The sequence below is a fragment of the Mixophyes fleayi genome, chromosome 1 (assembly GCF_038048845.1).
Source record: "Mixophyes fleayi isolate aMixFle1 chromosome 1, aMixFle1.hap1, whole genome shotgun sequence".
Taxonomy (NCBI): Eukaryota; Metazoa; Chordata; class Amphibia; order Anura; family Limnodynastidae; genus Mixophyes; species Mixophyes fleayi.
Window position 1 is genome coordinate 98,239,067 of NC_134402.1, and position 121,236 is coordinate 98,360,302.

Below are 121,236 nucleotides of genomic sequence, written 5' to 3' on the forward strand. Positions count from 1 at the left end.
TAGCATTTTTTACAGAGCCTGTTATTCCTCTCTCAGAGGCTCTTAGGGTTGTTTGCCTCTGTATTGTTTATAAGGAAATCATATTACACATGTTGGTATGAGTTCTGTGATGGCTTCTTTTTTATTTCTTTATAATAACCCTGTATTATTATTATTATTATTATTATTATTATTATTATTATTATTATTATCTCTTCCAACCTCAGTATATATTGAATGTGGTAATTCGTAATGTAATCTGCATTATAAACATGTACATTTTTGCCTATTAGTGATGTCAGTCATGTATTCCTTAGAGGACTGAGAGTTATATCCCATAATCTGAACGGTTTAGTCAAAACAGTTCTGGCACAAGTATAATTTTTATGTTGACACTAAAATTTTTAGGTGTAATGTTGCTGATACACAAGCGCCTAATGTTTACAGAACCTGAGATATGCAGAGATAATGAAGGCAGGATTCTCACGGTAACATAGTAGGTTGCTGTTTTTTTAAAAATCCATCTTAATTCAGTTAATGCACCAGGGCAAAATTGGTTTTGCTCCAGGATAACAGATGACAAGCAGCATTTGGAGGGTTCTAGTTTGTATCTATACAGTCTCCTCCAATAAAATTCTGTTGGCTGCCCTGTCATTGGATTTTGAGAAGGTCTTTGACAGGGTAGACTATTGGCAGTACATGAGGGTGGCACTCAGAAAAATCTGGATTTGGTGCTGCCCAAATGAATGCTGTTTATTAGCCTTTGTGCTTGCTCTAGCACATGTATTAACAATATGAGTTTCCTTTTTCAAGAATTCCCAATCAATAAACTGGACTGGAGAGCCCATTATCCTCACCAATGCTTGGTCGGTGCATAAAACCCTTAGCGGTGTATTTACCTATCGTGCTTTGTCTTTAATAAAATTGCTATTTTAAAAAAATGATGGCAAAGCACCAAGAATCAGCTGTTGGTCTTAACCGCCGCTTAGTAAATATACCCCCATGTCTCTGTATTGCAAGCTTCTCTGGATGTATGCAGATTACAGTAGCCTAAAGTTAATTTTAAATATTTTATTTCTTGAGATGATGCACTGTTTACCCAGATAAACCCAAGGATATTTCTACCAAACTTTTTTTCTGTCTTGACAGTTTAAATGATCAAAACCAAATCTAAGGCTTTGTCAATAACACTCCCAGAGGATACGTGAGCCTCCTTGGATGACTCATATGGTGTAAAGTGGAGATCAGACTATTTTAAATATCTAGGCATCAGGAATCCCAGCCAACTAGAAGTTTTTTGATAAAATAACAAATAAATTGCAATCAATATTATGAGTTAGCCAGGTTGGCCGAAATTATCCACTGGCATACTGCAGTGGGTGAGGTTGGATGATTATATATGAAAAATAATATGATATCACCTGTCTATAATTATGATTTATTATGGATATTATTTTTCTTTTATATTAAATATCTTTTGTCTTTCTGGGATCATATTAAGGGATGATTCACACCACTATTCAAAGTGGAAATTTAGAAGTAGCGGTATAGACATTTGTAAGTGAATGGCATTTAATAGTTTTACAATGTAGGCAGTAGGAGAAGTGGCGGACTGGCATACCACTGTATACCAGCCTATTTGAACCACTGATTCATAGTGATTTTCTAATTTTGCTATTATGTGCACATTTCTCTAGTTTTTTGATTTTCACTTTTATTAAAATTTACATCAGTAGATCAGAGTAGACTTTGCTGGCACTACAAATATATTTTCATTTTTAAAGCAACTGTAAACTATCTTACTACTAGAGTTAAACTTTGATTTCTTAGATCCAGTAGCTCCTCTTATGCAATGGAGTCCTGGCGACTATGGCATCCTATTCAATGCTGTGTAGAAATGACTGGGTAGTCAAAAACCAATCATAATGGTCATTCTTTTATGGAGTCCCAAGCTGTCATTGGCACACTGAGCGTCATACATATGTGTTTTTGGTTTAATAGTAACATGGGCAGGATTTAACAATTCAATGAAGACCTATAATTTATTAAGTAAAGGACGTTTTAGTGTATTGTATGATCTAAAACGAACTACATACAGCAATGCTCCATCTGTTATGGAGAGTGCATAAAATATCTATGCTTATTATATCATCATATGCACATCTAATGATCCGTGCCAGACAGCTTTCTCACACAGCTCCTTTATGGGAGGGGAACTGTGATGTAGGAAGAGGCGCCTTGGGAGGAGCATGAGCAACCTTTGCTTCGACATCCGCCATTTGTATATAGCGCATGGAGATGTTTACATAGTGCACAAGACACCATGTAAAATGGCCTGTATTTAAAAAATGTCAGGTCCACTTTGTCTTTTGGGGGCCCTGAAAATATAATGGGCCTCACTTAGAGTTTGACACGTGTATGTTGAGTTGCACCCATCTCAATATATGTCAAACTCACAACACAGCAGTATTTCATATGCTGCATGGAAATGCCTATAATTACGTCAAACTTTAAACGAGGCCCAATGTGTTTAGATCCTAAGATTAATATCACATAGTTTGCAGATCGAAATACAATGATAACATGATTTGTATAAGACATGGGCCAACACTAATAGAAAAATATTTCCTTTGTCGATACATTAATTATGTATCCTTTGTGGTCTTTGCCTATTTGTAATAATGTAATGTTTGTCAAAAGCAATATTTCCCATACAACTCTGTGTGCTCATCAATATTCAGTTGCCCCCAGGTCTTGTGTGCAATAATTATATAAATATATATATATTATATATATACAAGTTAACCCGTGCATGATACTCATGCATTCTAGTCAAATCAAACTACTTAAGGTGTTAAAAAGGTTCTTGTCATGCATTTGGGGCTAGGCCAGGCCTCCTCAGGGGAAGAGTGTTACTTCCCGACGTAAGCGCCCTTTTTTAACGTGGTTTTGTCCACATGTCACCACCTCATCATTTTTCTCCATCACCTCATCCTTCATCTTTATCGCCACATCTATCCAGATGTCTATCCAGACACAGTGATCTCTCTCGGCGGTCCTGAGTATCACACTCCTCTCGCTCTGTCACCCCCGGCAACCACCATCCACTCCCCACTGTCACCCCCGGCAACCACCAACCACTCCCAACTGTCACTTCTCCTTCAAGAAATATATATATATTTTTTTTAAATCTTTATAAACACTTTTAACAATTAACAAATTAAAAACATCTTAGTATACCAAATTTCAGCCCTTTCTGAGTTTCTTTTTCCACACACACTAAGAATTTAGTAGGTCAGTGTATAACTTCGCCCAGCAGGTGGCGCTGCAGCTTGGTTTTTTTTTTCACACACAGACACACGCCACTAGGCTTTTATATAGTAGATACATATGTATTTATATATCAGGGTCAGTGTGAATGGCAAACGAGAAAAAATGGTAACAAGCACCTGAGTATGAGAATGTCAGAGCAAGCAATATGGAAAAAGTTTAGAGGCAGTGGAGCACTTGAATCAGCCACTGTTCATGTCCTAAGCTCTGTCCACCATCCTGATGTTATTACTGGAGTATGCAAAGTAGATGTTTGCTAGTGCTGGTGGGCTGTCATAAAAGCTGCTAAGTATCTTGGTGTTCCTCTCCAGTACTCCCCTTCATTTGTGTGTGCACGCATAGTTTGATGTCACCTCTCTCTACCTGAAAATAAATTAACCTGACTTTAAGCAGTAAGTAAGTAGCCAGAAGGAAATGTACATAGTTCTGTCTGCTCGCATGAAATAGCCAGCAGGTGGTGCTTTTGTCAAGTTTTGTTTATGACAATCACTGAACCTATACGTTCCTCTCATTCTAATAGATATTTACAGACATGCTAGTTCTCCCATTTTCAGTGGCCACCAGGCACTGAGCTTTGTATTGCAGTTTCCACCAGGAAATGGGCTCCACAGGACACATTTGACCATAAGGAACTAGGCAACGTATTGTACATTGGCCACAAAGAACTGGGCCCTATATTTTACATTGCCCACCGTGGACTGGGTTCTGTTGTACATACTTGGTCACAAGGTACTGGTCTCTGTATTGTACACTGAACCTGACAAATCTGTATAAGCCAAATCCCCAAACCAATTAAGCCCCACCATTTTTCCCCTCCATTTCTTCACCTGCTACAAAATTCTCCCTCATGATGAACTTGGAATATTGTCATGTGTATTACACATCAAATGAACCCAAAAAGAGATGAAAAATAGCTTACTGCGGTTTAATAAACAGACATCTACGGCTTATTTACATAGCTCATAATATGCTTACTATAATTTTATTACCAAGTTATTAAAGCAGAAATGACATGCAATTGCTCAAATCTCCACCCTTTGAAGCTTGAATCTTGTTTTTTGCATGTGCGCACTATACAAGGCATATGAGTGTACCTAAATAACATGGATTCACCAAGCTGCCTTCAGAAGGAGCAATATAATTGTACACATCTTGACGCACTAAGCCATGCGAAGAGCAGTAGAAACAGTCATATTTGCACAAAAATAGACTCACTACAATACAAAGTTGCATTTATGATGGACTGCTACAATTTTGCAGCTGTATATGGTCAAATAAATATCCTTATCGATATTTGAAGCCTAACATATTTTTACTCTTACCAGCAGGTGTCCTCGTGAACCTTCTATTAAACTGCTCTGAAGGAAATCTATAGTCAAATGAAGGTATCATTTATGTTGAAAAGTTGCAATTTTACCATTGTAGCATTTTATTCTAGTCTCAATGGTTTATCCGTTTTCTAAAATTGACAGAGGGGTATATAGAAATCTAAATAACAAATTAAATGATTATTTATAATGTTGCTCATTTGCATTGCATATCTTAAATGCTGCTTGCACAGAAACTATTCACTTCTTGCGGCAACCTCGACATTTCATATAAACAAGTGAGTTCATGCTTTGAAAAACATGCATATTCTCATAGTTCTCCTACCACAAGTCATACTTGTAGTGGAACAAGTGCAATGAGAATGTTTGAGGTGCATTTAGAAATATTGTCATCACAATTTATATGCATGTGTTTTCCTTGCATTTATTTTTTCAAAGAATATGTCTACCTACTTTCCATGTCACGCTCCATGTCACGCTCCATGTCACTATCCATGTCACTATCCATGTCACTCTCCATGTCACTATCCATGTCACTATCCATGTCACTATCCATGTCACGCTCCATGCCACTCTCCATGTCACTCTCCATGTCACTATCCATGTCACTATCCATGTCACTATCCATGTCACGCTCCATGCCACTCTCCATGTCACTATCCATGTCACTATCCATGTCACTCTCCATGTCACTCTCCATGTCACGCTCCATGCCACTCTCCATGTCACTCTCCATGTCACTATCCATGTCACTATCCATGTCACTATCCATGTCACGCTCCATGCCACTCTCCATGTCACTCTCCATGTCACTCTCCATGTCACTCTCCATGTCACTCTCTATACCACTTTCTATACCACTCTCTATAAACCACTCTCCATGTCACTCTCCATGTCACTCTCCATGTCACTATCCATGTCACTCTCCATGTCACTATCCATGTCACTATCCATGTCACTCTCCATGTCACTCTCCATGTCACTATCCATGTCACGCTCCATGCCACTCTCCATGTCACTATCCATGTCACTATCCATGTCACTATCCATGTCACGCTCCATGCCACTCTCCATGTCACTATCCATGTCACTCTCCATGTCACTATCCATGTCACGCTCCATGCCACTCTCCATGTCACTCTCCATGTCACTCTCCATGTCACTATCCATGTCACTCTCCATGTTACGCTCCATGCCACTCTCCATGTCACTCTCCATGTCACGCTCCATGCCACTCTCCATGTCACTCTCCATGTCACTCTCCATGTCACTCTCCATGTCACTCTCTATACCACTTTCTATACCACTCTCTATAAACCACTCTCCATGTCACTCTCCATGTCACTCTCCATGTCACTCTCCATGTCACTATCCATGTCACTCTCCATGTCACTCTCCATGTCACTATCCATGTCACGCTCCATGCCACTCTCCATGTCACTCTCCATGTCACTATCCATGTCACTATCCATGTCACTATCCATGTCACGCTCCATGCCACTCTCCATGTCACTATCCATGTCACTATCCATGTCACTCTCCATGTCACTCTCCATGTCACTATCCATGTCACGCTCCATGCCACTCTCCATGTCACTCTCCATGTCACTATCCATGTCACTATCCATGTCACGCTCCATGCCACTCTCCATGTCACTATCCATGTCACTCTCCATGTCACTATCCATGTCACGCTCCATGCCACTCTCCATGTCACTATCCATGTCACTATCCATGTCACTATCCATGTCACTATCCATGTCACGCTCCATGCCACTCTCCATGTCACTATCCATGTCACTATCCATGTCACTCTCCATGTCACTCTCCATATCACTATCCATGTCACGCTCCATGCCACTCTCCATGTCACTATCCATGTCACTATCCATGTCACTATCCATGTCACGCTCCATGCCACTCTCCATGTCACTCTCCATGTCACTCTCCATGTCACTATCCATGTCACGCTCCATGCCACTCTCCATGTCACTATCCATGTCACTCTCCATGTCACTATCCATGTCACGCTCCATGCCACTCTCCATGTCACTCTCCATGTCACTATCCATGTCACTCTCCATGTCACGCTCCATGCCACTCTCCATGTCACTATCCATGTCACTCTCCATGTCACTCTCCATGTCACTCTCCATGTCACTCTCTATACCACTTTCTATACCACTCTCTATACACCACTCTCCATGTCACTCTCCATGTCACTCTCCATGTCACTCTCCATGTCACTCTCCATGTCAACATCCAGCTTTTCACAAATAAGAAATCAGGTTTTCCTTTGGAACATTTTGATCATGAATTTAAACAAACTGCAGCTAAACACATTAAAATAATGATGTCTGGAGATTTCTTTTCATGTATGGGCAATTGAGACTAGTGGCTATAGCCTTAAATAGCCATATTATCGTATAAAAAATCAGTAATACAATATTTCTTTGTACACTGGAATTCTATTCCTCATAGACCGCCTAGAATATTGAGTTAGGGAGTGAAGAAAATATTGGAATGTGCTGGAATTTAATTAAAATGACCATTGCAATAACGGTGAAAGACAGGTTTAAGAACAATCAAATCATGCATCACCTTGTTGTCCATCTATCACAAATTACTAATGATTTCCCACATTATACCTTAATTCTAAAACTTGAGCATAGGAAATTATTGACGTTACATGCTTAAAAAGTAATTAACTTAGTAGAAGTTTACCAACACAACATTAATTGCAGCACTGAACACTGTAAATTATCTATATGTATATATATATATATATATATATATATATATATATATATATATATATATAGTTAGTGACAAATTATGAACGAGCGGCTCAGATTCAAGTTAATCCAACACATTCAAGCTTTGCATATTCCATTGAGACGCTGAATGATTCAGAATTGCCTGCACTCTTTGGATTTGAATGTGAAACAACACTTTATTTTCATATAACCAGATCTCCCATGTTACAAGAATTGTTTGCTCCTAGCCCAGGCTTCTCACTTTCTAGAAGTCCTGCTTCTATCTTACTTTTCTATTCACTCTTCATGTCGCTCTTTATCTTTTCACAATTAAGCTTCTGTCTGCTGGACTAATGTTTGGACTGTTTGTATCAGGCCTGCAGTACCTCTGGCATACCAGAGGTGCTACTGTTGCCCCATTGCCAATTTCCCTTCACTAGCAGGAGTTAACCGTCTCCCCTTGTTACTGCACCTGTGTATATATGCCTGCTCCTCGCAATGTTCCTTGGTGGTCATTGTTTGTCCCCTTGGACTTCCTACAAGCTGCAATCTGTTTATGTGAACCCCAGGTCCTGGCTATCCACCATTACTCAGCTAAGTTCATCTGTACCTGCTGTTTGTATTTACTGCTTGTCGTGAACATAGAGAACTTACAGTTATTTATAAGGGTTAACCCATCACATAATTGTTTGCAATAATGCGTAAATCATAACTGCAGTGTAAATATGGTAAATCAAATGAATCCATTGATAAAGTGAGCTACTAAAGAGTAAAATGTAAAATCAGAGTCTGTTGTGTGTGTATTTGGTGACTCTGCACATCCCAGTGTTAGAAGATAGCAGTGTCACCTGTGGCAGCTTCAGAGGGCCCCTGCTGTGATCTATATCCTGACACAAGTTAGTTTTTTGGAACATGATTAGACTTTGTAGGCCCATTCACAACTTGACATCCTTACAGAAAAAGGCCACATTGAAAGGCTGCCTATACAGGTATACAGAAATAGAAACTTCAAAATGAAAATGTCTTCATATTTCATATGTTGGGAAATCTGGATGCCACTCCATACTGAGGAGCAAACCCCACACCCGGGTTGCGAATTATACTTACTAGCGTTACCCGGGAACAGCTATAATCACATGTCATTGGGAAAGGTATTTCATAATGCTGTGATTTCATCATATTTGGCATTTAAATGTGTGGCAGATTATGACCGGTTTATTGACGGGGGGGGGTTATGTTTCTGGGATATATCTGAGATAAGCTAAGACAGGTCAAAATTTAGGAATAGTTTTGAACAAGCTTAAGTGACACCGAAGGAACATTTCCGCCCCCACATTAGCATTCACACTACCCCTTTGAATGCCGTCCCATTTGAGTCTACTTAAAAACCTGTGTTGTGAAGGAACAAATTGTCAGTCTTTTGGGAAATCAATCATTTATTGATAAGCTGTCCATTTTCAAGCCATTTTCCTTTGGCTCAGAATCAGTGTCGGACTGGGGCATGAAGGGCCCACTGGGGGACTGCAACGCTAGGGGCCCACCAGAAGGGGTGTGGCCAGCCATCATAGCGACGTGACCAGACACTAGTGGGGGAGTGGTCAGCCCATGAAGAACAGCTAGCACCATAGTGTAGTATATAAATAATGTAGTGTGTATATAAAGAGTACAGTGTTAACCTGCCCCTTAGATTGACAGAACAGTCACCAAAAATCGGGATTGTCCCACTAGACCAGACTTGGCTAACCTGTGGCACTCCAGGTGATGTGAAAGTACAAGCCCCAGCATGCTTTGCCAATATATAGCAGCTTATTGCTGGAAGGGTATGCTGGGACTTGTAGTTTCACAACACCTGGAGTGCCACCGGTTAGCCAAGACTGCACTAGACTCAAAACATTTGACAGACTGTCCTACCTGTTGTTGTCACTTTTACCATTTGTGGTTGCTGGTTTCTTTAGTTGCGGCTTATCTGGATCCTGGAATGTTGAGGGCCCTATTTGGAAAAAATAATGGGTACATTTAGAAAATTTCAACCAGCCTCGGCATTAAATAAATAGGATCTACAATTAATACTTAGGCCTTCCTCCAGACCCAACATTAAATTAATAGTATTTCCATTTAATAAATAAACCTGATACCCTCCCTCCAAACAGCCCCAGCAATAAATTAATAGCAAATACATTTAATACATCCATTTCCCACAACCATTCCCAGCATTAAATAATATTCACATTCAATAGATAGCCCTCCTCCCCACACTCAGCCCCACATTCAATTATAGACCCAAAACACCTCAGCATTAAATTAAAGGTCCCATCACCCCCTCCCTATAATGTTCTCTGTGCAGCCCCCCTCCCTATAGTTTAGCACAGGCAGCCCCCTCCCTCACTATAGTTTAGCATAGGCAGCCCCCCTCAATATAGTTTAGCATAGGCAGCCCCCCTCACTATAGTTTAGCATAGAAAGCCCCCCTCCCTATAGTTTATTGTAGAACGGCAGCCCACCTATAGTTTAGTATAATATGCCACACAGTAGTGCCCCCAAACAATATTATGCCACACAGGAGTGTACCCAAACAATATTATGCCACACAGGAGTGCCCCCAATGTTATCCCACACATTTGTGCCCCCAAACAATATTATGCCACACAGGAGTGCCCTCAAACAATATTATGCCACACAGGAGTGCCCTCGATGTTATCCCACATTAGTGCCCCCAAACAATATTATGCCACACAGGAGTGACCACATATATATATGTGTGTGTGCCATATATAATATATATATATATATATATATATATATATATATATATATATATATATATATGTGTCATATATATATATATATATATATATATATATATACAGTGATAGCACAAAACTATATACAAGTGGCTGACAGCTACTTACCCATATGTTGATTGTAGCAGCCTCTCTGCTCCTTGATGCTCCCGGCAGCCTCTCAGGCACCCATCAGGCAATCAGCTGACAGGGGGAGGGCAGGGGGCGGGTCACATGATCGCAGCTGCAATCACATTTGAAGCAATGGGGACGCGGGGGAGGATAGCGGGCTCCCTAGTGGGGACAACGGGGCCCCAGGGGCAGCTCCACCCACTTTTAAATGGGGGTGTGGCCGTGAGGCAGCGGGGCCCACCGGTGATTTTTCCGGTATCCCGGTGGGCCAGTCTGACGCTGCTCAGAATATACCGATGTAAGTTATACGCTAAATCTAATCCTTTTTATTTTAAACTGTTTTGCTTGTATATGTTATGTAAATTGTTTATTAATAGTTTTTTTAGATTTGAATGCCCTGTACCTTTGTATGTTAAATCTATAAATTTAAAAGGTGGCGTCCTCGATACTCTAATGAATCCATTAGCCTGTTAAGAAGAATATAGCTCTACCGAGTTAACCCTTTGAATGCCGGTGTGATTTGTTAATACATTTAACTAACAAGCCTATTGGCCTATTGTGTGCTTGTATTTACATTTGTGTAAAAGTCTGGAGGTGTGAAGAGTTAACTCTTTGATTGCTGGGGTGGGCCTTGCTAACCTGTGGGTAGCCAGAAGCCTTGTGTGCCAGTGTGGGACAGTATATTGGGGTCCTAATGCCCGTATTCAATAGGTGGTGGCAAACCTGAACTGTGTGGGGGTGTGAGAGCACTGTGTGGGGGTGATTCAGCAGGTCTATAACCTGTGTGATAGATAGAGAGAGACTGCGGGCTGGAATTGTGTGTAATCTCATACAGCAAACACCCAAAGTCACGGAAGTGTTCGTGACACTGCTATTTACCTGTTTCCAACCACACCCAGATATCTGTTTCTTATACTCAGCTTTACCTGGTCTGTACCTTCCCTGCACTATCTGGATTGAGTTATTGCTTCAATAAAACAATTTATGTTTTCACCATATTCCTGGCTCTAAAGCTGTCATAACAAGATTCCAGTTATTAGAACAGAAATGTGACATCATAAATATCTATATATTAGATAAAAAAGAGATATCAGTGTGTAGAACGGATAGAGTGGATAGATTGATTTGTGTCTAAAATAGGAACTATCCCTTTAAATTAAGAACAGTTGTTAACACTTGAGGCAGGTTACCTATTGAGCATGTAAATTAGGAATTGATTATTCTTTCTATATTTGTAAAACAAGAAACAGAAGCACCAAACATAGTGTAGTATATACAGAAACAGTGATACATCAAAAACAGTATGGTAAATAGCCACGTACCAAAGATATAATAAAAAAAAGGCTTATCTGATGCAGATGCAAACTTCGAAGTAAAAGAACGCCTCTTCAACCTTATAGTGTTACTGAACTGGATTGCATACTGGAGGCAGAAGTAATCTTAGTTGAAGTATATAGAATCAAACAGGAAAAGACAACCAATAAAAATCCCAATACAACTTTAATGATTAGTATAAAAAGACATAAAAATGAGACAGTCAAATGCCCGCACATTCAAACAACAGTTTCTAACGCTTATCTCTAGTCATTAGCAATTATGATGTCCCAATATGGAAACAAGCTCTGGCAAGAAAGAGAGTCCCATGCTCACTGTAAAGGAGTTGGATTCCACAGGTAAGTTGCTGGTAGGACCCTGATACTTTTCGTCTCTCTGACTTCCTCAGGGCTCATGAGAAAAATTAAAAATAAGAAATATAAGACAGTTTAAATAGTCCTGATGATCCCTCTAATGCCAATCAGACAACAGAACCGTCTGTTTCTGGACGTGGAAGCATGTTAGTATTTCTGCCCTCAATGTTACGTCACGCCCGCCCATTATCCAAGGGGAGAAGTGTTCCATCCAACATTGCGTCACTTCTGCCTACTACCAATGTATACAAATGTACACAAACCCCCCCTTCCTCCACCTAAATCCGGCTCTGCTGTGGACAACTTATTGCTTTGTTAGTTTGCAGTGTTTGGCCCTCAGTTGGAGGGGTAAATATTTTATTTTAAGAATACAACATTTTAATAATTTTGATCAGTTATCTCCATCCTCGGTTAACAGAACTGCACAATAAAACTTTACTCTGGTCTACAAACCTTCAGGCATTCTCTGAAATCTCACCTTTTCAGGCAAGCTTATAATATTCCTCATCCACCGTCTTAACCTCACTAGATTACCCTATTACCGCCCTTTGCATAATTCCCACAAGACAACAACTCTCTGACCCCCTGACCCACATTGCTGTGTGACTGGATCATATAGCATGCAAATCACTTTTACCTTTCAATCTGGCTGGACTGAAATGCAATATGTAGATTTTACCTCATATATCAAATTACCATTGTAGCTTAGATTGTAAGCTTGCAAGCAGGGCCTTCTTACCTCTGTCTGTGTTACCCAGTGTTATATGTTATTGTGTTTGTCCCCAATTGTAAAGCACTACGGAATTTGCTGGCACTATATCAATAAATGTTGATGATGATTGTGGCAGAGTAGCAGGTAAATATGCCAGGGCATGGTGAAGCATTCACCAGTGAAAACTGATGAAATGGACCCCTAGCAGGGTAACCCCGGCAACAGAGATTTTCACACTTTCATATATGCCACTATGCCCATTTTAAAAACATCCTCTACAACATCTGTGCTATCTGAGCTATCCAACCACTTACATTCGACAACCTGGGCGAGTCCTGATTGGTTCAACATTCCCTGGGCTATAGAGAATACATTGAGGGCAATCACCAAAGAGTTTTCTCTTGAAAGTTGGGATTTCTGGACATGTGACACATATGGTTCTATAAGTTAGGGAAAAGTTTTTTGTAGCAAATGAGTAATTTTGACTCTGAAGAGTTGCATTAAAAAAACTAATGTTAGAAATGGAATCGTCTTAGTTCAGTTTATTGAATTCCCCCTTGTGAAATAATGTTGAAAGTGCTTTAGGAATTTTTGCTCAGTAGTTTCAATAACCAGCATTGTCTCAAATGCTTGTTCCTACAGGGTATACAGACAGCTTATTTGGTCAAATTTAAACAAAATGAAAATATACAGTTTGATGAAAAAAATAATTTATTATGGATGTTTTTACAGTAACTCAACATTTTGTACTGTACATATACATGTAATGTAAAGAAGCAGTTAAAAATTAATAAGCACTTTATCATCTACAACAAATGTAACTAAATAATAATGGAACAAACTAACACAAAATATACTGCATGTCAAATATGAAGGTTGTGTTTGATTTATAGGTATCCTAAAATTCCATAAAATATGGCACATATTTTAAAAATAATACTTTTCTATTGATAAATATTTACAAGCATTTGTTTCAGCGTGTCAAAAGTATGTATCTCACTATAATACATTAGGATACCTTGTTAATTATCACTATTAACTAAAATACATAACATATACAATGCTATCATATACATTATTAACGAATAAAGGATTTCAACTACTAGTAAACATATACAAAATATACTATAGTGAACATATATTTAGTGAGCATATATTTTGCGGACGCTATCAGAAACATGCTTGGCTGTTATTTCTCTACGTCGCCATTTGAGTGCATACATGTGAGTTAAAATGTAACTATGTGGACATATATAAAGTTTGACTGGACATCAGTTTATCTGGTTTGGAAATTGTTTGAATTAATTTTACATTGTCCAGGTATCACTAACAGATGTCTACAATATTCATTTTCTGACTTGATCCCTAGAGGGTCAAGTCAGAAAATTGTCCGCTGGACATCACCTCGATGTCCGGAGACAGATCGCAGCACCTGCTGGCCAATTTAATTCTCCACATAGTGTCATATAGCTCATTCCATCTTTCACTGGTTGGTTTGCAACTGTGCCTAAATAATGCCACTAGTGCTGACCAAGTACAGTAGTCTAGATTGTGTATTGACCGTAACTCAGAAATATAGAGCTTTTTTAATTAAAAACTTGATTGGGAGGCTGACAGAGATACTAAACTCATTGGGAGCTCAGAGCACCCGATTAATACTCTAAGGCATAGTAGTCCTTCTGGTAAATGCCATAGTTTCCAGATCGCTAGTGCTAAACATCAGATAAATAACTATATCTATCAGTGTAACACACATTGTGTGCACATTTTTATAGACATTGGCAGAGAGATTACATTATTATATGGCAGAAAGATTACAAGTTGCCACCAGGGCAACATATCACTATATTACTAGATTGTAAGCTCTCTCATGAGCAGGGCCCTCTATACCCTTTGTTTTCACATCTGCATTTATTTTGTCTACCTTGTATGTTCCGTTTAATGTATGGTCTGTTTTCCCCACTGTGTGGCGCTGCAGAGCACTGTGCAGCGCCCTACAAATCCACAGTAATAATAATACATTATTGGAATATTCACAGTAAACAACGCAGCTACATTTTACAGATTTAAATATAACACAGGAGAAGGAAGCAAAAAAATAAATGTTATATTTCAAATGAGGTTATAGGGAAACACGAAAAAACCACAAGGTCAGACGGAGAAGTTCTTTTTAGACTAACTGGAGATTTTCCCTGGATTCTTGCTTCGTGAAATCTTTTATATAGTACTTATTCCTTAAAAACACAGAGACAAACAAAATGTAATAAATATAATGCATTACAATGATAAAATGAGTGTCCACTACAACTATACTCATTCTCTGATTAAGAATGTCCATAGACCTGGGGGTATATTTACTAAACTGCGGGTTTGAAAAAGTGAAAATGTTGCCTATATAATCAGATTCTAGCTGTCATTTTGTAGAATGCAAATAAATGATAACTGGAATCTATTTGGTTACTACAGGCAACATCTCCACTTTTTCAAACCCGCAGGTCAGTAAATATACACCTTGCAGTTAAATATATAGGGCATATGTTGACAATTGGGCTTATTTTACAAACTGCAGTTATTTCTTAGCTCTGCTAAATTATAAATAATATATACATTTCATTGGAATCAATTTATTCATTTATTTTCCTAACAACTGGTACTTAGTTATCTTCACTAGAATAACATTATTTTTGCTAGTCCTACAGATTAGGTGGGAGCTCTGCATAGTGTGCTAAAATCTCAGATTGTCACACACCTTGTAATCCCAGTCCTGAAATAAAATGTGTTTTATAAGATAAATATTATCTTTGCAGAATGTATATGATTTATTTATTTGGTTCTTAAAGCCGTTATTAAATATTGGGATCCCTCTTGGGAGACCCCTGACAATACATTACCTCCACAGAGGACATGATCTGTGGAAGTTATCACAGCTGAGAACAATGTGGTGCTTGAACACAACACACCCACCGACCCCATTAAGGTACTATTCTGGTCCCAGGGCACAGACACTTGCTATTCAGGTCCAAGTGGTGGGAAATTTTCCTAAAGGTGAACTGTCCTCTAAACAGAAAAGTGTGATATAATGTTTCTTGCAGCCAATATAAATGCTAATTGTATAAATGATGCTGTAAAATAGTTGGGCACAAGCACAAAGTAGTATTAGGCAGATGAATCATCCTGACAATGATTTATAACCCCACATTTAATACAAACTGAAAAATGTTAAATGTTTAGATAACTGCAGTCTTACATTCAGATTAGTCATACCTCTGTTTCTGTGTTCTTTCTGGATAAAAACCACACTTGCATTGGGTCTGTTTTACCCTTCATGCTCACCGGCCCTCTGTGCTGTAAGTGAAATTGAGGGTCAGCATTTTCTGGACTCATAAGACATCTGTAAAATCATTAAAAACAACATCGTTAAATCAAGGTGAGATAAAGCATAGTTCACTTTAATAATACATTTTGCAGATAGACGATAATACAGCTTTTTGTTTGTGAATAGTCCAAATGCATATATGATCATATGCCACTAGTAAAACGGATACTACGGGCTAGATTTACTAAGCTGCGGGTTTGAAAAAGTGGGGATGTTGCCTATAGCAACCAATCAGATTCTAGCTGTCATTTTGTAGAATGTACTAAATAAATAAAAGCTAGAATCTGATTGGTTGCTATAGGCAACATCCCCACTTTTTCAAACCTGCAGCTTAGTAAATCTAGCCCTAAGAGTCTTTTAGAAACATGGAATAATGCGTCGCTGTAACACATATAACGTTATCCAACCCTGCGTACCTCTATTTTAGCTTGGTTACATGGGAAAAGAATGAATCTGTCCATCACGTCAGCAGCCTCTGGGCGAGGTGCAATAAACTGCATTTTCAGATGGGATGACCATGGTGGATCAAGAGGTTTCTAGATAAATTCGGACTGGGCACATCTCACATGTCCCGAATTACACCCACATTCAAAAGTGAGATTTCTCTCTGCAGCAGAGATATTTAAATAAGATTTAAGATATGGAAAGGGAAAATTTTAGGGGATTTCCGTATTTAGAGGCAATATTATGCCTAAAGGAAAGTGCTGCAGAGATTACTGGCACTGTAGAAGGGAGACATGAATTTTTCTCTCAGTATAATATGCAGGAGAGGAGTATAAGGGCGAGCAATTTTTCCTACATTGTACTTCCCATTTCATATCTGGAAATAGAAACTTCAGCCCTTTACCTCTCTGTGACCAGACAATTAGGTTGCTCACAAATCAGTTTACCACACAAAGGAAAGAATTTTGCACTCCTCCACTCTTCCATCCTCTCTTATAAATTGGCTGTAAATCAAGCCTGGTGTGCCTGCTATCTAGTTACATGTGACTCCAGATATTTCCAGGCACAGCGGAAGATTTCTTCACTCAAGATACAATACTAAGCTTTTATTATGCATAACGTTCCGTTAACGTATGCAGATTTTCTAACAGTCCCTTATTTCCAGGGACAGTGTCAGATTTGACATATATTTACCTGGAAATATCTGTCCCTGTAATTTTGCCTATTTTTCAATACTGACCAACTGCACAATATCATCCCTCTCCTTCTACCTTTTAGCTGCAATTGTTATGATATATTCTTAGTTTCTGGGCTTTATAACTTTATATTTATTAAAGATGAATATGAAAATGCACAATAGTGATAGAATCAAATTAAAGAAACATGACAAGATGAGGACTGTAGTACTGTAAGATTCACAACCTGCTTAGATGCCCCAGTTCAGCAGCAAAGTCTTCCTGGAAACTATTTAAAAGTGTTGGCATTTATGCCTATGTATGGAGCTTGCTATCCCTGCAGTGAAGGAGTTTAAAAGCCAATTTAACCCTCTTTTGATCATTCATTTATTTTAAAGCTTGTGTTTGCTCAGCTAAGTAAAATACCTAAAATTCTGAGTCATATGCTTAAAATTGTCATTTATGGGCAGTGCATTGAAGTCTAAAACCTTATAGACTGGCTTGTAGTCCCCTGACCCACCCAAAGTCGCTTGTACACAACGTCCCATGAACAGCATTGACCCCATCATGTTTGCGTCCTCCTTCAAACCCCTCCTCGCTCCCATTTCTTCCCTATCATGCCCCAACACTGCTGTCACTCTTTACAACTCCTCACTCTCTGCCGCCTTTGACACTGCTGCCCCAGTCAACCCACTCCGTCTCCGCAAATCTAAGCCACAGCCCTGGCACTCCCCTCCTCCAAAAGTGCTCCCAGTCTTCTGAACTCCAATGGAGGAAATTCCACTCCATCGTTGACTTCATCCACTTTAAATTCATCCTTTCCTGCTAATATTCTGCCCTCTCTCTTTCCAAACAAACCTATTTTACACCACTCATCTCCTCCCTGTTCAATAAACCCCGACGCCTCTTCGCTACCATTAATTCTTTACTATGTCATCCCCCACCACCTCTCCCCTGGTCCATCACTGCTCTTGAATTTGCAACTTACTTCAAAGACAAAATTGACACTATCCACAATGATATGTGTTCTCACCAGATGCAATTCCCCCCACCCATCCTATCACTCGCTCTGACACCCTTGGCTACCCACATCCTGTAAATGTGTCTGTGATCCTCACTCTTATCTCCTCCTCTTCTTTTACAACCTGTCCTATTGACCCTGTCCCCTCCAAGTTTTTTCTATTCCTTCCATCCCAATGCCTTTTATCAACTTGCTCATCTCTTTAACCTCTCTCTTTCTACTCGGCCTTCAAGCATGCTCATATATCCCCTATTCTCAAGAACCCCTTCCTTGAAATCCTCTCTCTCCAAATATATCTCTCATACCTCTCATGTCACTCCTGTTCCGCTACGCCTCTGCATAAATCCCTTCATTGGCTCCCCATCTGTTTCAGCATGCAGTTCAAGCTCTTTACTCTGACTTACAAAACCCTAACACTAACACTTCTCCCCCTTAGATCTCTGGCCTTGTCTCAAGGTTCATACCTACCTGACCACTCCACTCTACCTCTGACCTCTGCCTCAATTCACCTATCATTACCTCCTCCCATGCTCGCCTCCAAGACTTCTGCCGTGCTGCCCCCAATCTTTGGAACTCCCTACCCCATTTCACTTGGTTGTCCCCAAAATTCAGTCCTTTACTCAAAACTTACCTTTTAAAGCTCACCTATCCTACCACCTCTTGATCATCTTATTGATCACCTCCTCCTACTTCGCTTGTTTTCTCTATTTTCTCCCAGTTGGTCTTACTGTCTTTTACTACCCCTCCCTCTAGAATGTAAGCTCTCGCAGGTAGGATACTCTCTTCCTATTTTCTCATGTCTGACTCCCTTGTACGCCCTGTCATGTATTTTGCTACACTTTGTGTGAGTCCCCATAGCATTACTCACACTCATCTGTGCTACTTATGTGTATTACCTTATCTACTTGTTACTTGCTTCTGTATCCGGCGCTACAGAATCTGTGGCGCCTTATAAATAATTAAATAATAATAAATAGTCTTCAAGACTATAGTATAGGTGCTCTAGGAATAGTGATGAATTCAAACACATGATCAAAGAAAAGTAGAGGAGACCTGAGTAACGGAAAAAGAAAGGAATATCTGAATGCTCAACTTGTAAAACGGAGCATTATAATCCAACTCAGCAGCCTATTTAGCCATTGACCAATACACCATCAATCTTAACTTGTAGGCATAACTGCACTCGAATGTTAGACTACACTACATTTTAATTCCATGTTTCATATGTAACCCTTTAAGTCCTTTCAAATGGATCTTATGTCTCCGTAGTATTTTTTGGCTTTTGTCCCTTAATTTGTCCAGTGGCTGCAGTATGCAAATCAGAGGCTGTATACCTGGAAACACGCTTGTGGTATAAAGTAAGGACGACAGTGCGCTCCCCTATCCCTGTACTTTGTGGAGAGGATATGTTGAAAATTTAGTTTATATAGGTTTTAACAGAAAGTAATCTTCACAAATTCTCATAATGTTATTTATATATTAAAGACAGACCTGTATACACTCTCTATACCTTTATGTGAGAATGACAGACTTGCTCTTACTAAAATGTAGTTTCAGAAATGTTCTGTATTATGCACATCAGAAAAGTAAATCACAGTGTCACTGTTTTAAAATATTTAGTTTGTAAGTGCACAGACAACAATATAACAAGCAGGGGAAGAATCATAGCAAAACAATTGCAATATTTGCTAATGAAGTAATTTAGGTTTGATAAGGCTTATTATTAAGCTTGTGCATCTTATTAACATATCTTCATGCTGATTTTCCTTTAATATAGTTGATATCTATTTCTATTGACTTGTGATAGTGCCTTACCGGTATGTATATTCAGATACATTGATCTTTCCCTTCTCACCAGTTGTCTCCGTTCTGCTGGTCAAATTGACTGTATTTCCAAATAGGCAGTAACGTGGCATTCTCTGACCAATAACACCTGTAACCACTTCTCCTGTATGTATACCAATTGTGATCTAGGAAGGAGGAAATAAATGCTTGGTAAGCTGATCTTTATTGGCTAAAGGCAGAACTAAGTAGAAATGAGCAGGAATAGAAATTGCAGAAATAACTTTGCTTATGAAAATGTGCACGTGTAGTGTATATGCTCACAAAGATGGCGGCAATGCGGATACACAAAAAAAATGTGACCGGTGGACTATGATTGCCTACAAATTCTACCTCCCCTTCAGTAAAGTCTGGATTGGAGATCCAAAGGACAAGTGTACTGGATTCAATATAGCCCGTCCCACGCAGTGCAATGTTACAATTCTCGTCTTTGCACAGTGGGGGAGCGGGAATGATGCGATTTGCAAGGAGATTAGATGGGATCATAAAGAATGGCCTACTTTTCCGGGAGAACTCCACGAAATTCGGGTGTCTCCCTGATATTCCGGGAGAGTAGGCAAATATGCTATAGGTGTAACAAGCCATGTATATTGTTTATGATTAAAGCAACAGATGGTGACACACTGTAAGAATTGGCAACATACTTATTGAGAACTTTGTTTCACATCTGAAACTTGACATTACTCTTTATAGACATATCAGGTGCTTGATTTTCAATTACTTGAAATTGCATAGGATTTGTACTATTTACCATCACGGTATTAGGCCATTCAGAGCAAATACGAACATTTCCATAGGGAACTTTTTATATGGAATTGAAAAATTGATGTTATTACTCTAAGACCCTATATGTTGGTACATATCTTTTGACATTATACACACAGTCGCCCCTCCCTTTTCTTTCTATGAGGGATACTATATACTAAGAGGCTATAGACTCCACATAGACAAGGCTTTGAAACAAACTTACGACATTAGACCTTTCCACAAGTTATTGCTTTCACACGCAGAATAATCTTATCATTCGATATGTGAGTGCAATGCAATGTACTAATTTTAACAATTTATTTAAAAAATATTGATAACTTATAGCATAGCCTCTGTTGCTCTACATGTACCTAACTGTGAGCGCAGATATTTGACTTTTGATCCCTTCTGTTAGTAGGGAATCACCAGACGCGGTGGGGAAGAGCCCTCTCTCACATCAGAGACAGTGAGCTCATGTGATTGTGTGACCTGATGTAACACTCACATCTCCCAGCTGCCGCTGTGTGTTAGTGAGTGGAAGAAGGAAGGTAGGGGCGTCACTGCTAGGTTCTGATTACAAAAAAATGGGTTTATTTTGGTGTATACTGTATTTTTAAAATTGTGTTTCATTCTTAATGGAACAGCACTTCAATATATACCTGCACAGATTCCCCATCCACTTGAACCTGTCCAGCAATTTCCATCATGTCTAAGGCCAGGTGACAAATGGAATGAGCGTGGTGCACACATGGCTCTGGAAGACCACTCACTGTCATGTATTTGTCTCCAACTGTTTCAACCTTAAATAAGAAATTATACATCATTATCGCTGTTTATTGGTAAGGAGCCAGAAAACTCTGCAGCGCATTGCACATAAAAAGAAAACAAGTACAGGCGAGGGTGATAAAGGAGATACAGACGGGAGACAAAGGATATATATATATATATATATATATATATATATATATATATATATATCATATTCGGACGCTTGACCATTACACCAACAGGGACTGTAATGACATTGTATTCAAATACAATGTCATTACACCTGGGTCCCCCTTTTGCAGTGATAACAGCTTCCACTTTTCTTAGAAAGCTTTCCACAAGATGTTGGGAGTGTTTCTGTGGAAATTTGTGCTCATTCATTCTGTAGAGCATTTATGAGGTCAGGCACTGATGTTGGACGAGAAGGCCTGGCTTGCAATCTCCAGTTCATCCCAAAGGTGTCTCATGGAGTTCAGTCACGGCTCTGTGCAGTCCAGTCAAGTTCTTCCACACTGAACTCATCAAACCATGTCTTTGTAGCCATTGCTTTGTGCACAGAGACACAGTCGTGTTGGAATAGAAAATGGCTTTCCCCAAACTGTTACCACAAAGTTGGAAGCATAGCATTGTCCAAAATGACTTGGTATGCTAAAGCATTAAGATTGACCTTCACTGGGGATAAAGGGCCCAGCCCAAACCCTGAAAAAACAGCCCCATACCATTATCCCTCCTCCACCAAACTTCACAGTTGGCATAATGTAGTGAGGCAGGTAACATTTTCCCAGCATCTGCCAAACCCAGACTCGCCCAAACAGAGTAGCGTAATTTGTCACACTTACACAGGTAACATTCTCCTAGACTCGCTCATCTGACTGACAAACAGAGAAGCATGATTTGTCACTCCATATAACATGTTTCCACTGCTCCACAGTCCAGTGTCGGTGTGCTTTACAACACTCCATCTGACGCTTGGCATTGGTCTTGGTGATGTGAGGCTTGCGTGCAGCTGCTCAGCCATGGAAACCCATTCCATTAAGCTCCCGCTGCACAGGTTTTATGCTTACATTAATGCCAGTGGAAGTTCTGAACTCTTCAGCTATAGAAGAAGCAGCACGTTGGCGACTTTTATGCAACATGGGCCATAGCAGTCGCTGAATCCGCTCTGTGATTTTACATGGTCTTCCGTTTTGTGGCTGAGTTGCTGTTGTTCCTAAATGCTTCCACTTTCTAATAATATCACTTACAGTTGACCATGGAATATCCAGCAGGAATGAAATTTCATGAACAATCTTATTGCAAAGGTAGCGCCTATCACAGTACCACGCTTGTAGTCACTGAGCTATTCAGAACAACCCATTTTGTATCACAAATGTTTGCAAATGGAGACTACATGGCTAGGTGCTTGATTTTATAAACCTCTGGCAACGGGTCTGATTGAAACACCTCAATTCAATAACTAACAGGTGTGGCCAAATATTTTTGACCATATAGTGTGTGTGTGTGTATGTATATATACATATATATATATATATATATATATATATATATATATATATATATATGTATATATATATATATATATATATATATATATATTTATATTTATACCCACACACACACTGTAATCTCTTGATCGCTACCTCTATGATTTGACTACTGGTTCTGGATGTTATTGGAATAAAGAATTTCCCCTTCTATATTCGGCAGTTTACATTGGATAATGTCTCCCTGCCCTGCACCAACAGTCCACAGGATATGCATGTGAGTACTGCTGTAAAATCTTTTTTCTTTTAAATACATTTAATATACATTATTACTTTCTATAATGTAGAACTGTAAAAAGAAATACCCCAGCATATCTGTATATTGATCACAGATCGTGAATCTCATGGAGTACTGATCCTCTTTTTTTGGCTTGGAGAAAATCTGAACAGTAGGCATAGAAAGTAAGCCAGATCACAGATAGATCACTTGTCTAATCGACTGAGTAATTGTGGGAATGCTGCCACACAAATAGCTTATTTAATGTCTGACAACTGGTAAAATAATACGATTTTTAAATGACATAAAAACATTTAATATTGACGTCAGATAGAAAGCAATTAGTCACTGCTCATTTTACTAAATAATGGTTTTGATCTCACAACTAGAGATGCTTAAATTATTTGAAAAGGTTCAAAATGTGATGGAACATGGATGATTCAAGAACCTCAATAAGTTTGGGATGGTTTGATTTGGGCTTGCCTACGTCTCCGCCATTCCTTCTAATGGCAGACGCCAAAAACAAATTTGAAGTTGAAATTTCTTGTTTGCAGCTCCCATGGAAAACCGTTAAAAACACTATACAATGTAGCCGTTTAAGCTCAAACATGTTCAACCCTGCTAGAATGTAGCTGAATTATGGAGTCTATCTAAAGTTAGATAACTTTTTGCAAATTTTTGGCTGTTAAAGCCGATTCGATGAACCACTTCAATTATCTCTACATAGAATTTTCCTGGGTTTATATTTACATTATTTTACTGCTGGTGTTCCCAATACATATGATGGGAATTTCTTCCATGCATCTACTACTTCTAATACTTCCGTATTTAGTTTTTTTTCAACAAATCTTTTATGTCAGAAAAAAAGTTATGTCACAATTATATCAGGCATCATTGTAGTTCAAGTTCATTATAACAATTAGTTTGTGGACCTTATTGTCTAGCAATAAAAATGTTCATTCATAATGAAGAACAATCCATACTATGGCCAGCTTTACCTCATTTAGTTAAATGGGTTCCCCACTGAAACTATTTTCTCACCCTCTGTACCCCTATGTCCAGTGAAAACCTTAAGAATTCTCCTGACGGAGTTGGGGCTGGATGCATACTCTTTCTGAAGTTGGACTTGACTAAGTGAACATAAGACACATGGGGGTATATTTACTAAGCTGCGGGTTTGAAAAAGTTGAGATGTTGCCTATAGCAACTAATCAGATTGTAGTTATCATTTATTTAGTACATTCTACAAAATGACAGCTAGCATCTGATTGGTTGTTATAGACAACATCTCCACTTTTTCAATTCTGCAGCTTGATAAATTTACCCCCTGCTCTCTATTGGACCAAGGGGAGTCTGTCTCATTTTATAAAACACCAAACCAATTATTGTTTTGTGTAGTTGTTCTACAACATGAAAAACCTGCACAAATGTCATTGGCTTTGTCATTTCCTATTAACTGCATCTCATTACTAATAATGAAAAACATCTTTAATGCTACTGGAATAAATTGGTCAGAAAAGTATTTTTTAACATCTCACATAACTGTATTTTTAAATAACTCTGATGCATAGATGATTCTAATTCCATAGGGCATATTTTATGCACTCTCCCCTCTGATATTTTTACCTTATAGACGAAAGGGTTCTTTCGAGAGTCAGTCAAAATATCAAAACGTGTATAAATGTCATTTAGAAGATTCACAATTTTCATGGCTCCTTCCCCAGATGCATGCTTGCTGCAAAAGGCATTAAATCCCACAATGCCACTAAACAGAATGGTGACATTGTCGTATCTTTTGGCTGGAACTGGGCGCTTATGTCTAAGTTCATTAGCAACGGACGGAGGAAGAACAGAGTATAACAAGCTATAAATGGAAAGAAAATGTGACTTAGAAATGTAACATAAAATGTAAGAACAATTTCTGTAGATCGTTTACATCCCTTTCTCTGACTTATGATTGTCAATGTGTTGTATATGCAGTCAAGAGTGGATCTGTGGAGAAGCCACATAGGCCACACATTAGAGTGACAGTAGGGATGGCAGGCTACATATTCATTCATTGGCTTACCACATTTTCTTATTTGTTCTCTAACAAAATTGACACATGTTAACAGGCGGTAAACTGTTATTTAAAGAATTAAAATAGCAATGTAAGTAAATGAATGCAAGCGTATAGTGTATGAGGATACATAAAAGTCTGTGCTCTCCTACAGGTTTGGCATCAGTGTGTATGATAGCGTGCATAGCGCTTCTGAAAATGACAGAAATCACTGATTATAAGCAATAACATAAGAACCTGGGGCCTGATTCATTAAGGATCTTAACTTGAGAAACTTGTTATTTCAGTCTCCTGGTCAAAACCATGTTACAATGCAAGGGGTGCAAATTAGTATTCTGTTTTGCACATAAGTTAAATACTGCCTGTTTTTTCATGTAGCACACAAATACTTGATAGCTTATTTGTACACTGACATTTAAAGTTGATATTTGTATTTAACTTATGTGCAAAACAGAATACTAATTTGCACCCCTTGCATTGTACCATGGTTTTGTCCAGGAGACTGAAATAAGAAGTTTCTCAAGTTAAGATCCTTAATGAATCAGGCCCCTGCTGTCTATGCCCATATTACAGGAGTATGTATATATAGATAGATATACTAGGGGTTAATAAAGAGTTGGATACATTTATGTACAAAATGCATACGTGTTCATTTTGAGTCTTACTTAGAATTCTTTCAACTCAAAATAAACATGTAAATGCATCTGCATGAACATATGTGTAAAGCGCAACAAAATAGCTGGTTGCGGCTTTAGCATTTATATGAGCGCTATGCGCACCGGTGGTAGGGACACTGATCCTCATCATCAGTACAGATCGATGCTCCAGGAGTAGAGCACTTGCAAAAGAAGTGCAAACAAGAAGAAAGCTATGCATCCCGATAGACATATGTGCTGCTCTGTCCACATCCAACTATATAGCCATTACGGGAACACCCACTTACTGTACGTTCCCTATGCTTGCTCTCCGTCCCGTTCCTCCTATACGATAGTCTTAATACGAATGTACGCATACATATTTTTGGTGCACGTGCACAGTATAAGAATACATATTTTAACTCTAAATGAGGTGCACTGTATGTATTCTTTGTATACACATATACACACACTTGTTTACTGTACTAAATGTAGCTAGATATACATAAACAGCCTCCCAAAGGCTACTTCATGCCCTAGTCTACACACACAGCGTATATAAATAGTGACCAAAGTCACATAGTTATTAGTCACACAGGGTATTACTGGTAGGTGTTTATAATTATGTATTAAGCTTATGCATTTGACTTTAGAAAGTTTTGCAATGGAGTGCATTATATTTCGTTGGGTGAGAGCTGAGGGGGTGATGCTCATACTTGCCTACTCTCCAGGAATGTCCAGGAGGCTCCTGAATCTTGGGAAGTCCTCCCAGACTCGCGGAAGAGCAGGCACTCTCATGGTTCCTGGGTGGAGGTGGGGCTTAATGGGCCGGGGCTATGTTGAGGCAATGGCATCAACACACCACCTCCCACACTTGCCAGGTGATCTCTCCCCCCAGAAGGGAGACAGCAAAAGTTGGCAATCATGTTGATGCTGGTACTCTTGCAATATACACCGGGTTAAGGAATGTGTAGTGGGGATATGCAATGAGCAGGAGGTAAAGTTTGCACTACTCTCACAGTACCCTATTCTGACCAATGTTATTTCCCTACACATTGTCTGAGCAGGCAAGTAGAGAAGTGCTGCTGGTATGGGAATGAACAGTGTGCAGGCTGTGTTGTGGCAAACAAAGGAAGTGCAACCTGCAGCAAGGCCTGAGCTTCAGTAGAATGCTTGTGTATTTGTGAATTGTATGTTGTGATTCGGTGTAGGTAGTGGCAAGGGGAGGTAAATGTACATGGACATGCTGATATGTCCATGCCAAGAGATGTCCTGTCTCTTCAATTTTTCTACTTTTCTTTTGCACTGTGTTTCCCAATTCTTGTCCTCAAACCCCCCCTAACACTGCAGGTTTTAAGGATATCCATACTTGAATACAGGTAACTTAATTAATGCCTCAATCGTTTTGATTTAACCACATGTGCCACAAGCATGGATATCCTCAAAACCTGAAATGGGGGGGCTTGAGGACTGGATTTTGGTACCACTGCTTAAGCATATAGATACTATAAGTTATGACAGTACATAAATCAAGTTACTATTAATATCTTGTTTATAAGTTATTATTTTTTATAAATGGTTGAGTAATTTTTTTATTTTACACAGACGGGACATAATAGATATATGGGACCGCTGCATCGATGGGTGAAGCACAGAAAAAGTGGCCTACGGGAGCAAAACAGTTACACCAGCCTTTAAACAGTAAATTAACTACAAGTACTGTACTGACATTTTATGTATGCAAATGGTAAAAAGAAGGATCGGGAACCTCCAGCAAATCCTGATTGGTGCATCTGGACATTGATTTGATAGGCAAATATTATACTGTTATCAATGTATCCATATCTCTATTTATGGGGTCATGCATTATGGTACACAATGACCAGGTTATTGGAGTAAGGGATGTGAGGTGTGGATGGCCCTGTAATTTCTAATTTGAAGAGGTCCCAAAATTTCCAATGCCAGCTTTGCTATCATCATTGCTGTCACTATAAAACTCTAAAACATTTCTCACGTATCAGTCTTCTTCTTCTCATCTTCCAGGGCTCTTAGGGTATGCTGCAGCTTGTCAGTCAGAATCTCCAACTCTTGAGTCAACTTATATTCTTCTCTAAACTGTTCCCCCAGAAGTACCAGGTCCCGGGTAGCATCATGGAGGGGGATGTCACTGAGATACAGTCCTCTTCTTGTCAGATCATCCAGGTTCATGACACTGTAATTAATTCATTACACTGCAGTTGATGTCTGGTTACAAGCAGGCAGTTTGTAATTTGGAACTTCAGCCTAGCTAAACTTAAATAAACATTACAAACCCACAGCTATAATCTTTTTTAAAAAAATAAAAATATGTTATATCGTATTTGGCAATTATTCAGTTACTTGTACTTGCTGCGCTGCACCAGTGACTCACATGCACATACCAAATAAGTATTTCTGTACTTTGTAGGACTACACACAACTATTTATTAAATTTATGTTTGATTACTGATCATTCAAGAAAACAGGCCTATAATAAATACGTTTCAAGTCAAGTAGTATTATGGTAGTATTATAAAACAATATTGCAATCAGGGATCATTTTGCAAAATTACCCATCTGCTATATGTATGTTCATGCCCAAACATACAATTACATTGCTCTTCTACATGGATGCTTTTTCTTGCTCACTGCACTTCATTTGCTGTGGTTCCCTATTGTGCAAAGTACAAAGGTATAAAGTCAGCCAGCTTTCCTATTTGGATCCCTCCCCAATAAAACGAGCTTTCCTGTTTTCTTGTGTGCTGCTTGTTTTGCCATCATTTAGCTATTTTTGGATTTTGGAAAGTAAGGTGTGTCTTGAGGCTGCCTTCACTTTGGATGTCATGCATACATTTTTTATCTTAAAATAAATTAATTTACCTGTGATATAAACTGTGTGCCTTGTTTAATGTGTGCGCCTTCATAGTTGCCTTAAGTAAATATCTACACATTTCCCCTATCACCACTCCTTGTGTATAATTTTAGACTCGATTTTTGTGCCAATAACAAATCTTGTTTTTAACTAGTGTAAAACTGCAACTAGATAAAGGGCTGAAATGCTCTGGGTGCCTCACCCTCCTTTGGCGACCACCCCTTGTTTTGAACACTGGCATCTTGCATTTCTCTGTCAGACTGTGTCGCTTAGCTGTGACATACAGTGCCATACTTGCATGTATGAAAGTAACCAGCAGCCCACAGCTTCACAGGTAAGAAGCTGCTGACTGCTGCCCTTCATGTCAGCAGCAGGCAAACAGTGCAGGGGCTCCGGGGGGGAATAACAACAGAGTGATTGACAGTATATCAATCATTCAGGGTTTAAGACACCCTCTAAACCTCAGGGCCTAGGTGACTATCTTTGCCAAGTGGTAGCAGGGCCTTGAACTAGAACGTTATTCTGGTAATTTACAGCCATCATCATAGAGCAAGTATAGATGGAGTGAACACTTGCATAACATAACAAGAGAGGAAAAATGAAAATAACAATAGAGGAAAAATGTATTTAGCACTTGCACTCTTCAGTTGTAAATGGATCCCAGTATTTGTTTTAAAACATGTGCAGTTTTTCCATGATCATGAACATTTAGGTGGCACTGTTGTTAATGCTACTTTTAAATAGGTGGTATACATCATGTTATTTTTAGAACAGGTACGTGTTAGGCATACTCATTATACTACCTTATTTATTTTCCCAAAGTGATAAAAGTGTATGTCTGATCTTCCAACATACTTTCCAATGTATGTCTGCTTTTTCTACTTACTTTCCAATTACAATAGTCTATATAGTGATAGCATAAGTACGACTTTTATGAGTGACTTATTTCTATGATGCTGTTGTCTGAGCAGGACATCATATACCAAATTAAAGGTGGTGGACTGTAGATTTGCAGGAAAAAATTAGCAGTGTAATCGGTTGCATTGTTTCACAAAACATCCGTCCGCCATTTACAACAATGCGTTGCCATTGTCCTCTGGAAAATGTGACTGTTGGCATTACACCCCCGCACCTGCTGGTTGTTCAAGAAACTGTTACAGTTAGTGAATTCACCATGTGTACCTCCTGGGTGACCTGGAACATGTGACCTGCTGGGTGGTCTGGAACCTGTGACAGTTATTTGCATCCACATATATCAGTGCGTATTGTGGGGACCATGCCCAGCAATGTAACTTCAATAGAAGAAGTTATAAATATATTGTAGTGTATAAAGACATTCTTTAGTTACTTTAATATGGTGATTGATAATTATGTATCATTATATTCCGTTGTTAAAATTTCAACATGTAATGTAGTGTATAAAAAAGTTACAACTATGCCAGATTACCTTGGAGAGCAGAGGAAAAGAATGTTGTCAGCTTCAGGCAAGTAGATCATTTGTCCTTTCAGGCGCAGACAACTGATTTCAGTGACAGTCAGTTCATCTTCATTCTCTGACTTTTCCACATCAAGTAAACCTTCCTATAATTAAGTAACATTATATTAATTTAAACTATGAAAATATGTCAACATGGAGTCAAGTATTTTACAGCACCATCCAGCTTGCTTTTCCAATTGTTCCCTCAGTTTCACCACCTTTTGCATACTCGTACTTTAGGGGGCCCTACCTGTAACATCCTCTTTTTCTAAATTCAGCAGGGCCCCAGCTACCTCTTTAGGTCAGTCTCCGGAAGATGTTACAGATATAGCTATATGTACTAGAATGGTTCTAGGAATGGACTGTCACAGCGCTCTGACCAATCAGGAGCCGGCTATCATTTTTGGGAAAATCATATATGTAAGTCTATTTATGGACATTGCTTCTAACCCTTTAAATACTTAAATGGTTAACAAAAGAAAAAAATAGCTTTCAAAATGAAATAACATAATGATATGGAAACTTTAGCATGTAAACACTGCACACATGATAATACCTCTGATGAAACCATTTTCTAAAAGGCGGAGAAACACATCAGGTGACGCTAGGGTGTACAAACTATTTTTAATTATCTCATTTGGAACCCTGAACCCTCAGAAATCATCTTTATTTGCAAGTAGCGCCACTAAAGCAGTTCCAGCCTATATTTCTTCTGTGACGCTCCCTTAAGGACCTAAGGTACAACATTTACTTTACCATCAGCAAGTTGATGAACTTTCCAAATGGCTTCTCATATCACCTAAAATGAATTGGATTTAACACCTGTATAATGAAGGAGCCTACTGATGTCTTATGATTATTGTGGATACATGACTGAGTTGGCTGCTATATACAAATATATGGCAAATATTTTATGTGGAATATAGCAATCCTTTTTTTTCCCAAGGAGGCAAAAATAAAAGTGGTATAACCAACATATTGAAGTGTACACTTCTACCTCAGGACTATTGCTCTTAAAGGACTGAGAATCATTTTATATAATCGTTATATGAGGGATTTTGTTTGAGTACCATTATTGGGAGTTACTATAAGCTTGCTACATTCAGCGTTTTTTACTCATTCTTGTGTGGATTTTATATGTTTTTAAATGAGGATTTATGTGAATACAATAAATAACATACTATAATCACTTTAACCTGCGCTCTTTCATTTAGTTCATTTTTTGATGCTGCACACATGATGCCTTTTCACACTGAACACATGTATTTTAGGTTTATTAGCGCTTTAAGGTGAAAATGAAGATATCATACAATACAGGGTGTGGAGGTTTGTTTAGAGGTTTGGTGACAGAAATACACTTTTAAGGTAAATATTTTGCCTTTGAACAGTTTTCAAGTACATTAACATAATCTTCAACTAAACCACAGTTACATTACAACTTTTTCTTGTACGTACTATGAGTTCTTGATAACTAAAACCATAAATGACTGGATCAATGTTAATAAAATGTGTCCAGTGTACTATTTCACAAACAAAACTCACTAATTATTTATTCTATTTATTAAGGCAAGATCCACCTCATACACCCCTGTGTAATCCATCAGCCTGTCCATGTGTGCCAAACAATTAAGCTCCACCCATTTGTGTCATGTGACTCTTTTTGAAATATGAATATGAATAAGTATGTGAAGGCAAACTAGAAAATCAGCAGCAGCAGCTATCTATATAGCACCACCACTAATTCCGTAGCGCTGTACAGAGAACACACTCACATCAGTTCCTGCCCCATTGGAGCTTACACACACACACACACACACACACACACACACACAGACTAGGGTCAATTTGATAGCAGCCAATTAACCTACCAGTATGTTTTTGGAGTGTGGGAGGAAACCGGAGTACCCGGAGGAAACCCACACAAACAAAATTGCATCATACATCCATCTTGTTCAAAATCATGTTGGGTCTCACTGTCTGCAGATGGTGATACTATACAGTATGGAACATTGGCATTAGTTTACCCCCAGTCGCTTTCCCCTGATCTCACTCTCTTGAATTTGTTCTGTATTTATAGCTATGACCTGCCTTGCAGATTCTGGATATCAGCCTACTTTATTTCAATAGTTTTAGTTTTGCTGTACTTTGAAACATTTACATTGTATTTAGGATTTTACAAAAGCAATAGAGAAATAAAGGAAAGGTAGCTTGCACTGACATCGGAATTGGGGAGTTTTAGCTGAAATGAGCCTAACGAAACTGCTTTGCCTGATAAACTGTTATTCCATGGAGAACAGTGACAATGTCAGATAATTAAAATAACAGCCACGAGCCAAGCTATTTCAATGAGTTAAACTATTTTACATACTTTTCCTCGATATTAAAGAAAAGTCATCAATTAAACATCTGACCATCACAACAAAAGGAAAGACACTTCATTAAGCTGGCTTGGCACTACGTGACATATAAACATTCCACAGCAGTCTTTACGATAATTCCACATGGCTTGCTATAATCCTATGTAGTCCAAATAAAATCTTACTGTATATTTTAAAAACATATTTTCCAATTTGTTTTTCTTTTACTAAGACATCTGAACTGTGGGTAAACATAACCTTATTAGGGAATATTCATACTTCAAGTATAGTGTAATTGAATTTAAGCTGGTTATGTGTGAAAAACATATGTAGAGCCAATCAGAGCCTCTAGTTTGGTTTTGAGAAACAATAGACTAATTTAATGTATCTTGTTCAAGTATTAAAAAAAACAGGATTACACATATTGGACGATATTTCTGCAGTTACTGCTGCAGTACTTTATTGTATTACATTGTCGACCTGATTCATTAAGGAACGTAAATGCCGATAGGTGCCGTATTTTGCGTTAAACTGTACTGCGTATGCCCAGAAACGGATTGTACGCCAGTGAACGCAAGAACATCCAATTAATCTTCAAATGCAAAGAACACTAGCAACAGTCTGCAATTTAATGGACGGCGCAGGAAGGGGAAGGGGCGTATGTATGTAGTCAATGTACAGTAAGTGTGCCAAGATCAAGAGCCTGTAGCAGTGCCTCTATCAAGCTTTGGGCATCTCTTTATATTTTTCAGCCTTATTACAGCACCAGCTGCAGGTCAGATGTAAGTGCTGAATGATAATGATGACAGTAGTGTATGCATGTTAGAATATGTGTTTACAAACAAGAGCCACTGTATGGTGCATTTAATGTACAGTAGACATTAATAACATCATGATAAATGTATTTCAGGAAAAGAAACATGTTTTTAATTATTTCATTAATGACTGTATTATTAAAACGTGACAATAATTGAATATTTTTGTTGTGTGTAATCTGCTGGGATTTTTTATTCCGCATATGTATTGTACATATCCTGCAGTGTATAGTGTCTGTCTCAATATGTCAAGTGCAGTATAAGCAGTGTGTACCTACACCTGTATTCAACATTGCATTGAGACATTTCCTCAGATCCATTTGTAGCTGAATTTGGACATGCCTATTCCTGAATTATGTGCATTTTTTTTAAAAAGCATTTTTTTTTAAAAGCGTTTTTAAAAACAATAAGTTCGTTTTGCGTGCTATAATGAATCAGGCCCTGTGTTTTAAAATATTTCTTAAGGTGTGCAACAACCGGGAAATAATAAAGAAAGTATTGTGGACTGATTGCATGCTTGCAATAAGTGATTCTTAAATTCAGGAAAAATTTGCATTCAGAGACCTTTATACATTCCATTACATAATATTGTCAAAGACAGTTATGTAACACTAATAGATAACAGCTTTCTTGGAAGGCTTTTTACAAGATGTTGGAGTGTTTCTATGGGAATTTATGCCCGTTCATTCTGTAGAGAATTTATGAGGTCAGGCACTGATGTTGGACGAGAAGGCTTGTGATTTTACGTGGTCTTCATCTTCGTGGCTGTCACTAAACGCTTCCACTTTCTAATAATATCACTTACAATTGACCATGGGATATCCAGCAGGGATGAAATGTCACAAACCATCTTATTGCAAAGCTGGCATCCTATCACAGTAGTCGCTGAGCTCTTCAGAACGACCTATTTTGTATCATAAATGTTTGCAAATGGAGACTGCATAGCTAGGTGCTTGATTTTATAGACCTCTGGAAACAGGTCTGATTTAAACACCTCAATTCAATAATTAACAGGTGTGGCCAAATAGTTTTGTCAATATAGTGTGTGTACACAACTGGAAATGAGCAAAACACACCTAAAATACAGAAGTGAAGTCTTTATTGTCCACTCTAGTCACTGAGCACAGGAGACCATCATCAGTATTAAAACACTACTTGCCAACATTTCAAACCTCACCTCAGTGGTCCCGCCCCCTGCCGGGCAGTGCCTGCAGGAGGCGGAGATATTATGACACAATAGAGTCTTCAATCCCCGCCTCTGGCCACGTCAATAGTGAAGTGACAGGAACTGAAAGACAGGCCTGCTGGCACATGCCATGGTTTCCATTCTTCTTCTACTTGGGGGAGGGCTTTTGGCTACACCAGTTTGAGATACTGAACATCTTATTTAAGGAAAAACGGTAGTGATGTTTATGATATAGTAAAATGACTGATTTGTGGGAGAATTTAATGAAATTATATTATAAACTACATAAAACATTTAAAAAGTTGGGTTAATAAGGGATAACCATTAAACTGATAGGTAGAAATTAACAAGATCCTGGCCCAGCATTTCAGATGTGATTGGAAGGGAAGGAACATCTCTTTTAGGAACGTATTCGTCATGTCAGGCATGTACTGGTAAAAAGCCCCAAATTTGCATTGGTGGTAGTCTGCTCACTATGCACATTAATTGAATGATGTATTTAATATATTAATAATGTCTTATTTACACAGTTCAACCACTTATACTTAGGCTACGTGAGGGTTAGTTCTTTCCATGTAATATTACATAAAGGTACTGTAAGGGGTTTGAAAAAAAATGGTGAGTTATGATTATGATAAAAGTTCACCTCGGGAATCAAAATATGTAAACTTGGCTTGGTCAATGTAAATATAAACACACAAAAAAATCCCCAAAAAACTGTTCCAGTAATCCTTCCAGATACATTTTATAACAATAAGGGTTTCCACCAGGAAATGTTTTGTGCCTTTATTCACTATATTGGTGTAAGTGTTGAGAATACAGTCCAACAAGGCATATTTGTGAACAGCTCAAAGATACGACCACCTCCAATGAAATATTCCATTCACTGCTCTCCATCTCACCACCTCTCTATTTTGCACCACTCTAAGTGACACATGTGCTGTCCTTCTATGCAGAACTGCAATGTTTGTGGATTGGTTAGTGGATTCACACATAGGGGCATGGTCAGTGATGTTACAAACAGTAAAATGACATGCTGTGCCTAGCAATTTGAGTTTTTTCTCCTGTAACAAAACCACATAGGAGAAGATGATGTAGAGATTACTTTGGAAGCCTTAATAGATACTTACTGGAAAGTGATCAAATGGGCTGACATAAATGACTGAAAGGTGTTTCCCTTTGACTGCATTCATGCATTTTCAAATCAATTATTAAAGTGAGTAATTACATCTGCAACAAAGCCAGTAGAAAAAAAGAAATGAAAAAAAAACTAGTCATTGTACAACTAGACACTATGCTTTACATTTATAAATGTTTTTGTTTAATATAGTTGTCCTCTAAACCCTAAAGTAATCTGCTCCTATTCTTCCCTTTGCTATTAGCAGCTGGGAATATTTCTTCTAATCCTCCATTTCTCACACGTTGCTTAAGCTGGGTACACACTACACTGTTTTCGTCCAATAATCGTCTCAAACAGCCGACATACGACCGCTCGTTCAAAAGTCGGGTCAGTGTGTGTAGTGACACGATGGTCGAAAGTCTGCCCAAATGGACAATTATCGCCTCATTTGGTTGGTCGTACCCTTTAATATTTTCGTTCCAATCTCGTTTCCGCTGTGTGGTGTGTATAAACTTCTGACCAATCCACAACAGTAAGTACGAAATTACAGTCATTGCTCACGACAACATGGCTGTAAAAAGTCGCTAAAGGGACGTCCGCTCTTCCCTTTATCATCCTACACAAGGCTAGTGTGTATGCAGTCCATGGACCGGGCAATCGGATCATCGATCGCATGTAAAATCGCTCGGCATAAAAAGTTGGTTGAAATTTCTGTAATGTGTACCTAGCTTTACAGTGCTCTAACAAAATCAAGAAATCTTGGTATTCTCGTCCAGAGATACCTTTCACCTGGATTTCCTGTTCCCATAGAATGGGCCCTTTGGAATGTATGTTTTGTTAGTCTGCACATGACTTGTTCTTCACCAACTCTCGATTCGCTACTGGCTCCCACTGAAATCTGGCTCAAATACATTGCTTCTCCTATTGACTGCATTTATATATAGTAGTTGGCACTTCAGACATATTCCTAGATCTGAGAACACACTCTCATATCATCCTATTCTTTTATTTATGTTATGCTCATATATACCCTTCTAGCCTAACATACCAACTCCTTGACCATTTATTCTCTTGACACTATTTATCCTGTGAATTTCATATTAACATGCTGGAAGATTTAAACATACCTACTGATGACTCCCCTAGTTGCTTCAAAATTTATTTAACTATCTCATTTTCACTAACACTCCAGCAACACCCTCTACCATTTCCTGCTTAATCCTCCATGGACACTCTTATTGAAACTGACTAAAAATAAATTTTCTACTTTTTTTAAGGTGTGTCTGTGTGTGCCCACTTATGAAGTGGGTGGGGATAAGGCAACCTGTAGCTAGTTTGATCAACAAAATGTTCACAGTAACATATAGCATTTCAGGAGATGAGTGCGCTGATTTTGTGTTCGCTCATATAACTGAGGGAGTGCACTGCTGCATGTGATAGGGCCAGCGTTGCAATATGAGGACAGGAATGGAAGCAAACAGGAGACCACAGACTAAGGTTAACAGCGGAATGACCAGGGTCCCCTGGTAGCATACAGTAGAGATGTGAGGTTCCTGTTAAACTGATACCTTATGTCTAAGACAGAGCCATAACTAGGGAGGTGCGGGCGGTGCCGTCGCACAGGGCGCAAGCCCAAGGGGGCGCAGTAGCCGCCCGCTACTTGCCTCTGTGCCTGGCTCTGTGACTGCAGGCTGCCGGGGAACACATGCTCTCTATAAGGCTGGACTTCGGAGACTCCGCACACTAAGTATGTGAGCCTCTCTCTGCTATCCTCTACCTGGGACAGTCTCTCTCTCCTCAGACTCACAATATATATATATCTGTTTGTGACAGCTTCGGCATTCACGGCGTTTGGAGGGGCGGATCTTTCCGAAAGTGGGCGGAGCTATGTCCAAACGTATATTTTCTGTCTTTTAAACAAATCCCAGAGTGTGACAGCTTCTGTATCCTCCCATTTCCTGCTCTGCTTGTGAGATTGTCTTTCCCCTTTCCCTCTGTGTGTCAGTCAGCCTCTGTCCCTCCCCTCCGTGTGTGAAAGTTTCTGTCTGCCCTCCCCTCTTCACTCCTATGCAAGTGAAATCTTCTCCTCTCCCCCCTGCATCAGTATGGCTGACATTGGTTCAGTGTGGGGACAGGGCTGTTATTGGTGTAGTGTTGGTAGAGGGGGTGACAATAGTTTAGTGTGGGTAGGGGGGTGACATTGGTGTAGTGTGGGTAGGGGGGGGTGGAATTGGTGCAGTGTGGGGCCAGTGCTGGCATTGGTGTAGTATGAGGATAGGGCTGGTGTTGGTGTAGAGGGGTAGCATTGGTGTATTGTGGGGACAAGACTGGCATTGGGGCAGGGTGGGGACATGGGTTGTACTGGTACAAGGTGACGTTGGTATAGCTAGTTGCTGTAATGTGGAGAGTTGGCAAGGTTTTGTTGATTTCAGTACTGTGGAGCAGAGCCATAACTAGGAAGGTGCGGGCGGTGCTAAGTGGGTGCAGCGGCTGCCTGCTACTTGCCTCTGTGCCTGGGTCTGTGACCACAGACTATAGGTTATCGATGCTAGGCGCCCAGCGCTTCCAAAATGGTGCCCAGCACCCAGCTCCTGATCTGACAACGTTGCTAATGGATTTAGAGGAGTTGTGAAGAGCCAGGAGCTACAGCACAGGGGCGGCTGGACCGAGAAGGTAGAAAAGAACTGTCTTCAGACAGCAGTATACAGAAGAAGGATAATGACGAAGAATACAGCAGTATAGAAGAGAAGATGAAAAGGTAAATATGAAGCAATAAATTGTCCACAGTCACATATGCAAAATCTGGAAAACAAATGAAAGTCACTTTAATAATACAGTCTGTGCTTTTCCCCCCACATTTTATATTCCCGGCAAATCAAATCATTTAATATCCTACACCGTGCTAGCATCTCTCCATAGAAACATAGAATTTGACGGCAGATAAGAACCACCTTTTTTAACCTATGGTAACCTCAAACCTATTTAATTCTTGTTTCTTTTTAAGAATATCCGTATGTCTATCCCAAGCATGTAGAAATTGCTATACTGTATTAGCCTCTACCACCTCTGATGGGAGGCTATTCCATTTATCCACTACCCTTTCTGTGATGTAAATTTTCCTCACATCTCCTCTGAACCTACTTCCCTCCAGTCTCAGTACATGTCCTTGTGTTCTAATACTTCTCTTCCTTTGAAGAATGGTTCCCTCTTGTACCTTGTTTAAAACCTTGATATATTTGAACGTTTCTATCATGTCCCCCCTTTCTCTTCTCTGCTCCAAACTATACATATTAAGATCTTTGAGTCTTCCAGGTAAGTTTTGTGCTGTAGGCCATGCACCATTTTAGTTGCCCATCTATACACAGTCTCTAATATATTTATATCCTTCTGGAGATATGGCCTCCAGAACTGAACACATTATTCTAGATGAGGCCGTACCAATGACCTATACAGTGGCATTATTACTTCTTTCTGCTACCATTTCCTCTCCCTGTACTACCAAGCATCTATCCGCCTCTGCAATTTATAGATTTCAACATTTAAAAAGAATACAAGGAGTTATTTTATTTATTTCTGTCGGGACATCTTTAAAATCAGAGCACACACATCTTCACATGGCCAAGACACCGGAATGAGAACATGGTCACCAGCTTAGGAGGAGTCTGTTACCTATTATTTTAATATGCAGAAAAATCTATAGCTGATATCGCCATCAAATCAGTTGTCTCTCCAAATATACCAACACCTTTCACTCTGCCAAGAGTGTTGTTTGTACATTTTGCTTGGGATAGTGAGAGTAATATATATATGAAAAGGCTACAATGTCTGGGATTGCTATATTATTTTTATTTTTATTTTAAGCCATTTTTTTGGAACGCCTCTCTAGAACGGCTTACCCCTGTGCCCCAGACCAGGACCGGGTGCAACGACTAGAGACGGAGAAACACGCCACTTGACCACTCTCGGGGCACAGTGGGTGGACCAGTCTTTTCATTTGCAACACATCACTAAGAGAGGGACCATAAGTTATATCCCCATATATATCACATACTTACACTGGGAGAGGTATTATTAGTTTCTGTGTATGTGTGTATATATATATATATATATATATATATATATATATATATATATATTTTGTAGTGTGTATGGGTTTTCTTATAGATACAAGTTTTTTCACCATTGTTGGGCTTCTTTACAACTTTCAAGAATATCAGTTACAGACATAGAAGGAAAAATGCTAGACACACCCCTACATTAGGGTGGCCACACCCACTGGACAAACGTCACTCCTATTAAGATGGGGGGGCGCCGATGCCCTGTCTCGCCCAGGGCACTGAAATGTCTAGTTACGGCACTGGTCTAAGATACATCTTCTGTCTGTCTACCTAGTATATCCTTTGTCATGTCTTTTGCAGAATGTTGTGAGAGTGGTCTGCAGATTGTTTACGCACATGCAAGGAATTTGGGGCTGTATCTGTAATTGTTCACAAATCCCTCATTCTCTATTTGTACCTGACACTGATATTATTCGGAATAGTATTCATATACTTGTTCTTATGCTTAAATATTTTCAAGCTTCTGATCGTGCTTATTGTATTCATGTATGTCATATTTGTAAAGATTGTGCTACAGAATCTGTGGCACCCTATAATAAACGTGAAAAGATTAAAAAAGGAGAAAAGAAAAAGATCCCTTTATTAGGTCCTTGTTCTCTATACTTCAGAGAATTTACAAAATGACTTGTCCCTCAAAGATAATTAGTTATATTTTATTGTAACTTAGCAATGGGGTCAAATGTGGGTTATTTTTATTATAATGCATCTATTGGCCATAAAATGAAGTGGGATTTACTGCTATGATCAGTATTGCATAGATGTTATTATTTCATTACTATTTATTATTTATTATAAAATAATTATTTTATTATAAAATATTTATTATAAAATAATTATTAAAATAACTATTTATTATTCCATGACAAATTATAATTACTCTGCATATAGTCATACTAATTACCATAGTCATTACTAAATACCATATGCACCTAGACCTGTTTTAAATATATCAGACTATGGCCTCCATCCACATTTTATTTTGTCTCATCATTTCATCTAGGAATTCATAGCAACTTCTAATTAGCGCAATAATACCTTCTTGTTACAGAACTAATTGTATGTACGTTTATAAGATTATGCAGAAAACATCTGCAGATATTAACATGAGGCACTTAACATTGCATAGGTTAGATTTTACTTGACTTCTCATAGATATTTAAGATAAGATGATACTTTCAAAAGACAATATGATGTCTGACAATAATCAAAATTATGGATTAATTTGTTTACACTGAGTTTTAGATCATTCATAGCATCAGAGATCATTCTGCCCTTATTACAATTGAAACAATTATCAGTTTGTTGCTGCAAATATCATTTTATGATACACATATAGCAACTAGTAGCCTTGAAGCCTTAATAGTGTCTGATTACACTTCAGCATTGTTGGTAACATTTGCTAGTGTAAATCCTATTATAGCCCAATAAGTAGTAGATTAACAGCTGCCAATATAAGTATAGTTTAATCAATACAACTTCTAAATGTTGTTTATTATAGTATTAAGCACAGCTAACATCCCATTTTCTCTGGACTATACAAATATGTTTTATTTTGTTATTTATTATTGCTCCAGTATCTGTTGAAATGTAAATAATAATCAGGACAGCTGATTATGATATCATAAAATCTCCACACTCTCCACTACTAATTAGCATTACATATTTTTTAATTGATATAAATCCCTCTTACAGATAATTCATCTTATTGATGTACTTCATATTGCAATTCTAATGTACTCAATCTAAAGACTATAATCCCTTTTAGAGTTGTATTCTTTCCTATTTCAGTCGTAATACAAGCAATCTTAGTGGGCAGATCTCTATCGATGTTAGACATAGTCTGATTCACAGTGAATAACACTGACAGCACATGCGCTACATATGGTAATTGTGATCTCCATTACTAGTTCCCTATTGGGAGTTGCCCGCTGTTAGTGTGACATCTCGTCCGTTATTCAGTGTGTAGCGTGATGTTGATAATACAGGTTATAGTGCTAATGTTTGCTGATTCCCTCAGTCTCTTATATTTATTACAAAACTCATAAGCATTGAGTCAAGAAGATTGTTGTGAATTGTGAATCAAGAAGATTGTTGCATGAACCAAAGTTCAGAAATCCAACTGGTTTATTCTTCCTGTCCTACTGGATGTCCATCTGATCTCAATCACATCTTTGCTTTCTCATCTTATCTTCAATCTTGGTGTTTTACTTGACATTTTTTCCTTTAACCATTCATTGATTACTTCCATCCCAAATAAACCATCCCTTGAGTCATCATCTACCTTAGTCTGCCACCGTTTGCATCTGAGTTCACTAATGACTGGCTTATATGCATCTAATTTGCAATCACTGAATTAAATCTCTGTTGGACCCTTTCTGAATTCCACACACTTTATTCCAGATAAATTACTATTACTAAAGTGCTTAATAATATTGTTATTTGTTTTCAGCAATGGCAAGCTGTATGCAGCTGGTTTCATGATTATGCTGTACAGAAGCCAGGATCCACTGACAGTGGATGCAGCCTAGGTCTGTAGATTGTAGATAAGCAGGCATTGTGCTGGTATGCACATTCATATTGCACAAGTAATAGATAAAATAAGGATATATAAACTGTTTGTTCTACAGGAATTGTCCCAAATACATTTCACAGCTGGTCTGTGACTTCCTTAGTGAGTTATTTTGCAAAAATACTTTTAGCACTTTTTTTTAATTCTGAATCCTTAATTCTTATATTTCTAAACTTTATTACACCTGCATCACCATTATAAACTATAATTTCTATTTTATCTTCAACTTTTAAAATTATAATTGTTTTTATGTTATACAATAACTAATAGTCAGATCACCACCTATTCTATTCCCTGTATACTTATCAGGGCCTGATTCATCAAAGTATACATATTGAGCATTTGTTTTAATACACGTGCAAATCATCTGTGTGTACTCCCAAATTCAACATGGAACGGATCTGAAGATACGTGCGCTGTTGAATTCGGGGGAAGGTCTGCTCTGCTCTACTACACAGGAACCTGCAGTATACCTCCAATACCTATGTGTAATATACATTTGCCAAATAATGCACAGAAAAAAAATTAAATTATTGCCCCATGTTAATAATGTAAGCATTAATGACAAAAAAAAAGTATACATTTATACTGTGTGTGAGTGGGGGCCACTATGTTAATATACTGTGTGAGTGGGGGCCACTATATTAATATAGTGTATGAGGGAAGAATGCGGGGTTCTTAATATAGTGTGGAAGGTAGGCTATTTAATGGTGAAGTGCATGTGGGGGGTAATTATTTAATGGATGCTATTTTATTTGTGGGGCTATTTAATTTAATAGTGGGACCTATTAATTTAAGGTTAGGTGACGGGACCTTTAATTTAATACTGGAGGTGGTTTGGGGATATTAATTGAATATGGGGCTGATTTTGGGGAGGAGGGCTATTTATTAAATGTGAATATGAATTATTTAATGCCGGGGATGGTTGTGGGTAATTGTTATATTTAACGTAAATGCTGTTTAATTTATTGCTGGGGTTGTTTGGAGGGAGGGAAATAGGTTTATATATTAAATGGGAATACTACTAATTTAATGTTCGGGCTGATTGAATGGAAATAGGTCTATTTATTAAATTTGTTTGCTGTTTAATGTCAGGGTTGGTTGGAGGGAAATAGATCTGTTTAGCAAATGTGAATATTATTACTTTAATGTTGGGGCTGAAGGGAGGCTTTATTATAAAATGTTGGTGCTATTGATTTAACTCTGAGGCTGGTTAGAGTTTTCTAATTTTTATGTATCCATTTTTTTTCCCCCAAATAGGGCATCCAACATTCCAGGATCATGAAAAGCAGCAACTGAGCTAAAGAAATCAGCTACCCAAAGTGATGAAAGTGACAAGAACAGGTAGGAGAGAGTAGGACAGTCTTTCAACTGTCCTGAATCTGGTGGGACAGTCCCGAATTTGGGGGACTGTCTTGCTTAGGACAGTTGGGAGGTATGTCCCGCTTCACAGTGTACTGCTCATGAAGGCAGAGCTGCGTGCAACTAACAGTAGTGCACACAGTATTGTCTAAAATGATAACCATGTTACATTATAGGGGTTACCCTGTGTAAAGTGCCCCAGGCCTCCCAGAGCTTTAATCCAGCTCTCCTCCCAGTACCACCCCTAATATTATTTGGTTTAGGTCAACCCTAAAACAATTAATAACCCTATTAGTATACAGGGCGAAGCAAAAACAAGCCCTTTGCTGGCAAAAACATCAGGTTTTTAAAGCAAATGGGCTTTTTGCATTTTGATAAATCCCATTATAATCAGCCAGGTATGTAGAAAATTAAGAGGTGCTGGAGGGAGAAGGAACATATAAAATAAAATGCAAAATAAAGTGAGGTTTGATTTTCATTGCATTACTTATTTTTATTATTTAAGATTTTTCATTTATAATAATAAAGTATCTCTGGATTAAGCAATACTAAAATAGCCTCTCTTTATATTGATAAATATGTATTGTACCGAAAACCACCCAAGAATCGGCCAGTGCTGTGGACTTGCCCCCCTGGGCTAAAGTCTGCCAGCCAGCCCATGACTACAGGTATGTAGCTCTGAAGGCAGAATAGTCAGACTAGCCAAGGTCAGTAGAATTAAACAAACAGAATCAGCAAGCAGAGCTTCCTTTATCTGCATCTATATTTACACTTCAGGAACAAAAGGAGGACTTTTGTTTATTGATTCACTGGTTGTGTGATTTGTAGTATTTTATTATATGTCCCAGGCTTTTTGCTTGCATGCTACAAAACACCAGGGAGATTGCCTTGTATGGGAAGCAGCTTCCAAAAAAGTGTATTCAGCTTCAGGAAATGCTGGTAAGGGTTCCTGGGGTTATGTATGGAGAGAGAGATGGGTATGCTCCATATATAAGGCCCAGTCCGGGTCTTCTGATCTCCCAGTCTTACAGCAGACTAATCAGGAGTTACACCTGCAAGCTGCTGACAAAAAGCTGTTAGGCTGTTTCCTCTGTGTCTCACAGTCTGGGGAGCAGATGGATGCCTCCTGAGAGACACTGCAAATGGTGATCAGTAAGTCTTGTATTTTTGTATGTGTGTGGCCACAAGGGCCCTCGCTTGAAAGAGGGTGTTCCTGTATGTTTAGTTAGTGCCGGACAGGGAAGGATTTTGTTTATACTTATTGTTATGACTGGAAAATATAAAACGAGCTGTTGTTCATCAAACCAAAACAACTGACTGGTGTGATATCCTTGGCTGGTCTGTCTGAAGTGCAGCAGTCTACCCCAGAAGACGGACAACAAGGAGAGAGGAAGATAAGTTTTGCAGCAACAGTTAGGATGGATTAAAATGTGGATATATGGGTGTCGGGAATGCCAGATAGCAGGAAGTTGCAGTAGTCAAGATGGGAGATGATGAGAGAGTGGATAAGAGTTTTGGTAGCATATTGAGTAAGAAAATGGCATATTCTGGCAATGTTTTTAAGGTGGAATCGACAAGACTGGGAGGTAGTCTGGATATGAGGAATAAAGCAAATGGCGGAGTCAAGTGTGACACCAAGGCAGCGGGCTTGGGAGACTGAGGAAATTGTGGTGTTATTAATAGTGAGGGAGATTTGAGGGGAGGAGGTGACTGTCATGGGGAAAGATAATAAGTTCTGTTTTGGAAATGTTAATCTTCAGGTAATGTTGGTGTCACTCACCGGACTGTGAGTGCTTCTTCCCGGACATTTAGGAACCGTGGCCGTCCTCCATCCTGAGGGACTGCGCATGCGCAGCCCTTTCTATACCTCCAGTGTATGTTCCTTTAACTTAATTGGCAGATCAGGCAACCTCCCTATATTAAGCACCTGTGGTCATCACCACATTGCCTGATCTTGGAGTCTCATTCCCCATGAGTCTCTGAAGGTGTTCCTGTGTTTCCTCGTTTATTCAGCCCAGCTGATTCCTGTGGTTTCCAAACCACTTCTACCTCTGTGGTTTCCAAACCACTTCTACTACTGTGGTTCCCATACCACTTCTACCATCTACTGTATCATCGTGACTGTGAGCTGATTCCTATCCGCTGCCTCCGTGCACTACAGTCTTCTAACCACTTCAACTCTACCTTGTATCATTGGGACTGTTAGCTGATGCCTATCCGCTGCCTCCGTGCACTACAGTCTTTCATTCACATCCACTCACCTGTTCATGATTGTGACTGCCAGCTGATTCCTATCCGCTGCCTCCGTGCACTACAGGCTTCAACCTGCAACTCGTCTGTGTTTCATCATCGTGACTGCTAGCTGATTCCTATCCGCTGCCTCCGTGCACTACAGTCTTCAACCTGCAACCCGTCTGTGTTTCATCGTGACTGTTTAGCTGATTCCTATCCGCCGCCTCTGTGCGCTTCAGTCTTCAGCCCTTGTCAACTCTCCCGTGTTTCCTTGAGTCTGCTGCCACTATTGCTACCCGCTACTCTCCGTGATCAACTGTTCCAGTTCAACTCTGCTCTGGTGTCCCATCGTTACTGCACCTGCTGGTTGCTATTGGCTACCTCCGTGTTCCCGCAGAGACCCGCTGCTGTTACTTCTCAGCGCTACGCATCCATCTACTGCTGATCCGCTCTCCACGCCTTCCTGGGTTCCCTGCTGGTCTACCTACCTGTGCGCTGCACCTGCTAGACCACCGCTTCACCCATCCAGGGACTTTGCATCCTGCCGGCCTCCTGCCGTTCAGGTATCTCTGCACTTCTGTCTGACTGCCTTCTCCTGAACCACGGTATGCATACTTCCCATTGACTGTGCTGTGTATTGCATACCTTGCTGGACTGTGTTGGTTCTCCTCTGGAGTGTACTATCCGCTGTGTCTATTGCCATCATTGACTGTGTTATCTCATGCTGGATTACTTCAAGAGACTTTCTATATTGGCAGTGTTGTTCAGTTATTTATACATTTATATTGTGCATATTACTGTGGATCAAAGTCAAGGTGCCCGTGTATATATTGTGTTGCAGTCTCTCCCCGTGCACCTCCTCACATATATATTCAGTGGTACAACTTGCTAGTGGCAGACCACTGACCCCTGTTTCCAGTTTCACCTGCTCCAGTCTCCTCTCACATAGTAGTGGTACAACTTGCTAACGCAGACCACTGACTCCCCGGATACCTCCACTTGGATTCCATTCCTTCACTCAGACAGCGGTACAACTTGCTATCCGCAGACCGCTGACTCTCATCACCTCCTCGTTTCTGTTGGACATTCCTCCTCACTATAGCAGTGGTACAACTTGCTACCGCAGACCACTGACTACCTTCACGTGTCCTTTGTCCATACAGTTCCTCGTGTATTACTACCTCCATATTGCCAGTGCTGCTAGTCATAGACTTTCCTGAGCATCTCATCATCTGCTATTTCCTGTTCCGTGATCACCCTGCTACCAGAGTACCATATTACCACCTATACTGCTCTGGTAAGCCTATCACCTGGTGATCCCTGGGTAAAGACTCCTAGTGCCCGTGACAGTTGGGACATCTGTGTGGAGATAGCTAAAAGACAGTTGGTTACATGAGATAGTACAGAAGGAGAGAGGTTAGGGGAAGAGATATAGATAAGAGATAAGAGATATAGATTTTGGTGTCGGCAACGTAGAGATGGTATTGGAAGACGAATGAGTGAAATAGTGCCCCAAAAGAAGATGAAAAAAAGTAAAGAGTCAAGAACAGAGCTTTGTGGGACCCCAACAGATAGTGGGAGTGGAGGGCAGGATGTGCCAGAGATAGAAACACTAAAAGTAGCAGTCTGATAGGTAGGAAGTGAACCAGGAAATAACTGTGTCACAAAGTAAAGAAGACCAATGGAGTGAAGGGTGTGTAGGAGAAAAGGGTGATCAACAGTGTCAAAAGCAGCAGTGAGATCCAGGAGAATGAGTATGTAGAGATTACCATTAGACTTTGCAGTAAGTAGATCATTGATCACTTTTGTGAGAGCTGTTTCAGTGGATTGTTGGAGGTTGAAGCCTAATTGCAGAGAGTCAAGAATGGAGTGAGAGGTTAGATAGTGAGTCAGGCATTTGTACACTAATCACTCAAGTAGTTTGTAGGAAAGGGGAGGAGAGAAATAGGGTGGTAGTTGGAGGTTGGATCGAGAGATGGTTTCTTTAGAATTGGTGAGAAGAGCGCTTGTTTAAAGGAGAATGAAAATGTGCCATTGGAGAAAGACAGGTTGAAGAGGTGAGCAAGAGGTGGGCATACAGTATAAGAGAGGGAGCTTAGAAGATGGGAGGGGATACGGTCAAGGGGACAGGTTGTAGGGTGAGATGATGAGATGAATGGTGGAATGGGGAGTGTAGGTGAAGGTGGGTGGATGGTGTGGACAGAGCCGTAACTTAGAATTCTAGTGCCCTGGGCGAGAAAGACAAATGCCGCCCCCCTAGCCCTCAATTTTAACCAAATTTACCTAAAATATTCCTAAATTGCGCCCCCCTTCAGCGTTGCGCCCTGGGCGGCCGCCCCTGTCGCACAGCCCTAGTTACGGCCCTGGGTGTGGAGCTTGGCATGAGGAAATATCTTGTTGAATGGTGTCGATTTTGTAATTACTGGAATTCTCAAAATAAATAAAAATCACTCTGATAATAGTTCAAGGGAAAAAAAGACATAAATTATAAGACATCATAAATTCACCAATAAAAACTACTAAGTATAATTGATTCATAATTCCGTTCGACATCTCAGAACACAAACTGAAAAATAGAAACAAGGCAAAATACACACTTTGCTGCTATGTCAGCTGGTTGAATGATAGAATACAACATATTTTACATTGTCTGTAAATTTAGTGCCCCAAAATTTTACTTAGTTGAATGTTGGCAATCACATTATTGTATTGTTTACCTACCCAAATCTTATCCTGTACCTTTAATAATTAGCAATTACCTTACTCCTTAGGACAAACACAGTGTTGATGTGAGACAGGATCCCATGGAAGCTAATGTCAATATGTGGTCGTACCAAAGAGAATACTGACAGCAGGTTACAATTTCCAGGCTGGAGCTGTAAAATTGTTGAGAAAAAATATTGATAATGATTATAACTGTTTTAGCACACAACTGAAATGCTTTATTGTAAAGGCATTGATCTCTAATAAATTGAGACTGGATGTAGTATGAAAAGTATTACAAAACACTGATGTCTACTCTTATGTGCTGAAAAAGGAGTCCAGTAAGTAGACATATAGGGGCGGGGGTTGACTGGCAAATGATAGCCAGGGGTGTGAGATTGGGCTCAGCAGCCTATCAGGAACATATTAAAGGAAGAAAATGCAGATAGCCCGGTAATGCAGCCCACTATGGGACCAGCCATAGGGCAGATGCCCCCCTGCCAAGCTAGCCCCTTTATAAGGGTCATTCACAAATAGCAATACCAGACTTGCATGGTGAAGCTCATCTATTCATGGGCAATTGTGAATAGTTTTATTGGTCTGTGAATACTAAGATGCACAACTCCATCTGCAAACAAAAAAAGGAAAAATCGCTTACCTCATAAAATGACAGGCTTGTTTGACCCTCATTTACCTTATATATAACACCTGATACTAAGGAGACACTGTGGCTGATTGTTTTTCAAGTGGCAAAGGGTTTAGCATTGGTTTATTTACAGCAATTGATATTATCTTTTAATGCTGGACAATACTTTGTCCATCACATAAAGTACAATATCTCTGTGTGTAATGATATTGTTCCCCTCCCTTTAGATTGTACGCTCCTTTGAGCAGGCCTCTCCTACCTCCTGTTTCCATCACTTTTAACTGCGCTCTCCAGCTACTCAGCTCTCCTCCTCTTGGCCCTTCTGCCCTCTGTCTCCTCTCGCTTCTCTCCGCTCCCCTCAGTGGCTCTTAACCTGTCATCCGTGCCCACCCTCTTGGGCCAAAGTTACCTGCCGGTACTGACTTTTCCCCTCCCTCTCGTTAGCTGAGCCTGCGCCCCAGAGTTATAGTGCTTACTGTTACTTGTACTGTGCTGTTTCACCTTGTACTGTGCAATTGTTTGTCCTTGTATGGCGCTACGGATACTTTGTGGCACCTTATAAATAAAAATTAATAATAATGAATAATAATAATATTGGTAAACACCATTCCATTGTTATTTTTTACTTATCATTAACTTCATGGTTTTCCTATTGAACATATGTAAATATATGAGGTCACACTAAGAACCACAGTTTACATTAAAGGACAGATACTTTCAATAATTAAATCTTTGGTCTGCGCAGAGGTAACTGTCAGTCACTGCAGAAAAAACACACATGGTTGAAAAGTGATTGGCAGCTACCACTGCTCAGACCACAGATGCTGCACTGTGGAATAATAATAAGAAAAACTAAAATGCAAGCACCATACCCACTGCCATAATCCTCAAGCAGCCATTACGCTAGAGAGCCTGGAATGGTTTCCACCATAACAAGAAGACCATGAGCATGAGGAGACCAACCCCAAGCTGGTCAACTCAGTGCTGGTGCCTCTATGGAATGCCCAATCCCAGAGCATACCAGGCCTGGTATTTGTGTTATTTTTTATTTTTGCTCTTTTGGTACAATGGGCAGGGCTCTTAAGGATTAAGACCTTGTGGATTTGATTTTTCCGCATATAGTCATTACCTGCTGTTTTAAAGTATAGCATCTTGGCAAACTGGCAGAGAAAGTTTTAGTAGCTTGGAAGCTGGCTATGGTTTCCTCTTCTCTAAGCTATTACAGATATCACATTTAAATCACATAAAACAAATAACATACAGTATGTTAATGTAGGAACATCACACAGTTACCTGTGGCAGGACTCTGTAGATAGCATTTCCACATTGTGTAACAACAAGGTCTCTATCAAACATTATATGAAAAGGGAAAGCTTTGCAGAAAGTATAGGGACTGATGCGGGATTCTTGAGTCCCATTTTCCTCAAATCTGTCCAGATCCTCATAGAAATCTTCCTCCTTGGAGTCCTTTTCTTCTATCAAGAATTGTGTGTGGTCACACTCCTCATTCCTTTGTTGAATGACCTAAGCAAATCAAACAACAGGGAGCTAAGATTAAGCAAATAAGAAAGATTTTTTTTTTATTTTGTTCTATGGTGTGGCATCTAATATCCAGAATGCATGTTTTTATGCTTTTACTTCTTTTCGGTTTTTATAACATTCTGTATAAAGGGTTTCTGGATAAAATAAACCATACCTGTATTCAATAAAACTCATATACACAGTATTATTTTTCATGGTACAGGAAAATCATGACACATGTAAATTTTCTTACATACATAACAATATGAGTTGTAGGACAGTTACTCACTGGCAATCAATAAGGGCTCATTTTGATCTCTAGAATTGCTTGAATATTAGTGGAGCTGTTAAGATACTGGCCTTGACCTTAACTCATATGTCTCACCTACTTCTAGCCCAACCCTTTCTCTCCTTGGAGCATAAGTGAATCCTCCACAACTCTCTCATGCCATGACCTAGCCTGGAGGTACTATAAAATCTTTCTTTATAGAAGCAACATTACAATTTCTAAGTGAAAAATGAGCAGCAGTCCATTGCATAGAATCACAGTAATAACCTTAGTATGATAACAGCATTATTAAAACATAGTGACATCCAATGGTGACAGATTACTGGCACTAGCCCAGATTGTATTCAAATATGCGTCATATGGCGTGTCACATACCTTCTTCTTTCTACTTGCTTTAGCAAACAGCCTTTAAATGCCCAGTGTAATAAAAATAAAAATTAAAAATTAGGCCATAAAATTAGGACTTAAAAAAGCCAATAAAAATATACCGAATAAACAACAGACATATCACTTGCTGGTTGTGTGGGAATTTGGCAATGATATGCCATGATGATGATGACTTTCAGCAGCTCTATCGAGCTGCTTCTGATTTGCTGGTTATGTATTGACCCCTCGAGTTGTACATATATCATTAGCATCGTAGCTACAATATGTTAAGTTGTGGTGGTCTATTGACATTACTTAATTGGCATTTCCATTTGGACAACTGCAAGAAAGAAGATTCCCATTTGATATTTAATGGGGTAAACAATATATGGAGGGGTTGTATTTAATTAAATTGTGTATGGAAAATTTTACTTTTGCATTTATTAATAACACATTGAATATAATGTTCCATCTTGTGTATATGACACTTTGATACATTATTATATTGTGCATAAATAGATTAATGTGACTTTAGCGCTAACACTATCAAGCCACATCTCTTAAGCTATCATGGCGCATAAGTATACACACTTGTTACACCTGACATACGTCTCACCCAAATATTACTGTTTTTTAACTGAACAAATCTTGGATGCACCGACCCAAAATATTCACGTAATTACACTTTACTGCATCTTTTCCTATGTATGTACAGAACACAAATGGGTTGTACAGAGATAGATAAATCGATTCAAATTTACACCAAGTCCTACTGCACAGCCAATACTTTTTAGAATTATGTTCAGCCTGGTGTTATTTTCGATCTGAGGAATATTGTAATACATATATATGATGACATTTACAGGTAAACTTGTACAGTTTATATATATAATCTCTCCATGTAGTGAAACTTCATAATTTTACTTTATTGTACTTCATTTATTTATTTATTTAACCTTGCTTTCTTTATGTCTAATAAGATCTGACATATATGGTGAAACTGTGTGTGGTTTGGAAGGGGGGTTAGAAGCGCAGTATAATGGGTGCTAAAAAGTCAATATTAATTAGTAAGACTAGTAATAAGAGTGTAAGATTACCTGCATATATTTATGTGCTGAGTAGGTAAAATGTTAAAGTAAAACAAGCAGACAATGTTTATATGAAGAGCGAGCAGACAATGTTTAAAAGTCTTTCAGAAGTAAGTTGCATTATGGATATATTGGAATATATGAATCTCACCTTACAAGCTCTCCCTACCTGTGTATATTGATCGATTTTCGAAGGTTCCCATTGGTGAATATACAGTAACCTCACACTGATTGTGAGGTTATGAAATGTCTCCTTCTATCGGAGTGAAGGTACACACTAATTTATTGTGATTCATGAGAAGAGGAAATTCCTTTGCATTACAACTTGTTGCTGTGAGTACCAAGCAACCGATGACCAAACACATTGTGGACAGCTTCTGTTAATTGTAGCTTTGTACTTTCAGAAATGCTAAGAAACATTATATGCTTCGGTTTTAATGTATTTCTGCATTTTGAGCCAATATTGCAACTAAGGGTAACTACATCTATTACATTCATACTTGCCTAGCTACCAATTTTTGAGGGAACATTCTCCCGGATCTCACATTACTTCCTTCTGAAGTGTGTATGGCCTTGATGATGAGTTTCGATGTGAACCACACTGTGGGGTGATGCAAATCGTGCATAGAAGGGGTGGGGCCATTATTACACAAATCAAGTAGTCACTACCCCCCAGAATTGTTCCCTGGACATCCCCTCCAAGAGGTTCATAAAATTGCATCTTGTTAGCATTTTATTCTGTTATTTTAGAGTTTTCCTGCTGATAACAATAAGAGCTATTTTCCAAACCCTATCACATTCAGTTTTGTGCATTTGTATTTGAGCGCAGGTCTTTGGATTGTGTGAAATAGTAAGTACACCTTTACAGCTTCCATATCAATTATGAAGATAACTTGAACCAGTCGCTGCTTATCAAGTGCACTTCATTATTTGATCATGAGGAAGTGCTACCTTCATAAAAACAGAAACTTTGGCAGCTCAGTCTGGAGCATCCAGGTTTGTGTTAACACCATAATAAGGAGAAAAGTCATCTGCAATAATCTCTGAGCAGCAATTGTTGCTGCTCATTTGTCTGGAAAGGGTTAGAAGTCCATTATTCTACAGTGGAAAAGATTTTTTACAAACGTAGAACTTCTACAATAGTAGCAAATTTCCAAAAAGCTACGTTCTAGGATCTACAGACCTCTGCCAACATGGATAATATAGAAGTACAGCTTTAATGAGTAGATTAATAATTCTGTGTAATATATCTTTCCTATCTACAAAATCATTACTTCTACCTGTTGGATAAATATATGTATATTCTTTCTTCTGCCATGTTAATGTACTGAATACAGTCTAAACAGTCAGGGATTATTAATGATCCTGCATAAGTGTGGATGATCACAGAACAGATTCATCTTTCTAAAATAATTAATTTCCCTAATTTATGATTTGAAGAAGAGCCTCCTAAAGCAGGAGAAAACAAGCAGAGTTATTTAACCCTTTAAATCCATCATCAGCTGTGTAGCAATGTCTAACAGAAAGAAGAGACATTCCACTTGAAGAGGTTTTACACCTGTTGGGTGCCCACCTTCCAACTCCAGCTGCACAGGAACATACAGGCCCAAAAAGCCTCCAGAACCAGAAAAGGAAGGAGGTTCAATTCTTATAAATGGTAAATAACAGTTATTCTTGACAACAGCTGAATATTTTAAGGTTTCTACAGTGACTGGTTCTTCTTTCATGTCTCCACCTTCTGCTGTCTCTCCTTCTTTCACCCATGATGCACCACTGGTAGTCCATCAAGGACTCCATTATTATTGGCTGCTGCCTTAATAACAATACACACCTTCCCCATTATTACCTACAACTGTTATTCTGCTTTCTCCAAAACCTCTAAGATTGTAAACTCCTTTGGACAGGGCCATCTTTACCTTGTGTTTCATGTTATTGTATGTTATTTGTTTGTCATGATGCCCCCAATGTACAGCGTTGCGTAGTATGTCAGCACTTTATAAATATATTATAATAATAATAAGTAAGATCACCACTGAACACTGCCCACTATCAAATACTGTTTATCCTTCACTACTGTAACCCCTTTATTTCAAGATACACATTGTGCCTTATTTGTTGAGTATTTGCCATTGAAAAACATGTATTTGTGAATAAGAATAGATGCAGAGCTTTCAAATACATTTTTGGGTGTCAAAACAGCACTTGCTGCTCCTGTGCTCTGTCCTGTGCAGCTCTACAATGTTATCTGCTGCAAAGTTCTTTATTATGCATCACAAGGGTTAATACCGTTCCCCTAATGTGCTGTAAAGCTGATGCACATGTTTTTGTACTTGATAAAGATATTTAATAAAAGCTACAATGTCAGAAATCAAATGGCTGGTGTGCCATGAACATTGCTTTCTATCATTGTTTAATCATCCGTATTACATACCAATAGTGTCACAGTAAACTATCGCTCGTTGCCTGTCTGCTCCCTCCTTACCATCTCTCTCTCTCCAATACTTCTTCTAAGCATCACCAGAATCTTTATACAGAAACAAAATTATGAAGTATGCAGTGGCACACATGCCCATCGGAATACAGGTTCTGGAGCGGCAAAGGAATTATCCCCCTTCCTATCGCTCGTACACCCTCTATTACTACAGTCATTCACTAGCATACTTCTGTTCTACCATGACTTCATGAGCACACGGATTGGATTGTATGATTCCATGCACCTCCTCATGTAATGACTGTGTGAAGGATGTGGTGGCACATAGGAGTGTCTGTACTGGGAAGGGATGGGAAGTATGGTTGCAGGTTGGGGTGAAGTGGTGCAGGTCTCAGGTGGTATGTTTGGAACAAACCCAAATGGCATAAATATTGTGTCTAGATAAAAATTTTGACAATGTGTTAATGCAATTTATGAAAAATGCTTTGAAATACCAATATCCTCATCTACTTCAAGTACTCACCTTCATATCTATTTCTGTTCCATGGATCTGCTGTGCCACCGTTTTAATAATCCCAATAACAATATCTTGCAGTCCTTCTCTCTCTGAATAGTAGTGTAAAATAAGTCCTTTACCCTTTTCTGCATCAGTGCATCTAAATGATGGAGCACGCATACCTGGATAAATAGTACCCAGGTGATCGTGCAGAGCATCTAGATTCTGAAAATATAAAGCAAATCATAGAAATGTATTTAAACAACATATAGTCATATACTGATATAAATCCTAAACAATGGGCAGCATGGGAAAGGAAAGAACTGTACAATGACACTCTGCTGAGGATGGATAAACATTTAAATATTAAACTACCAACACAGTAAAAATTATGGTGGTGATCCTCTCATGCTTATCATTAGCTGATATTTAGTTAAAAGGACATTATACAGAGAAGCAGTGTGATATAGTGGATAACAGAAAATCATAAACATTGCATTATATGTGACCATACTCAGAATGTTTATGACATTGTAACCAGCACAAAGTTGTTGTTTGTTTATTTTTATTGGTAATAATGTGTATATTTATTTATTTTATTTTCTCTGTGTTGGTACTATAATATTTAATAGTTTGACCATCCTTAGCACTGTGTGTTTTCTTTGCATTTAATGTGGCCTTTGGCGAGTCAGGGACATGCACACTTTGCTGCAGTAGCAATACTGGTCCAATCTTTGCAAAACATTTTTGGATGAATTAGGTTAAAGTGTGATAATAATAAAGACATAGAATGCACCAATAGGAAATATTTTGCTTTTTATATCTACTAAAACATGCAATAATTAAAATGTTCAATATCCATAAGACTAGATCACCGGTTGCCCGATGTGTATTCTCATCCGGAACTTGGTTATACGAGGACCCTACAGGAGAGCATTCTGAAAGCCTCCAGGTCCCATGCAAAAGTTCAAATGAGAGTCTACTCGGAAGTGAATTAGTGTTGCAGACATCCAAGCAACAGTCTCTAATCATATATTGTGTCTGACCCCGAAGCTTTAAGAATGATCTCCTTTAACAATCTCAACAGTAACAATATGTTTCAAGAGACAGTTTCATCATGCAAACTGTGAGGGTCCCAGTGGAGAGACCACTGTTATACTTGTCTCATACCTCCCAATGGATGAGGTTTTGGTGAAACAATGCCGATTTGTGGAAATAGACATGTGTCTGTGATATTATAGGAGCAAGGTTTGGCAGATAGGTGAAAAATTTACAAAAAAATTGGTCTGGTTGAATCAGGTTTGGTACTTTGTCACTAATTCTTCCTTTTCCCCTCCTTTCAATTGTAAGGAGATGTTTAGAATAGTGCCAAGAGGATGTGTAAACACTTTCAAACAAAGAAAACACCTTTAAATATATAGTTTAATCCATGTATTCTTTTAGTTCTTCATGGAGTAAGCCTGCTAATGTTTATCCCACAAACTATTCTAACCACAGACACAATTAAATGACTAACAGATATCCCACAATTCATTTGAGCTCACATTTCAGCATAATTGATTTGTTTTTTAAAAGCACACAAGAGATCTCTTAACAGCATTGTGATTCACTGACTGTCATATTGTTTTTCATAGCCGTTATTGATTTTTTTGTTTAAGAAACAAAAAAGCGTTGCTATTTATTTCTTATTTGTGGTCAATATAAACATAAAACACAGATGCAGATATAACTGTCACTAATTAGCGTTTGTTGTCATTTAATACGTTTGGTTAAGTTTCTTGAAATGTTTGTTAGCAACCAAACAGAAATTGTTTTCTGACCTGCAAAAATTCTCTGACATTTGATCCAAGTACACGAAGGATTGTGTCATAACCAGATTCTTGGCAAAAAACAAAAAACATATTTCCAAACATTTGCAGAATATCCCCGGCATTGAGATCTGCATAACAATTGAGAAGAGAAAACAAGTTAGCTTAATTTGCATTTTATACAGGCCAATTCCCAATGCGGTGAGGTTAGATGAAAAAAAGAGTAAAACACACAAATCAGGAAGTTTATCCTTTTATAGTAATGGCATCATATACTGTATAATGACAACAGTAAGACATGCCTACAACTTGTATACAGTATAGTATCAAGTCAAGAAACAATGTGACATTAGGGCAGGGATAACTGTTTCAGAAGACGGAACATTCCAGCCGTTGCCATAACAAAGAATACATCTGTCGTCAGGCACAAAGCGAGTTTGTTAGTACAGTGTCGTAGCCAATGTTATTAAAACTATAAGCACAAGATTTTCTCCTCTCATGTGAGGTGATGGTAAATTTAAATTTCTTGTTAGTCTCAGGCAGACTGTCAAAACTTTTCATCATTTCATTTTTCACCACTGAACAGCTGACCACAGACGTGCGCCTGAAAACAAGGTCTTTCCCTCTCTTTCTATCATATGTACTGGAAATTACATTTAATATTTGTTGAACAGTTTATAACCCAGCAATCAGTTTCCATGCAGGCTGAAAGCAGAGTTCTGAGTGGCCTGAGCTTAATTAACGCCTTCAAAGCACTTTATGCATACTGTGGAGGCAGGGCTATCTTAACAACATTACGGGACCCCGGGCAAAGCAGTGCACTGGGGCCCTACCAACACAACCACACACAGGAATAAAAATGTAAATTATCGATAAAATTAAGTTTATATTTATTGTTACTTGATTATAAAGTCGGTGTTTAAACATTGAAAAACATGCTGCATTACAGAGATTAAGCCATATAAACGTTTTTTCTGTTTATCCACCCTTCATCATGCTTCTGGTCTGCCCCTGTATCAGACACGGTGCCCTCCATTATTCTCCTATTTGGCCCTTTCATCATTCTTCTGGTCTCCCCCTGCCCCTGTATCAGACACTGTGCCCTCCATTATTCTCCTATTTGTCCCTTTCATCATTCTTCTGGTCTCCCCCTGCCCCTGTATCAGACACTATGCCCTCCATTATTCTCCTATTTGCCCCTTTCATCATTCTTCTGGTCTCCCCTGCCCCCTATATCAGACACTGTGCCCTTCATTATTCTCCTATTTGTCCCTTCCATCATTCTTCTGGTCTCCCCCTGCCCCTGTATCAGATACTGTGCCCTCCATTATTCTCCCATTTGTCCCTTTCATCATTCTTCTGGTCTCCCCCTGCCCCTGTATCAGACACTGTGCCCTCCATTATTCTCCTATTTGCCCCTTTCATCATTCTTCTGGTCTCCCCCTGCCCCTGTATCAGACACGGTGCCCTCCATTATTCTCCTATTTGTCCACTTTCATCATTCTTCTGGTCTCTCCCTGCCCCTGTATCAGATACTGTGCCCTCCATTATTCTCCCATTTGTCCACTTTCATCATTCTTCTGGTGTCCCCCTGCCCCCTGTATCAGATACTGTGCCCTCCATTATTCTCCTATTTGTCCACTTTCATCATTCTTCTGATCTCCCCCTGCCCGTGTATCAGATACTGTGCCCTCCATTATTCTCCTATTTGTCCACTTTCACTTACCCTTCTATTGCCTTATTCTCTTCTTTTTTCGTCTGTTCTGTATTCTTTCTTCATCGCTTGCTTGTCCTTTGCGCTGTGGCTCCTCTCAATGCGCTCGTCACTGAAAATGTCAGGCATGATGACGTCACGCCCAATATTCAGTGCAAGCGCAGGAGGGCGGAGGGGAAGAGGGAGGCAGCTGGATTGCCGCCGTGTGACTGCAAAAAGGTAAGATTTGGGGTTTCTCTGTTCAAAGCCCTGGCTAAGGGGCCCCTATGTCCATGGGGCCCCTGGGCAGTTGCCCAGCGTGCCCAATGGGAAAGGCTGCCCTGTGTGGAAGTTCTAGCCACAGTTGGCTATAGCTGATATGCTCAACTCAATATTCGCTGTCAATGATGACTTCAGATTTCAGTAAGGTCAGGATTGTTACTTAGAATTCATGGCCACCCAATCACCAAACACAGTACTTGTAATGTTGCCTCATTAAAAGGAACATAAAAAATAATTTACAATTATATTCCACAAACAAACATCAGGTACGCACAAGGTTAAAAATAGATGTAAAAGTCATGTACATGACTTGCCTTCCTTTTTAAACTTCCTGAAACAGTTATCACAGTTTTACAGAAGTATCCATGTTACTTACTGAGCACTTTGCTTGCTGCTGATACAAGGTCATAGGTTTTGGAGTCATCATAAATTATTCTCACCAGGAACTGCCCCTCTTCATCAAGCTGTGCTTCTTTTCTAGAAATGGGATTGAAGCATATTAGGCTAAGTGTGTAACAATATGTCTTATTTAATAGTGTATTAAATTACAGTTTTAGCAGCTTTTGGATAAAACTGGTTGTTGGAACATCTCGGTTCCCTTTTTCTTCTGTAAAAAGATCACAATATAAATGATACTAGACTGATCTCTGATTTCAACAATTCTAGCAAAAGGAGGTTTTTAGGCGGTATTGCAACTGTCAAATTACTAAAGGCAAAACCACTGGAAAACTGCTGGAAAAGCACCGGTTTAGAAAGCAACACGTTACAAATCACCTTTCCGATTTCTAACATGATAAGAATACAAAACATCCGATTTATTACGTGGCTGTTTGACAAGCCGCCTGACACACCAGCAGAAAACCTATAAAAAGAGGTGGCAAGGTAGACAAAGATCCTTTCAGATCTAAGCAGTCGCTGTCTGTGTTACCTTTGTTTCTATTATTTCAACTACTGATTTTGAATGCTGACTGGATAAAAGAAGTTCCCATTATCACAATGTATATGTGGCTGGCTTTTTGTGTATACATGAACTGTATTGGATATGTATGTGTATAAATAAATATATATATATATATATATATATATATATATATATATATATATATATATATATATATATACATATATATATATATATATATATATATATATATATATATATAAAAAAATATATATATATTATATATATATATATATATATATATATGCAAGTTCAGTCATATAATAAACATATAAATGTCCATTTAACCAATGGTCTAGATTATCCCCACATGAGGACCAATTGCAGTCTTTTGGACATAAACCAAACTTGGATGCAGTAAAGAACTTCCTCGCTTTGGATTTAATAAAAGTATTACACGTTTTGCACCACCTATTTCTCATTGTTCGAATATACAATATGTACATTTATGCTGTAAATCTCTCTTTCCACCAGATCCCTAAGGCGCTGTAATTTATTGAGATCTGGTGATTGTAGAAACCATTGGAGTACACCAAACTCATTGTCATATTCGTGGAATCAGTTTAAGATGATGTGTGCTTTGTGACCTTGCATGTTATCCCTTTAGAAGTAGCCTTTAGAAGATGGGTAGACTGTGCATATGATCAGCAACAATTCTCAGGTAGGCTTTGGCATTTAAACAATGCTCAACTGGTATTATAAGGCCTAATGTATTGTAAGAAAACATTCCCCACCCATACCAGCCTGCACTGTTGACACAAGGCAGGATGGAACCATGGATTCATGTTGTTTATGCCAATTTCTGACCCTATCCTCTACATGTCACAACAGAAATCGAGATTGCTCAGACCAGGTGACATTTTTCCAACTGTCCAGTTTTGATGAGCCTGTGCCCACAGTAGCCTCAGTTTCCTGTTCTTAGCTAACAGGAGTGGAAGCCACTGTAGTCTTCTGCTGCTGTAACCCATCCACCATAAGGTTTTAGGTGCATTCAGAGATACTCTACTCAATACCACCTCATGTCAGCAGTCTGGCCATTCTCCTCTGATCCCTTTCACTAATAATGCATTTTCTCCCACAGAACTGATTACCATTGTCTTTAAACTCTAGAGACTGTTGACCTTGAAAATCCCAAGAGATAAGCAGTTTCTGAGATACTGAAACATCCATCTGCACCAACAATCATTTTAATCTGCTGTTTGGTCTGAACAACAACTGAACCTCTTTACCATGTCTGCATGCTCTTATGCGTTAAGTTGCTGCCACATGATAGGCTGATTAGATATTAGAATGCAGGGTGAGCTTTGTGATAGTTATGGGCACAGTAATTGTATACATGTGTTATTTAATTTTGTAAAGTTTATTCCAACATTGAATTACATATGTGACAGCTCAGACTTTCATTATGGGTGTAGATAACAGAAACAAATATAAAAAAAAAAAATACACCATCAATGCATTGCCCTAAAGGCTAAACTCCAAACTAAAGAGACGGCTAATGCAGCCAATATCTACAAATACACATTAAGATATGGCAAGTTTTTGCAAGCGGAGACAAGGGAGTAAGAAGCAGTTCCAAGTGTTTTTATGTAATGATCTCAGCCATCCCTTACTTGAATATTTTACTTTTTTAATCACAGTATAAGTATGAGAATATTTAGACCTCTTGCGCTTATGAGTAATTAAAGGCATGTTTCTATAGTAAACAAAGATTGCTCAAATTTTTCGTCTTAAGTCCACACTTTCATGACTATTATATGTCTGACCATTTTGTTAGCATATATTTTACGTATGCATTCATTCATGTATACCAAGTTTTAGGACTATATATGGCTTGACACTTTAGGAAGCCAAGCACATTTTTCTAGCATGATACAATTTCTATGAATCAAATAAATTAATTATTTATAGAGTTTTGTAAATGTTTCACAAATGTGTTTCTTTTATCTGTATTAATACGCTGTGAAGTGACTTATATTAATAGTTTTAACAGTGCATGACCACTTAAACATTTCACAGCTATAAATTTCACATTGTTGTTATATACAGACAAGCAAGTGATTGAAACAAATGATTTACAAAAAGTGCCTCGGCTGATGAATTGGGTTTTGATTTTTTACAGCTACGAAATTTTCTGTTACCACATTTGTATTCCGTTCTACTAGACGACTTAAGGAGTTACTCCTTACATCCACAACTTTATATATAGTATGCCACTTAACCTAGCTAGGAATTTATCTAAGAAAATGCCTATATTTAATGTTTTTACTTTTAAAATTGCAGATTACTGATATATGCAAAACCTAAACTTTACATAGCAGTACTTTTTGCTTTTTCGAAATACCATATGTCAGTCAGGTGCAGTTCTTATATATCGTATTTGGTGTTTACAGTAATCTAAATCCTTTGTGCTGGAAACTATGATCATAGAGGTCACGATTAAAACCTTCTGCACCCAAATTCCTGCAGCTGTGGGAGAGCCTGTATGCTGTCAGTCAATAAAGCAATTAAAACACAAAACACAGAGCTGGAAGTTCTAGTGCGAGACAATAATATTATCTCAAAGTCAATTTCAATCAGACACAGTTCTTAATGTCAATATATTATTCTTTTAAATTTTGAGTGGGTGTTGATGTAACCACCAGAATGTATTGATCATGTGAAGTAACTACCTTCCAATGCTTAGATCAAGACCTATGGAGGATTTAAAAGAATAATATATCCGACATTATGAATTGTGTCTGATTGAACTTGACTGTAAGACAATATTATTATAATCAAATAAATATATAAATACCAATGTACATCTATCAGAAATATTATATTTGTGGAGCCACTGATTTGGACTTTTGAGAACTAGAGTAATTTGTTATTTTATAATTGTTTGGAATTTTTATTTCATTTGGATATGTTTTAATAAATGCTTTTTAATTGGAATACATCACTTTCATGAACTCATTTACCCATAAATTTGTGTGTATGTGATAAAACGACATTACAACTTCCAGCACTGTGTTTTGAGTTCTGATTGCGTATTTGGTATTTGTCAGGTGGCCTGAGATCTCACAGCTTACCCATTGGTACCATCAGAAGTGGATTAATTGCAGAACTACTACTTATAAACTGAGGTTGATTAAAGAAGTAATGGTATATCGATATACTTTTAAGTCAGGATATATTAAGAACTGCACCTAATTGACATATGGTATTTCTTGATTTGGCTGTTTTATATGTTGAGCATTTGATTTTATATGTATTTTTAAAATAAACACTGATATATAAAACTAATCTATGCTGAATTAAAAAGTACTAAATTATTTTACATTTGCTGATTAATCATCAAAGACCGCAATATGAGTCCAACCTCCCATCACTGTGTCATACCTGATGTCATGGAAGTTGAACTATCAGCATAACTTGCTATTCATGATAGCAGTTTTTTCCCCTGATGTCAGGTGAACGACGCTACAGCGGGAGGCAAGATTGGGTTTGCACTGGCAATTTGTGTATTGTAGCATGCTGGAAAGAACTTCTTGTTGGTTGTCCAAGAAAGAATATGGGTGGCTTGTTTTAAGTGGAAGTTAGGTTACAGCTGTACAGTCATTCATATGTAGGCATCAGACCCTTTAAGAGAGCACACAGTAGATGGCCGCATTACTCTACCTAAGCATACAATTTGTGATTATTACATATAACAGTACATGGGTGCAGCACTACATCTATACTTACTTTGTAAGAGTAGAGAAGCTCAAACCAGCTGGAAGCTTTCTAAAACCGGAACAAATAATGGATGTAGTTGAACAGGTTTAAACATGTTCCAGCCAGATGGTACTTGTGCGAACTGGCTCAAACATGTTCAAATGGTGAAACTCAAACGCATAATTGCCAACTTTAATAAGTAAAAGTCAGATCCCGGTCAGGGGGCGTGTCGAGAGCGGGCGCAATCAATTGCGCCACCCTCGCTACGAAAATGTAATTTTGTCGCAGGGGAGCCCAAAATGAAACGATTTGCAGTGAATCACCATCAAGGCTCCATTCACTAGGCAGTGGGCAGGATGCGGGAGAATTGCCTGCTCTACTGGGAGTCCTACCCGGATTTCGGGAGTTGGCAAGTATACTCGAATGCGAACGTAAAATGCAAACTTCAAGAACAAAACTATTCAAATTTTACAAAACTGAAATACTTTTAAATTTAAAAATATTATATAAATTATACCTAAAAAGAAGCATATTTAAAAACATTAATTTAAATGCGGACATCAAAAGCAAACTGTGTGAGCATGAGCTGCACATTTCAAACCACAATATAGAATAAGCATCAATTAGGGTTTGTACCACGAACATGTTCTTTATTATTTAACCAGTGAGCTTTAATTTAGTTATTCCGGCACCTATCAGCTAAACCATAAGATACATTGTAAAGCCTTGTGCTTTACATATGTGTATATAAACGAGATGTAAACTAAATGGAAATATAGATATCGCAAATGGTGATAAAATTGGAATGCAGGTAGAACAAAATAGTACATTCTGTACCAAAATAGTACCATATACTATGGTGAATTATTTAATTCACACTTTGCTAAAGGATAGGGATGAGAAACCAGTGTAGAGGTAAGTCATCTTCTTGTTTAGTGACTATCCATTCCAATGATTGTTACTCTAATGATTGCTGTGATGACAGAGTCTGACAGTTCAGTTAGTATTGTGCATAAACAGGCAGTAAGAGTGCTGTTTTGTGTCTTTATATGTAAATATTTCTGGATTATCATACAGGGTTGAATAAGTTGCAGGACATCTGCACAAAGGAGTACAGCCAATCAATTAATTAGGAATAAGTGACTTTACTGGGAAACGTTATGATCTACACTGACAAGGTACTGGTTTCTAGTTAATTGATAGGCTATATATTTTACAGAAGTAAGTGATATCCTCCATAAAGTAAGAAGTAGATCTGGTACTTACAGAAAGGTCAGTCGAACTGCCTAACTCATGGAAATTCCTATAAGCTGATTCTCCACGTTTTAATGTATCAATAATAAAATGGTGAATACTTGCAAACATGTGTTTTATGCTTTTGTTTAAAGAAGCAAACTATATATTCAATATTTTCCATAGTTATGTTTTTCTTTGTTTTTTTTTGCCCTCTCAATAGTAAACAGATCACGTGTAATAAAATGAGTAATTAAAATAATATATTATGTACTTGCTGCTACCAGCCCAGGAACGGGAACTGTGAGTATAAAGAAAGTGCGGCAGTAAAATGTTTAAAGGTCAGCTAAATGTTAAAAAAGGAACAATGGAAAACTGTCTACATATTAAATCTACACAAAACACATCACATCTCCCAGCTGCTTTTGAGAATTGCTTTCCTATTGTAATCAAAATAGAATGAAACACACAAAGGAAACACCCTGACAGTGATCCACCAATCAAAATGAGCAAAGACCAGCTGTCAACAAAGAGGCACAGTAGCCCTTTCATATATGAATATGAATAAAACTACTAAGAGATAAACAGCACTACATGTTCACTCAAAATGATTGGTATTCACCTTATTCACATACATTAGTATATATATATATAAATATTAAATCAATCTCTCTATTGACGGATGAACAAGTGTCTGTCTTGATACATATATACAACAAGAATAAACTTGTAGATATAAAATAATACATATACATTATACAAAAAAGTGACTCACTTATAGATGCCAATGGTACCAATTTAGTAAAAGAATAAAAACTCTATAAAAGAAGGCAGTGTAATATAACAATATTATCACGCACAGTGATAAATGAAAAAAGCCTATGATGACAATGCCACCATTCACAGTGCTTGTGTGGTTGCTTAATGGTTTGATGAGCATGACACTGATGTTAACCAAAGGCCATTGCTCTCTCAGTCAGAACCAAATCAAGCATTCATGGGATATTCTGGAATATCCCATGCCTGAGACAGCATTTTCCACCACCATCAGCTAGGCGTCAATTGAGTGACTTGCTTGTGTAAGAATGGTGCTGCATCTCACCTGCACAATTTCAGACATTGATAGACTCAATGTCATTGCTATAAAAGTCGTACTGGCCACATGTGGCATCCCAAAGCTGTATTAAGTGACACATATAAGTATTTCCATGTTTTTTGCCCATTACCTATATACGATATTGCTACTAAAACAATACAAAATCAACAATAATGTACAACGACACTAACTTTCTTTTGAGCAGCACAGTACAAGACTTAGCAATGAGTTTGATTCCAACTAGGCCCCAACCAGTGAGGAGCTTGTATGTTCTTGCCATGTTCACGTGGGTTCCTCCCCCAATCCCAAAAAATCTGGAAGGTTAACCGGCTGCTAACAAAATCGGACTTGTGTGTGGAATCTAATTTAGGGCTAGATTTACTAAGCTGCGGGTTTGAAAAAGTGGGGATGTTTCCTATAGCAACCAATCAGATTCTAGCTTTCATTTATTTAGTACCTTCTACTAAATGACAGCTAGAATCTGATTGGTTGCTATAGGCAACATCCCCACTTTTTCAAACCCGCAGCTTAGTAAATCTAGCCCTTAGACCGTAAGCTCCAATGGAGCAGTGACTTATGTGAATAATTAAATATTCTCTACACAATACTTTGTAATATGATGATGCTATAGAAATAACTGGTAATAAATAAAAAATTCCTATACTAGCATTACTGATACCAATGGCATACATCAAAATATGTCTGTGATCCAAGAACTGTATTTGAATTATTATATAAACAAAACACACATCAAAAACCTAGCATCACAAGAACATCTAACCTGAAAGTTAACAGCCGAAGAGGATAAAGAAAATAAATGTAAAATGACACTGCTCTGAATCTACAGATACATATTTTAACAACATAGACTCCTCTTAAAACACAACTACCCTTAAGATTTTTTTTCTCTCATAAACTACCATAAAAAGTCACAGAAGATAACAAAATGATTTACTGGGAACTTTAGCTCAAAAGTTTATGAAGAACAGTGGATAGTCAAAGGCAAATAGTGAGATTATCTTAATGGGATCTAATGTAGCAGTAAAATAAATGTTATCATGTATTCGGAGTTTTAGTTTTTTGTCTGTTAATACTAGATGATTATTACTGCTATTTGGACCATTTTATTAGTTAACATGCCAGTATAGCTTTAGGTTTACTTAGACATAGGGACTCTGAATCATTAAAGAAAGTAAAGAAAGAAAAATAAGTAACTTTGCACCTTGGCAAAACCATGTTGCATTGGAGGGGGAGATATATTTATAGTTGGAGCATGTCCTACATCAACTTTAACTTTCTGTGTAAACATAAAGCTATTAAATATTTGTATGCTATATAAAAAAACGGCTCAGTATTTAACTTATGTGCAAAATAATAAACTAATTTGCAACCCTTGCATTGTAACATGGTTTTGTCCAGGAGAAAACTTACTCCTTTTTTGTCTTACTTTCCTTACTGAATCAGGCCCAGGGTCATTTGACAGGCATTTTAGATTCCACTGCATTCTAAACACATAGGGCCTCCTTCATTAAGAAAACTAAGGCAAAACAGGAGTAAGATTTCTCCTGTTATAATGCAAGGGGTGCAAATTAGTTTATTATTTTGCACATAGGTTAAATACTGCCTGTTTCTCCAAGTAGTACACAAATACTTGATAGCTTATTTGTACACTGACATTTAAAGTTCATCTAGGACGTGGTCTACCCCAATTATTAATCTGTCCTTGCATTTTAAATTTACCTCCCTCTCCAAAACAACATGACTTCAACATCACTTTCCTTCTCATCTTTTGATAGTACCAATCTAAAAAAACAATGACCATCATAAACACATGCTATGTATGAATTTGTACTGATTTGTGACATATTGACTGGTGATGGATTCTTCTGACCTGAGATTTGGAAAATAGAACTGAAGTTTTTATCTGAACTGAGTCGCTTTGTTCCTATTGAATTGTTAGATACAGGGGTGAAGTGATGAAATCCTCTTGTACCAGATACTGTTTTTGCCTTGGAAAAGAGATCTTGTAGCTGCTTGCGTGTTTCTGAAAGTGTTTCTTTTGATATTAGCCTGAACTTTATATTTGCAACTCTTGATTTGCAGAAATGTAAGACTTTTACTGCTGAGTCGATCACATCTCTCTGTAAGCTCTCTCTGGCAACCAGATGGTCAATTGTTCCACCAATTCCATCACAAGGAGATTCGCTATGACTGGTTGCAAAAATTGCCCATGATGCTTTCAAAGCGAAGTCTTGATCATGGCAGCATAAGTTGAGAAAGTTTTTGCAATTCTTATACTGCCCAGCACACCCATCACTGAAGTAACACACGTTTTTGACAGCAGGAATGTTTATCTTGATGTAATGAATAATTAATTTCTGTGTTTTGTACACAAATGCTACATCATGCTCCAAATCATCAGACAAGACACATAAACTTGTGATGAACAGGTCATCAGACTGGGGAACATGAGCGTAGATTACAGGTGGGTGCAGTGAACAACCATTATTCATCCAATGATACCCTTGAACCTCATCCTGAATCACGTAAGAATAGTTCTCACTGAAGTCCAGGAGAACAAACAGCTGTGTCAAATTCAAGGTTGGCCTTCATTTCTTTTAGAAACTTCCATTGTGCCTTATCAATAAATGAATGAGGGACAAGTTTTTCTATTTTATCGATCAAAGTTTCTAAATGTTCTTCAAATGTTGCAGTGCATCTTATCATCTCTGTTCTGTCAGTAGATACCCACTGACTGTAAGAAACTTCATCTTCAGAGTCACAGTCTTCAAATTTCTGAAGTAGAATGCTCTCAAGAGCTTGAGCATTACTTAATGCCTCGGCTCCCTTTACCATCTCTCTCTCCTAATGACATTCCAAAACTTGTTGTGCATCATGTGACATGCAAACGGTCCCACAATTGCATCAAGCAAGAGAGGCAGACAGAAGCCTCTGCAGCGTTGGAGGGAAGAAGGTGTAGAGCAGGGGATATTAATGCAATTTCTTTATTGCAGCCTTCCTTTGAGGTACATCTCTGTCTATCCTGCAGTAACTATTTCCTAATGTATTCAACAGAGACTAATTGCTTGAAATAAAATAACCCTACTCTTGAAAAAAAGGGCATTATTCAAAGAAAGTAATCTACACATTACCTATATTCATGAATTTCATGAACTTGAAAACCTGTGACTATTGCAATAGACTATGGAGTAAATTTATTAAGCTGCAGGTTTGAAAAAGCAGAGATGTTGCCTATAGCAACCAATCAGATTCTACAAAATGACAGCTAGCGTCTGATTGATTGCTATAGGCCACATCTCTAATTTTTCAAACCTGCAGCTTGATAAATTTACCCCTATGAATTTAATGTTGGAGGTTAGTAATGTAATGTGTGGTAAGGCATTAATTTCATTTTGGGGCTATTTATTTGATGGTGGGGAAATTTGATTCAATAGTGTTGTGCCTATTATTTTTAAGCGGGGTGATGGGACTATTAAATTTAATTCTGGGGTGGTTTGGCGTTATTAATTAAATGTGGGGCTGAATTTGGGGAGGAGAGTTGATCAGTCTCCTTTGAACGGTATATATTCGTGCCGCTCTGCTGCACTCAGCATACATGCAGTGGTGGGAGGGAGGAGTAGATGAAAGGAGGGCATGATAGGGTGTAGAAGGAAGAGAAGCATGATGATGGAATGGGGTGTAGAAGGAAGAGAAGCATGATGATGATGAAATGGGGTGTAGAAGGAAGAGAAGCATGATGATGGAATGGGGTGTAGAAGGAAGAGAAGCATGATGATGGAATGGGGTGTAGAAGGAAGAGAAGCATGATGATGGAATGGGGTAGTAGAAGGAAGAGAAGCATGATGATAGAAGGGGGGTGTAGAAGGAAGAGAAGCATGATGATGGAAGGTGTTGATGAAGGGATTATAAGATAGATGGGGTGATGATGAGAGAGGCCTAAGGGTAATAGAGGAGGGAAAGAGTTTAAAGGGTGAGAGAATTATGATGGTAGGGGGGATGGCATGGCAAAGGAGGAAGGAGGGGGAATGTAGGGGAAGATGCAAAACTGGACTGAATGTACATATAAATGCTTTCAGTGTTATTGTTTAAATCGCAAAATAGCATAGACATCAGCTCAAGCATACAACAGTTTTATATGTTATTTTTTAAATAAAAAAAATATACTTACATCTGAAAGCATACATTGCCATTATATATACACCACTGAGGGGCAACATGAAGTAGCCTCCGGGTATGTAACTGTGCAGTAGTGATCACGTGACATGGATGTCAGCTGCCCCCGTTCTAATAAGATCGGGAGCAGATGGCTGGGGGCCACAAAATAATAAACGTGGGCCACCTGTTGCCCACTGGTGATCCATGCAAAGCATATTTATACCTGTATATGAAACACATACATAAAAGTTATTTTGATTTGGAGGGGGGGAGTGTAACATATCGAGAGGAAGAGGTTTATGTTAGAATGGAATAAGATGACCTATTTAACGGAACGTGTTACTAAAAAGCCTCTTACTTAAATTTTTCTCCTTTGTGACCTTTTTATTAGGCATAACAGAGTTTAGAATTATTACTAATGTGTGAACACTTATATCTGCATATAGTTAACATTTTCTTATTTTACTTTTATGCCTAGAACAACTTTCTACCATGATTTTTGGCAAGCATAGTATCTTTTGTTCTTAGCATTTGTATGTGTTCAAATTTGAATGCACATATTTACATATATTTCTCAACGGTATGATCAAATTAACTACATATTTTCACGTCTCTTTTTTCTTCTCTATATCAAAATATCAGTAGATATCAATTTTAGTTCTTGAACTATACCATTGAAAGGAATAATGTATACCACCCTACATATGGCCATAAGCAAATATATATTAATGCATTAACATGATTGGAAGCTGCCATGCTGTTTGGTATGGTGATTTAAAAGGAAATTCAATTCAAATTTAAAAGGAAATCAATACATTAAAATCTAACAATTCTTCCTGTTGCCATTATCATTAAAAAAGAACACATTACCAAGAAACAACATTTGCACCTGAATAGTAAGGCGATACGTGTATATTTAGTTGAGAAGTAATCAGCACTTCATTCACTCATAACTTCTCTTCTTCTCTATATAAAACTAACTATTCAAACTAATTTAACGGGCTTAGAAAAATGGCGCCATTTTAAGTCCTAACCCTGTGACATAATGCCGTGTTTGTGTCATTTGACAGTGGGGGCCGGGGCCAAACTGAAGCGATTCTCCAAGAACTGCGTCATTGCGGCACTAATTCTGCCCACTTCACTAGGAAGTGGGCAGATGTGGGATGTTGTCCTACTCTCCTGGGAGTCCAGGAGAACTATCCGGAATTCAGGAGGCTCCTGGACATTCCGGGAGAGTTGGCTAGTATGGTATATACACTTCATTACATTATTACATTATGTACAAATAGGGTAATGTGACTTTAGCATTTACTACTAACACTGTCAAGCCACATCTTTATGTTATCAATATACTATCATGGGGTGTTAGTATACACACACATGTACGCTTGATATATATCTGGCACAAAATGCTACTCTTTTTGAGCTGTATGCATTTCAGGTGCGTCAAACTGAACGTATGTATATAAATACCCTCTTTTTATGTGTATCCGTTCCTACGTACATTCAAAGTGCAAATGCGTCCACTTCTAAATGAGCCTCTTTGTGTCCAAATCCCAAGAATACATCCAAGCTACAGTTGCATTTGGGGGTTCCTTCATAATGTTTCTAAACTAAATTTGTGCTCTTTGCCTGTTTCACACTCAGAGAAGTGTAAAATTGCAACCATAAAGCGAAATGTTGATAAAAACTAAAACAAGCTTAACCCTATGAAAAATGATTTGTTAATTTGGAAAATAAATAAACATGACTTACTGCAAATTACAATTGTAGGAAAAAGAACATTGCCGTTCAATGACAGAATCATGTAATGACATTTATAAATAGAAGGCAAAGTTTTCCCTTTAATGGAAAGTAGATGATCTCTTTTACAACCATAAAGCAACTTACAGGAAAACTTTTCCACTTCAGAGGTAGACTTAAGACCTTTACTCACACATTAAATGTCATATGAAATGGAACTTCTCACTGTAGGTGAAAACTTCAAGTGGTTTGCATTAACATTCTTTGTGCAGACAAGTTGTTATTCCTATCTCATATTCCTAACTCATAAACCATAATGTAATAAACCTGACCACCTAAACTGAACTTAAGCTATTATACATCTATCTGTATGTAGTGATATAATCTTGAAACAGTCCACATGATAATAGTTGAATGCTAACAACATTGACTAATTAGCAAATATACAAAATATATATATATATTTTTTTTTTAAAACTTACTTTATGTCTTCCCATACTTCTAGGCCATAGTTCCTTATTACCAGCAGCTCCAAAGCATGGTTGACAAATCCATACTAAAAACAAACAAAAATGAAAATTTCCCAAATTAAATACACAGATAAACCACCACGACATTCCATTAAGGGATTAGACAGAAAACTGGGCATTGACATGTAACAAAGCGTGTGTATGCCCCTCTATTGGACAGTCGACTACCCTTTGCTAACTTAATTTCCAGTTCCAGGACAAGACTACACATGCAATTTTTAATTGTGTGACTCTCAGAGGTTAATCTGAAAACACTGTTTTCTAATTTTGGGACTAATTGATTCTAATAACTGTGTAGAAAAATTATCTATTTCCTTCATCCAATGTTGGAATTTAATCACCTTGCTTACATTTCAGGTGATTATTCTCATGCATACAGTATAAATGGGGATAGGAGATTAATCGCTTCTCCCAAGAGATTTAGGCAATTTGTAGCAGAAAACGCTCATATGAAATAGAGAATACAAGGAGCTTTTGTTCTTTTGATGATTGATTTCATGAAATTAATCATGTAAATTGTCAATGAATTACACTGTTTTTCTTCAGTAATTAAGCTCATTTTGCCACTAAAAACCACCTGTTTGGCACAGACCTAAGAAGTGCAAACCAGTCTTTATAGCACCAGGTTAATAATTTGCTTTGGGTTTTATTACTTATCTGAGTTTTATTTAGTACATTGGCTCTTTATTAGGACTATACTTGCAAAAAACAGGTTTCTCACTCTACCAGGTACAACACATAACAAGTTATGTTAGGAGAAAAGATTACATGATCTATGGCAGACCTTTGGCTAGTGGCAGGGGACATCTGCCCCCCTGGGCCGGCCCCTTAGTGGTCTACCTTGGGCTGGGTCACTGAGCCACCTGCATATTTTTTTGCTGTTAAAATGTTCCTAATAGGCTGTTGAGTCGTGATTTGACCCTGGGTGAAAATTTTCCAGGCCTCCCCTTCCTCTCCAGAAGTTGTGAAGCTACAAGCCCCAGCCTGATCTGGCAGCCGATAGCTGGCAGGGTATGGTGGGATTTATAGTTTCACAACATCGGGAGAGCCACAGGTTAGCCAGGCCTGATCTATAGTATTTCAGTTTTTACGAGTTAACCTGAATAAAGTAAATCATTAGAAAGACAAACTGAGTGCTACATGTAAATATCATTGGTTTATATTGCTTCATGATGTTACATACATTTATGTGAAGTGAATTACAAGCGGATCACATTTGTCCAAAAACATACAAAATAAATAACACATGCTATAAAATTAAAATAATGGACTAATATATTTATGATAATGTGGAATTTATAAGCTAGGTTAGTGCTTTGTAAGCCAATGAAAAAAAAAAAATGTTCCATGAACCAAAAGGAACAATTGTGGAGGAATAACAGGGGAGCACGCAGGATTTTTAAGGGGGGTTTCCCCCCTCCCCAAAAAAATAGAGAGAGAGCTGCTGTGCATGCGGTCGCGCATGTGCAGCAGCTCTATTTCGGCGGCACTGTATTGTACAGCAGCCACGGCGCTGTCCAAGAAGCGTCCACGGCGGTGCTGCCGCGGACGCTTCTTTGACAGCGCCACGGCTGCTGTACAGTACAGTGCTGCTATGTAGGGGCACTGTTTAGCCCCCATTCTTCGCGGAGGGGAGGGGTTTCTGAAGAACCAGAAACCCCCCCTGCGTGCGCCACTGAATATAGAACAGGGAAATTTCTGCACAGATGAGGTAATATTGCTTGTACGAAGAAGATGGGAAAAGTTATGAAAATGTGATGATCTGCTTATTATGCAGACACATGTAAGTAACAGAACTGTAGCTGACATGCATGGAGATACACCAATAAACTTGAATTTCCATATATATTTAAGAATATGCTGTAGTGGATGTCACTAATGAGAGCCAGGCGCAGCGTAATGAAGTGCATCTAAGTGTAAGAGCGTGAATGTGACATCTGTGTCTCTACTTTTGTAATTGACAACTCTGCCCCACAGTGCTCCTTCTGCACAAGCTGTGATTAAAGACCATATTTACTATTAACCAGAGTGTACAGAATGTTCACACACTTCAGCGGGTCAATCAGGACTTGCTTACACTGATCTGCATTATCTGGTACAGATCAATCCACACTGCTGGAGCCTTTTTCTACATACAGCGAATTCTAGCTCTGAAATACATACCAAGCACAAAACCACTTGGAAGTATCAGGCACCTAATATAGAACATTTCACTGCATTAACCCTTTATTTGGCAAGAACTGAAACTCTCAAGTGTTTCAGCACTGTATTGTTACACAATCTAGTGATCAGTATTGGAATTTCTGAAACAACTGACTACTGTAAATGCACATTTAGATATTGCATAAAAGTAATGCGAAATTCATGCTGCTTAGAGCAACATTGCAAAAAAAATGCTTAAATTGTGCCTGAAAGGGTGCAAGTTGATTTTGTATTACAAAAAATCCACAGATAAATGCTTATATTATGCTTACATTATCCATAATCTCTCCAGAATTTTGCATTACATTTCTCCGTTCTACATACCCCTTGACAGATGTATGTAAATATATCCTTTTTTTTACTTACTAGTAAGTATCTTTACTTACTTACTATGCCAACATAGGGCCTCATTTAGAGTCAGACGCAATGTGCGTCTAAGATTTACATTCAAGAGCAGGAGTGGGAGTGTGCCGCAGCTTGGTAGGGTATTACGTGTGGCATGCAACCCCAGTTGCATCCCACTCGTAATACCCTACTGAGCTGCGACCAGTTCCCTCAGCTAGCTAACACTTGTGCCACCTAATTCCTGATGCACTTTTTCAGTCTTTTTTGACGTGTGTTCCGTCTGCGTCTTGATCTGTCTAGGGTTGTTTTTGCGGATAGACGCCCATAGTATCTAAATTATTCACGGTCACGTCTACATAACTCCGTGTTCCACCCTTTTCCTCGTACTGAGACGCAAGCTGTCGCAAGTGTACACTGCGTCTCAAAAGCAGACAGAACTGATGCTTACTACGCATGCGCGTCAGTGGAAATGTGCACAATGCGCCTGAAATGTACTTTGCGTCCGACTCTAAATGAGGCCCATAATCTGCAGTTCTGAACAGAGATAGAATAGATCAACAGATTGGATTATGAACTTTGGTTACTTCTTAATTATACAGGCGCCACTTGTAAGGGGTGCTTAAAAGCAATGGTATCCTGGTGTATTGCAGGTATCTTGGAGGATCTGGCCATCATCAATCAACAGCCCTAATCACTTCAGTCAACTCTAAAACCTTGTTTGTAATTTATGAAGTGGCCCTAGCTGTAACTACTACCGGAGGGAACTAAGGATATTAGAGCTGAATTTACTGTCCTATACTTGATAATTAAACAGTTGCCAACCATTGGTGGGGCTTTCGAGGTGTGGTGTGAAGAGAGGCAGGTGGAAGTATCAGGTAGCTATGTTAGCGGCCCACTGGCGCAAAAGATGCCCAAATCCTCCTTGGAATGACAGGTGGATGGAGTCCATGCTTGACGTGACGCGCATATAATTAACAGGTACCAAACTTTGTTACAAATAGATACAGGTTTCATGATGAATGTCCTAAAGTCCTGAGTGGCTACAGATTTATCTAGTGTTTGTGTGGCAGCAGTGGACGGTTTGAGGGGCCTTAGTTCAGATTTTACTCTGGGGTCCATGGATTTTTAGCTTTGCCAGTTTGTTTCCTTGCTGCTTAATACACATTACTTAGTCTGACTTTGTTCCAAATGCACAGGTGTGCATAAAACATGTAAACAGTTACAGCACAAGGAGTCATCCTAGAGGTAAATGAATACACACAGTGGTGGAAGTGGGCTGGTATATGGTGGTATGCCAAACCGCCACTTCTCATACTGCTTTGATTTTAAAATTGTCCAATTCCATCCACTTACATTTTCCATACCGACACTTAAAATTTCTTTGATCACTAAATACACAAGTATATACGTTTCCACTATGTGCAAAAGTAGGCAAAATAGTGCAAAAGGAGAAGTACATTTGAGTACTGCATTGGACATCATAAAAGAAAACATCAATATTAGCAGTCTGGTTATACAATATCCTTAAATAAGTATGGCTCTGCCATGATTATTTATAGAAAACATGATGAGTTTGTAAATAATGAGGTAATAAAGAAATAATGAATATAATGTGTTTTATTCTATTTAGCATATATTTAATTTTAATACTTTGCTAAACAAAAATAATGTGGTATGACGTGCATATAATTTTGCTCAAATGTGCCTATTTGACTGACATTCCTGGGTGCATGCCCATGAATTTAGTGTTTGGGAAGTGCATCCATGTAAACGCTTTGAGCAATCACTTGTGAGATTTCAATGCGCATGCTGGCGAAAGTAATAACATCACTTCAAGGAACTGCCCACTAGCACACCTGAACTACACTTTTAATTAATTTCATCTTTTACATGTTTACAATAATACTGCTTGTTAGAGCCTCAAGTGGACAACAGGGCTTCTCAATTTTATGAGTCACTTTTGTATATTTTCAATTTTTGCTATTAACTTTGAAACACTTAAGTACCAACAAATGCATCTTCATATATAAATGGGCCTGAATGGAACAAAACGCTTCTCAATAACGATACAGTCTGACATGTGTATCTCTGCTATATTTGGGAAAATGTAAATATTTAATTTCATAATATAGTTTTTTGTTTTTGCATTTTGTGCAATCTGCAAAGCCCTTCTTGCATTCTAGCCTTCATTCAGAAAGGAGTACCCAATCTATCAAATCCCCTTAATGTGATAGTCCAAAAGACTTCTAGTACAAACATGCACAATTGTGCTAAACATAGGCCCATGAGATCACAACATGGCATTTGCACTGCGGGTCCACATTTTTGCAACTTTTAAAATATCTGTTATGTGTTAATGTGTGTTATTAACATGGTGATGAATTGACAGCACAACCTCGCTGCAAGGCATTACAATGCACAATGCAGGTGCTGGCTGGGCCTGTCCCATAGTGGGCTACCTTGGGCTCGGTCATTGGGCTACCTGCATTTTTTTCCTTTAAACTGCTCCTAACAGGCTGCTGAGCCAAGTCTCTCTTCCCCGGGTTAAAATATGCCAGCCCTCCCCTGCTACAATGCAAGATTAATACGGCATCACATATTGTAACCTTGATTATTAAAAAATAATTTGATATGCACAAATATAACAGAGCAAAATGGTGTTGAATTAGTCTCAGAATCTGCTATTTATCAAAAACTATATGTGGGATGTGTGCTGGAAAACACTGAACACACGACAACAACGCAACTCATTTTGAACATGTAGTTTGAAAACAATGTGGTGCTGCTTGTGCAATATTCATGCAATATTCACATGGAAATTAAGTTAACTTGACTGATAACTGACCAGTCAATCTGTGGAAATACAGATGCCATTTGATATGTGTAGCATGTGTATAAATACAGTATGTTAAACACGTACTAGCATTGTCACTTTAGATAGAGGCTGCAAATGACGCATTTGAACTCACTTCAGGGCCTTGTCCAAAATGATAATTGCAGCTAGCATACTGTCCTAAACTGTCATTACAATGACCACAATTATTTATGTTAACGATGCAACGCAGCTATTTTCCAACATATTTATGCATTACTTGCAACAACGGATGCTAGATATTGTTTTTTAACTAATTTGGCAGGAAAATTAGATATTAAAAAAAATATTCAATAGAATAGCATTATGCCACTTGTAGCATTTTGTCTAGCAATATGACTGTCTAGCTTGGCATCCATTGTTACATTTATGAGACTAAAAACTGTGATGTTTTGCACATGAAAAACGTTACATTACATGATAAGACAAGGAAGGAATTTAGGACAGCTGTGCTATAGTCATGGGAAAATATAATAATAGCATTAATGATATTAATAAGAATGCAGTATGTAGGATTGCAGGAAAAACAGGATGTCGTTTAAATGATCACACATTACACCCACACATATTATATCGTTCTATAATGCACTGATTCTTTATGAGATGAAGCTTTCCTGAGACCACTAACATTATACATGCACAAGCTGCTATACTAAACATATCACAGAAACCTTGCCGGACTAAACCTATTAATAATTATCAATATTGATTGTGCTGCTATTATCCAAATGACGTTCCATACATCCAGACTGTACACTTCCATCTGTAATAAAATGATACAATAATTGAAGCACTTACCATTTTATCAGTGATCTCCCCTGTGCACTTTCAAGAAGAAGATGGTATATGAAGAGTTACTTAGTGACAGTCTATGCAGCGCTAATGGAGCTTAGTAAAGCAGCAGAGAAGATTGGGACACATTGCTCCGCCTTTTGTTGATAGACAACTGTCAGGAGCCAATGGCCGCGGAGGTGGTGTGGGGGGGTTCTTCCCAGTCTCAGTAATGAGGAGAGGATGCCTTACATGACAATGAGCAGTGTAGGAGAGAAGAGTCATCCTCTGCTGCTCTTGTTGCTGCAGCAACGACAATGTCAGGTTCAAGAGCTGTAGAAATGTCTGCGCTGCTGCATTCTGGGAAAGAGAAGGTTAAGGCTAATCTGGAGAAATACTCGATATTTGGTTCAAATTAATGCAAATCATGTGGCAGAGTAGTGGCTTTAAAATGCTATAAAATAACAGAATAAATAAAGGTATTTTGGATGAATGCACAATTAGTTTTACCAGCAAAATGGCAGTCATTTATAGAGATAGTGCTGTGTCCAAGATGGGTTCTTTGCTAGAAAAGATTTATAAACCTGCATAGTATTTTTGCTTTATAATCTGTCATTGGGGACGTTAGGAAAGCATTACTAGGTCTGCACATGGTTTTTGACAGGAGTAGAACTAGAGATGGTCACTGACCCCCGTGTTTTGGTTTTGGATTCGGTTTTGGATCTGGATTACCGTCGTGTTTTGGTTTTGGTTTTGGTTTTGCAAAACCGCCATTGCGTGTTTTGGTTTTGGTTTTGGTTTTGTTTGGTTTTGTTTTGCTATTTTTTGGGAAAATCCATGTTTTTGGGCCTAAATTAACCCAATTTAGTGCTCCAACTGTTTTAGAGACAAGTAATCTAATTGTTGAGGTAATAAATCATCCAAAAAAACAGTTTAATTCTTCGTTGGTAGGCCTATTCTACACACAAAACAGATTGTCTTCCTCTCCATCTATGCATATTGGCAATGCAGCCATCGTCTTTGAATGTATATTACACCCTACACTTATAGTTAAATATGTAAAGAAATGGAAAAAGCCAGTTTGCTTTCTGTCTCTCAAGGCCCCCCTCCACTTGTATAAAATAGCAAAAAATTCAGCCATTATAGACTGTACAATATTAATTGACATGGAGAAAGCCAGTTTGGTTTCTGTCTCTCTAGGCCCCCCTCCACTTGTATAAAATACTAAAAAATTCAGCCATTATAGACTGTACAATATTAATTGACATGGAGAAAGACAGTTTGGGGTCACTCTGTCTCTCTAGGCCCCCCTCCACTTGTATAAAATACCAAAAAATTCAGCCATTATAGACTGTACAATATTAATTGACATGGAGAAAGCCAGTTTGGTTTCTGTCTCTCTAGCCCCCCCTCCACTTGTATAAAATACTAAAAAATTCAGCCATTATAGACTGTACAATATTAATTGACATGGAGAAAGACAGTTTGGGGTCACTCTGTCTCTCTAGGCCCCCCTCCACTTGTATAAAATACCAAAAAATTCAGCCATTATAGACTGTACAATATTAATTGACATGGAGAAAGCCAGTTTGGTTTCTGTCTCTCTAGGCCCCCCTCCACTTGTATAAAATACTAAAAAATTCAGCCATTATAGACTGTACAATATTAATTGACATGGAGAAAGACAGTTTGGGGTCACTCTGTCTCTCTAGGCCCCCCTCCACTTGTATAAAATACCAAAAAATTCAGCCATTATAGACTGTACAATATTAATTGACATGGAGAAAGCCAGTTTGGTTTCTGTCTCTCTAGGCCCCCCTCCACTTGTATAAAATACTAAAAAATTCAGCCATTATAGACTGTACAATATTATGAAAAATGGACAAAGCCAGTTTAGGGTCACTCTGTCTATGACACCCTACCCTTAAGGATAAATTGCCCTAACAGCAGCCTTTCAAGATGGTATGTGATATGGAAATGCCACAAGTCCCTTTCCTCTTTGGGGGTAGATTGCACCCTACACTTACATAGAAAGTTTTAAAAAGATGTTATCGGCATCATCTTCAGCTTCATCCTCACCCTCATCAGTGTGTACGTCATCATCACAGACTATCAATTCATCGCCGCTTGAATCCGCCATTAGAGAACAGTCAGTGCTTGGATGTCTTGGATGGTGAAGGCCTTCCTCGTGGAAGATGTAGTTCATTTTTATAAACATCATTTTCTCCACATTTTTGGGAAGTAACCTTCTACGGCGATCACTGACTAAGTTCCCTGCTGTGCTGAACACTCGTTCAGAGTACACACTGGAGGGTGGGCAGCTTAGGTATTGCAAAGCAAGTTTGTACATGGGTTTCCAAATGGCTTGCTTTTCTTCCCAGTAAGGAAAGGGACTGTCTGACATTTCCATATCAACTACCTCTTGAAAGTAATCCTCCACCATCCTTTGCATGTTTATACTCATATTGGATGGACTTATGGGCAAAGTGACACTTTTTTTTGAAAAATCCTTCAAACCAGCCCAGATGTTAAATTGTTCTCGTCTGCCCCCTGTGTCTTCCCTGCTTCTTTTTTGGAAATTTAATTTTTTACGAGCAACAGCTTGAGAAAGTGAAGGAGGACACGTCGTCAAGCCGAGGCCCAGTTCAGCGGCCAACTTGCTGAGCAATAGCTCCTTGCAAAAGTTCACATCTCGCTCATTTACAAGTAAAGACTCAATGTAGGTTTTAAACCTTGGATCAAGCACAGTGGCCAAAACGTACTGATCCGAGTTCAAGATCTTAATAACTCGAGGATCATTGTGAAGCGAATTAAGTACTTGATCGACAAGGCCAACATACTTTGCTGAATTGCTTGCTTTCAGCTCCTCCTTCATTTTCTCAAGCTGCTTTTCCAATAGTCTAATTAAAGGAATGACTTGGCTCAAACTAGCAGAGTCTGCACTGACCTCACATGTCACAACTTCAAATGGTTTCAGCACCTTGCACAGCACTGAAAGGATTCCCCACTGTGCAAGAGTGAAATACATCCCCCCTCCTTTCCCAATGTCATGACTTGTGCAATATGCTTGGATGGCTTTGCGCTGTTCCTCCATCCTCTGAAGCATGTACAGGGTGGAATTCCACCGAGTTACCACCTCTTGCTTAAGTTGGTGGCAGGGCAAGTTAAACTGCTCTTGGAGCTGCTGTAATCTCCTACATGCTGTGGCTGAATGCCTGAAATGGCCTGAAATTTTACGGGCCACCGAAAGCATCTCCTGCACCTCACGGTTATTTCGTAGGAAGCTCTGCACCACCAAGTTGATGGTGTGAGCAAAACAGGGAATATGTTGGAAATCACCCAGCTGTAATGCTCGCACTATATTGTTGGCGTTATCTGAAATGACATACCCTGGGGAGAGTCCGAGTGGTATAAGCCATGCATCAATCACATCTCTCAGTTTGCGTAACAAATTGTCAGCCGTATGCCTGTTAGTGAAGCCGGTGATACAAAGAGTGGCCTGCCTGTGACAAATGTTACGTAGTGGTGTACATGCTGCTGCTGTTCCTGCTGGTGAAGGTGAATGACCAACCCAGTGGGCTGTCACAGTCATATAGTCTTTGGTTTGGCCACTTCCACTTGTCCACATATCTGTGGTTAAGTGAACAGTGGGCAGAATGGCATTTTTCAGCGCAATCTCTACATTTTTACACACTTTTTGGTATAGTTGTGGAATAGCTTTACGGGAGAAATGGTGTCGCGATGGAATTCTGTAACGCGGACACAAAACCTCAATTAACTGTGAAAAACCAGCTGCGTTTATTGTGGAGATTGGACGCAGATCTAACACTAACATTGCAGCCATGGCGTCTGTGATTCGCTTGGCGACTGGGTGACTGCTGTCATATTTGCTTCCCCTCGCAAATGATTGTTTCACAGTTAATTGCTGAAATGTAGGACTGCTCATTTTATTCACCTGCCTCTGGGATGACGATTCACCCCCAGCAGCAGCAACAGCAGCAGCAGGACTAACGCTTTCTTCAGAGGAATCAATAATAGTGCCGGAGTCATCCAGCCTTAAGTGGGATGCCGGGCTAACTCCGAGCGCTACTGAGGATATTGATGAGGATGGTGTGGTGGGTGTATTTTGTAGCCGTCGGTATGTCGGTGAGCGGAGGGTCTTAGCTGATGAGGGAGTGCTTGTATTCTTTTGGGAAGAACTTTCAGCTTTTCCCAACACTTTGCCATGAACTCTCGTTAAATGGCGTAACATAGACGAGGTTCCAAGATGGTTAAGGTCCCTCCCTCGACTGACTGTGGCTTCACATACACTACAAATGGCTATACAATTGTTGTCTGGATTTGGGTAGAAATAATTCCACACATAAGAAGTGGATTTTTTTGTTTTATGCCCAGGCATGACAATGGCCTTTTTCTTGTCACGTGCCAGAACTGCTGCCACTGGTGCAGGACTTACACAAACAACCTCATCCTCATCAACATCCTCATTAGCGCCCTCGTCGCCTACACAAATCTCCCCCTCATCCTCTTCTAATTCCAAAGTGGCATCCTCAATTTGGGTATCACCGGCTACACTCGGGCTATTAAGGCACACATCAGCAGAATGCTCACGATTAGACATCCCACTGTTGGATGGACTCTCCACAGGGATTGTTGTCATTTGTGAATCAGAGCAAATATTCTCCTGTAATGCCTCACTGGTATCTTGCAGCTCAGCTTTGACGCGTAACAGTAGTTGTGCACCAATTGTAGCCTGGGTAACTTTTTGGGATCTGCCACTAATAGCCAAAGGTGAAGGCCTCATTCTCTCTTTGCCACTGCGTGTGTAGAATGGCATGCTTGCAATTTTTTTTTTATCGTCACTTAACTTTTGCTCAGTTACACTTCTTTTTCGCTTCAATACAGTAAATTTTTTTTTGGTTTTTGTTTTTTGCACTAATTTGAAAACACTCTGTTGTTTGACATCGCCTTGGCCAGATGACGTACTGGGAACACTAACATCAGGACTGGTGACAGAACCTGGTTGCTCATTTAGATCATATGTGGACTGCTTTGAATCCATTCTGAGCGCAAACCACTGAGGAGTGCTAAAAATTATTGAGTAGATACTGCTGACAGATATGACTTTTGACAGCCAGAAATATTAATGCACAATTAGGGAGGACACCCCAAAAACACTGAGGAGTGCTACAAATTATTGAGTAGATACTGCTGACAGATATGACTTTTGACAGCCAGAAATATTAATGCACAATTAGGGAGGACACCCCAAAAACACTGAGGAGTGCTACAAATTATTGAGTAGATACTGCTGACAGATATGACTTTTGACAGCCAGAAATATTAATGCACAATTAGGGAGGACACCCCAAAAACACTGAGGAGTGCTACAAATTATTGAGTAGATACTGCTGACAGATATGACTTTTGACAGCCAGAAATATTAATGCACAATTAGGGAGGACACCCCAAAAACACTGAGGAGTGCTACAAATTATTGAGTAGATACTGCTGACAGATATGACTTTTGACAGCCAGAAATATTAATGCACAATTAGGGAGGACACCCCAAAAACACTGAGGAGTGCTACAAATTATTGAGTAGATACTGCTGACAGATATGACTTTTGACAGCCAGAAATATTAATGCACAATTAGGGAGGACACCCCAAAAACACTGAGGAGTGCTAAAAATTATTGAGTAGATACTGCTGACAGATATGACTTTTGACAGCCAGAAATATTAATGCACAATTAGGGAGGACACCCCAAAAACACTGAGGAGTGCTACAAATTATTGAGTAGATACTGCTGACAGATATGACTTTTGACAGCCAGAAATATTAATGCACAATTAGGGAGGACACCCCAAAAACACTGAGGAGTGCTAAAAATTATTGAGTAGATACTGCTGACAGATATGACTTTTGACAGCCAGAAATATTAATGCACAATTAGGGAGGACACCCCAAAAACACTGAGGAGTGCTACAAATTATTGAGTAGATACTGCTGACAGATATGACTTTTGACAGCCAGAAATATTAATGCACAATTAGGGAGGACACCCCAAAAACACTGAGGAGTGCTAAAAATTATTGAGTAGATACTGCTGACAGATATGACTTTTGACAGCCAGAAATATTAATGCACAATTAGGGAGGACACCCCAAAAACACTGAGGAGTGCTACAAATTATTGAGTAGATACTGCTGACAGATATGACTTTTGACAGCCAGAAATATTAATGCACAATTAGGGAGGACACCCCAAAAACACTGAGGAGTGCTAAAAATTATTGAGTAGATACTGCTGACAGATATGACTTTTGACAGCCAGAAATATTAATGCACAATTAGGGAGGACACCCCAAAAACACTGAGGTGTGCTACAAATTATTTAGTAGATAATGCTGACAGATATGACTTTTGACAGCCAGAAATATTAATGCACAATTATGGGGGACACCCCAAAAGCGCTGGGGAGTGCCAAATATGAAGAAAAAATAATAAACCTCTATCCTCCTCTCTGCACTAGCGATTTTGGTTAGAGCAATTGCAAGAACAATATGGTATTCTCTGTCCCTGCTCTAATTAGCCTATGACTACACCCTGCTCTCTCCCTCTGTCAAATGGCGATGGATTGCTGTGGAGGCGTGTATTTATAAAGTTGAAGTATCGCGAGAACCGAGTCCCGAGATCCGACGACGTCACAATGACGTTCGGCCTCGATTTGGATTCGGAATGGGCGGGAGAGTACCGAGCTGCTCAGCTCGGTACTCGGATACCCAAAGTTCGGGTGGGTTCGGTTCTCGGAGAACCGGACCCGCCCATCTCTAAGTAGAACAGAGATACAAAAACTACACTGGAGAATGTACCACTTTGAGATTTAATTTATTTAATATTTACTGCCTTTATGATCATCCCTAATGTAATCTCTATGCAGTAAACTTTTTTTTTTTATTGTTGTGGCTACTCAAGTAAGTTTCTCTTATTTGTTTAAAGGTAAATAGGATATTTGTTTCATAGTATAATGGGAAAAAATAACTAATTCTGATTATATAGGGAAAAGTAGAAGAAATTTTGCATTTAAAAACCTTTTTTATTATGTGTAAATGGTTGTGAATTTCTGATATTTAAAATATAATTCCACTGTCATGAACTGTTTTTCATAGATTACAAGCACAGTTTCTTTGGCAGCAATAATGGACCTCATTTAGAGTTGGACGCAAAGTCCATTTTAGGCGCATCCAACAAAAAAACACTACCACGCATGTGCAGAAAGCACCAAATCCGCCTGGGTCTTGGACGCAATTACCACTTGCGACAGCTTGTGACTCACTACAAGAGAATGGGAGGAACACGGAATTGTGAAGGCGTGACCATGTAAATATATCCTAGTCGCAGTGAGGCGCAGACGCAACACACGTCAAAACAGGGCTAAAGCTGTGCGGCAGGAATTTGGTGGCGCAAGCGTTAGCTAGCTGCAGGAACTGCTCGCAGCTTGATAGGGTATTAAGACTGGGACGCAGCTGGTGTTGCTTGCCACTCGTAATACCCTACCAAGCTGCGGCACACTCCCACTCCTACACTTCTTACGCGGAGTTTGCGTCTGACTCTAAATGAGGTTCAATGTGTCTACATACGACTAACGGACTTCATATAGTGACTGCCTTCAGGCCTCTCTAATGGAAATACACTGTATCAACCTACCATAAATGTAGAAGTTGATGCTCATCATCTTCAGATAAGGCATTCAGGACTAGCTGGTTGGCTACAAACGACCGTATTAATACTAATACATTTATACAGTGTCAAATACATGTTTATACATTTTATGAAGTTAAATTTCTCCATTCCTCCTAACTAAGGGGGGTATTCAATTGTCAGCAAGATTTTTTCCCCGCAGCGTAAAACAAAAAAAATCTGCGGGTTTTTGACGGCAATAGCGAACGTTTTGAGTTAGTGCAGCGGGAAAACTTGTGCAATTCAATTGAAAAAGAGGTAACGCTGCCCCCGCGCGTTAAACATTGTCTTTGTGAGTTTTTAGGGGAGGGAAGGGGAGCTTTAATGCGGTCATGTATAACACAAAAAAAAGGTTTTGCATACATTTCCATACATTAAATTGCATTACACATTGATAATATCTACATTACAGTACTTTCTTTAGCATATTTTTTAATTGAACTATTTTTTACCATAGAATGATCTATACCATGGCAAAACACATTACTACATTTATATTTGTACTAAAAAACATACATAAATATAATTAATTAGTGACTTTATTATTATTTTTTTTTCAATCATCATTTATTTATATAGCGCCAACATATTCCGTAGTGCTTTACAATTGGGGACAAACATAATAAACTAATAAACAAACTGGGTAAAACAGACAAAGAGGTGAGAAGGCCCTGCTCGCAAGCTTACAATATATTTTTATGCTTATTTTATTTCATTATTTTTTCACAAGAAAATGAACTTACACAATGTAGGCATTAGTGATAAACATTAGTTAACTTTTTTTTCCATATTATTACATGATTTCAAATACTTTTCAGAGGTTTTTTATTTTTGACACACCCCAAAGAGGTGCGAGATAAAACAGCATATTTTCCTGTTTAACGTGCCGCATTAATAAACAGTTGAATAGCTTTTAACGCGGCTGCCGCTCGAACACCCTATACTGTCAATAGACCGTCTACTGGAGCGCAAGAGGACCGTTTCATCAAAAAAACCCTAAAAGTTAAAAATGGAATTGAAGCGCGGGTAAAGTTAACCCGCTCAAAAATGATAAAAAACAGAGTTAAAATGACAATTGAAACTCGCTGACAATTGAATACCCCACTAAGAATCCATACAGATGTGTGGGATATCACAGTGGTTAGCATTGCTGTCTCACGGCACTAGGGTCATTGGTTCGATTCCTATCTTGGCCCTATCTGTGTGGAGTTTATTTGTTCGCCCTGTGTTTTCCCATGATGCCTGCGCCACGTGCTACAACAACATAAAGTGCCGCGAGTCCTGTTGGGAGAGAGGGTCTATATAAATAAAGATTTATTATTATTATTGTGTCCAGAATATGTTGTAACATATAATTTAAATATGAAAGGGTTTTTTTGTAAATACAATTTCATGCCTAACGTTTAATGTTGGCTCTCAGGTAACAATTATCATTTTTTGGGGAGGGATTGCATGCAGTCAGGCCCATCATAAGAAATCTTGTGGCTTAAACAAACACCCTACATGCCCCTTACCTCATTCTGATAAGTACTGTACAGAGCTCAGTCCTATAGCAAGCGCAAAAAGCAGAGTTTATCTGGGTAGCAACACTGCAAAATTGAGCCAATAGTAGACAAAACAAAGCCAACTTTGGTGAATGGTGTACAAATCAGAGCTCATTATTGTGGTAGTTCTACAATGAAGAACCCACTTTAGTTGTTAGTTAACAAAGCAATAACGGAGGTGGTTCAAAAGGCTGCACACAGAAATGGCTAATGACAAATTTTTCATACAGTTGTTAGGCTAGGTACACACTGAAGGATTTTCCCACAGACATGTTATCTCAAATGATTACCTATGTCTGAAGGTCCGATCAGTCTGTCGATTCATGCGTACACACTGACACAATTTATCATCAGATCTGTGCTCTTCATCTGGTCATTCATCTGGTCCTCTAGTCTTCAGAAAATGACAGCACAATATTCATTCATTCACTACTGTCACATTTTGTCACACTGATTAAAACTACCTTTTTATAGCTATCCACATGTCCTAACGAATTTCGTTAGCTTCTGAGACTCTGAAACGAAACATTCTGTCACAGAATGAACAAATTAATTATTCCTTCTACAGCACTCTCTACATTTATTCACCAGGACATTCATCGCTAGCATCGGCTGAAAAGAACACAACTCTGTAAACTCTATGGAGATCGTGAGCATGAGTACATACACACTACATGATCAGTCAGTGATTGGTCGAAAAATATTAAACAGTGCAACCAACCAAATGAAACGATGATTGGAATTTTGAGATTACTTTAGATCAATGTGTCACTATACACACTCACACGATATCTGACCAAACGGTCGGATGCCGGCTGGAGGTTTTTCGTGGAATCATCGGGCCAGTGTGTACCTAGCCCTATTCTGCTACCTTATGTATGAGTCGTAACACACACCTCTTAGATTGTATGTTTGCTTGGGCAGGGCAATCTTTACTGTCTGTTTCTTGTCATTGTATGTCATTTGTTTGTTTCATTGTCCCCTCAATGTACAGGACAGCAAAATAAGTTGATATACCGTATATACTCGTGTATAAGCCGAGTTTTTCAGCATACTTTTGTATGCTGAAAAAGGGCACTCGGCTTATACACGGGTGAACTTACCTGGTGTCCGGTCCCTGGCTGTCAACTTCTGCATATGCGTTCCAACAACAGGAAGTTCAGCATTTGGAACGCAAACTTGCGTTCCAAATGCCGAACTTCCTGTTGTTGGAACGCATATGCGTTCCACTGCCGGGTAAGTAAAAAAAAATCTCTCTTGCTCTCTCTCTCTCTCTCTCTCGAACAAACAATACAGCCACCTTGTTCATACATTTATATCCCTACCCCTTATATACCCCTTTATTTAGGTTAGGTTGTACCCAATGATGTTATAATCATTTATGAATGTTCCTTGTCATCTAGCTAAAAATTATTTCATAGATTGAACCTATCATTTTTATTTAGGTTTTTAAATTAGCGCTCTTTTCCACCCTAGGCTTATACTCGAGTCAATAAGTTTTCCCAGTTTTATGTAGTAAAATTAGGTGCCTCGGCTTATATTCGGGTCGACTTATACTCGAGTATATACGGTAATAATATTTGTTGTATAAAATGTATATAAACAAATTCTCTAATGTTTGTGATATCCTTTCAAAGTAGCTGTTGTTATCTAGTTGTTATCTATTTTGTTATCAGATGCTGGAAGTGTTCAGGTGATATGCAGCCTTGAGGTGTCATGGGATTTCTGTAGTGACCTGTGATGTTATTACTCGCTCATTGACTCAGACCAGACTTCACACCGAGCTCAGTGAAAGGGGACAGTAGAAGTATAGTGATTGCATGCAGTGTTATCTAAAACACTAACTACATAAATATTTATGGAATAAATATCTATGGAAGAAACTTTTCATCTATTTTATATGTAAAAAATGTTTAAACAATGCAGCTAATTTTATATTTTCACTAAACTAATCACATTATTGTTACCTGAGAAGAGGATTGGAAAACTACTATACATGTCCCTTTTCTATTTTTCATAGTTATATTAATTACATAGGCTCAAAGTACATTACTTCCTGATTCACAAGAACCTTGCAAGCGCGTCAGCCCATATTCTAGTACAAGCGGATCTCAAGAAACATTTCCATAAATATGGTCATAAGTGCTCGCTGGCTATACTTAACTCTGTATACAGACAGACATAACAGACTGCAGGATATACATATGTGCAATATAAAATTCTATCAGAACGTATGCCAGTAAAAAGTTATGTTTAAATAAATTAAGAACTCTTTATACTAAATACATATTATTATTATTTTTTTTTTACATAAAATATATAAATTAGAAGCTCCTAATGCGCACTGTACATAAAATACACTTTTATTTTCTCTTACCTGCTAACACATGTTCTGGCATGCATACGTGTCAGTCATCACTATCAGTCAGCACTTACACCTGTCCTGTAGCTGGTGCAAGTGACACAGCTAAAAGCACATTCCAAAGAGATTCCCAGAGCTTGAATAGGATGAATGTGCATGTCCTTGACCTTGGCGCACCATTGCCTATGTGCATTCTCCACTTCCCACTCCTGTTCCGCCCTTCAAGTCAGATTCAGAAGTGTCATTTACATTTGAACATGAAATGCCTGCAATTGCGTTCACTGGTGTAAGGTCCGTTTATGAGCATGTCCAGAGCAGAAGATGAATCAGGCCTTACTCATGGTCTAATATAATTTACTGTCTCTCACTGCAAACTGTTTCAACATTTCACAATTCCAGTAGATGATGTTGCCAGCCAAAGTGTGAAACAATTTTTCCTATCTTGACTTTTGAACACCAGCCAATTGTCAGCTGAGCAGGCAGCTGGGATGCATAACATGACAAAGAGCTTTATCAAGTCAGCAGTTGGATGACTCTCTCAAATACCAGGTCAGGGCATTTTGTATACTTCCATATCCTTCTGCTTCATCCTCTAGTGCTACAAGCAGTGCAGCAATTAGCAACATCCAGAGCTAAGCCAAAGTGGCAAGTAGGCAGCATTGTGCCTGTTTAATATATGCACATTATTTCACTAGCTTTTACCTACTGCCATTGTGTACATATAGTAACACATGGGGGGAACTTAAATCTGGCTTTCTGCGCGCAGCTCCCCGGCGTTGAGACTACCGTAAGAACGTATTTAAGCACGTATTTAAGCGAATTATTACCGCAATAGCAGTAATGGCAGGCCATGTTACTTTTTACAGTAACACAGCCAATTAAATTCCCCCCATTGTCAGCCACAGATCTCCAGAGTATGTCAATTACTGCACTTTAAAGCTGCTCATTCTATACTCTGCTTATTTATTTTTATGTATCGTTATATGCTGAAAAATAAAATGTTTGTATAACGTCCACCTTGTGTAAAAAATAAAATGTTTGTATAACGTCCACCTTGTGTAACTCACTGTTCACTGCTGAGTTATTATCAAAGCGAAGAAAAGGAATAAATTTGTACCTTTGCAAAACCTGTTGCATTAGAGGGGGAGGTACATTTAAAATGTAGGGATAGATTTATAGTTGGGGTAGGGCATGTCATAGATCAACTTTAATTGCAGTGTAAAAATAAAGCTATCAAGCATTTGTGTGCTACATGGAAAAAGCAGCCAGTATTTTCCTTGCGTGCAAAAAAAGAAATCAATATGTACCCCTTGCATTCTAACAGGGTTTGTCCAGGTGGAAATTTGCACCTTTTTTACTTTTAACTCTGCATCAGTCCAGTGTGCAGACCGTACTAAAAGTAGGCACTTGCCAACAGGTTTTATGTAGGAGCAATTTGGAGGAACTATATGGAAGACAATAGTTGCACGCGCGGGCTGAGAGATGACAGCCCGGGGGGGCGCACAGACGGCCGCATCACATGACTCGGGATGCAGCCGCCGGTGAAAATGTGTATATTGCATCCGTGGGGCGGGCGGCCGGCCTACCCCCCGGCCCTAATAGCGGTTTGACTGAGCGGCCCGCCTCTGGTTGCACGGCATGGGAGTGGGCAACAGATGTACTGCATCAGTGTATCAACACTGCTTGGGTTTTACTCATGACAGACCTGTGGCCTCGAAAAAGGCATATTAGAGCTCACAATTTGCTATTGCTTCTCACATATGTGACATGGCAGCTAATTTCACAACCATGTCAAGGAATACAGAAGGTGCAGTTGCAGTGGGATACGGAACACAAGCACTCTGCTTTTTATCATGATAAGGCTCTATGTCACGAAAAATAGTAAAATTATAATTTAGTATATGCATAATTGTTTTTATATAAGTGATACTAAAATATCTATCAATTCATTCATTCAACAAATTCCTCCCAAAATACAATAATCATAAGATGAATACTTGATATTCCACAAAAGTGGAGGAGTTATAAGTCCTTATGAAGAGTAGTATAGCAAAATCTGTGAGCAGAACAGATCTACTTCTGAAAAGATTATTGTCCAATGTGAAATAAATGGTAAAGTAACAGTTGGTAAATTCATATATGCACTTGAAATTGCAAATAATGCTTGAAGCCACATGTAGCATATTAGCACTCGCTCTATGAGTAAATGCAGATTCAGTGCAACCATTCATATTCCAATCCATCCATCCAGTGATCGAAGTGGGCTGGTATATGGTAGTATGCCATACCGACACTTTTCCTAATGCTTTGATTGTAAAACTATCACTATGTCCATACCACCTCTTCTAAATTTCCATACTGCCACTTCTAAATTTCAATGTTGCCACTTCTAAATATAGGCACTTCTTAAGCCAAAATGATTTGTGTTGTGTAAATGGTGAACACTATAGAGGACAGACTGCTCCAAGATTGTGGAAGAGCTGTGCAATTTTGGATCATATAAGACTTTATGGTTTTTATATTGGTAAGGGGCTTATTACATTTTGAAATTATTGTGATTTGTAAATTTGCTGAACCAGAATGCAAATTCTTGATTTATTACTATTGTAGGGTATTCCTGACTCACAACAGTGTATATGAAATAGGGCTGCGACCTGTGTTTAGGAGGGAGTGATGTGGAGGATCACTGAGTATTATCTTGAAGGGGCTCTTTGATTATTACAAAGGACTCTTAGGTGTAAGCTGTAGCACCATTAATTTTATGTTGTATATATATATATATATATATATATATATATATATATATATATATATATAATGTACACCAATGAGCCACAACATTAAAACCACTGACAATTGTCATGAATAACATTGATTATCTTGTTACAATACAACCTGTCAAGGGGTGGGATGTATTAGACAGAAAGTGAACAATCGGTTCTTAAAGTTGATGTTAGAAGCAGGTAAACTGGGCAAGGGACTGAGGTTCAATGTGACCTGGTCTGATAGATAACCTTTTTTTTACATCATGTGGACAGCTGGGTGCGTGTGCATCATTTACCTGGGAAAGGACGGCAACAGGATACACTATGCTCTGGGCAATTCTATGCTGGGAAAACTCGGGACCTGGCATTCATGTGGATGTTACTTTAAGATGTACCACCTACATAAGCATTTTTGCAGACCAAGTACACCCCTTCATAGTGTTGGTATTCCCTGATGGCAGTGGCCTCTTTCAGGAGGATCATGCGCCTGCCTCATTGCAAAAATTGTCTAGGAACGGTTTGATGAACATGAAAAAGAGTTGAGTGTTCAGAAGGTGTTCAAAGTGTTGACTTTGGCCTCCAAATTCCCCAGATCTTAATTCGATTGAGCATCTGTGGAATATGCTGGGAAAGCAAGTCCGAGCCATGGATACCCCACTTTGCATCTGCTGCTAACGTCTTGGTGCCAGATTCCACTGGACATCTTCAGAGGTTGTGTGGAGTCCATGCCTCAATAGATCAGAGCTGTTTTGGCTGCAGGAGGGGAACCTACACAATATTAGACAGGTGGTTTTCATGTTGTGGCTGATCGTTATCATATATTCAAACAGTCAAACAATATATCACCTCTATTTTTTCAGGAAACCATTCCTGACCATTTTTACCTGTCAGAAACCTCACTCTGTGCACTCGTGACTTGTAAGATTACTGTAAGGGAACACACAGGATTCCAGTCTCACTCTCACTCTATCTCTTGGGCTACAGATATAACTGGTCCCTTTCCCAACACAGTCTTCCACGCTTCTCCCCAACTGCCACTAGCTACGTATAAGGCCGTAGCAAACCTATGACTTACCCAATAGCACACACCCTGTGCTCTGGTAGCTAAAATAGTTAACACTTCCCACACCTTTATTTAAAGGGTTAACACAGCCAAGCAATCTATCTCTTCTAAACAGGCAGTGAATTTGTTAAGAGCAGTAAGGACAACACTTGTTACATTTTTAGATTTACTATACAAAAAAAAAAGGTTACAAGTAATAAAAATAATTTATAGAGATGACAAAATACACAGCAAAACAGATTAAAAATAAAAGATAGAGATTCAAAGTATAAACTTACATGCGAGTTGTTTAATCTGCGCCAAGGGAAATTGGCTTGGAGGATGGACAGCTAATCAACGTTGATTTCCCAAAAGTGTGACAAATTGTCCCTTCACACACTTCATTTTTTAAGCAAACTGAAAGGGGGTGGTATCCAGAGGGGCAGTGTGGATGCTAATGTGAGGGTGGAAATGTCCCCTGGGTGTCAACCATGGTTTGCTCAACACTATTCTTAAAGTTTTGACCTTTCTTAACTTGTCTCAGATATATCCCAGAGACATAACTCTCCCTTCAATAAACCAGTCATAACCTCCCGCACATTTAAATACCAAAGATGATGGGATTACAATAATATCAGATCTCATTCCAAAAGATATGTGACTATGGCTCTTCCCTGTATAGTTGGTATATATGCTTCACAACAATTGTGCGGTTTCCGCTCCCGAGTTTGGTGTGGCACACTGGTATCCCAAAATATGAAATATGAAGGCATTTTCTTTGAAGTTAATATTTCTATATTTTGTATTGGAATAAACTGTTCCTCTATCAACTAGCTTTCGCTAATGTACACCTCACACCTAGGGGGTACTTTGTACAATGCCTTATTAGACCATCTCCTCTGAATGGGAAATACATGGCTGTGACCTGCAAATCATAAATAATTTCAGAACAGAATGTCTACAGAACCTAAATATATATATATATATATTCCTCCCCCTTTCCTACATTTATACAGAATAATCCAACAACATTGTACTTTCCCAGCCTGGATTCCAGGATTAGATTCAGATCAAGGCATTATTTAGTAGCACATGTATAAACTCTTATTTTCTAGCTATAAAAATTATATGTAATAATGTCATTTCTATTTAGAAGTCAAATATCTAATGCCATTTGTTTTTCATTTTATGTTCCTGTTGTTGTCGAAAAGAAACAGATTTATATATACATATATATATATATATATATATATATATATATATATATATATATATATATACTACATGGTCAATAGTATGGAAAGTATGTGGACACACCTTAGGGCTGAGTCATTAAGGTGAACAAGTATAGCAGAGGGGTAACTTTGCACTTGTTGCATTGGAGGGGGGCCGTAAATGGGAAATGTGGGGGCAGATTTTTTAGTTGGGGTAGGGCATATCCTAGATAAACCTTAATTTTCAGTGTAAAAATAAAGCTATCAATTATTTGTGTGCTATGGGAAAACTCAGACAGTATTTAACAAAATAATAAGATAATTTGCACCCTTACATTGTAACATGATTCGTCCAGGAGAAAACTGATTTCTTTTTTTGCTTTGCTCTCCTTAATGACTCAGGCCAAATATATGTAACAGAGTGAAAAGGTGCAATATTCCCAGAAAAAGGAAGAAATTCTCTTGTAATGAGGCCAGAAATGAAAGCAAGTCAGGGAAGTCAAACAGAATGTACAAGCGTATTATTTATAGTTAAGTTTCTGGCAAAAGGTCAAACAAGTGAACACAGAGCATAAATCTGAGAAAAAGTCTCATGCTCATTATATTAGTGAAAGATTCCAGTGGCAAGCCTGGATGCAAAGGTCAAGCTAAAAAAATCAGCTGTGTAACAGAGTAAACAATTATAAAAGTTGCAAGCAGTTATGTTTTTACATATCTAAATTATATTAAATAGCTACCATATATCAGTTGGGCCATACAAACATTATCATTCTGGGGTACCTAAATAGCTAAAGTGGGTATTCAACAAAAGCAAGTTTTCTATATTTTTTAGTTATTTTCAAGTTCTATTGTTCTTCTTGTTAGAAAATACATGGTACTAGCTACTAATGCTATTCTGTTAATAAAAACAAATAGCACGTAACTTCCCACATGCACACTGATTAGAATCGGAACACAACTTGCACGCTGTACATACCGAGCCTGATTCATTAAGGCACGCTAAATGAGCGTAAATTGCGTTTTTTTAAAGACACACGGAAATTGGGCATACGCACATCCGTATTCAACTAGGAGTGGATCTGAAGATACATTGACTACGGCTCTAGGTATGCTCTGGTCTAACAGACAATAAACTGCAGAAAACGTCCAATAGATTTGTGGAATATAGCGAGATGGCTGGCAAATTTTAGCCTGGGGGGCAAGACTTAACTCAGCAGCCTCAGTTTCCCGCCAATACATTTATCATGATGTTATTAATGTGTACTGTACTTAAAATAAATTTTTATAGTTGCTCCTGATTGCAAATACATGTTCTAGCATTCATACACAGCGATCATCACTAGTAATCGGCACTTACACCCAACCTGTACCTGGTGCAAATGATACGACAGAAAAACACGTACCTTTGAGATTGCCAAACTTAAATTGAACGCTGATGTGTTGTTCGAGCTTGGCACAGTCCGCTCCACTTGCCGCCAAGGAAATTGTATGCTATCGTAAAGGACCAGTGCCCCCCATAATGAATTAGATGTTGCTGCATCCACCGGCACATAGTCTGTCTCTGGGCATGTGCAAAATATGGCAAGTAACGGCATTTATGTTCCATTATGAATCAGGCCCACAATGCGTTTTCATAGTCTTCCATTCACATGTTCTGTGCTAGCTAATACATACGTGTAGTTTTTAAAACAAAGACTATGCAGTGCCAGTCATCACTATTAGAAGGCACATATCCCTGCCCTGTAGTTACTGCAAATGATACGGCTGAATCCAACCACACTTAAGAGAAACCCAGGACTTGAATCATTCGCATCTGCAGCGGAACGTCCTTACTGTACATTGCCTATGTACGTACGTCCCTTCCCACCCCCGTTCCGCCATTCAAATTGTAGGTAGTATTCAGTATCATTTGCGTTCAGACATGAATGACATGCAATTATGTTCATTGGCACAAGGTCTGTTTATGAACATGTGCAGAGCTGTTTCACACAAGATATGGCACACAAACGTACTTACATCCGAACAGCAATCAGGCCCACTATGTGTATGTTTTCACATTTCCCCCATTTTAAAAAATATAATTTCTTTCAGTCTGTGAGGTCATTGTAACGTAACTGCTAGAGGATCGCACACATGCCCTTATTGCTCATTGCAGAAGACTAGTGTATTATTGAAGAAACTTGTGTGGATACACTGATGTCTGCTCTTTCCAGCTAGACTGATTTGTTTGGGCAAAATATATGTGGACTGAATTAAACATTGTGTCATTTATTGAGTGCTTCTGTTCGTTTCTTCTCCTACTTGTATTTATATATAATTGACCAATTTGTCATTGAAATAACACTGTGAAGAAAGTCATACTATTTATATTAATTACCTGTGTTTGTGAGGGACTTATAGTTCATATAATGCATTTCTATGAAAATAAATACGATAACTAGAGCATATGATTACTTTCTGCAAGAGCAACAAAATAAATTAATTTAACAAATGGAACAGCAATGTGTTGGCAACAGGATCTGTTTTCTGATTATGCTTTATCTCTTTATGTCATTCTCATTAAAAAGTCATGGTTAAATCAATTCAGAACAACATTGAGGGCGGCAACAGGCAGTCCTCTTTCTACGACTCTCTTGCTAACCCTAAACAACTGCCGAATTACAGAATAATCAAAGAGCTTCAAACAGTTATAAATAGAAACTTAGGGCACCTGTATGACGTGAACTTTTTTAAGTCCATGACAGCTAGCCTCTGTTTTACTTTTTGTGGCTGAGTAGTCAAACATTTATAAGAACCTAGTCCTACTAATTAATTTATTATAGATGCACTCCATAGTTTTTCAGTGTGACTAACCAGGGAAGTCAAAACACACAATCATCATGTTTTCACACAAGTGCTAAAAGTCATTTGTAGTTAATTGTGCATAGCAAATAGATATGTTTGCTGGCAAAGTGTTTTATTGTAAACGTTAAAAACCTACGATTTCATAGGCGGAACATGGATGGGAGGGGACGCATGCACGTAGTCAATGTACAATAAGGGAGTGCCTAGGTTGAGTGCACGCACATCCATCTGTACCTCTCAGGTACCTGAGTTTTCACTTGCACCAGCTATAGGACAGGTGTAAGTGCCAATTGGTAGTGATGACGGAAGTGTATTCATGCCACAACATGTGCTTGCACGTAGGAGCAGCTGTAAAAAGTCATTTTATACATAGTACTCATTGAGAATAGCACGATAAATGTATTTGGGGAAGAAAAAGAAAAAAAAACATTTTTAAAAAATGTTTCAATGTCTTTTTCTGAATCATTATTAACAGGTGACAATAATTGAATACTTTTATTTTTTCTGTGCATTCTACTGGGACTTTATATTGTACATGTATTGCCATATCTAGCAGTGTACAAAGTAAAAAATTGAAACCACTTTAAGCGAAAGAAGATCTCCTATGTGGACTAAACTTATATTTTGGAGTGATGATTTTCTTATATGTGTGGAGTCAGTGCATTCCCCATGAAGTAGTCATTCCATGAGTTCATATAAAGGTAAAAGAATAAATAATAGTGTGATATTGTAAAGATCAAATGTTGCATATTCTATGTATAGACAACACTGAGAAGAGCTCACATATATTCAAAAGAAAATGGGCCCACACTGATTGTCCCCCAAAGTGATCATCATCATCATCATCAACATCATTAACATTTATTTATATAGTGCCAGCAGACTCCGTAGCTCTTTACAATTAGGAACAAACAGTAATAAAAGAATACTGGGTAATATGTACATACGTAGAGGTAAGAAGGCCCTGCTCGCAAGCTTACAATCTATGGGACAATGGTTTGATACACAAGGGTCAGTGCTACATCATATTGAATATTTGTCCAGCTAGAATGCAAAGGTTACAAAGTATTTAGTGGGCTGTAAGCTCAGTCACACAACTAAGTTGATTAGAGGGTTGCTATCTTGTGTTAACTGTGTAGAGGGTGGTAATAGGGTAAACTAGGGAGATTAAGAGGGTGGTAGAGGAATACTATAAGCTTGTTTGAAGAGGTGGGTTTTCAGAGAATGCTTGAAGGTTTGAAGACTATAGGAAAGTATTGTGGCGCGAGGGAGGGAATTACACAAATTGGGTGCAGCACGAAAAAAGTCCTGTACCCGAGAATGGGAGGAAGTGATGAGAGTAGAAGAGAGACGCAGATCTTATGCAGAACAGAGGTGTCCAGTTGGGAGATATTTTGAGACAAGTGAGGAGATGTATGTTGGTACAATTTTGTTGATGTCCTTGTATGTTAGTAGAATAATTTTATATTGGATTCGTTGAAAAACAGGCAACCAATGTAGAGACTGACAGAGTGACTCAGCAGATGTAAACCGATTTGCAAGGAAAATCAATCTAGCCGCTGTGTGCAAAATAGATTGTAGGAGCTCGAGTCTATTTTGGGAAGACCAGTAAAGAGGGAATTACAATAGTCGATGCTGGAGATGATAAATGCATGAATTAAAGTTTTTACAGTGTCTTGTGTGAGATATGTACGTATTCTGGAAATGTTTTTTAGATGAATGCAGCATGATGTAAATATAGAGTTGATGTGGGGAACAAAGGATAGTTACGAGTCAAGGATTACACCTAGGCAACGAGCTTGCTGGGTGGGATTTATGGTCATGTTGTCAACAGAAATAGAAATGTCAGGCAGGAAGCTTCTATTGTTGGGTGGGAATATTATTAATTTTGTTTTTGAAAGATTGAGTTTGAGTTGGTTAGAGGACATCCAAGATGAATGGCAGAAAGACAGTCAGTAACCTGAGACAACACAGATGGTGAGAGATCAGGAGAGGATAGATAAATTTGTGTATTATCCACATAGAGATGATACTGAAATCCAAAGGAGTTTATTAGTTTTCCTAGAGTGGTATAGATGGAGAATAGCAGAGGACCTAGGACTGAGCCTTGTGGTACTCCCAACTGACAAAGGAAGCGGAGTGGAGGTTGTTCCAGAGAAATTAACACTGAAAGAGTGATTAGATAGGTAGGATGAGAACCAGGATAGGACAGTGTCTTAAAGACCTAGGTATTGTAGCGTCTATATGAGGAGAGAGTGGTCAACAGTGTCGAATGCAGCAGAGAGATTCAGGAGAATTAGAGGAGAGTAATCACCTTTATTTTTAGCTGTGATCAGATCATTGACAACCTCGGTCAGCGCAGTCTCTGTGGAGTGTTGAGAGCAAAAGCCTGATTGAAGAGGATCCAACAGGTTCTTTGCAGAAAGGAAACGTGTGAGGCGAGTGTAGACAATTCGCTCAAGAAGTTTGGAGGGACATGGGAGCTGAGAGATGGGGCGGTAATTTGAGAGACAGTTTGGGTCAGAATTTTGTTTTTTGTAGAATGGGAGTAATCACTGCGTGCTTGAATAGTGATGGAAAGATACCAGTAGAGAGAGATAGATTACAGATTTAAGTTAGAGGTGGAATGAAAATGATGCTACTCACAAGACAGTAGCAAAATGCAGGCCTTGAAAATATTTCTATGGATTTCTTCTAAAAAGCACCGCGTTGTCATCACATCAAGTATGATCTCCAAAGGGCATGATACATAAAATAAAACAAAAGCGTATCTATTGTGATACCGCTTAAATTATCAAATTGCATAAAAATGCATAAAGTGCATTTACATGGTTATAAAAGACAAAAAGGATATAGACATTCGAGTATAAACACTCCAACCAGAAGTGATGATATATGGTCATCCATATACAACATCCGGGCCCTGTACAAGGCTGAGGTTAGGTCGCAGCTGAAATATCAAATCTGGTAGAATATTAGAACGTGGATACATCGTGAGATATTTGGTGGGAATAGTATCCAGTGCACATTAAGGAGGCGCTCTATGTATGTATATACTTGTATTGTGTAAATTTCAGAGTGTTGGTGGAAACTTTTATACATATTGGGCTGCAGACGGAGTGAAGCGCTTTTTTCTGCTAACTGTTTAATGTTTTGATATACATAAACACTCCTACTAGAAGTGATGAGGATATACTAGCGTGTTGTGTCTGTCTCAAAACGGCAAGTGCCTTATATGTAGAGCGTACCTACATCCATATTCAACAAGACATTCCTTCAGCTTTGCTGCCTTACTGTGCTGGGGTCATGGTTTGATTCCCATCTTTGTGGAGTTTGTTCTTCCCATGTTTCGTGGGTTTGCACCAATTACACCGGTTTTCAGGTAAATTAATTGGCTACTGACAAAAAGACCCTGGTGCGTGAGTGATATTATTTATATATATATATATATATATATATATATATATATATATATACACATACATATATGGCCAGTGTAATGCGTGGGTACATATCTGTTGTTAAGTTTAATATGCTAAATCTTGTGGGAAGTGTAGTATGCATGGCATATCTGGTGCCCAGTCTAATATGCAGGCCCTTTTCTGGAGGCAGATCTAATATGTACTCATATTTAATGGTCAATCTAATATGCAGACCATTTTATAGTGCTCAGCCTGATATGCAGACCCTTATCTAGTGCCAAGTAAGACATGCAGACCCCAAACTGATGGCAAGTGTAATAAATAGACCCATACCCTTATATGCAAATCCATATCTTTTGTCCAGTCTAACATGCAGACCCTTACCTAATGCCCTGTTTAATGTGCAGACCCATATATTGTACAAAATAAAAGCACTTATCAATCCACGACTGAGTCAATCAGCTTCTTATTCTGGGTCCTATTTACAACTATATTAACCTGTTGTTTTTGTTTAAGTGTGGACAGGAGCCTGAAATTCTAACAACCAGAGACAGAAATGGCGGTTAGCTGTTTGGTAGAGAGCAAAAAACTCCATGTCACTTCCACCTTCATTTATGGTCCTGGTACCATGTTATTTATGGTCCGGGTACCATGTTGGGGGGAAACCTGTACTTAGCACATCTGAGACAATGATACGCCTAAAATAGTTTTAGTGGGAGCACTGCAGGCTAGATTTAGCTAAGAATATTTATCACAGTTAAAACACATTTCATAACATTAACAGAATACAATCATGGCACCCCATGAAGTGCTACTGGCAGCTTTATAAAAGAAGGGGTCCCAGTTTAAACTTTATTATGTAGTACCCCACACTTGTCCTAAAAATTCTAAATAATAGATAACAGGAGGGGTACAAATCCAACACTATACTGGTGTCCTATGCACTACTCTGGGGTATACGATGCCGGATTTTAACTGTTTCACTGAGGTATCTCCCCTGGTGCTCTCATATAGTAGGCAGTGAACCTGCTTCACTGTCACTCCACAGATCCACAAGAACTGCAGGGGTTCCAGATGAAGAAATAATACTTGCTGATTCTCATAGTTCTTCTGTAGCTCTCCATTCTTTAGTCAATCCAGCTGAAGCTGTAACTCCATGCAGCAGCATGTGCTCATTATATAGTCCCCAATCCAGTCTCCTACATTCCAACAGTAGCTCCACACTGCTTCTGAATATCCGGTCCACAATGAATTTCTCAGGAAGAGCTGAATCACCGTTGATTAAATTAGCAAAGAAACTTCCTGGATCTAAGACAAAGTAGCCTAACCACTGGGGTTGTGCTTAACTCTGGCATTTTCCCTGGGGCTGGGAAATGGCTCAGATGCTGCCCATCTTTGTGTCAGACTCTGTCTTGGATCCACGCTGTCTACACATTCCAGGTTCAAAAAAATCTTTTGATAGGAACCAAATCAGTGGTGATTTAATTTGCAAAGCATTGTCCTGGATCTCCAATACAAAAGTGTCAATGGTGATTTTACTATCAGGCAGGGCCGGACTGGCCATCTGGCACTCCTGGCATTTGCAAGAAGGGCCGATGGCTGTATTGGCCGGTCTGGTACCCTGCGCAGTGATCATGTGAGTATTTGTATATTCACATGATCACGGCGCCGGAGCCCCCCGCCCTCACTCTCAAATTATTTTATTTTACTTTTTTTATTAATCCTTTTTTTTGTGCAGCACTACTTCCGGTTCTGTACGCTCAGTATCTCTTGTTACTCATGCATGTTTATGTAACCCCTTTATCCTCCTGGTGGGTGGTTGTAGTGTATTTCTTCACTATTCACATCTCTGTAGAACCATTTGTGCATCATCTCGGCTGTGTGTGACCAGCAAACAGGTGTCTATAAATATTCAGGTTTAGTAACCGCAGTGTGTAAAGTGCACTAACAGCAGGTGTAGCAGTGTACAGACACCGACATTAAAATCAATGGCCACCAGTCTCAGTTTACTGAAAATGATTGAGTCATATCTTTATTTCTATCTACCAACTTTACTTTCTGATACAATTCACTTTACATAGGCAGTGGTTTCACTGGGCAGAAGAGCTGACACTTTCACATAGTGTTACTGTCACGCTACCATGTTCACTCCTCTGCTGCCATATTAACTTACTCCCCTCGCCTCTTGGTACCAGCAAACTTCACTCGATTCATGGCTACACTCGGGGTAGTAGTAAGCACAGTCTCAAACCTGGTGTTCCTCTCTGAGCTAGCACCCACACTCACACTCTGACTGTGCGCTGACTCTTAACAGTCTTGATTTCCGTGGAATTGCTGGCCTTTCTCTGCATTTCGGAATCTCCCTCTCATCCCAGCAACCCATACTCGGGCTCACCCTCTCCCCCCACCCCCCTCCTGTTTGCACTGAATGTAAGGTGCAGCACACGGAAGAGAGAAGAAAGTAGAGAGAAAAGAGAAGAAAAGAAAAGAAAGATGAAAGAAGGCAATACAGAGGTAAGTAAAAGAGTGGAGGAACGCAGAGAGGCACAGGGGGATGAAGTAAGGGGGGGAGATACAAGACACAGGGTGATGAAGAAGTGGAGGGGAGAGATAAAAGGCACAGGGATGAAGAAAGGGGGGGTGAGATACAAGGCACAGGGGGGTGAAGAAAGGGGGGGGAGAGATAAAAGGCACAGGTTGATGAAGAAAGGGAGGAAGAGATAAAAGGCACAGGGGTAGAAGAAAGGGAGGGGAGATACAAGGCACAGGGGGATGAAGAAAGGGGGGGAGAGATAAAAGGCACAGTGGTAGAAGAAAGGGAGGGGAGATACGAGTCACATGGGGATGAAGAAAAGAGGGGAGAGATAAAAGGCACAGGGGATGAAGAAGGGAGGAGCAGCATGGCACAGGGTGATGAAGAGGGGCAAAAGCAGCATTGCAGAGAGTGATGAAGGGGGGAAAAGCAGCATGGAGGGCACAGTGCGATCATAAGGGGGCATAGCGTGGTTGTGATGTAGGGGCACAGTGTGATCACAAGGAGGCACAGCGTGGTGATGAAGGGGCACACTAATGTGTGTGATGGCACAGGGACCTTTTGGCAATGTAGTGTGTGTGAGGTGGATGGTGGCTAATTAATGGGTGCTATTTTGTTTGCTGGGTAATGGTGGGGCAATGTAATAGTGGGGACTATTAATTTAAGATGGGTGATTTGGGGGCTATTGAATGTGGTGGTAAGTTTCGGGACAATGAGGTCTCTTTATTAAATGTGACTATGAATGTGATGGCTGCAGGAAATAGGTATATTTATGAAATGTAAATACTATTAATGTATTGCTGGGGCTGTATGTAGGAGGGAAATAGGTTTATGTATTAAATGGGAGTACTATTATTTTAATGTTGGGGCTGGAGTGAGACCTAATTTCAAAACTTGGGTGATATATTGATGTAACAGCGGTGCTGGTGAGTGTTTTCTAAATTTCATGTACCCATTTTTTTCCCAAATGGGCCCCCAACATTCCAGGATCCAGGCAAGCAGCAACTGAACTAAAGACACCATCAGTCACAAATGGTGACAATGACAAGACAGGTAGGAGAGATCAGGTGTCAGGCGTTGTCTCCGCACTGACACTTGGGGCAGGAGACGGACGCCTGCACCTTCCAAGCAACCACGTCCTGTTGCCTAGCAGCAGGACGCTATCTCTGCTCACCTGTCTGCAGCCAGTATGTGTTACCGCCAAAATCTCCCTAACCCTATCAGGAGGCACCTTAGGGTATATAAAGCAGCCTCTGACACATGTCTAGTGCCAGAGTATTTGGTCTTCAGCCTTGCTCCAGCATTTGTTCCTGTGTTGCTGTTACTTGGATTCTGACCCGGCTTGTTCCTGACTTCTCCTTCGGTTCCTGATTCTGGCTTAGACTGATATTTGGTATTAACCCGGCTTCCTGACCATTCTCCTGCTTCTGATTTGGCTATATCCATTCCTCTGGTTGTGACCCGGCTTGTTGACTACTCTTCCATCCTGCATCCTGGTGGGCTGTCACCGCTGCCTCAATTGTTACCTCACCAGCTGACTGATACTGAGGGCCACGACCTGAGCGTCCATTGCAGCGAAGTCCATAACTCCTTGCGGGGTTCCTGGTGAAAACCAGGGGTGTGTTAGACTCCGCGCCTCAGTACTCAGTAGCGCCAACTGCTGGCAGGTATCATCAATTCCACAGAGTAATTCTGACATCAGGACAGTATGCCAACTGTCCTGAATTTGGTGGGTGACTGTCCCGCTTAGTCAGGATTTGCTCTGACTGCAAGGACAGTTGGGAGGTATGTGTTGCTTCACATTGTACTGCCTGGGAAGGCAGAACTGTGTGCACCTAACAGTAGTGCTCACAGTATTGCCTGTGTATTTGTTAAAAATGTGTCTAATAACCATATTATATCATAGGAGCCCCCTGTGTTAAGTGCCTTGGGCCCCCCGAGCCTTAATCCAGCTCTGGTTAGCAGGAGAAATCTGACAGTTGGTCCCAGTCCCCGGACAGGACGCAGCCTGCAGAGCAAGCCGAGGAGCTCTAAGTCTCATGAGATTTATTAATCTTGTGAGACTAAGGGGGGTATTCAATTGTTAGCGAGATCGCTAAAATACTCGCGCTCAAAAAATATTACCGTTAATACGGTAATTACTCGCTGGATTTCAGCTCGCAGCTCCCTGAGCTGCGAGCTGAAATCCAGCGAGTAAATTACCGTATTAACGGTATTTACGCGCAGATTACCGTATTAACGGTAATATTTTTCGAGCGCGAGTATTTTAGCGAACTCGCTAACAATTCAATACCCGCCTAAGAGCTTCCCTGCTCACTCTACTGGAAGTGCCCACCCTGATGGATGTTAGCAGCATCAGAAGCATAGATCAGAAGTACAGTGCACTGGGGTGTTGTAATGTGTTTCTGGGGTGGGGGGTGGTGTGATATGGATGGGGAGGGCCTGATAAATGTAATGTTTTATTATAATGTATGTATCAATGCCCCATGTGCAGCGGCTCACACTTTTTTCCTGCTCATCAACAGAGGTGGGCATGTATGCTTCAAATGCCAGGGCTGATTTTTAGCTCCAGTCCAGCCCTGCTATCAGGGGTAATATTCCAGGGTTGACTCTTTCCTTGTTGGTCTGCAGATGATAACTCTTACCCAGGATGGCTACAGTTCTTTAATAGATATATTGTTGAATTTAACATGAAGATACGGTATATTCACACATTAATATAATTATAATATACAAGTTAACCCGTGCATGATACTCATGCATTCTAGTCAAATCAAGCTACTTAAGGTGTTAAAAAGGTTCTTGTCATGCATTTGGGCCATAGCCCAGGCCTCCTCAGGGGAAGAGCGTTACTTCCCGACGTAAGCGCTCTTTTTTAACGTGGTTTTGTCCACATGTCACCACCTCATCATTCTTCTCCATCACCTCATCCTTCATTTTCATCGCCACATCTATCCAGATGTCTATCCAGACACAGGGATCTCTCTCAGCGGTCCTGAGTATCACACTCCTCTCAGTCTGTCACCCCCGGCAACCACCAACCACTCCCCACTGTCACCCCCGGCAACCACCAACCACTCCCAACTGTCACTTCTCCTTCAAGAAATATATATATATTTTTTTTAAATCTTTATAAACACTTTTAACAATTACCAAATTAAATTAACAAATTAAAAACATCTTAGTATACCAAATTTCAGCCCTTTCTGAATTTTTTTTCCCACACACACTAAGAATTTAGTAGGTCAGTGTATAACTCCGCCCAGCAGGTGGCGCTGCAGCTTGGTTTTATTTTTTCCACGCACACCCACACAGACGGACTTACACACGCCACTAAGCATTTATAATATAGATGGGCTTAAAACATGACTGGGGAACATCTGACGCCTGACTATAACTGTTGAAAATGCAAGAATGAAAATAATTCATGTCCATCTGCCTAAAATTCTAAATGTGGAACCGTATTTGATTATATGTATGCTTCATTAAAGAAATACATATATTATGCATGTGCTGTTTAGCTTTTGTCTTAATTTAGTTTTCCAGGTCACTATGTTTTATTTGTTTGTTGTATCTATTTTTCTAAATTCCATGTGACTGCTTCCCACATCACTTCCCAGGCTTTGTGATTGCTAACATATGTGTAAATACTGCAGATGTCATATTTTTCTTCTATACTCAATAACAAATGAATTGGTCATATGGTGATTTCAAACCAAACATTTTAAGTATTAGACCACTGTTCGCCCTCTCATTTTCCATGTGTTATGTTATCAGTAGTTTGATGGCAGCTGTGAAGTATTAAACTGGGGGTTTGAAAAATAGATTATCTTATGTCCCACAGACATAAATATGCTTCCTGACACTGACATCTAAAAGCATGTTTGTGCCCTTCAATTTGTCTCAAAGTGTATGCAACAATTCCAATACGCAGATAATAAAGCTATTTGTGGCAGGACTGAGATCAGTTAAGGCAGCCACTTCAGGCATTACTAGACCAGTTGTGAACACAATCAATTACAAATAAATTTCAGTAGAAAACAATATGTCTTCAAAGTTACTGGCATCAAAACCAGTGACCCTAGCATTGCGAAGCAGTAATGTTAACTATCAGGGGCAAGCTGGGCTTGGAGGCATCTGCCCCTGGGCTGGTCCCATAGGGGGCTACCTTGGGCTGGGACACTGGACCCCCAGCATTTTTTCCCCTTTAAAATGTTCCTAATAGGCTGCTGAGTTGAGTCTTGCCCCCCCGGGCTAAAATTTGCCAGCCCTCTCCTCCTGTCATGCCATCTTGCTGCCCAATGTATTCAAATGCAGCTATAATATAAAAAATATTCATAAACAATTGTACTAGGAAAATGTAAAATAAATATATAGCAAACAACTACATAAATATGTCTTTTGAAAGAAAAAAGGCAACAAAAGCCATCTTCTCATTCATCACAAATATTCAACCATGACGCATGTGTTTAGTGTAGGAGCTCTAAAAATGTACCACTTACCACTCTGAGTGAATTTAATGATTTGTACTTTAGGTACAATTTGATCCATGTGCTACATATAATAAACATTAATTCAAAATAATTATTTTCTTCTCTCTCAATTTCAGTGTTCCAGAACTTTATTCTCTATGGATCTGGATTTCTATTACTTGTTTTACATTTGTCGAACGAATGTAGGGATTAACAGTACATACAACTCCCACTCACGGTACTTTGTAGTCCCATAGCAAAAATGCCATTAGTAGCCCCTACACTACTTGGAAACAATATAGTTGATTAAAATAGATTTAAGACAAGCTAAGACTATGTAAAAATGAGGGTGATGACTATTATGTTGAAGTAGTATTCTTGTTTACATTTTTTCAGTATGCCTCATCTGAATCCAGTAAGTCAAACTACTCAATAAATAAGTAGATACAACGAGCTTGAGTCATTAAAGAGAGTAAAGCAAAATAAAGGAGTAAGTTTGTTCCTGGACAAACCATGTTACAAATCAAGGGGTGCAAAGTAGTTTATTAATTTGCACGGAAGGAAAATACTGTCTGCTTTTTCATGTAGCACATAAATACTTGATCACTTTATTTTCCAACTGAAATTTAAAGTTGATATAGGACATGCCCTATCCCAACTATAAATCTGTCCCCACATTTTAAATTAATCTCCCCCTCCAATGCAATATGGTTTTGCCCAGGTGCAAAGTTACTCTTTTTTATGCTTTGCTCTCCTTAATGACTCAGGCCCAATGGATCTATCAGTAGTATATGCATAGTATATTACGCCAGACACTTCACAGACACTCCCCACTTACGCCTATGTTTTTATCAATGAGTTATATGCAACAAATGTATTTGCTATTAGGCATCAATAAAACTTAAAACATCTCTTTAATACAGCAAAACAACTCCCACCTTTATTATTTTATTAAAAAATAAAATCATTTTTGCTAACTCAAAGCATATGTCCTAGTTACATAGACCACCTCAATCAGCTTCAGTGGTGCAATCGCAAACGGCCAATCAATCTAGTGCCAAAGACATTTATCATTATCATACTTCCCTATTTAATTTAGACCTACCCCACACCACCTGCAAATAATACAGGTGCATATGTGTTTGCCCTCTTTCAGGGCATGTGCAGAGTGAGTTCATACAATATATGCTATACAATCTGATATAGCAGTCACTCTGCATGATTCCCTTATACCGCTTTCATACTGCCGCCCCGGCAATAGCCCGGGTTTTTCAAGCCGGGTTTTTGCCGGGGCTCGGAGCGTCCCAGCTCAGAAACACCATTCATACGGCACCTCGGACCCGGGAATTTCCCGGGTTGACCCCATTCATACTGCACAAGTCTGTGCCCTGGCAATTTGTGGGAGTCATCACCAGAGCAGTTTTTATTGCCTGAAAAATGGTGATGTCATTGAAAGGTGACGCATAAAGATGCTGCAAAAGTGGGTGGTGATTGTTTACCACATTACTTTTCATCATGGCCGTCATTCTCCAACAAACTCCGATTCTGCTTCAGCTTGATCTGCACTCCACCATCCACCATTTCTCCTAAACTCCTTCTTGAATCTTCCACGGGCTCCCACCGATGACATCATCCTCCAGAGACAGGCAGACAGCCAATCAGCTTGTTTTCTGTGCAACCAGGGTTGAAAAACCTGGGTTGCACCATTCATAGTGCAGGCAACCCGGGTCCGACCTGGGAATTACCCCTCGATAAATCCCGGGTTGAAGACCCGGGTTTTTAGACCCGGGATTTTTGACTTGTACCATTCATACTGCACCAAGACCTGGGTCGTTTGAGCTCGCCCCGGCAAAAACTCGGGATTTTGGTGCAGTATGAATGGGGTATTAGTGTCTCGTTCCTTTCCAGGCTTCATTACTAGGAATTTTATTGTTTGGCTCCCTGTCCTGATCATTCCAGGTTAAATGCCCCTTTTGTCTGTCTATGAAAATGACCTTGCATGGAACTTGTGTGGTGGTAGTTAATGAATATAATTACTTTTCATGATAACCCCTACTTCCATTTGGCAAGTGTAGCACACTGCTGGTATTTCAGGGTCAGAAGTCCCCACCTACCTGCATCAATATTTTCATTTTTATGTAATCTCCTCCATTTCAATTTCAAACAATCTGTACAACTATATGACACACAAAGTGGACCCTTAACTCACTATTTTCTAAATATTCTTAAAAGGCTTTCAATGGGAATAACAACAATTTTTCTAAAATTTTGTACAGTGAATACTATTTGACAAAACAAAAAGGGGAATAAATTGAAAAGTGTCTACCCTGTCAAAACAACAAGATAATTATTACAGTCAAACTTCTGTATGCAAGAGCCATAGTCTAGTCTGAAATGCTGTCTCATAAATCTTAATAAGAAAAAAACAAATAGAATTTACTGTTCGCATGAAAGATTATAATTTATGGTGTATTGCATTTTCTTAAATGATTACTGATGAATCACAGTGTACAGTGGGTCATAATTAGGTCAGCCAAGCATCTACCTTTACAAGAGCAATTGAAGTGAATGGAGGTTACTAAATTCATACTATTAGTTTTAAAATTATCATAGGAGATTTTTACTGGAACTGTTTACCTTGTGCAAAACATTGATGGTCACAATGAATGAAGTAGATGTAAGTAGGAAAAATCCATAAATCTATCTATCTATCTATCTGAGTCCCTCGTCTTTCCTCTCTAGATTTACTATATTTAAGTATAAGAGGCATGGATTTAATTTAGTATACTATATGACAAAAGGTGTGTAGCTGCTGGTAAAGAAGCAAAATTGTATACCAGCCTTCATTTATCATTGAATGTTAAAATGCTGGCTACAGAGGCCTTTTTAGCAGAGTATGGAATGAAGGAACTGCAGTTGATTGTTGCAATCATTTGAATACAGTGTCACAAGCAGTTAAGTGGGCAAACACATAGCTCTACATAGAGCACTACAAACGTCAATGATGGGACAAGGTGTTTTGCCACCCAAGACAAAAATGCAAACTATACTTGTCCATCTGAGCCCCAACACACATACATGGGTGTACTCATGGTCGCAGCATTATAGTGCAGTGGGAATTACAGTTTAACCACCTATATGTACTGAAGGTCTTAAATAAATCTAATAAAAAGCAGAGAATCATCTTTGCTGATTGTGTTCAGAGACAGACTAAACACTGTCTCTGAACACAATACATAGGTTTAAGTCATATTCCCCAGGATTGTCCCGATGCTCAACGACTGAAAGGGCCATGGCTTCCCAGAAAAGAGCCAATGTTTCGCCTAAGCTGGACTTTGTTTGGGCAGATCTGGGCGTAGTTTGTTCAGATTGGAGGCAGGGTTTATTGTGTTGTGATTTTCCAACAGAGAATATTGTAAAGTATGAGTTCCCTTGCTGACATACTGAAGCAACAACAAAATACTGTATTCAGTACTGGACTTGTGCCCCGAAGTCTTATTGCCTCTCTTGCCTACTCTTTGTCCCAGGTATGCCTAACATGACCTGGAAAGTACATATAGGAATGCAGTGTACATATAATATTAAAAATAACTATAAATACCACTCTTTTTTCCTTTTATAATCTTGTTTTTAAATGTTGTAGTTTAGATTGAGTTTATTTTAGATGGACAGTAGATTGTTTCAAGACAGAGCTAAAACATGGAGGAAAATTATGAAAACTTGTATTAGTACACACCCATTCAATAAATGGACACTGGAAACACAAGGTAACAACAAATTAAAATTAATTTTAACACATGCCAGGTATATTCTTTTCCTAGAACCTTCCTTCCCATTATAGACCCCTGTTTTACTGCAGTAATTTTAGTAACACTAATAATTCTCATTCTTACTGTGTCAAAATTAGAATATACATAAATGCTTACAGTATGTTATTTAAAGTTAATATTTCAAATAGTAGCAATGAAAGTAAATAGTAAAATAATTTTCCATCTTCCATCTCAGTAGACATATTCTTAAATGTAAACTATCAAATATATTTACATTTACTAAGGTGCCAAAAGCTATTCTAGGTCACTAGAATAAAGTATGATTGCCATTGTAAATTACAATATACTTGGCCATTTTATGTGTCTAATTTGTGCTATTTTTCAGAGGTTAGTTTCAGGCAATTTGCCATGTTGTATTGCTTCAGTAAGCGTGGAGAGCTCAGAAATAGAAAAGTTGACCATTATACCATTTTTGATGTTTCCAGAAAGCACAAATAGAGGACCGTGAGAACATTTTCATTAGTGCACTGCAAAAGATTTGTCTGTCCTGGGAAATCTAGGCTGAATATACCCAGCACCTGGGAATCTGGCCAGAAGTTGTTAATGTTAACCACAAAGGATTTAAATCCCCCACTCCCATAATCCAAAGAGGGATATGATTGTGTTTTCTATGTTGGAATGTGATATAAAGAATTTGGTATGATTTACATAAAAAATAGTGTAATCACTTGGCCCTAAATTTGGAACACAAGCTGTGATGTTTGGTAAGATATGAACATGCCTTTTATTAAGATAAATAAACAGTTCAATTTCAGTTACAGAACATACCAAGCCAATGTATTTAAAAACATTCATAAATCACTTTAACAATATAAAGGCGTAACCCTTTTCTAGTGCCAGTGCTACCCCTAACACACTAGAAAAACATTTTCTAATTGATAAATACATTCTGAAAACAAGTAATCGGAGGATTGTAGCTTAATCACAGCCCTGTAATAATGTGTTCTTAAATTACTTATAAAACATAAAGGGGCATATTCAATTGTCGCGGGTTTCCGCGGCGTTAAAAAAAAAAGTCTCTCAAAAGCAATCATAGGTTGTTGTGGATGGTACTGAACACCCCTCCTTTTTAAAAAAAACTATTGCCACTGCTCCCTGCTTTTGACAGAATGTGGGTGTACAAACCATTGTAAAAATATTGGCATGGGTCTATAAAGCATAATTGTTAGGGGTACCAGACATTATATAATAAAGGTTTAAACCCATCTGGGACCCCAACTTGCTTGCCCATGATACTTCCCAGGATGCCATGGTTGTATTACATTAATTTTATAGAATGTGTTGCAAAAGTGATAAATATTGTTAAAAGAGCTAAATCTAGCATTGGGTGCCCCTCCCACTAGAACTATCTTTGACATAGCTCAGATGTGCTAAGTACAGGTTTCCTCTCAACATGGTACCGGGGCCAAACTGTACGTGAAGGTGAATGGATAGTCCTCATCAGAAATTGCTGGTCAGTTCGGGGCAGTAAAAACTCTGTTAATTCAAAAAGGGGTTACGATTTTTCTATCACAGACTCTTGTACAACATTTTGTTTCCCTTGGCCTCAACCCAATCTGTATACCCCTGTATACCTCTTATCTTCTCATTTAACAGGGTCTCAATCAGCAGGGTTTCTGAGTGAAAAGTGGCCCCTAACAAAACCTTGGAGAAAAAGACCACAAATCCTTCATTAAGATATTTGCCTAAGTGTGAAATAATTACCCAATTAAACAGTACTGGTGCCAAATGGAATAAGGTTGAAGTGCAGTATTGGTGTGGAGCAGTTCTAAGTAGTCATTGAGGACACTCTCCACTCAGAGCCGTAACTTAGAATTCTAGTGCCTGGGGCGAGAAAGACAAATGCCACCCCCCTAGCCCTCAATTTTAACCAAATGAACCTAAAATATTCCTAAACTGCGCCCCCCTTTAGTGTTGCACCCTGGGCGGTCGCCCCTATCGCACAGGCCTAGTTATGGCCCTGTCTCCACTACTCTGCATGGGTAAATAGCTAAAGTTTGTCACCTGATTTGTGACATTGAGGTTTTCCTGCAAATTTATGTAACTTGTTTATCATTGCCTAAAGTCTATTAAACACAGTAAAAAAAAAACTCCCCACATTGCCACTTGTATTCCCCTTCTTATTTGCTCCTCATAGTAACTATAAGAAGAAAAACTTGACTATCTGTGTTTGTGACAAAGGGCCTGATTCATTAAGGAAAGTAAGCTAAAGTAAAGGAGTAAGTTTTCTCCTGGACAAACCATGTTACGATGCAAGGGGTGCAAATTAGTTTATTATTTTGCACATAAGTTAAATACTGGCTGTTTTTTCATGTAGCACACAAGTATAAACTTTAAATTTCAGTGTACAAATAAGCTTTTAAGTATTTGTGTGCAACATGAAAAAACAGGCAGTATTTAACTCATGTGCACTAAGAATGAGCGGGCTCGGATTTTCTAAATCCGAACACCCCCGAACAGTGCGGATCCGAGCCGGATCCGAGCACTGTTCGGGTATTCCCACCGATCGCAAAACTCAAAACGAGGCTTTTCGTCATAATCCCGCCGTCGGATCTCGCGAGATTCGGATTCTTTATATTCCCCGCTTGCCGTCGCCATCTTCACTCGGGCATTGATCAGGGAAGAGGGAGGGTGTGTTAGTGGTGTACTCTGTCCTGCTCATTCCTGTGGTTCTGTCCTGGTCAGTCAGGTGGTGGTGTCCTGTGCTCTGTCCTGCTCAGTCCAGTGGTGCTGTCCTGTACTCTGTCCTGCTCAGTCCAGTGGTGCTGTCCTGTGCTCTGTCCTGCTCAGTCCAGTGGTGGTGCTGCCATTATTCCAGTGGTGCTGTCCTGTGTGCAGTACAGTGGTACTGCTATAGACGTTCACTGATCCTGCAGTATAAATCCATTGGTACTGCAATATAATAACTACGTTCACTGATCCTGCCCAAGGACAATTCCATCTTGCACCTATTTTTTTTTCTCTGCCAGCTCGTTTTGTGGGGTTCCAAACGAACCAATCATTTCAGCCACAGTTTTGTAGGCCCTGTCGCTGAAATGATTGGTTTGTTAAAGTGTGCATGTCCTATTTCACCAACATAAGGGTGAGTGGGAGGGCCCAAGGACAATTCCATCTTGCACCTCTTTTTTTGGCATTATGTGCTCTTTGGGGCCTAGTTTTTCAAACTGCCATTCTGTCTGCCACTGCAGTGCCACTCCTAGATGGGCCACGTGTTTGTGCCGCCCACTTGTGTCGCTTAGTTTAGTCATCCAGCTACCTCGGTGCAACCTTTTGGCCTAAAAACAATATTGTGAGGTGTGAGGTGTTCAGAATAGACTGGAAATGAATGAAAATGAATGTTATTGAGGTTAATAATAGCGTAGGAGTAAAAAAAAAATAAATCTGGATTTTAGCAGTTTTTATGCTTTTTAAAAAAAAAATCAGAACCCAAAACCCAAAACCTTGAGGGGGTATTTTGGCAAAACACATTAGAACCCAAAACCTGAAGGTAATCAGAACCCAAAACCCAAAAGGTGAAAAGTGGCCGGTGCACATCCCTAATGTGCACCATAATAAACTAATTTGCACCCCTTGCATTGTAACATGGTTTTGTCCAGAAAATTTAAGTAAGAAAACTTACTCAATTTCTTTAATGAATCAGGCCCAAAGACACTGAACTGCATCAATAATAACTTTTTAACATTCTGTAATTTGGAACTTTATAGATACATAGTCAGTGGTGGAAGTGGGGGTGTATACAGTGGTTTGTGGTTCCACCACTTCTACTGCCTTCATTGTAAAACTATCACATTCCTTTCACTTACATTCCCATTACAATTTACATACCACCAGTTCTATATTTCCACTTCTACTACTGTACATATGACTATTGTGAATGCTTTATAATGTGAAAATATGTTGATATATAAACTGCAATATGTAAGAGGATAATTAGAGTATACACACAAATTAAATGTCTCATAAAACAAAAACTTTTTATTGTGCTTTTTAAGCTGCTGGGTACCTGTGAGAGAGCAGCACTGCCACTGTGCAGTGCACAGCAATACACCACAGGATCACATGGTTCTGCTGTAAGTGACAGGTGGCAGAGGGGCCCCTATATCGTAGCACAGCCCCTGGCCTGCACAGAGCGATAGGCATAATAAATCAAATAAAATGGTTTGTGTTTCAGCCCCTTTAATAAGAATAAATTGAAAACCAGTGTATTATAAATAGGGTGATATAAATTAAAAATAGTAGGGACTTCTCCATTTATGTCATATTATTTGATAAAGATAATCTAAAGCTAATCACAACACACTTTCTATGAGAGGCACTTGACAGATAATCAATCTACCAACCTATAATGGAATGAAGTCTTTCTTTTTGCTTCTAAACCAAGTCTCCCCAGGGTTCAGGGGCAGGCTGGGCCGGGGGGCAAGGGGGCCAGACCAAAAAAAATAATCTATTTTGGGCCGGTCTCTAGTCTTTATTAATTGGGGGCTGGCCCCTCCTCCGGGACCAGCCACCTTCTCTCATTGGCCGGGGACCCTTAGGATCCGACCCCCCTCCCTCCCTTCCAATAGTGTGGCCTTGGAGTCACATGGGACGCGCACCAAGTGACAAGTGTCGTCTCACGTGTGAAGAGGAACAACCAGCGCGCGGCGTAGCTGGAACATTGTGTGTGTGTGTGTATGTCAGTATATTGTGTGTGTATGTCAGTGTATTGTGTGTGTATGTCAGTATATAATGTATGTATGTCAGTGTATTGTGTGTGTATGTCAGTATATAATGTATGTATGTCAGTGGATTGTGTGTGTATGTCAGTATATAATGTATGTATGTCAGTGTATTGTGTGTGTCAGTACATAGTGTGTGTGCGTGTGAGGAGTGCCAGTATCTATTGTGTATGAGGAGGTCAGTATCTATTGTGTGTGAGGGGGGCCAGTATCTATTGTGTGTGTGAGGAGGGGGGGCAGTATATTAATATAATGTGTGTGTGTGTGTGTATGAGGGAGCCAGTATATTAATATAATGTGTGTGTGTGTGTGTGTGTGTGTGTGTGTGTGTGTGTGTGTGTGTGTGTGTGTGTGTGTGTGTGTGTGGGGGGGGGGGGGGGGGGGAGGGGCGGTATATTAATATAATGTGTGAGGGAAGAGGGATCTTAATATAATGTAGGTTATTAATTAAGAATGGTGGAGTCAGTTTGGGGGCTAATTATGGGTGGTGGGGTAATTTAATTTAATAGTAGGGCCTATGAAGTTAAGATGGGGTGGTTTGAGAGCTATTAATTGAATGTGGGCTGTTTGGGGAAAGTTAGATCTATTTATTTAATGTGATTATGAATTATTTAATGCCTGGGATGGTTGTGCGAAATGGTTATATTTATTAAACATATATGCTATTTAATTTATTGCTGGGGCTGTTTGGAGGAAGAGAAATATATTTATTTATTAAATGGGAATACTATTTAATGCTGGGGTATATGTCTATTTATTAAATGTGTATGCTATTAATTTAATGTCAGGGCTAGTTGAAAGGAAGTAGATCTATTTATCAAATGTGAATACTATTATTTTAATTTCGGGCTGGAGGGAGGCTTTATTATGAAATGTGGGTGTTATATTGACTTAACAGCGAGGGTGGTTGGAGTTCTCATTTTAAATGCCCATTTTTTTTTCCAAATAGTGCATCTAACATTCAGCAGCAGCCACGAGTGGTGAAAGGGACAAGAACAGGTAGGAGAGAGCAGGACAGCTGTTGGAGCAGTCCCCAATTTGGGTGAGTGTCTTGCTTAGTCAGGATTTGGTCTGACTGCAAGGACAGTAAGGAGGTATGTACCACTTCACACTGTACTGCTCATGAGTACAGAGCTGTGTGCACCTAACAGTAGTGCACACAGTATTGCCTGTGTATTGGTCTAAAATGCTAACCATGTTACATCATAGGGGTCCCCCTTGTCTATAGTACCCTGGGCCCCCAGAGCCTTAATCCAGCTCTGGGCCAGGGTATCATATTGACACCTAGTGCTCTGTTCCTCCTACCAGTAGCACCACTCATATTATTTGTTTTAGGTTAACCCTAAAACAAATCATAACTGTATTAGTATATAGTCCAATGCAAAAACAAGCCCCTTTGCTGGCAAAAATATCAGCAAAAAGGCTTTTTGCGTTTTGATAAATCAGCCCCTGTGTTCAGTACTGTAATAGAACATTATGTAATCTATTGCTATAATATGATTTATACCCCATTATAATCAGCGAGGTATGTACAAAATCAAAAGACAAAAGTGCTGTAGGGAGAAGGAACATATAAAATAAAATGCAATAAAAAGTGATGTTTATTTTCTGTTGGATTTTTTGTGTTCATTATTTAAGATTTATAATAATAAAGTATTGCTGCATTAAGCAACACTATAATAGCCTCTTTTTATATTGATAAATATATATTATACCGAAGATCACCCTTTAAGACTGGGCCGCTGCTTATGGGCCAGTGCTATGTGCTTGTCCCCGGGGCTAAAGTCTACCAGCCAGCCCCTGGCAGGGTTCCACACACTTCTTCCATTTTGCAGAAAAAAGCAATATAAGTAATTATCTTGCTATTCAAAACTCAGAGAACAGCAGCCTTCACCATAGTGTTACTTGGAAATTATCAAACATGTCTATCTTTATGGATGAGAAAATAATCAGGGGGGATCAATACTGGACTGGTGGGTGAATGTTCAATTCTTGGAAGCCTCATTCCCTAACTGCTGTAACTGATTGTTGTAATTTGTCAACAATGGTATTGTTATGAAGTGGAGCAGCTTCAGTCAGTACCCTGCTTTGTGTCTCCTTTAATTTAAGCAGAATAGCAAAATACGATACTCTGTGGTTATTCCTATGCTACATTTGATGGATTCCACCAACATAGCTCCCTTAGAATCTGAAAATACCAAATATGGTGCTATAAAGAAAAGTTTTTACGTCTGCTTCACAAAGTCTTTAAATCCCCTAAAAAAAATGTAATACATCACTGCAGTGGAGTGAGCATTCTCAGAACGTAAATGACAGGCCCAGAAGATCACTAAAGATGGTTAGTACTATTGGTTCAGACATGATGCACTCTAATTTCTTATTCCTATCCTGCATGACAAGGTCTTACATTTATTGACACATTTACATTTATTGACACATTTCTACAGCAGTTGCCTCCACAAGCCTTCCAGAGCAAGAATCATCTCTGGCTGACATCTTACCCCGCTTATCATGTGAACACCAGTATTTCAGCTGGGATTCCGAAGGTGCCGTATCAGCATATACATCCAGCAATCACTCATGTATAATCTTTGGCCCATTCTCTTCTCTTATAAGAAACCTGATTGTAGACTGATCCTCCACCCTTGTTACATCTATGTTTAATCTTGAGTTATTTGTTTCACTATTGCGGTATAAGTTGTGAATAGATGGACGTCTGCCTTCATATGCAACATGCAAGGATCACTTTACTACAGGTATATTTACTAAACTGCGGGTTATAAAAAGTGGAGATGTTGCCTATAGCAACCAATAAGATTCTAGTTATCATTTAGTACATTCTACAAAATGACAGCTAGAATCTGATTAGTTGCTATAGGCAACATCTCCACTTTTTCAAACCCGCAGTTTAGTAAATATACCCCCTAGTGATCGCTCCATACCAACTTTGCATTTCACAGTTTTCACTAACTGAGTTATTTAGCAGATTCTCTTCCACCTGTCATGGTTAGAAAACTATAGCAGTTATATAGATGAATCTGCTCAAATGTGATGCATAAATTAGGACTACTTTCACTATCTGAAGCTCTGTGTACTATGTGCTGCTTGCTTCTATTCCTCCACTCCAACCATGACACCAGGGGCAAACGCAGGATCTGAGGAGGGGGGTTTCCACGCCACATCTCCAGTGGGCGTGAATAGCATGTGTGGGGGCGTAGCTATAATTTTACAACATTTACACACAAAAAAAAATATATATATATATATATATATATTACACAGATACTGCACACAAGCAATCTTGTATGGTGTTTCACCAAAGACAAGCAATCTTATATAGTGTTTTAATTCATAGACCAAAGACTCCATTTCTGGAGAGCTGTGTGATATATAAATATTGTATTATAGGATTAATAAAGTAGAGGATCCTCTACTTTATGAATCCTATAATACAATATTTATATATATATATATATATCACACAGCTCTCCAGAAATGGAGTCTTTGGTCTATGAATTAAAACACTATATAAGTTTGCTTGTGGCCAGTATATGAAACTAGAAAGCTATTTTCAGATTATTTAAGATAGCCATATAAACCCTCACCTCGTTCACCAGGGAACACAGCCAGTGAGGTA

At 38.9% G+C, this 121,236-nt stretch overlaps 1 protein-coding gene across 1 annotated transcript; it reads right to left on the reverse strand.

Moving 5' to 3' along the window:
* Positions 1-13,398: 13,398 nt before the first annotated feature.
* Positions 13,399-79,261, reverse strand: GUCY1B1 (guanylate cyclase 1 soluble subunit beta 1). The gene is made up of 14 exons (XM_075198292.1): positions 79,137-79,261; positions 72,872-72,945; positions 59,858-59,958; positions 57,519-57,637; positions 55,726-55,923; positions 50,801-51,031; positions 48,918-49,034; positions 30,370-30,503; positions 28,047-28,244; positions 24,965-25,202; positions 21,469-21,609; positions 20,036-20,190; positions 15,970-16,096; positions 13,399-14,939 (listed from the first exon to the last, which is right to left on the reverse strand). Exons 1-14 carry the CDS (start codon positions 79,137-79,139, stop codon positions 14,934-14,936), a joined length of 1,842 nt encoding a protein of 613 aa, XP_075054393.1. The 5' UTR covers positions 79,140-79,261; the 3' UTR covers positions 13,399-14,933.
* Between the last annotated feature and the right edge of the window lie 41,975 nt (positions 79,262-121,236).

Bases quoted from the DNA above. Each gene is read 5' to 3' on its own strand.
- GUCY1B1 (XM_075198292.1), bottom strand. The intron at 28,245-30,369 runs GTAATCTGGCAT...AATTAATTACAG, and splicing joins CTTTTCCTCTGCTCTCCAAG to TGTCATGAACCTGGATGATC. The intron at 25,203-28,046 runs GTGAGAAATGTT...TTCCATTTATAG, and splicing joins GAGAAGAAGAAGACTGATAC to CTTGTTATACTCTGTTCTTC.